This window comes from Centroberyx affinis, unplaced genomic scaffold, assembly GCF_046629955.1.
Source record: "Centroberyx affinis isolate AG114_WGS23_722 - 3 ecotype Tasmania unplaced genomic scaffold, CSIRO-AGI_Caff_v1 ptg004420l_1, whole genome shotgun sequence".
NCBI classification, from domain to species: Eukaryota; Metazoa; Chordata; class Actinopteri; order Beryciformes; family Berycidae; genus Centroberyx; species Centroberyx affinis.
Genome location: NW_027282098.1, coordinates 1 through 127,927, shown reverse-complemented (window position 1 = coordinate 127,927; position 127,927 = coordinate 1). Strand labels below are relative to the sequence as shown.

General features: G+C 42.9%; 3 protein-coding genes across 4 annotated transcripts; 1 reads left to right on the top strand and 2 right to left on the bottom strand.

The window, feature by feature from the left end:
• Nucleotides 1-3,112: 3,112 nt before the first annotated feature.
• fndc1 (fibronectin type III domain containing 1) lies at nt 3,113-37,800 on the bottom strand. The gene is given in 25 exon segments (XM_071543949.1): nt 3,113-3,888; nt 4,530-4,652; nt 4,882-5,043; nt 5,745-5,774; nt 6,100-6,179; nt 9,979-10,087; nt 12,120-12,356; nt 15,835-15,972; nt 17,023-17,097; nt 18,269-18,496; nt 18,499-18,597; nt 18,870-18,981; nt 19,383-19,498; nt 19,665-19,753; nt 19,799-21,134; nt 21,201-22,493; nt 22,605-22,793; nt 23,296-23,403; nt 24,074-24,261; nt 24,474-24,591; nt 24,856-24,954; nt 25,318-25,563; nt 29,525-29,593; nt 31,257-31,451; nt 37,728-37,800. Coding segments are annotated over 25 exon segments (5,628 nt in total). The 3' UTR covers nt 3,113-3,772.
• Nucleotides 37,801-43,848: 6,048 nt separating this feature from the next.
• On the top strand, nt 43,849-114,638 carry otofa (otoferlin a). Of its 2 annotated transcripts, none has more exons than XM_071543950.1 (46): nt 43,849-43,956; nt 49,628-49,686; nt 61,602-61,690; nt 70,481-70,580; nt 73,886-74,088; nt 86,782-86,855; nt 87,684-87,810; nt 88,128-88,182; nt 89,160-89,291; nt 90,918-90,980; nt 91,187-91,271; nt 91,695-91,854; nt 92,345-92,531; nt 93,209-93,395; nt 93,920-94,143; nt 95,971-96,079; nt 96,242-96,428; nt 96,894-97,014; nt 97,500-97,600; nt 98,227-98,317; nt 98,663-98,779; nt 99,122-99,274; nt 99,900-100,092; nt 100,719-100,843; nt 101,064-101,198; nt 102,022-102,183; nt 103,258-103,377; nt 103,457-103,618; nt 103,835-103,997; nt 104,920-104,990; nt 105,179-105,208; nt 105,342-105,473; nt 105,639-105,714; nt 106,951-107,096; nt 107,227-107,361; nt 107,781-107,918; nt 108,027-108,154; nt 108,301-108,471; nt 108,712-108,872; nt 108,993-109,135; nt 109,220-109,308; nt 109,538-109,636; nt 111,648-111,889; nt 112,409-112,587; nt 112,873-112,973; nt 114,458-114,638. In XM_071543950.1, the coding sequence occupies exons 1-46, from the start codon at nt 43,875-43,877 to the stop codon at nt 114,636-114,638; spliced, it is 5,988 nt and encodes a 1,995-aa protein (XP_071400051.1). In that variant the 5' UTR covers nt 43,849-43,874. The 2 variants fall into 2 exon arrangements, with proteins under 2 accessions (XP_071400051.1, XP_071400052.1); XM_071543951.1 differs by lacking the exon at nt 114,458-114,638 and adding an exon at nt 113,499-113,679 and having other exon boundaries at nt 105,336-105,473.
• Nucleotides 114,639-116,905: 2,267 nt separating this feature from the next.
• On the bottom strand, nt 116,906-124,072 carry drc1 (dynein regulatory complex subunit 1 homolog (Chlamydomonas)). Its single transcript, XM_071543948.1, has 17 exons — nt 123,951-124,072; nt 123,312-123,396; nt 122,740-122,852; nt 122,397-122,580; nt 121,853-121,990; nt 121,435-121,521; nt 121,158-121,280; nt 120,287-120,426; nt 120,028-120,162; nt 119,602-119,869; nt 119,431-119,487; nt 118,774-118,863; nt 118,456-118,542; nt 118,134-118,246; nt 117,490-117,636; nt 117,308-117,410; nt 116,906-117,007 (listed from the first exon to the last, which is right to left on the bottom strand). The coding sequence occupies exons 1-17, from the start codon at nt 124,070-124,072 to the stop codon at nt 116,927-116,929; spliced, it is 2,073 nt and encodes a 690-aa protein (XP_071400049.1). The 3' UTR covers nt 116,906-116,926.
• Between the last annotated feature and the right edge of the window lie 3,855 nt (nt 124,073-127,927).

Here is a 127,927-nt window from a genome sequence, read left to right as displayed (position 1 = left end):
GTTATTACTAACCTACTAAAACAACCGTATCTATCCTGACAGCATGTCCTTGACTTACGAAAAACAACTGTAGTGAGGTTTACATTTTAAAACGATAGTAAACGATAAAAAACAAATATCATATAGGAAAACTACAAACTGATATGAATTTTATAGGGATATTATAGTAATTCCATAGGAGATTAAAAAAAATCCTATAAAGTACGATATGGTCACTATAAAATCACTATTGATTACCACAGGCACACATAAGTCCCTATAGGAATATTTCAGGAATATTATGCGAATATTATAGCAATACCATGGGAGATAAACAAAAAATACTTAAAAATATAATAAAAGGTTAGTATAAACTCACTGTTGGTTACCACAGACACACTATAACCCCCTGTAGGAATATTATAGTGATACCACAGGAGATAAAAAAAAAATATATATATATATAAAAATTAAAAATAACCTGAAGCGGGATAAGGTCACTATAAACTCGTTACTGATCACCAAAGACGCACTATAAGTCCATATAGGAATATTATGGTGATATTATAGTGATATTTCATTGGGCTGCAGGCTCTCTTTGTAAATGGATTAAGGTCGTTTTCAATTCAGTGTATCCAAAGGCGTCAGCAAGGAAACGATTTGCCACCATCTTCTAAATGGGTCTCTGCAGGCCTCTTTTACTGCGTGACTGAGAAACTGAGGATACTCCAAAAAGAGGAGCTGAGCATCCAGGAGGTTTCAATCAGGCTCAAGACAGAGAAGGAGATGGAGGTTCTCATCAAACAAATGGAGGAGCAGGCCATGAAGCTCAAGGTCTGCATGGAGAAAGATGAGCAAGAGCCTGGAGGAAAACCGTCCAGGAAGCCTTCCAAAATGAGGAGATTCATAACGCTTCTGACCCCAAAAGGGAGGCAGAAGAAAAGGGAGAAGAAACAGGAGAAGACGGAGTCCCCCACAACGACTCCAACATTTGACTTTTCCTGAATTACCTCAAGAAATTGAGCACATTAACACCTGTGCTCTCTCTCCCACACACACACACACCAACCCCTGTTTACAACCCACCATCCCCCCACACACCCCAACACCCATTTTAAACCCACCCTCCCCACACATACATAAAATAATAAAGTAAAATATCAATTAAAATAATGCTCTTCCTGTGTTGTTTTATTCCTGTAGAGAAGTGAAAGTGGCACTGCAGTCAACATTGTATGCAGAGGATTTAAGACAGCTGGACAGAGACAATGTTGTAGAGAAAATATTGGCTAGCTGTATTGGATCTATAGTTGTTTTAATGTTTTTGACATATGAATTGTTTGTCTGGTTCTGCAATTTAAATGCTGCTGTCAAACTCAAACATGGAAGTGGAGCTGCTACATTACTCTACATTTCTCTCGTCCTCCTAGAGAGGCAGAGCTGTGTAAAAGACACTCACAGCTCAATAAGATCACCTTAAGAAGAATCACATACTTGATTACCCTTTTACTTGATTACTTTTAGTGATTTTCTATTCTCTCTATATTTAGTTGGCTAAGTTATGTTTGTTCATCTCATTTTATTGACAGTCTATACTGTGATTTTGCTACACAGCATTGATATGACTACTAGTGTTCCACCTGAGTGTATAGATCTACTGTTCCAGTGAAATCGTACAGGAAAGCAAGGCCTCCAGAGGTTATCAATGAATTCAATATGGAACGCAATGATGAACAGACATAGAAAGTATAATATTGTTGCTGAATGACACTGAAGAAACTGAATTAGACTTATTACCCAGGTTTGAGCTCTATACATGCACATTTTTAGTGTTATGGGGCCACAAATTTCTTGTTTAGGGACAGCAAAACCCTGGGACCGACCCTGGTACCTAAATAATAAAAGTGAAAGTACTCGTTTTGAAGAACGCTCCCTTTCAAAGTGTATTTTAAGTTTAAGTATTTTAATATAGGTCTAACTGCTCCATATACGGTTGGGGAGTCTAATAATGCAACAGATTTTATGAGCTTATTGTATGTTTTGCATGTAAAACCTTTTTCTGCAAAATAACAAGTAACTCCAGCCGTCAGATAAATGTAGTGGAGGAAAAAGTACAATATTTCCCTCTGAAATGTAGTGGATGAAAAGTATAAAGTCTCACAAAATGGAAATACTCAAGTAAAGTGACAGTACCTCAGATTTGTACTTGAGGTACTGTCACTTGAGTAAATGCACTTTCTGAAAGAGAAATATACTTTAATTTATTTCAATGCAAATTTATAAATCATAAATCAATCAATTATAAATAAAACATTAATTGTAGGGTAAGAGTTGGTATCCAAGTTTTGATTTGATTAATCATCCCAGTTATTTTAACCTATTCACTGGTGTTTATGTGACATGTTAGGATTAACCTGGAGAGGAGGGAGGGTTTGGTTTGTTCATCAAATGGAGTGCAGAGAAACTGCAACAACACTAACAGCCCTAACAACACTAAGAAAAAATGAAAAAGTGACTTCTCAGAAAGTGTCCATGCCACTGAAAGACACACTCTTAAGGTGTAAGGTGTGTGTGTGTGAGAGAGAGAGTGTGTGTGAGTGAGAGAGAGAGAGAGAGAGAGAGAGAGAGAGAGAGAGAGAGAGAGAGAGAGAGAGAGAGAGAGAGAGAGAGAGAGAGAGAGAGAGTGTGTGTGTGAGTGTGTGTGTGTGTGTGTCTGTGTGTGTGTTTATGTGTGACCTAATTCAGCCTAAATTGATATTCACTCCAACCCAGTTGTTGAGTTGGGCTATATCAGCATGCACTTATGCCCCCCAAACCCAGGTGTCAGAAGAGGTTCCCCTTTTTCATTTTTTGCATCTGTGCACGCCACTGCTATTGCTGATAAATGAACAAACTGGTATTTTCTCTCTTTCTCTCTCTCCCTCACCTGTTTTTCTCCATAATATGTTATTTTTGACACTTTGTCTGATTTTAACAGTTGCTATTCCAACTGGCTCCTCCACAGCTTGTCTTTTACTCAAATCTTCCATTAGGTTGATTAAGTAGATCTGGATCACATGTGGAAGGTTCTGGTAGAAAAGAATGTGGCAATGGGAGAATATGATATGATTCATGTTTTAGGATTGCTGTGGTTTCCATAGCACCTTTATTCAATCTCCCACAGTTCCTGAGCAAATACTTTGTCTTTTATTCTTTGTCCGTAGACATACAAAACTTACACAATAACTTTTCATGGAATCTGGTAAAGGGTACAAAAAGACAGTATGAATGTTCAAAAACACAAATAAACAAAAAGTAGCTGTCAAAAGCCATTACATTACATTATGAATAAAAAAAATCTCCCGATCGAAAATGAACAGACCTATACACACTTTAAGTGTCCATTCGTACAGTTTGCTTTTCAGTTTGTGCTTTGGTCCAATGTTGCCCGTTTGTGTGTGCGTGCATTTTGAAGAGATAAATAATGCTGTGTGGGGACTTGTCTCTGGAGTAGCTTGGAATAATACAAGGACACTTTCTGACAAGAGTTAAACTAAGCAAGAGCACACATGCTTCTTTTTCCCTCATATACAGACTGCTTTATATAAAAAAAAGTGCATTGTAATGAAATACATTGTTAGTAATGTTTAAAAGTACTATATTCTCTTTCTCTGAAGCTGTAGTAAGTTTGTAGTGGTGTCTTTTGTTGCGGTTGGCAAAAGTCCGTTTCTAAGGGTGGGACCAGTGAGGGGGCGAGCCTGCAGCAGGATGCAGATGGGTTGCCCTCGGTAACGACTTCTCCTCATCGCCTGTGTTACCACTTGCCGGGGATTGGCACCCCGCACTCGTACCAGCCCACGAAGGGATGGGGCGTACGCCGGCCGATAGGTCCAAATGTCACAGGCTCCTGTCTGTACGAGCGATGAAATCCTGCAACACAAAAATATCAAAACACTGTTCAAATCCATTCACAGAGATGGATCATGCCACTTTGCTTTCAAGACAAGTCAATGTTATTTTCCTGCTTGACTTTATGACAATGCTGATGGTGAGTAATCCTTGATGGGAATAAGTTTGGTTTTGTTTTTTTCATTAAGTCACTGCAGCACAGTCGTCCTCAAGAGCTAAATTCAGCACACACAACACAACTGGAAGTACGACACATCTCTCCTCTATACCTGAGATATAACAAACAAAATAAAACTTGGTCATGGTGTTGCAAAAATCATTTTGTACAAATCAAGTCTGCTCTTTTCTGAGCAGTATGTCCTTAATGAAAAGAAGTAAAAGTTGTATTATTGTGAAAATGTATCTTAAACTATAAATCTTTACATTTTAGCTGCAATTTCAACCTCCCATAATTATATTCATATAGAAATAAGTTTTGATCACATCACATGACACAAGAACATACTTCTAGATTTGTCATCCATTAGATTACATGAACTGCTGCCATACAGTGATGTACGGTGATGTACTGGTAGATATTTTCATGATGGTGATGATGAATACTTATAGAAGAGAATACAATAAAGCAAATAGTACTTCTATGTATGTATCTATTTATTCACCTTGTGCTGTAGGCAGGTTATTTGAGAGGTACGCTGGGCCTGTCCTTCCATCCAGGTAGGAGTCAACAAACTGGCAGTGGTCCTCTCCCTGGCCAAATGTATCTGCTACACTGTAGAAGGGCTCTGTGGAGAGAGAGCGCGAGAGAGAGAGAGAGAGAGAGAGAGAGAGAGAGAGAGAGAGAGAGAGAGAGAGAGAGAGAGAGAGCAAATGAGATATAACCTTTATCAAAACTCCCATTATTTAAGGCTCGGCTCCACAAACGTTGTAGAGAAATGAATATACTGTATGTAGGTGGATGGAGAGAGAAACACATGACATTGGAATTAACATGGATTAAACTTCATATGTTACCCCTAAGACCGTCTCCCATGAAGATCTTGTATCGTAGCGAGTTACACAGAACCACTCCCACAAACTTCCGGTACCAGGTCCGCTTGACGAACTGGCTGCCCCTGCAGGCGCTGTGGGCTTGGTTATACTTGAAGGTGAAAGGGATCCAGATTGGCTCTCCACCTGAAGAGGGGGGCGTAAAACAGAGAAGGGGATATGTGATGGTGTGGCAGAATATGCATGGGCTACATCGGGTACTATCAGACTTTGAGAAAATCATTTTCTAAAATCATGTATGTTCTTCAATGAACAGTATATAATTAAGAAAAAGTATCTCTAGAGAAAAATGAAAAATGTAAACCAAAATAATGCAAAACAATACAAAAAAATGAATTTCTGTAATCATGTCTCCTCTGTGGTAAAATCTACAAGCACATATCAACTCACATCGCATTACAAATCCCACTCTCTCACTCCACTGTTGGTGCTCATAATGATAGGCCTTCTTAATAGCACTCAATGATGCATGCAGCCTAAGCCATCCTGAGAGCCTCCTCTCTCCGCTAAACACTGTACGCATACACCGCAGCACCCAAAGGAGCGCTAACGATGGTGCGACAAATGGGTGAGGAGGAAAATTCAACACCTAACACTCTGAAAGCTGTAAATACCTCAATTCTACTGTGGCATAGGTGGGAGAGGGAAGGTATTTTCACCATGGAAATCTTCCAAGTGTTCTACTGTATGTAAAGTGGCGGTGCAGAGTCAGATGCTGGCATGCTGCTGCACAGATGGTTAACTCCTCACAGCCTCAGTGCGGCTTTGATAGGCCGAGGTTTGTTGACCTTACGTTAGAGATGTGCTCTGCTGGTGTATGCACTTACCAGGTGGTCTTTCAATGAGAAGAGGATCATCTGAAAGAAGCAGAGGGAGGCCGGTTCACAAGGGAGGAAAAGCACACAGACAGCAGTACAAGTATGATGTATTCGCCTGGTTACAAATGCACATAATGCACTGTACATCTGGAAGCCTGTTTCCACTCCAAGGCTGGTTTTGTCTGCGGATATCTTGCATCGCGACAGGATTAACATCGCCTCAATGTTTTCTGTTACTGCCTGCAAAACTATGTTTGACTGAGGTTTGAACTGGAGTCAATGGGGCATCTAATGTTTATCTTTGCATTGGAACATTACTGTATATTTGAACTGCATTTGTGTGAGATGGCTATAGTATACACACCTGATTCAGTGACATAGGTGAGCGTATCGCTGACTGGTCCCAAGCCAAACACATTCTTGGCCTGGACTTTGAAGTAGTACCTGAGTAAAACAAACCACAACAGGCGGATTTAATGAGAGATTTAGTTGTTAAAGTGTCATTCTGCCAGTTTTGTTGTGACGGCGTGAAGGTGAGGAAAAAGTTAATGAGCACAGCAGATGACTGGGCATGCTTTAGAGTCAGGCTGATTTAAGAGTAGTCTGGTTTATATTCGTATGAATCCAAAGTGAGCACAGCACAATAAAATGGCTATTTGGCACACGTTGAAGGGAGAGGGAGGGAAGGAGAGTGGAGGAAGGGGGGGGGGTGAAGGAAAAAGAGACATCTAGACAAGGGGAGATTAACAGATAGGAAGAGAGGATAAGAGGATAGGAGCGAAAGAGAGAGAAGAAAGGAGGCGTGTGGAAAAAGTAAACTGGGGGGGGGATAGATAGACGTATGGTGAAAGAGAGGGACGGATAGATGGGAGGAGGGTGAGAAGAGAGGGAGAAAATTTCACACCGAGGGCTTTGCTGTATGACACAGAGCAGAGCGGAGTTCAGGCGGTGAGCTCACTTTGTCTCCGGGTGTTTTAAACACTGCGGAGGAATCGTAAAAATCCCATCAGATTAAAAACAACACGGCCAGTGACGACTCGAAGAGCGCGCAAACTTTTCCACCGCGGGCCGGCCGATAACGTGTGTGCGCATCTGTGAAGTGTGTGTGAGAGTGTGTGCGCTCCCCTCCCCTCCGCTCTGCAGGGTCACATACAGTAAGTTCACGGTCTGTTAATTTCCAGCCAAACCCCTCTAACCAACGTAAAGCCACGAGGCCTGGATCCAATCACCGCAGCCACGTGACGACTTCGACCAAAATATATATCATCAGAGAGGGGCAGAAAGCGAGACAGCGGGGGGAGAGATGATGTAATGAGCAAAGAAGAAATCGGAGAAGGTGGAAAGAGAGGAAAGGCGAGCCAGCTTAAAGAAAGTGATAGTAGACCGCAAAGATACTCTAAAGCCACACCAAGCCACGCCGGCCACATCAAACTTTCAATATGCAATCAAATCCTTGGGCATCACTCTCAGTATCTCCTCTCCAGATGAGAAACTGTATGGCGGCTGCATATGCTGTAGGTCAACTGCAGCGTATTACATGCCCTTCAGCAAGCATTTTTCACCATGAAGTCATTCGAGAAGACAGATGTCTCAGAGGTGCAGGGCTGCCCCAGTGTAGAGGGACTGAAACCTATACATGGCTTCAACTAGACGCAGGCAGCCGGACAAAAAAACAGCTTAGCCACAAAAACTACAGTGAACCTTTCAGGGTCGATTATAGACTGTCAACTATTCTGGGACGATAGATCGAAAATCAATATATCGCAATACAAAAATGCAAGCCAATGCCACTGCTAGAAAGATTTGTGGCTCAGAAATAAACATAATTCTGCACAGTCAGACTTTGTTGTCATTGAACTTTTATTTACTACATCATATCGTGGTTGTATCGAATCATGAATCCCATATCACGTGTCTAATCATATTGTTAGATAAGCATATCGTCCCATCCTAACTACATTTAATGACACTGATGTATGAACATGTAAAATTGGAGAGGCAAGCATTGATGTTTCACAACTCACATAGGCAAACAATACTCCTTCTTCAATGTTCCACAGTTATGAACAATTTTTATGTGTATGATTGATATGTATGAGTGGATCTCATGAGCAGGAAGCCTTGTGGATCCAAGGGGATCTGTCCACGTGTGTGTACACGTGTGTGTAAGTGTGTAAGTGTGTGTGTGTGTGTGTGTGTAGTAGTTCTGGCAGCCAGAAGGAGCCTCCAGCATCTGAGGGAAATGTCTGCACTGTCCCATAAACCATCCCAAGATCAACCGTAACCAAGAGAGACACACTACCTTGGATACAAACCGGATGCCAGAGAGGGAAACCTTGGAAAAACTTATCTTCACCAACTTCAGTTCCAAGACACACACAAACACACACAGCAGATCTCTACGATCTTTGTTTTTGGGTTCCCACAGTAGTGGATGAGACACCTATCATAACACCTCAAACTGACTCATGTTTCCACCGGTTACCATGTTTCTAGTCCTGATGGATTCACCCATCTGCAATAAGTTAACCGTTTTTCCATAGATAAAACACCAGTATTTGCGAATAATACTTAGTGATTTTATTTCTATTTGGAGCACCAGATGGGTGGGATTTACTGCATCAGGACTATTCAGACAGTATCAGGTCATTGTAACTCACAGAGAGGTATACTAAAGTGAATCTGTCCTGTGATTGTCTTACCTTTCTGACACTCTTTGTACACTCCTATGTGGCAAATTATACCCATTTGGTACCTAACTAGGCTAAACCACACCATAAAAAGTATTTGCAGTGAGAATGAATCCCGTGTGTGAAGTTACCTCTTTATACAGAGTTATGGGGTGTCAGAGGAACTGACTGAGGTTGTGTATATTGTTGATTCCAGATGAGACTGAGTGTGTGAATGACAGAATAAAAGAGTAAAAGTGAGTTGAAGTTTGTTTGGACAGCAGTACATGGTTCTAACTGTGTGGGCCATTCACTTCACGCAGACTGTACAAAAACCATATGGTTAAAGGAAGACATTGATGTTTTGGCAAATAAAGGCTTTGCGTGACTTGCTGTTATGTGACAAACAGCTTGGTAGCAATTTCACCTCTGTGTCCATTATTCAGTTCTCTCTCGGTGCAAGTTAACACTTCAGCTCAGTGTCTAGCAGATGGTGCAAGCTGAATTGCATCACCTCATTTGCATCACAGTGACTAAATGATGAATGAACAGATGTGCAGTGACTATCAATCTTCTGGTCCCACAACAGTAAGTTGATCAAATAGCTTATTTGGTAAGAAGTCGGTATACTTCTTTAAGTTTTCTATTAGGCCTGTTGGCACCACTTCTTCTACTCTGTAAATAATGTGTATGTTTTTACCCACAGCCTTCAAACAAAAGGCCTTTAATGCACAGCGGGAAATGAAACAAGCAGTTGGTTTCAGGTAAAAACTCATAACATCGGCCCTCATCTCTTGGGTCGACGTGTTAAGAGCTGTTTCCATGCGCGTGTTTTGAAAGCCGTGACCCATAACTCGTAAGACATGCTTTCAGAAACACACCCTAATAACTAAAACAGTACCTTGTGTTTGCATCTGTGTGTGTGTGTGTGTGCGTACTTGAATATCTGTGCGTGTGTGTGTGTCAGATAGCGTCTGCTGTATTTACCTTCCTCTGTGTTTTCCAGGATCTCAACGGAGTTTCCCAACGAGTCACGTTTTGGGGCTGATTTAAGTCTGTTTCTTAACCTGCCTGCATCCCAGCCAAGGCTGATTTACTTCACTGAGGGTTTTCCGTTCTCTCCTACAAGCATTACTCTATCAGCCTGCAACTCCGCTCTGATCAAAATCAGCCCGCTCTGATATCACAATTGGAAACATACACCCACGTAAATGCGGAACAAATCACCCAAGCATGTATAGATGCACGCATGAACTCAAACCACAAAGACAAGAAGCACACTGTGCCTTATATGATGAAGACATAATGGTATAAACATTCCCCAGCAGAAATAAACACTCCCAAAGCCACACAGCCAAGCACCTGCACCTGAGACACACACACACACTCATACACATTACACATGGGTCAGGGGAAGGGATTTTGCAACCAAGCAAATCCTTTGTTTGTAAGGTGAAGTCCGTGTTTACTGTGACTCCCATGTGTGAGACGATACTGATGAATTATAGGTCCCAAAGCGATCTGCATGTGAATGCCTCAACCTGCCAAACAGTACACACACATGCGGTTGTTACCTAGAGTTGGGTTTGAGATTCTCCACAGCCAGGTGTGTCCCGCTGGAGACTCTGGAGGACCACCGGTTGTTGAGGACATCATCATATGACGCACTGTGGACCATGTAGCCTGCAGGGACAAAGCAAAGGGCAAAGGGCAAGGCTCATTAGATGTCAGAAAAAATGGGAATCTGCCTCATTGTAGCAGGAGCAAAGTTATAAATGAAGAGATCTACTATGTATATATCTATTTTGATCTATTTAAAAGTTTTCTCGTTTTGTCAACCTAGGTCTTAAGTTACCTATGATCTTTAAAAAGTATTATTATTTGTTTGAATTTTATCCTAGCAATCATTTTTTTGTAAGAGTATTTTCAAGCGGTAGATAGCTCATTTTGAAACAGAAAAAAGGAAGAATGGGATAAAATAAAATGGCAATGAGCAATCTGTCTTGAGATTTGGAGGAACGAGGGTCAACGCTCCCATATACTTTAAACCGTGAAGAAAATTTGCAACCCTTGCTTTTTCTGTTTCTCGTGCTGAATGTTTCCCAACCTGCCTGTCTGTCTGTCTTTAACCTGCTGTTTTCTCTCTCTCAGTCACGCAGGCTAATCCTTAGAATCCGGAGAGTATCCCGAGGTCACGGAGCCCTCCGATCGTTTCACTTTAAACCAATGGAAACCAGCGCCGCCGCACACCAAAACTACCAATTGTTCCTATTGGATGTTTGAGGGGCTTCTATTTTTGCTGGAGCCGCACCAACACAGCTGCCTGCCGACAGGAGAGAGGGGGAAATACTAACACAGACACGTTTTTGTTTTCTTTCTCTCTGTTTTCCATTCCTTCTCCATGCTACATTGTTAAATTGAGATCTTGATGGGAGAATTCACTGTAGCCTCTTGCCTTTCCCATCTGCCTCTGTATTCTCTCTCTCTCTCTCTCTCTCTCTCTCTCTCTCTCTCTATCTATCTATCTTAATCCTCTTTCTTATCATAAATAATTGTGCAGAAACAGGAGTGTTAAAACACTTTACAATATACAGCAATGCTGCAAAACCAGTACAAGAAATAAACAGACAAGAATAAAGATAGACGTGGTTCAAATATTTGTGTTAAATAATTGTTAGCGTCTGTTTTAACCTGCTTCATCTACTAGATATTTGGGGTTTTCTGTATTGCAACACTTCATAACAATTCATTTCTGGCACTTGACATGGTAAACCCACAAATCTGCCGTCCTAGGATCCTAAGTAGGATAAAGCAAACCCACAAAAACATATTTGTAAATACTATTTGACCTTGGTGTGGAAAAGCAGGCAGAGAAACTGACGGGGAGTTGGCAAATTGTCCAGACAAAATGCGATTAAGTAAGAAATACGTTGAAAACGATACAGAAAGTGTCTAGATTGTGTGCGAGATCGGGAGAAGCGCCGGGGAGAACAGATGGAAAGAAAGAGGGGAAGAAAAGGCCGATGACAGTATAGACCATCTATCTGTTTTACACATCAAGAGGAAAGAGCGGCCCACAGCACGACCAGGAGCTTGTGTCAGCCTGCCAAAGACAACACAGCGCTTCTGTAGCTGACCAGACCGCTGCCTCTGATAGTCCACCACGTCCCATACAGCGGGCCCTTATCCTCCGTCCCGCTTTTTCCTTCTGTCTCTTTCTAGGTCATAGGAATTTTGTTTTTCCCTGGGAGACGAGGAGGGAGACGAGGAGCCCAGCTCCATTTGTCCGATGCGGTTTGTTTTTTTCATGATTTATTTACAGTAAACTGGAGTAAGGTCCTGAAATCTGACTATGGGGAGATTCCCGTGACATGTTCAAGGTTTTAACTTCTATGAGCTGTTGAACCACAAAATAGATGGGAAGCTTATGAAAAGTTAATAAAACGGAAGCAAATCATATTTTAGGTAGTTAAAGCAGCTATAGGCAAGACTTTCAGGTAAAAATACACCTGTTTTATCAGACTGAATCCAAAGTGGGGCTACAGCAGAGATGAACGTCCCGTCCCAACTAAATGAGATCCCAGAGATTCATCCTGTTTGCCCAAATTAAATTCTAGTGTCGGGTATGGACACTTCTCCACCCACAAGAAGTGACAAATCAAACCTTAAGAACGGGCAAAATAATAAATGAAAAATAAACCAAGGCATCTCTTACCTGACACCATATCGTCCTTCAGTGGGTGGGCCCAGTCCAGGATGACGAATGAATGGCAGCCCTCCATGGCAACCACGGTGAGGTTATGGGGCTTGTTCTTGGGAGGCAGGTTCTGATTGGCGGCCAGGCGGTCCTTGCTCATCAGATCCTCCAGGATGTCGACCTGAAGATACTCCAGAGCCTCCGTCAAGGAGCAGGGGGCGCCTGGGTCCTTCTGGATGTAGTTCACATAGGGAGCTGACGGCAGGAAAAAGTGATGAGAGGAGCAGAGTTATTTATGATAATTATACGCATATGAGGCAGACATTTCCTCATACATTTCACAATATATTCAGTGTGTACATTCCAGTCTCTATTATTCATAGACATCCTTGATCTCAATAGGAAAAAACCTAGATAAATAAAAGTTTTTTTTTAAACTTTTTATTATTATTAATTATTATTTCAACTCATACTTTTTCCTATTTGCTCAATCCTGAGGCCAAGAAATACAAGCATCTCCAGCATTCATTCATTTTGAAATGATTGCTGGTCTGCTGTGAGTCATTTTTCAGAAAGCTGAGAAGGAGTCGGAGAAGTTAGCGCAACGGCTCGTGCGATTGTCTCCTCCTATCCCTCTTCCCTCTCCCTCCTCTCCTCCCCTGCCTGTCTTCTTGTCGTTTGTTTTCCGCGTCTCTGGGAGTGCCAGCTGGACCTACAGCTGCGAATACTTCAGATATCCCACAATTCCAGTGGTCTGACTGGGATTTGGAGGGAAGCGCCGGAGCCTGGAGCTGCTCCCACCTCCCCAGATGACTGGCCCTCCGCGCAGGCCAAGAGTCTAACACGTGTCAGTATCTACACATCAACACACACAGTCCAGACTCCTACTGTATGTGTATACGCACAGTCATATGGCTTATGCATTTATGCATTAATATGTCAACATATAATCTGTCCGCATGATGAGGAGATTTATGCGTGTGTCTGTCCATAAACGGGATTGTATGGCTGCATTTCTGTGTGCGTTCCCATGTCCATATGCTTGACTAGGATCTGTGCAACTTCTTGCAGTTGGAGGAACCACATTTGTTGCTTTCTTCATGAACCCACCACCATCTTCATCTTCTTTTTTAAATGCTGAACACACTTCCCTACATAAACACAGTCTTTTTTTGCTTGATTAAATACCTTGTGTGTATCCAAATTATAAAAAATAGACCTGCATGAGCCAGACTTGGGTTAAAAAAACACTGATAAATACTTCTTACTGCACACAAATCTTGGTGTGTTAGTTGGGGGAGGTTTTCTGTATCAGGACAGTTTGGATAGTCGCAGTTGTCACTCTGGAAAAGCACACTAAATTAACTTTCAAATAGTTTCTGGTGCTTCAATTGTTCAATGTGGTAAACTCCACCCATCTGGAACTGCGGGCAGATTTACACAACTGCTAAGAATTATTAGTAAATTCTTTTTGACCCATGTCTGCCGCAGGGTTAGATTCATTCAATCCAAACCATCGCTGGGCAGACAAAAGAGACAAAGGCAAGTCTCCGCCAGATAGTTAATGCAGAGCATGTCAGTGGACTGGCGGGCTGCTGAGCAGGATCTGAAATATTAAACTCATAAATGGGAAAGAGGATGTCTCCCCATCGAGCCAACACGGAATCTTCCCTCTTGCGCTGAGGTCAGCACCCTTAACTTTCACTTTATTGCCACTGCTTTTCTGCGCTTGCTCGTTTCATCCCAGGACTTGGGGATGTAATAGGTTTCAGATGGCTCCATGTGTGGTTTCTGATCGCCGAGATAGTCACTGTTTACCAAGATAGATGGTGTCCAGAATAAGCCATGTAATTTGCTCCACTGTTGCTTCTGGTCTGACACTAGCACTGATAAAGAAACAGCTATAAATATTCCTCTTTAACAGGCTTCTAACAAAATGAAATATAAATGACAGTGACAAGTTGTACTTTTTCAATCAAATAAACGGTACTGGACTCATTATTCAAGGTTTTATCCACGCTCTTACTGGCAACACTCTCAAATGGGAGGTAACACGACATGACAAATCCGGAAAACATCATCAGATAAAGGCAGGGAAGAACTCACTGACATTATCAGTAGTAGTTTTTAGGAGGTTGGAGTCGAATAGATGCTGGTTTTATTACTGTCCAGAGAGTCTGTTTATGCAGCCAGATGAGGTGATAGGCTTGCAGAGGCCAAAGTGAACACATAAGAACAGTAAAAGAGGGAGCAGGAGGCCTCAAGTTTTTAAGAGTGCCTCAACACTGCGTCCTCAGTGAACCTTGCTTCTATGATACCATGTAAGGGATAAAGCGCTTTGGATAAAAGCACTATATAAATGCAGTCCATTTACCATGTAAGGCGCGATGGAAGGCGTTCGAAACATCCATTAAGATTACGCTGACAGGTTTAGTGCTTTGCTCATGGGCCCTTCAGCAGTGTGAATGGGCACCCTAGTTGTAATGGCACTCACACTATGATTTGGGCTACAAAAAAGCCTGATATATATACTATAGGAAAGCTGGACAGGAGTTCACTTCTGTGCTAGAAGAGCTAGATCCACATTATAAAATGTATGCTGCTTGAAGATATAGATGTTGTATAAATGCAGAGTGATATGTATAGTCGGCTGTCTATCATAAGTCTTGCACTACTGTCTTTGTGCCATGTGCGTACTGTGCTACTTTTCAACTTGTTGATATCTTCCATTTATTGTAAAATATTAGATATTTAGACATTTATCGTACTTGGGAAATAAAGTGATTCTTATCCTGAAACAGCACTGGTGGTCAGTTCAGGTTATCATCCATCAGCCGTGCTACAATGATAACACAACTAATCTTTTTGATTGCCATGCCAGACCAACACACAGATAGTATTCTCTGACTGAGCAGTGGTTTTTCTTGGCCTAGCTTTGTTAATGTAAAATATATGAGGCAGTCAAATACTGTGAATATATTTACAAAGTGCAACCGAGTGAGCCAAGATAGAGGCCCAAATTTATTTCTCCTCCATGAAAGAAAACAGAACACACATTTCGCCCTATCATTATTTACAGCGCTGAGGGACACGTCAAAACACATACACACACACACACACACACACACACACACACACACACACACACACACACAAACAAAGACACTCATATATACACATGATACTCGGCATCCAAGTGTGCATGGTCAATCAAGTTTTTAAGTTTTGTAGCTGGAGCCATATGCTATTATTTATGCTGTCAGGTAAAAATAACATCTCTTATTCCCTTTCTCTTTCTCTCTCTCTCTCTCTCTCTCTATCTGTCTGTTTTTGGCATTTAGACTAACCTCACAGGAGCCTCCAAAAAAAGTGCAACCTCTAGCTACTTGAGAAGCATAGAGGGAGAAGGATGGTTTTTCGTACATTTAGTGAAAGTATGACTTACTGTCCATCCGAGGAGGTGAAGTTCCCCTTAAAAAGAGATCCATCACGCATAATGGGGATGTGATATTGAACCTGAAGTCTGGGGGTTAGAGCTACACCGTAAAGTCAAGGCTGAAGTCTAGGAAAGTGATCCTGAATCAACTTGTGTGGCGGGCAGAAGAGGAGGAGACGGTGGTGTGTTGAGTGACGGCTGCTGAACGCAGCACGTTTGTGCAAGCACCAACGAACGTACATGAGCATACACACGCATAGACAGACAGACAGACACACAAACTAATTTGACATGTACCTGTGAAGCGTTTCTTCCCGGTGAGGTCGAACTCGGATGAGGGGCTGTTGTTGAAGGGTCTGGTGTCTGGCTCCGGAGACGAGCCCTCTGTGGTGGTGGTGGTGGGGGGCGGCAGGGTGGTCTGGACAAAAAACTCATCTAGCAACAACAGATGTGTCGGTCAGTTTTCTTTATTTAAATCCTAAAACTGCAATAACACGCTGCCGTATTTCATTAATCCTTTGTAATTGTCACCACAGTCATGTAATGCGAGTGTCAAAGAGATTTAATTGGTTGCGGGCAACTGTGTGATCTCATTGGAAATGACCCTATTTTCCTCGAACACCCAAAGCCAACTTATTGTGTAATGTTTTGCTACCCATATTTTCCATGTGGGGGGGGAGGGGTGGGGGGGGGAGTGGGGGGGGGGGGGGTGATGGCCGTTTCGCAACGGATTGCTGCAAGGATAATCTCCAAGCCTGACAAATGTGTAGGGATTCAGTGAGTGAATTCAATTAGTTCCTTCCACTTCCATCACTGTGTTTTTTCCCTGCGCAGCACCAATGGACCTTGGCATTACATCATGGTCCACACACACATACGGTGCACATGCTGCACACAGCTTTGAGCCATGGCAGGGGGAAATGCTAAGAAAATAGTGTACCGCTCCATGTGACTTTTCAAGCAAAAACAAAAAAGAAAGGAAAAATCAAATGCTGCTCACAGGCATCAGATTCATTGAGACATCCAAACACCTGCAGTGAAATTACAAAGGTCGTAGGCTAACATCAACCAAACATCACAGTGCAGTTTTCCATTCGGCATTCTGAAGTCAGAGTCCAGCCATTACATTACAAAACAACACTAAGACCAGCAAATACATCACATTAAATCATAAGCCAGGGCATTCTCTCTGGGTTAGTAATGCAGTTCACAGGCAGTGCGGGTCCAGTTTTTGGGATAAAAGAGATTAAAAACAGTCCGCTATGGGAAACAGTCCAAAACCCCAAGACTGAACCAAACCGAGCCAAACAAACGCACAAGAAGAGAAACAGAGTGAAGACCACAGGCAAGGCAAAGCATTATAGAGAGGAAGAGCTAGCAAACAGATGAACAGATAGATAAACATTCAACAAACAATGAACATGCAGTGCAGTCCATCCCAGCCCAGTGGCGGTAGGTCGGTCTGTAGCCATCCTTAGCCAATACCTTCCTCAACAGCTAAAGCATCAGGCACCACGGCCCCTGTAACCATGTAGTCCATTTCCATTCCTGAGGATTCCTCTGTCAGAGAAGTAAGACAAGCTGTAGCATCAGTTCCACATAACTATGTACACATTTTCAAGCTGGCACACACACAAGTGTAGACACAAACACACGCTCCCACATGTATACACAAACATACACAAACACATGGGCACAAGCCCTCACACACAGTTTTAACACCAAAGTAACATTGGGTTGTATCTCACAAAGTGTAATCAAGCTAACCCTAAGTCAAAAGCAGAGTCAAAAAGTGTTGTAAACGCTCTACTGGCTCTGATTTTCCCTATTTAGACTTTACAAGGAAGGAAACATCTTACCGACTGTCTGAGTTTGCCTGTGTGTGGGTGGGTTTGAGGTTGTAAGTGCCCCTGTTGGACTAATAACATGTATGGAGAATATATAGGGCTGTAGTATGTTAACTCTTACACAATCTAAAGTCATAGTGTCTGTGTGAGGTAGTTGCAGAATAGAAAAATTACATTATTTTTACGTTAATTTTATTTTTATTATATTTTTTTTTATTTCAGATTCAGTCAATTTTTGGTCAGTTTTCTATAGAATAAGCTATTTTCATTGCATTTTCTTCTGTTTGGCTGCAATGTTTTTTTTTGTTTTTTTTTAAATAATAGAATCTGTTAAATGTCATGTTTCTGGTGTTACTTTCAGGCTACTAAAATAGCATACTATATGTGTGCATGCACATGTGGAAGTGTGCTTCCATGCCTAGTGTATAGTGTAGTAACACTGATGGCAGAGTGCAACTGACAGTCCAAGGAGTGTGTTTAAACCAGCATTATTCTGACCACAGCCCGGCCCCAGATGTGGAGTCTTACATGTGGTTCCTGCGGTCTCACATTGACACACACATCTACACACACTCTAACCAGATCACACAAGAGTTATAGGACTCTGTGGGTACAGACAGGAAACACTTATGGCCTTGGCCGGGATGGATATGACAAACAATACAATTGAGAGATTTAGTGAAGTCATGTTTATTTCTGTTCACTATTCTGGCTCTTAACTTTTTGACTTAGAACTGGAACTGAAAAGCCATATAGGCAGTATCTGGCAGGTAGGGGACTGCAGTACTTTGTACGATTCCTGTAGTGCAAATCACTATTTAAAACCATCTCTTAAAAGAAGTATGTCATGCACTGTAAGTGGGTCTCTCTTTCTCAAAGCTCACCTTCTGGATAACAGTCCAAAATCCCATCTGGATCCAGCACTGGATACCCGTATTCATCTGTTTTGGAGAAGGTTCCAGGTGGACAGGTTGGATATGGTGGAAGAGTGGTAGACTCCTCTATCCATTCGATGGTGGTGGGTTCAGGTGTGGTGGTAGGAGCCGTGGTGGTGGTGGTAGTGGTGGTCCTGAGGTGAGGCAGGTCCAAGCCAACCACGGGTTTCCCCCCACGGTGAGGACCTTGTCTTTGGGGTTGATCACCGGCCGGCTATCTCGGCCGTGGCCGAACAGAGCCAGGCCTTCCTGGTTAACCAGTGGACTACCCATGTGGTCTGGTGGTGAGTGGGGTGGAGTGAGAAGGGGAAATAGAAAATTTCTTATTTTGTCTGGGGATATAAGCCAGCAAATATACTATATTGGTAATTTAAATCAAGCTTAACACATGGGCACATGGATGGTCCATGTTCTCATCAGGTTTGGTGTAGCAATAGCAAAGTGGAATCATGGATTAGGTCAAAGCACGTTTTTCCAAATAAAGCCCCTTATTCTAGTTCAAGCTGTGTTGCTATTGAAATGTAATACAAGAGTGAGTGAAGCATATCACCAAATATGGTGCGTCCATCCTCGCCAAGCACGACTCTCCTGGGTTGGCCCTGGGAGTCCTGGAGAACTTTTCCGTCCTCGTTCATCAGAACCCCCTTTTCCAGGTCCACGACCTGTGGAGATAGAAATCCTTGCCAAATCTTTGTATCAACCTTTAGAGCTAAAACTTACACCGTGGTCTCATTATGACTGTGAGATTTAGTTAAGTCATACTCTTTCTATTCACTATCCTGGCTTGTAAATACAGCACCTCAGTTAATAGATACCAGACCTATTGATTTGTAGCATTAAAAAGACATATTGGAAGGATAAAGCAAAAACTGGATGCATTAACTAATAAATTATTCTACTACAGTAATTCATGTTATTCCTCTAACAACACAGAATAATATTCAAATCCTTATCTGTCTAAAAGTGCATGGACATGTTTTTGCACCTGGTATTGCTCAAAGAGAATCATGTTCTGCAAAGTGCAAGATCACAAATATATTCAATCTTTTAAAGAGATGCTTACCCATTTGGTTCCATCAGGCCCAGTGATGAACCTTTGACCATTAGATTTGCTGTTGCCATTAGAGGAAGCGGAGTCTTTATCGTGTGTTGCTGTCAGGTTGGGACGGCCATTTTTACCTAAATTATTGCATGACTTAGATCATTATTATTATCATTATTCATTATTTATATCTACACTGAGAACAATAGCACATTATTTATCATTTCATGTTTTCCTCATGCAAACTCCTGCACATTTGGAGAAACACCTGGCATTGTTAATGATTTGACAATTGCACTTTACCATTTCCATAGCCTGGTTTGAGTCCTCCACCATTGGTGGGTTTCCCTCTGAGGCTGGGGTGGCGAGTCCTAGTCCCCTGGCCCCTAAAACTGTCTCTAGATGAAGATGATGATGACGTTGATGTTGATGATAACGATGGTGAAGACGATGATGACGACGATGTAGACTGAGAGGTCCCTCCAATCAATCCCCCTGTCCTAGTCACACTAGTGCCGCTGCCAACCCCACGATCTGAGGTCAACACCGGCTGGGGCAAGTTTGAGGAAGAAGAGGAGGAGGTAGATGATGATGAAGAGGACCCAGAAGTTGGAGAGCCCAACCTAGTGTTCTGTGCTGGCTGTGCTCTAACGGGGAACCTAACACCTTGCCTGCCTGTCAGCAGAGGAGAGCGTACCCTTCCATTAGTCCCTACAACGGGACGCCGTTGAGATGGAGAGACGGCAGAAGATGAGCCAGTCCTGGTCCGAGATGACGTTTCTCTTGTATCTGCGCTCTCGTTGTCCTCCGTTGTTCTATGAGGGTTGACTGATGTTAAAGTAGGGCGTTTGGGGGCCGCGGTGGGGTCAGGAAATTTTTCATTTCTGTCATCAGTTTCTTTACTCCCCTCATCCAGATAATCCTCATCGTGATCGTTATTATTGTCATTAGTGGTTCCTCTAGGGCTGGGCTCACTTGAGTCTCTATTTCCACTTGTGGAATGATGGGAATTGGAGTTTGAAGAAGTAGAAGATGAAGAGGAAGATGAAGAAGAAGAGGAGGAGGTAGTTGGGTGTCTTGATCCGCTAATTTCTGTATTCCTATTGGTCAAAGAGGGCTTAAGAGAACTTGCCGCCACCCCATTCTTCAGTGGGTTACGAGAGGAAGGCGTTTTCAGATCTTCACTGGTCTCCTGTATCGAGGATACTCCTGCAGCACCCGTGGCCCCCGACACCCTAGTGGGTGTCCCTCTCAAAATGGGCCGACCTGCCCCCATGGAGGATGACGTTCTGCTCGAGGGGACCCGAGCCGACCCGTCCTGTCTGGAAGATGAGACCCTTGTCCCTGAACCTGAACCAAACCTGCCTGGGTAACGAGTAGCAAGCCAAGGGAATCTTTCAGCAAACGAAGGGTTAATTCTGGTAGGAGAAAGAACAGGTTTTTTGTAGCTGCTCTCTGGCCTTCCTCCCTCCTCCCTCCTCTCCTCCTCTGTGGGTTGTGCATTAGATGCGGTGGAGTGGGAGCTAGAGGTTGCCTCCTCAACTTTGGCAACCTCTGCTTCTGTATCTGCTTCAGTATTTCTGTAGTTACTGTTATCGTTTCCCTCCCTGTATGTTGTGTCTTGCTCAGTTGGCGTGTGTGAACTATGTGAATTGTGTGTGTTACGTGAAGTTGCAGGGTTGTGAGATCCTCTGTGTGAAGTTGCAGGGTTGTGAGATCCTCTGTGTGAAGTTGCAGGGTTGTGAGATCCTCTGTGTGAAGTTGACTGAGAGTCTGATGTGTCTGATGTGGAGGGGTTCTGTGATCCACTCTGTGAAGTGAATGGATGGTTGGCTGAACTGTGTGTATTTAAGGTTGTGGGATTGTGTGATCTGGACTGTGAAGTGGACTGTGATGTGTCTGAATTATGTGTATTTGATGTTGCTTGGCTGTGGGACCCGCTTCCTGAGCTGGACCTGGATATTGCTGAATTGTAAGTGTTTGATGTTTCATGGTTCTGAGACCTAGACGGTGAAGTGGACTGTGATGTTCCTGAACTGTGTGTGTTTGTTGCTTGGTTCTGAGTTCTGCTTGGTAAATTGGACTGGGAGGAGGTCGCTGAAGCTGATTCTTGTTTGTGACCATTCAACAATCGGGTGGGATTCCCTCTTGACAGAATTCCAGGATTTCTTCGGCCATAACCAAACCTGGATCCAAACGCAGACCCACTGGTGCGCCCTGCTGCAGCAGAGCCTCTACCTATAGGCGGCGCCTCTGTCTGAGGCTGTGAACTGGTCTGCTTTGGGGCAGGAGTGGAGGGTTTGGTATGTGTTATGCTGGGCTGACTGTAGGTGGTTTTGCTATCTGGGTATGTGGAAGCTGTATGGTCCTTTCTGTTTGCTGCTGACTCTTGAGTACGTGAGGGAGAAGAGGATGAGCTAGTAGAAGATGAAGAGGATGAAGAGGAAGTGGAGGGCAATGAAGATGAGGAGGAAGTGGAAGAAGGGGAGGAGGAAGAGGAGGAGGAGGAGGTGGAGGATGAGGAAGAAGAAGATGAAGAGGAAGAAGAGGAGGATGAGGATGAGGATGAGGAAGAAGCCTTGGATCCTGGTCTTTGATGGACCCTGATCTTAACTGGCCTTCTAGGGGGTGGTTTGGGAGGGTTAGAGGCAGGTTTAGTTGGGGATGGAGTCACAACTTTGAGGCTAGGGGTCTCAGTAGTCAGGGGCTCGTTCTCATCCTCAGATTCAGGGGAAACCACATCGTTGTATGGTTCTTTTGTCTCCTCTACAGCCTCAGTGGTAGTCGTCTGTTCTTCTGGAGGTGGCGTGGTAGGTATTTTCTCCTCTTCCTCCTCTTGCTCCGCCTCTCTATCTGGCATCCTCCCTCTGGATGAGCTGCCTCTGGTGCCTGTATTCCTGGCCGAGCTCCTCACCGAGGAGAAGATGCTGTGATAGGAGCGTGTCTGGGAGAGTGGGCGTACCCGCCTGTTGGTGGGTGGAGCCTGGGTTATCCGAGGCGGTGTGGTTGGTTCTTCTGTCACCTCTGTTGATTGGAGGTCGGGTTCGTCATGGTAACTATCCTGCTTGGAGGGAGTGTGGCTTGTTCTGCGACTGTTCTGGTTTTTCGAGGACGATGAGGCAGCACTGCTGGCTGGCAAGAGACAAAAATTGTTAGCTTAGCAGAAGTAACTTTAGAGTTACACAGTTATACAGACAAAGCACACGTGCACACACACACACATACACAGTCAAACGTACTTACTTCCTGGCAGGGCGACACTGAAGACCTTGCTCTGTGGTCCCTGTCCCCTCCGGTTGGTGGCTCTGATCTTGAAGATGTAGCGGTCTCCAGGTATGAGGCCGTCTACGGTGGCTGAGGTGGTGCTGCCACGGTACGTCACACTTTTCATTCCAAATGGCTTCATAGCAGGAGCGTACGACAGGATGTACTCTATAAGATTAGATAGATTTTTATATAAGATAGATTTTTATACTGTAATACTGATTTTATAACGTTGCCCTTACTCTAACTTTCTGTGTTCAGAAACGTTTTTCCTGTTATTAATTTCTTACTTTTAATTTTCTTACCTTCACTTATTTACTTCTATCTTATCCATCTCTGTTTTTATTTCTCTCTTTTAATCATGTAAAGCACTTTGAGTTGCCCTGTGTACGAATTGTGCTATATAAATAAACTTGACCTTGATAAGGTGGTAGAGTATAAATCACTGAAGTGAAGATAGGTGGCGTGATGATTCAGGTGAAAACCTAACAAAATGCATCAATTCAATCTAAAAATAATTATCAAAGTCAACATACTGGGGATACAAGGTTTTCACCTGACAGTAATTCAATAATGCCAGATTTATTTAAAAAAGGAGGACACAATTCATATTCACAATTAAAACACACAGGAGTGCATTGGTTCAACAGCTCAGTCTTCCAGGTCTGACCTCTTATCCGCCCATTGGGTTCCTCAGGTGGATCCCAGGTCGCTGTGACAGCAGTTCCCTTCCCTCTCATCGGCTTGACCTCAAAGTTCTCCGGTGGACCGGACGGTGCTAGCAAGTGGAGGAGAGCACAAATGAATGGAAAGACAGCAGGGAAAAGAGTAGCAGCAAGAGAGAGACCAGAGGCCGCAAAAAAAGAGGGAACGGGTGAGGAAAGTGCTACTTAAGCATGTAAAAACAGCGAGGAAGTTCCTGCCAGTACACTTCAACCAAGGAAAATACTGCTGCCATACGTTTCCAGGAACCTCCCCTTGAGATCATCTATGGAACTGCAGATGGAGATCTGAGCTCCGAGCCAGACAGTAAATGCTGACATCCAAGTGAACCCCAGCTCAGGAGCGGCCATGACATGGTATGAAAGCTACTCATGACAGAGCAGCAGCCAAGACTAGTATCAAATATCAAACAGGAGCAGTAGACATTGAATGTGAAAGTGCAGTATGAGAAAACAGCAAAGAGACAGTGCAACTATCTGAGTTTAATGATCCATTTTAATGGGGAAAACTGTACAATTGCAAATACAGATAGTGTCCATACCACTAATGGTTCAAAACACTAAAGGAAGCAGCAATTATGGAACATAGACTGTGTTAAGAGATGAAAACATAATCTATTAAATCAATCCCTGTATGTCATCCAACAGACATTTTAAGCAGGAATAGAGGGTAAAGTCACCTAAACCCAATTTAGCCACTTTTTAACAGGCAATGGCAGAGCATACCTGCTTCGGGGGTCCTCTGGAAGACGGAGACGCTCCACTTGCCGTGTTTTTCTCCCTGGGTGATTCTGACAGAGAACTCATACATGCCATCGGCAGACAGGGTGTCGATCATCACTCTCCTCTGGGTGCTCTCCTTGTACTCCCAGCGCGCCGACTCACCCTTCTCCCTGTACTTCACTGTATAGTATCTGGGTCAAGGCAGAATGGAGATGTTTTAAGTCCAATGTGTGCTTATGGAGGGTTCAAGCAATGAGACACATCATTGAATCCGCCCTCTCCAAAGACTAAGCAGAGAACGCATGCTCTCTTTCTCTCTCTCTCTCTCTCACTCTTTCTCTTTTCTTTTATTCTCTCTCTCTTTAACAAACACACACAGACACACACAGTAACAGAACTGTACCTGGCTCCTCCTGGGGTGACCTTCTCCATCTCGACAGCAGGGTCCACCCAGGAGATGAGGACAGACTGAGGGGACATGACCCTCACACTGATGTCCTTGGCTTCGTACTCCTCTGGCTCTGGTCAACACACGCGTGCACGCACACACACATACACACACACACACACACACACACACACACACACACACACATAGACAAAAATGTCTAGCTCATATTCTCATATATATTAAGTATACCCAAGTAACTCAAAGATTAAAATACCTCATTGGCCAAGATCATTTGAATTTAGTTATTGGTCTCTCTACCCAAAACTTAAGTCAGTCCAGTCAAGTAACACAGATATTAGTAAGCTACAGTGATACATTATAAACATGCCAGTACCTGGTGCAGTTATTTTGGTGGTGACCGCTCTGTTGGCGGGTGCGCTCCGACCCAGTGCTCTCTGTGCCTGCAGTGACACCACATGAACGGACTCAGATGCTATGAACAGAAAGGGATACCAGGCACGGCCAGGGTTTACACTATGGACACCCAAAATTAACCCAAAATGTATACATTTATTTATTTATTTATGTATTTACACATTTAGCTCAATTAAAGAAACATAAAACCACAAAATAACATCTGGATTCAAAGAGTAGAGTGCACAAAGTATTTGGAACACATGAAACCTACTTCAATCTGTACCTTACCTCTCATCTACATCTCTCCCTCATGATTGAAGTAGAGTACTGATGTTTCATGGAAGGAGGAGGTGTTCCTAAGATTGTCTACCTTCATTTCATACATAATGTTATCAGTGTAACTAATGTAGTTAAGATTGCAAGATGTGGGTCCTCTTACTTAGCTTTTGTGTGTTACGGTTCCTCTGGTCAGACTGAGGCTTGCGGTGGTGGTGGCGTCTCCTGTCCAGCAGGGGGGTTCCTGCCAAAGCCCTTTCTGGCTGCTTGGGTCCAGAGGAGGACTGAGGAGGCCTCCTGTGGGTCCTGGTAGCGGACACACCCGATGGGTGAGCTGTTCTGCCCACCCTGGTGGCAGCCTGTACAGGAGGCTCCTTTCTGGTTGCTGTGTCCGGAGACGGGGTCGGACCTGTCGGTGGATGAAGATGGAGAGGAAGAGTCAGAGTGCACCGGAGTTCAGCCTGCCTTTATAACCCCATAGCTCATTTGTGATCTGTGCTCTGTGCTCATGTTGCCGGTGGAGCCTTGTTGAAAGTCTAACTGGAACATGGAAAATCATTGGATGTAATTGCCCCACTCTAAAAGACACATCCGTACACTGATAAACACATAATTACACGTCACATTCATCCAACAGTGACTGTAAACATGGCTAGTTGTCACAACAGGGACACGCTGCGGGAGCGCGCCATGCCCCTGTCATCTACTCCAACTTCTCCTGCTTCCTGCTGTAATCCCACCCTGGTGGTGACTCCATCTTGGACACGGACTCAGACACCCAGACGACCCCCCCCCCCCCCCCAATCCGTCTTCACCCCCCCCCCGCCATCCGTCTTTACCCTCTGGCTGCCGCACCGAGCGATAGCACTGACGACATAATGAAAAACACCTCCGTCCCTCCCACTCTTTCCGCTTCTTTCTCTCTTCTCCTCCCTCTTTCCCTCCCTCATCCCTTTCTCATAATCATTGGCAGATGAAAAGGATCTGCCCGGTTTCCCAGCAGGCTAACTGTATGCACAGCTGGGTGAGTACTGACAAATCAGCTGAGATTTGAAAAGAAAGTGGATTTGGCTAAACTCAAGGGATTGGTGGGGTCGACACAATACTGTGATGCAATGTTTCCCCTACCACCGAACAGGTGGGGTGGGCCAACCTGGACACCCTTCCTAGAGCGGCTGCCACCCTAAAAAGAATTTCAGTAGTTTTGGTTTCAGTGGAGAGTTTTAGTGTCACTAAATAAATGCTGATGGCCTTTCCACCCCACCAAAAATATGTGTGGTGGAAAACACTGCTGAGATGGATTGGTCAGAATGGATATTTGAGTGACAGGACCTGGAAGGGAGTGAGGTTAAAGTATAATGAAGCGAGGAGTAGAGGAGGTGACGGGGAATACAGACGCACAGGAGAAAAGTTCCCATCAAGACAGAGATGGTTTGTGTGAGCGAGACTTGGAGCTCTCCCTCTCCGTCATTCAGTCTCTCTCTCTCTCTCTCACTCTCTCTCTCTCTCTCTCTGTCTCTGTCTCGCCTCCACTCTCTTCTGCCAGCACAGCTGAGCGGAGTTTTTCCCACTGGATCTAGAGACTGATAAGTTACAGATTAGCTATTTGCATTGATGACTGTCTGGTGATGCACCAACTCTCTTTCTGACTCCCTTTCTCCAGATCTCCTGTCCTTTCCTCTCAGCTTATCCTGTTTTCACATCTTTTTCTCTACGGTTCCCCGTCTGCCTGTCTTTCATCAAGCCTGCCTGTCTGGTGCACGAACAGATCAAAAACCATCAAATGGAGGGGAAAAGAAGCTTGCACACCAGCCAGTAGGGCACCAAGCATCAAAAGTAGGGCATTCAGAAGCTGAGACAGCAAAAAAAAAAGTTTACTTTAATGTGAAATGGTGCAAGAAATGAAAAGTGAATGCAAAAAATGTAAGCAAATGTCTCAGCCCATCAGACTATCATCAGTGGCTACAAACTGGTTTCAAACGGTACAGGGCTTCGTCAAATAGACTAGGCATTTTTTTGGTACTCTCTCAGCTTCTTAATGCCCCTTTGGGCAGCTTGATGCCCAAACTGCCATTATGATTTTGAGCCAACGCTTTAATCGTTTAATCACTACTGCCTTAGTCAATACAGGTGCTGTAATAAATGTTTTTATTCACATTTTCTGTGCATTAATAACAATTTTTCAGATATTTTTGATAACTACTGATGTAACCATGGTATTTACTTGGTAATGTGTGAGGTGACTCTTGACCAATATTTTACCACTTCTGTCCTTGTTTGACTGTCTGTCCTGCTACTAGCTGCTGACTGAACACAGAAATAACCCCATTTGGTTTTAATCAGCCAGCTTCTCCCTTTCCTTATTTTCTTCTTCCTTTCCTTCTCTCTCTGGAAAACTGTCACAGTGCATAGTTTGGCCCAGGTCATTACGCCGCGGACCACTAAACCATTGACTCCACAATCCTCTCACTGCCAGATCATCGCTGTCTTTCCTGGAAGCCCGATGGTCCGAGGTGCTGCGAGGCCGGCTTCCAGACAGACATACCGCTGCTGCAGAGACCCACCTCAACGCATTCAGGCTCAAACACCAACAACCTTCTGTCTGTCAGAGCTTCCTCCTTAACACTAGCTGAAGGAGAACAGGGATGTAGTGGAGGGTGAACCCAATTAAACTCCCACCTTTACCCACCTTCTTCTCTATGAAATAATTTACCTACCGTTTAAAGCAAGTCCAAACTTTGCTAACATAAATGCATAGTAAACATTGAAGTAAATTGAATCAGACTGATGCACATTTTTTCCATGAAAATAAAATATAAATTAATGCCATTATGAAAATAAAATAGATTTTTGTTTATATTGGTGGTTTTGGCCTCATGGTGACCAACTTGAATACAACCATTTCCTGGAGGCAGAAATAGCCTAATCTTATTAAATTATGTTAAACCTCAATGGGCTCAGCCACAGTTAGCCAAGGTAAAACTGCAGTTTAAGCAGAGACAACATTGCAGGCTTCTGAAGAGCTGTAAACTCTGTAAACTGTAGCGTAGGGGGAAGTTAGCTAACTGACAAGGATGGCGAAGACTAGTCACAATATTAATAAAAAATACAGATGACAGTGACTTATTTTTTCATTCATTCAAGACCATGGCATTCATGAAAGGTCATCAGGCTAGCTAACTAGCTTACCTAGATTCAGCTATAGTATAAGGTGAGCTAGTCTAGCTAACCTAGATAACTTAGTGCTGTATTGCATTTTTTCGGTTAGTAGCCTAGCAAGAGCACTAGACTTCATAACATTAGCTACCTCCTATCTTACCCCTTCCCCTTTTCACTGGGCTTCAGGATGTTACTCAGCCAGAAGAATTGTCGTTCTTTGGCTCCACTGATGTTTAACTCAACCAATATGATTAGCTGTGTCTCCAGGGCAGCTCTGCCTCAGACAAATGTTTGTTCAACTAAAACTCGGGGCGGCACGGTGGTTCAGTGGCACTGTTGCCTCAAAGCAAGAAGGTCCTGAGTTCAATTGCTGGTTCTGCTTTCTTCCCGTGCATGTTCTTCCCGTGTTCACGTGGATTTGTTCCCACAGTCCAAAGAAGTCAGGTGAGGTGAGTGTGAGTGTTAGCTCTGTGATGGACTGGCAACCTGTCCAGGGTGTTTCCCTGCCTTTCGCCCAAATGCATGCTGGGATAAGCTCCAACCCCCCTTGACCCTGAACAGGAATAAGTGGTTTAAAAAAAAATGAATGAATTAACTAAAACTCCAGTCTGAAGTTTACCCATGTTCATATGCATTACTTTGCCAGTGGAGTAGAAGACTTATTAGAAAACAGGCAAGGGGGACAAGGTAGGAAAGGATGAATATAACTATAGAATGGCTTTTTTATTCTCACTCTGTAGATACACATGAATCATCTGAGGATCTGAAGGGATTCTACCAGCCTCTATCTGGTAGTTACAAATTCTTACCATTTTACAGTCTGTTGAAAGCAGTGACAGGCCAATATGTGAAAGTCAACATGGCTGACCACATGAAAGACAACAAATGTTTGTTTGATTTGGTTCATCGATGGGTTTGGGGACAAGTGTGTACCCTGCTAGTGTGTATTTCCCTACTTACAGTATATATACTACTCCCATACTACTCCCATAGGGACAGGAGGCGCAATGAAGGAGGAAAAGGAATCAAAGAAAGAGTCTGCCGCTCCAAGCCACAGCATGGCAAATAATAATCACATTAGAGGGAGTTCCTTTTATAGCTGCGATGACAGCAGATAATTTCCACCAGATAGTTTTACATGTACGGCTATAAGTTGAGACGTACCACTCCTGTGTGTTGTGTAGCGATATATTAGCAAAGATGGGGTTTACCTGCTGACGAGTTGTTGACAGGTGCACCGCCCAACACAGCAAAGCCATCCAGGTTAACCCATTCAGGATCTGAGAGAGACACAGGTTTCCTGGTTAAATGACATGGCCAATGTCAGCTAATATGCAATGAGACCGGCAGCAAATGACATACACATTCAAAAGTAAACACAGTTTCACAAACACACAGTTTCACAAAAAATCTATTATACACACACACAACAATTTCGACCTGATGAGGACCTGTTCAGGTTGAAACGTTGTATATCTGTATTTCACATTTTATCATTTATTCCATATTTTATCATGTATTTCATTTTTTTTATGCCGCAGGAATGGTGTGTGCAGGTCTACTTTTGAATGCCTATGATTTACTTTTGCCCAGTATTAGTTAGAAAGGTGGATGTCCCCTGTCTCTCTCTCTCTCTGTCTCTGTCTCTCTCTCTCTCTCTCTCTCTTTCTGTCTCCATCTCTCTCCCCCTTGCCCACTATAAGTCATCTCTCCGTCTTTGTTGCTCTAACGGAGGCCGGCCAGACACATTAATGATGTGGAGGGGAGCAGCTTGGTGTTATTTATGACGACCGATGCTGCTCGCATGCTGCTGAGGGAACAACACAGATCGATCTGCAAGGAATGTTTGGAGAAGCAACACTGAGACACAGCTTGGTTGCCATAGATTTATGGCACGCTGCACCGGAGCCGGATAGACCACAAGACCGCCACAACACACTGGGCGGCGCGCGCGGAGCACACGTACACACACACACAAAGGCATCTGCGGAGGCAAACTTGAACGCGCCGACACACACACACACACACACACGCACACAATAGAAGACAATGCATGACTGCAAAACTTAGCAAACCCCCTCACCCTCACCGCCACACACACACACACACACACACACTCAAAGCAAGTGACCACAACACAGGGGATCGGGTTATAGGAGCTGGGCTGGGTTTGGATGTGGAAAACAAGGGTTGGCTGCAGGCTTTGTGCCGCTGATGAAGTATGGCTCCACCATGCCAAGCGCAGAGGAAAATGGAATAATGACAAAAGCAGGCTCCACTGCGTCAACTCTGCAAACTGTATGTGTATAGAAACGTAAGGCCCTGACTCGGGTTTTATAAGGTGGGATTAGGAATTACCAGAGAAGCTGTTAAGACCTAAAAATAATGTCCCCATGGTAAAAGTCTAAAATAACTACTGTCTGCTGTGCCTTGCTGCGCGGCCGGGACGATGACGGCCGGTCACACACACTCTGCAGCCTTGAGAGCGCCTTGTTTCTGGCAAACGTCAACGACAGCGCATCCAATGATGAACTAATACTCTGATAAAAATGAATCACACACACACACACACACACACGCGCGCGCTCACACCTCACCTCCTGGCGCCTCTGCTTTGTACACAGCTTTGCTCATCCCCTCCTCGTTCTTGGCACTTGTCTTGAGAAAGTGCAGAACTCCAGGATCTGAAAACACACTCGGGCAGTTCAAGCCAAACCTCTCTTTCTTGCTTTCCCTCCTGTTTATTTTCCTCGGAGTGACTTTTTTTTTATTTTGTCTGGCGGTGCTACCAGCACTCCCCTGGGTCGCTCGCAAACACATACTCTTTTGTTCCCATGTTTTCCTCCACGTCTCTCATGGACATCCTCAATGCCCACACCTGATGCAAACATCTCCTATATCTCCCTCTCTCACCCTCTCTGTCTCCCTCCCTCTCTCTCTTACCTACATCCTCCAGTAGATGAGAGCGGCTGTCCTTGCCCGCTTTAGTGAAGCGGTGAGACCTCATGGGTTTGCTGGAGCCGATGCTGTAGCGCTCCACAGGACTCCCATCCAGCTGGACGGGAGGCTCCCAGCCCACCCTCAGGCCCTTGTCCGCAGATGTCTGCGTCCCGCTGTGTGGCCGCTGGGGCTTCTCTGCTGCAACACAAAGCAGTCTGTGTGAACGCTGGATGTTTATTTGTATAGTCTGCCGTCCATAATATATCTTGCATTGTCCCCTTGCACTGCATGCGACAGCCTTTTGTCTTTGAACGTGTGTGTCAGCATGCAGGCCTACTGTTCAAGCTCTGTAAGCTGTTAATACGCCTCTACATCACTGTCACCAAGGCAATTTCCTGTGCATTTATTGTACTTGGCGTGTAAAGTAACTCTGATTCTGTTGAAGCATAAACTTACGTGTAAGACAGCCCCGAAAAACACAAACTAATTTGATGATTATATAAATAAATGAGGATCTGGTTGGATGCTCAAGGCTCAGGACAATGCGGATTCTTCTTTCTCCCTCTTGGCTAGATTCACCCGTAACAAAACAAAGACAATAGTAACCACCACTCTGTTTCGGATAACAACAGATACTCTGCTCTCGCTCTGGTTTGCATGTTAAGGCATCATGTTTTGCAGGGATGACAGCATCACTCTCTAGCAGGCCAACATTACACCCAGATAATGCAATAAAGCGTTTAGTGGCATATTAATACATTGGTATAAAACTCTGAATTTAGCTTGTCTGAAAGGACAGCTGCTGAGAGGCACCAGAGAAGGATGAAGACATGGCCTCCGGTTGAGATGCTCGAAATGAGCTTACTCAGTTCATCATGCGCACAAACAATGGCTTTATGCCGGAGCGTTTGCACGGATGCTGAAACCTCAGCTGAATCATCATGATAATTGCCAAGGAACATGCGTGAGAAGTCTGAAGCCTGGTGGGGAAAAAGTGTTCAATACTTCGGCAGAGGATACAATCCTGTTTACAATGTTTGATATAATAATACGATACATAAAAGGCTCGATCAAATATATCCTAAATTCTGAGTGATTGGCTCTATGGAAAAGATATACCTGCAGATATCTTAACTAAAGAACTTAACATAGTTCGTTCAACATGGTCATTCATACATATAACTGCCAGCATTGCGGGCCTGTCGGTCCATCTCATAAACAGTGAGCCCTTATGACTTTCTGTGCTCCCCAAAGGTTTACAGCAGTAGTTTTGGGTTAGCATGGCCACAAAAAGGCTTTATCACTCTGAATTCTTGTTGTCTGCAGGTGTGAGCCCAGCTGGATCTGCACTTTCACTTTACACATTCACAAACCATTTGCCACTCAAGCCTCTCGCGCTACAGTTTATAGACAGTCACAGCTCTTCAGGGGCCCACAATGTTGTCTCTGCTTAACTTGGAGTTTTAGTATGTGCTGAAAGCTCTGCTCATCGCTGTTTCTGCTCACTGCAGATAGCACCACTCTGGCACCCGGCCCGGAGATACAGGCCCGCATCACATGGAGACGAGCATACGAGAGTGTGACTGCGCATATGAAAGTGTGTGAGCGTTTTCCAATCAAAGCACAAACAAAACACTATCTCTCCTCATTATTTCCTCATTAATGGCGGCTTACAGCGGAGTCAGTTTCATCAGCTGTTCGAGACAGACTGCACTGACACAAGTCTGGACCCGCTTCAATCGCTTCCACCCTGTTTCCAATAAGGCCGTGTATTACGTAGGAAGGGATCTGTTCCTCTATCCAGACATCAATCTATGATTTGGCCTCTTTGGAAATTCATGATCCAAGGGCAAAGCAGAGATTTCTGATTAAATCAAGACTCTTTCAAGCAAAGCACATGCATGGTCGCCATCCAAGAATAAACAGTTTGGGAAGCAGTTAAGCAACTGAGTGGCTGTAACATCATAATCTTATGGAGATTGGCTTGGCTTCAGGGCGTTACTATGGGAAACTGGGGCAATAATGTTATATTTTCTATGCTGTGTTGTTGAATGTGGATGACATTTATTTGCACTGTGTGGGTTTATGTCTCCCCAGATTGCCCTTAGATATCGAGTCTTTGACATTCCAGGAAAGTGTGTTTACGTGTGTATGTGTGCTCGTGGGTAAGGTATGAGTACATAATGAAAGAGGGATAAATAGATAGATTGATAGATAGACAGACAGACAGAGAGACAGACAGACAGACAGAGTGAGATTGAGTTAGACAGTGGAAAGGATTGACTATGTGAAGAATGAGGGCAGGGCCTGAGGGGTCATTATGTCAGTGTCTTTATTGGAGGAATATGTGTGTGTGTGTGTGTGTGTGTGTGTGTGTGTGTGTGTATGTGTGTGTGTGTTTATGTGTGTAAGGGAGGCAGGATATGCAGCACACATGCATACTCACGGACACACAGACAGATAGACAGACGGACACACGTGTATGTGCATGTGTGGTTCGGCACAAGAAGCATATGCAGGTAAGCCCCGATGTCAAAGGCCTCTTGTAAAACTGTTCTAGAAAATACCTGTGGTCATGCACCTGCACTATGCCCCACTTTTACAAGAGCACCTTCTCACCTTGCCACAAAAACCACAGACACTGACCTCCCATTCACCCCTAATGAGTTTGCCATTAACCCCCAATAACTGTCTCTTCACCAGACTCGCATCAATAACCGAGGGTGCCGCAAGTGTGTATGTGTGGGTGGGTGGGGTGTGTGTGTGTGTGTGTGTGTGTTGAGGGGGGGGGGGCCAAGCTTGAGGAGGCCCTTCAGAGGTCTGGTGATACAGCGCTGAGTTAGGACTGACTGTCCACATGGTGACCAGATTGTATTTTTGCACATCTGTATGCGTTTAGACAGTATAATCCTTTGCTGTTGTTTCGACATTGACTGTCATAGTAATGAAGTGAGCACACGCTGACTAAAGGCGCGTTTCTATCCAATAACTCTGGGTGCTAGCAACAAGCTAGTGACAAGGAAGTGTCCCTGTTGCTCATTCTGATGTTTATGAAGGCATTTTCTCATTGCAAGGCAGCAGGTATTCAATGCATGAGGAATGAAATCTTCATTTCTGCAGGTATTTTCCTTCCTGGCTCTGCTCTTATTGTCGCAACGTGTGATGTCAAATACGTATTGCATGGAGAGTCACAAAAAAAATCACTTCAAATCTAAGTGGTCAGACTGAGCTGTATTTTCAGAGATTTCAAACCACCTATGAATGTGGTTTCAATTTGATCAGAGAAGATCAGATTTTATGTGTTTTTCTGCTGTTGAGACTATAGAAAACTTGACTAAACGTGACTGTTGAAAGAAAAAAATTAGATTTGAGCTGCTTGTCTGAACATAGATGCGTCTGGCTGGGGGGCCCGGTGTCATATCTGCAGGGGCCACAGAATTCCTAGCAGCACCTCTGCCACTAGCCCGGCCAGAAATCCCTAACTCTTTTCACCTCCGACATTCAATAAACTCTCTCCAGTAGCTATTCAACTGGGCTATAAAGCCAACGCACCAGACTGAGGCCATGACCACGGCTGGTTGTAGCCCTATGACTGTCACACAGGCACATCAATCACCAGCCAGTCAGACCAGTCTATGTTATTTTATTAGTAGTAATTAAGCCTTATTTAACTAGGCAAGTTGACTAAGAACACACTCTTATTTAAAGCAAAACTAGGCAAGTTGACTAAGAACACACTCTTATTTAAAGCAACAACCTGGGGTGAGTACTGGCAGAGGTAGTCAGGGTTACATGCATGCATATATGAGATACTGTATATGGCATATGGCATGTAGAAATGGAAGCTGGTCAGTACAGTTACAGTCTATACTCACAGGCCCTTGAGCAGATGCCTTGCTCAAGGGCATGTCAAAGGTAGTTTCTGTAGGAGAGGAGAGAATGTGTTGGTCTCTTCCATTGCCTATATTTTCCCAGCTGCTCTATGGGGATTTCAGCCAGTGGACCTCCCAGTCACAAGCTCACTTCTCTACCCATTAATCTTTCCCCTATTGATCATAATATTCAGTCACTGACGGAAATTGGCGTCTGCAGCGTCGGTAAAGGTGATGCTGTTTCTTCCTGCAACGCGCTCCTGACATCTATACTGTGCTGTGACAGGTGTGCTCACGGCCCAGGTGCTACTTGTTTAAACAAATGGAAGGGCGCCTACAGATGACATCATGACACGAGACGTGCCAGTGCTGGCAGGTTTGACAGACAGCCGAGTTGCAGGTGGGGGTGGAGGGTGAAGGCTGGGGGGGAAGCCGGCTGGGTCGGCTGATGTCAGGTGATCAAACAATCCTAGCGGTATTGTGGAAAATATTAGTCGTGTGCTGCTCCCTCTCTCTCTCTATCTCTCTCCCTCTACCTTCTCTCTCTCATATTTTCCCAATACGAAGCGTTCACGTTATGAAATTCCTGATTCCTAAAGCTCGCTGTGAGATCTGTCACGGGGAGCTCCTGCAGAATTCCAGCATGTTAAGTGGAGCAGAGAAATTAAATTCCACTGGCCTGCAAGGACATGATTCCCTCTTTCCCCTCACTCTCTGTCCCAATTACTCTCTCTCTCCACTCTCCCTTTCCAGCAGTTGATGGACTGTGGACGCATGGAAGAAGTTGACATTATTCCTTATCCAAATAGAGTATGTTTCTGCTCTCTCTATTTGTCCTGCCCCCCACCTGTAAGGTGTCCAGATCCTACCATGACTCTAAAACCATCGGTGGTTTTGAAGGGTTTTTTAGACTGACAAGCTGATGACATATGAGTGGAGAAAGTAAATGAGCTCAGTGGCCAGCAGTAGTAGACCGTGGGTTTACTGGGCAGCTCCCAGGTGTGAATGCACATAACTGAGTGACAGTGAACCAGGGTGTTGCAGAAAAGTTGCTCAGCAAAAACGTCCTAACAGATGGAAGGTGGAAAGGAAAACAAGGAGCAGGAGAGGAGACAGAGGGCCACAACAAACAGCAGCAGTCAGAAAATACAATGACCTCATACTTTAAGTACTTCCAGTTGAGAAGAAGCAATATAGAAACATAAAGATCAACTGACAAAATAAGAGGACTAAGACTAAGAGAGGAGGGGAGGAGGAAGAGGGGCCCATGGTAACGTGGCCTTTAAACTCGGCCAGAAAGGTTAGCGTACTCCCTCTCCAAATCCCCCAAAACTTTACGGCACTTTGGATATTTTTACTGTCTGGGGCTTCTTTCCACAAAAATTGATTTCACAAACAGGGCCCGAGGAACTTCTAAAACATGTGCGCTGCGGTTTGCACCGTCTCTGCGCCTGTTAAAAATGCTATGTCCATTTGATATATCGCCGCGCTGACAGGGGATGGAGTGACTCCTGATAACATCCTGTCTCAAAGTCTGCAGGCTGTCAGTCCTTAAAGGCTCACTATAAACAGATGAGGTGATGTGGTTCTGGTGTCATTTCTTATGAATGTTATAATTCATTTTGCCATTATATCAGGCAAATCACACCCATTTACTGACAGTTGGTTGATGGTTGAGATGCCATAACAAACAGCAAAACAACACAGTCCAGAGGAAGTGTGAGACACATGGACCAAAGCCTCACTAAGCCCCCTGCGCTCCCCCCTCTCCCATGGCACTGAGTCTTCAACCTCGGCCAGATTAGGTCACCATTCTGGCACCGGACCATTCAGAAGAAAACAAAGCACTTTTTTTTTTTTTTTTTTTTTTTAAATCACATGCCTCATGATGTAGCCTAATATTTGTCATCTTCTTCTAATTGTTGAACAAAGTGACTTCAGGATGTGCCTACTGTATGAGGTAAGGGCATATTCCATGACCGCTGCTAAGAGACCCGCATCATATTTTCCCTCCATAAAGTAACAAGGATGAAAAGATATAATGTCACAGTCCAAATTTGCTTTAATTGCTCACTTAAACTGGCTCTTTCAACATCTGTAAATGATCAGACTGCGCTTTCTAGATTAAAATATTCGAATACACTCTCAATAGCTACAATTCACCTATTTCGTTTTCCTGCGAAGCAATATGTTCAGCAACTGGTGATTTGGAAAGTTTTAATAGAGGCACGCACATACGCGCGCGCGCACACACTCACACAATGGAATCACGCATTAAGAAATGACAGATACAAGAATCAGAGTATGCATTCAGGTGCATTCAGGTAGTGCATGAGCTTTTCTATGTAAACATTACATATTAATTAAACAGTATTGTGAAACGTAATCGAAATCACACATTGCTGCAATTATTTCATGAAACAACTTTTTTTTAAACAAAAGTTGAGCGATTAGAAGAAGCAGAGGAGGAGAAGGCAGCTGTTCAAAAGTGTGAATGTGAACTCCTTGCTCCACCAAACTGGGCAAACTGATGCCCCAGATGAACAACACATTAGTGCCAGTCGTGCACCTGCTCACAAATGAATCAGATAGTGAATCTTACCTGTCCACCCACGCCCTGATGCGCAAAACGTGACGAATAGCGCCAAGAGCGTCCTGGTTGCGGCTAATGCCATAGTGAGTGTGGTGCTCTACTGCTGCGGAGCGGCGCATGCAGCAGACGGATGGAGAGGGCTGGGACACGCCACCCCTCCCCTCCCACATGTCTGCCTCTTCCGATGGGACTCCTGCCTTTCAATACGCTGACATCCACTCTGGGTTTCTTTATGGAGGATAAGAATTCACGAAAACCAAGTATTTTCTGTGGAAATGTTATGGTATTGGCTCAATATTGCATCCAGAAATCTGTTTTTTTAAGACTCTTCAAACTTTGCTGCTTTCTACAATGAGATCACACTGTTTTTCAAATCTTCAATAAGTCAAGAAGTAAAAGTCCTTAAACTGTGAAACATAATGAATGTAGCCTATTTGAAGAGATTTAACTCCATGTTTTTTGAAGTTTAGTTTATTTAATTTTATTTTTCTCTTAATTTGACACTGCTCGGATGTTTTCCATATAGCATAGTGACACCTTGTTGATTATGGATCAATAAAACAAAAATTTGAAAGAAAAAAATGTCTCCCTCTTCAGGGTAAGAGCGGCACTGATCTCATCCCAAAGTGGCAGCCTCATAACAGGTGGAAAGCCCTACAGCTGGCCACGATAAACAGAATTTTACTTTTGTGTGATAGGATGTATAGATCCTGTGCAAATGGATGAGAAAGACCTCTCTTCGGAGTTTTGCCTTTAGGTGGGTCTCCTGTAATAACAACTGAATAAATAGAATGAAGAAATAGATCTACCTGAGCTGGGCTGGAATAAAAGTGTCCTTAATTGGATCAGGTGTGCAAGAGTGGGAAAGAGAGAACAGAAACTTGCAGGACTGGGTTGGAAAACACTGGTCTAATCTAGCGAGTGTGGTTTCTCTAAATGACAGCAGCTGTGTTTGTATCAGTGTTTGGACTGAACGATCATAGACCACACCAGAGCAAGGAAGGAAGGAAGGAAGAACAAATCCTGCGCCTTAAGCCTGATGTCACCCTCAGTTTTGACCATCCTCTGACATTTTCACATTTAGAAAGATGGATGAAACATGAGTTAAGTCAACACACTTAGAGATCATTTCCTTTTATTGACAATATTTAATCTGACATGGATCTCAGTGATTCATCTGATGTGGCAAGCTAAACCAGCACAGCACCTTACCTCAATATGCATATCAAATCAGTCAAACTAAGTAACTCCCACATGTGACATAATTTGTGGAGAAAGTACACAATTACATCAATTTTCCAAACAGATAATTTAACCACTAGATGGAGCAACAAGCTATGGTTTTCTATATGAAAATATAACAAGTGCGCAGTAAAGTCAGGATTTTGAACAGGACTGTTGTTTTTCACTATAGCATGACCAATACATTCATTTAAATTTTCATCTATAAAGATTAGTGTGTAGTTAGTGTAGTAAAACATAGTTGCATTCACCTGTTTTAATGATTTTGATAAGTATTATATTATATATTACAGTATATTCATTGTACACTGATGTCTGTGTTCTGGATGATGCCAAAGAAAATTTTCCACTTTGTGCACATAATAAAGTTTTATTCTACTCTCCCAATGATGGATTTTGAACGATGGCTTGATTATATTGATGAAAAGTCAGTGAGATTTCAGACTGAAGTACAAGTTTGAATTGCATAGCTAACAATGTATACGATGCACCAAAGTCAAAAGGTGCATCATTTTGATATTCTGAGCAAAACCCATTTTCTTAATGGTAATGTCAGGTGTTTGATCTAGGATATTGTCTATGAAACATAGTGGAGTAAAAGTGTGAGGTTCCCCAACATGGAAATTCACCTGTAAAGTACAAGTAGCTCAATGCTGCAGTACAGTAACTGTTACTTTCCATGTTATGCTATGAAAAGGCCTTCACCGGTAAGATTTACATGGCATGTCATGCAAGGCACTGATCTACCTTTGGTCATTACGAAGGTAGAAAATCAACAGACCATGTCAGAAAAATGGAGGAGTGAATTCTTTGTAATCACAGATTAGGAGGTATATCAAGGTTATTATAACACTGAAGTCAGATTCCCAGTAAATCTTTCCACTGGGAAATTAAGGATGAGGATTTTCCACCTCACTAGATGCCTTTGCAGCACTTTGTTCACGTGTGAGGTTTTCAGGTTCCCCAGTGATCCTCTGGAGTTTACCATAAAACTTCTTGACCTTTTTCTCTGTGATAAAACAGCAAAACCTCCCACAAGGCCCACAGCCAACTGACAGTCTAACGATTACGGAATCCCTTTTTCTTTCCCTGAGCGTTTCCGCAGCTCCGAGGAGACTAACAGAGTTTAATCTCTCTGCGATGCTCTCTGTGAACGTGGCAGAGCTGGAAAGCGGGCTCAGATCTGTCAATGTCAACGCCACAGCATCTAACACATGTCAAGCTCTTACACCCATTAGTAATCACAACACACACTCATCCAAGCCTATATGAGCCAAGGAGGAGTGCCAAGTGATAACAGACTGGTTTGTACACTAAATCTTAATCTGTAACAGGTCTTTCTCTCCTTAAATCCAGGCCAACACATCTCCCTCTGTTGGTGAAGGCCTTTATCTGCGCTGGAGGAAGAAGACGTCCCTCATCACCTGGTCATGAAGGGAGGATCTGCTGCTGGAGGGCAGGAGTGAGGCGGGAATTAGGGGAAACATGATGAACCTTATTCTCACCATTTAGCTACAGTAAATATGCAAAATATTAGGCATAGGAAGAGGTGTAGAGGGAGTGGAGGAGACAGGCTGAAGAGAGATTTGGATTGTTGTGACATAGATTGTGCAAAAGCAAATGCAACCCGGTATGAGGAAGGTGGTGGTCCTACTATTTTGTACATTGAGTGTTTACTGATTCATAATCATATAGGAACTAGAAGAGACAGTTGTGTGCCATACATACAGTATGTCTCTCTTCAGGGACAGGGACAGTTTGAAGGCTTCACCCAAATAAGCTCTGAAAGTGCATTGGCTATAGTCTTTAGGGCTATTTTTTCGCTAGTGGTTACAAAATAAATATCTTCCTTTGGCAGCAAAATAGAATCGCCACAAAATCAATACATGTGTCAGACATCATCTGCCGGCCCCCAGGGGCCAATAGTGTAATGAAAGTTGATTTTTTTTTTTATGGTCTCTGCTGTTAGACCCTTGAAAAACTCATTACTACTGCTGCAGTCTCTTGTCTCCTGTCACTCACTCACTCACTCTCTCTCTCTCTCTCTCTCTCTCTCTCTCTCTCTCTCACAGACACACACACACACACACACACACATACACACACACACACACACACAGCAACTTCTGATAGTGCATGAGTCAGCACGAAACCTATTACATTTTAAAGTATAAATATGTCACCGAGGCAGATAGTTGTCGCTTTCACTCTCACACACGCACACGCACACACACACACACACACACACACACACACACACACACACACACACACACACACACACACACAGGGAGAGAGAGAGACAGGAATGGATTGCTCCTCAGGTAAAACTTGAGCTAGTTCTGTACATTTAGCACAAGGTGTCCTGTCTTGTTATACACACGCCTGAGGTTATTTATGTCAAGGCCTGCTTTAATTCTCTAGGGCAGCGTGTGAAGAGACAGGGGGCTCATCATGTAATAAGCCGTCTCTTCTGTTTTATCACGTTGGACTGGATGAGCAGTGGTGTGTGTTTGAGCGAAGGTAGTGAAACAATTACGAAAGAACAGTGTTCATGCACTACAATTTTATTGGCAGTATTGAATTTATTTGTGTTCGCAATTCATTTACAGAGTGCAAAATGGTCAAATTGGTAATTCATATTACACTAAACTCAATTTCAACACTATTACTCACTCATCCTACACCAATGAATTCCACATTTCAAGTCTTTTTATTAATGCAGTTCAAAAAGCTCTGTTTTTTATGCTAGGCTTTAAAGACAGCACATCCAAAGCCTGCATCCCTGTACATGTCGCATTATAGGACTGCCACAAAAAAATAGGTCTAAATCCAGCCAAGCAAAGACACTACTTATATATTCTTTCTGAAACGTAGTTGTTGATGCTGCTCCTGCGGGTATCTGCAGTTCTCTTTCACCGGCATGATGAAGTGAGTGACCAGCTTGTTACTTCCACCCTTGTGTGTGTGTATCTTTCTGGGAGGGCTGGGGAAAAAACACATTTAATTAGCTCAGCTGACTGAGATAGCGACTGAATATAGGGGGACTCGATTCAGTAAACAGAGACAAAAGCCTGGAGGGAACACTGCAACTGGATAACCCCTCACAGGTGAATTTCTTTTATAGTATTACAGTATGGTAACTGATACCCGTGCTGAATATATATATCTAAAAAGGGACTAAAAAGGCTACTACATTATCATATTGTATGCCTAATTTTTTAAATGCACATGTCAAGTGGAGGTGTTTGCACTCTTAACAAACAGGCTCACAAAGTGGGACCAGGAGGCCTGCTGGTGGCCGGGGTCAGCCTGGGGCAGGAACGTTGAAGTGCTGTCGGAAGGATTCATGCTGCAGTACTCCTGGAAATCTCTGACAGTGATATTTCTGAAGGATTCTCCATACAAGACGTTTGTGGATGGGGCCGCTGTACCTAGACTTATGAAAATTGACAACACAATTTAGTTTATTCCTTGTTATATGCCATGAGGTGGAATTGGATCTGGAAATGCAAAACTGTGTGAATATGAGATTCAAACTATTTAATGTCAAGGACCCCCAAATAGATATACATAAGACCATGGATTCCCATTTGATACAATTTTGGCCCAAGGAACCCCATCTGAAACAAAGTTTGCTGATAGATATGGTTTAGTGAAGAACTGCATTATTTGAGGGGTATGCAGGCAGAGGGAAACCTATAAACTATACGTATATCACCTTTTCACATTCTCTCATTGTGCCAACATCTAGTGAGTGAAATAACAGTGAAATCAAACTATTCCTCATTTTCCTGGAGAAGCCCTAAAGGACCCCTGCAGGTACCTGGACCCCACTCTGGGAGCCACTGGCACAGCTATCTACCTGCTGGTCTTTTGTTGTAACAGATACCTGCATCAGCCAGGCAGCAGAGCAGGTGGGATGTGGCTCCTGTTGTGTGTGATCAGGCCATCTCCTCTGAGAGCCATGCCAGGTCCGATCTGCTGGTCCAGTACCGCCTGCTGCCCAGCACCGGACAGGGACAAACCCCAAAGCTCATCTGACCTCTGACCTCTGCCTCCACACCCCAGGAGACACAAAGGGCAACAAGGAGTTGCCTGGCAACTGTCCTTTACACACAGCATCTGTCCTGAAGAAAAAAAACTATAATCCTAGAATACAGAGAAGGATAGCTACTATACAAATATCACAGCAAAACTGTAAGTCCCTATTATAGGAGTGATACCATAGGAGATAAAAAAAAAATACCATAAAGTACTAAAATGTCACTATAAACTCTCCATTGACTACCACAGTCATATTATAAGTCCCTAGAGAATATTGTAGGCATGTTACAGTTATTCTGCCTCAGGATGGAAATGACACAGTTTGGGCTTTTTGGCTGTATTAACTTCACATCAACATAAATCTATTTTATTATGTTGTATTGTTTAATTGGCCGAGACTAGGCTGTCTGCTGTGAAGATGGAAATAGCCTACAGCTGTGAAGGCTTATAGGAAACAAATATATGGAAATTTTAACAGACATTACATTGTGTTGATATTTTACAGTCAAAGCATCCCCCCTTCCCCGTGCTGGAGCGGTAGTCCGCTGCCCCCCGCCCTTCCTCCATGACGATAAGAGTAAAACCAAGTGCCAGCCCGGAGATGCGCGACAGAGCCAGCAGCCACGGAGCACGGAGCAGCAGAACATGTTAACTGGAGCCCATGAATAATGCACACATTTTTTTCTGTCACACAAAAACAAAGTAGATGCTGCCTGTAGAATGGAAAACGTTTTTGTTTGTTTTTTTTTGCTCCAGCGAATCAAGACGCAATGAGAGGCTCACCTAAAGATCATTAAACACAGATTACGACCTATTCAAGTTTTTATTTGTGCGGAGTAAAATTGCTCCTCTTGTCAGCGTGGACTAATGATGGCTCTAGTGGTTCACCTGAAGACAGTCGACTACCTCCGTGGGAAAGGAGACAGGATCGCCAAAGTTACATTCCGAGGTAGGATGTCTTTTCTCGCAACGTGTTTGTATGACGGCCCTTTTGGCATTGAATCACGCCGTATAGTGTGTGATCTGCCGTGATTTGATGGAGAGAACTAGATGGGGTTAATCGGCTGCGTAAAAAGTTGGGGAAACCCTCCTGGATCGGCGGCTCCCTGCAGGGACGCGCTGCTCTCTGATGTTTCAGTGCGCTTTTCATCCACTGTTCACTGACCACTATTCTCCCAATAAATCACTGTGAGCCTTTCTATTGTCTCTAACGTTTCCCTAACGAAAAAGAACTATAGCAATCCCAAAATACATACTTGTATTATAGGATTTAGAATACTGTACAAATATTATCTGTAGTAATACAAAAACTATCCCCTATCGGAATATTCTAAAGTCCCTACAGGAATATGATATTATAGCTACCATATAGCCTATTATTAATACCATAGGAGAAAAAAGAGCATTAGGTACGATGAAGTCACTATAAACTCGCTACTGAATACCATAGACACACCTAGGAATATTATAGTGATATTACATTCTCTATTATATTCTTGTTATGGTTTCCACTAGATTTTTTTGTTTGACGAGCTGTTTTTGCTTTTTACTCATGAAGCCACTGACTAAGTGGGCAGTAAAATAGCCAAGAGGTTACAATTGACTGAGAAGCATATGGCAAGATATTTATCGATCATTGAAGGAGGGATTGGGGGTTCTCCCTCTCCTTCATTCAGGGCAATTGCCAATCCACAGCTGTTATTTCGCGTTTTACAACTCCTCTGTAGGGCCATCACAGTCCCTGACCCGGGCTGCCTCCTCAGAGCAAACACTTATTACTGTAGAGTGTATTCTCTATACGGGCAGAAAGGCTCGTGTAGAGGGCGGCTGGTGGAGGAGGAACAATAAACTCAATAGAGTCATCTGATGCATCGATATCGTGCGTGTGTGTGTGTGTGTGTGTGAGAGAGCGAGAGAGAGAGAGAGAGGAGGGCGTTTCAGCACCCTGGAGAGCGATCAGCGCACTTTCTGACAGCTGACAGGTGTCGCATCTCTGCTGCTGTCAGCGCCAATAGGAAGCTACAGATCTCTCTCTCTCTCTCTCTCTCTCTCTCTGTGTGTGTGTGAATGGATCACACACATGGTTCCAGTATTGTGCTCTTGTGCTGCAGCAAATGCACCAGGGTCTTGATATTACGCGAACCGTGTCATCCAAGCCAAGGATTAGATCGTTTTCTCGTCCCCCTAAGGTCCAATTGTGAATACTGTCGCTGCTTATGCTTTCATGGCCTTGGGGTGGGGGGGGGTGGGGGGGGACAGCGAATGAAAAAATCAATCAGTATTAACTCTAAAATAAACTGTTATAGGCTCATCATGCAGCAAGATCTCATGATATGACATAATAGATGATCTTATAATAACATTGTATTGAATAACATCAAATAGAAAATTTTCTTCTGACATCACTTCATGACGCATTGATTCACAACGACTCCCACCAGACAGCACACAAAGGCTTAATTTCAAAATGATGTAGATAAAATGAAAAATAAATGTTGCCTGCTGTGTTCATTGCTCAGTATTTAACAACATAGATAATTACATCCTGTAAAATGGTATTATTTTCCAATTAAAGACTTCATGACGGCTGATGTCTCCAATCACATTTCATACGTTTTACTCTCCTGCCAGCAGTCACTTTGTCACAACAGGTGTATCCGATTCAAATGGCGGATATCTTATTTTGCAAAGAACTGACTCGCGTCTTGCAAAGGACCCATCTTCTCATTTCCTTCATCATCTCCTTCTCAGTCCCTTCGCCTCTCCCTCTTCTCCTCTTCTGTCTAGTTATAGAAGCTATTTTAAGACCTTTTAATCAAAAAATAGACCAGTTATAGCCTACTACATACTGTATGTAGCATTTTGGTTGGCAACTCCATCCATTCTTGCGTCAGTCTTGCCTCCCCCATCCTCCTCATTTCTGAGTATTTGAGATGCTGTTGATAGTCTTCTTGCCTTTTCCCTGCAGGCTGTCAGTAGGGTTTCCTGAGTGCTTTTCAGCTCAGAGAACTTCCTGTCTGGAGAGGAAGGGCTCTGTCAGGAAGCCCCCCCCACCCCCCACCCCCCACCCCCTCCACCCCCTCCACCCCCCAGCCTGTATATGACCCCCGGAGAGGCTGGTGGGGAGATGTTACATAAAGGCTCCACTCCTCATGTTGTGTCTGACAGGCCCTCTGCCGCCGGAAAACATAAAGAAAAAACCTAATATGGTATCCAACAAGGCAGCAATAATTCACAACCATACATCTCAAATATCCTCAGAAAATAAAAGCCATAAATCAGTGCACTGATTTCATTCAACCCCCAATATAAGAAGCTATAAAGAAGACCAGAGAATTCCCTAGTCGGGCTACAGGCTCTGCGGTTGGTTATTTGATACCAGGCGACAGCGACTAAAGCCAGTCTTCTTCAAAGGCCACATATCAGAAGGGGAAAAACTCGTGTCTGCAGTTTGCAAAAATGTTGAAAACTTAATTGATTTCTGGCATCCCCCACAGAAAGTCTTCAACGGGCGCCCACATTTATTGTCTATCTTTTAGATAGCGTTCAAAGCCTTCCTGCTGTTACGGCTATCAGAGGCTCTCGGCCTTATCGGAGAACAGACACTCCGACTCTTGATGCTAATGCAGAGCCTCCGCGCATCAGTAGCCTGCAGGAGAAGGAACACAGCATATTGTGTCACAGTGTATGTCAGAGCGAAATGAGAAATTAAGACATTATTTCCGCTTTGGTGAAACTAAGTCAGAGTCACTCTTTTTTTTTTTAATATTCAATTATAGCTTGCCTGATTTAGAGAACAAGTTGTAACCTCCCTTCCCTCCCTCTCTCTCTCTCTCTGTCTCTCTGTCTCTCTCACTCACCCTTCATCTACCACTCACCAGCCCTCTCCCCAACTTTCAGATGTTTGACATTCGCGCTGCTCCTCGGGCAATTTGTGTCTATCTTCCAATCTCGCCCCGGTTGCAGGACTGGCACGAGTGTTCAGCATTGTACACACGTCTTGTACAACAGACATTTACTGTGGGTTTAGTTTTTAAATTGAGGGATCTACTTGGGAAGTGCAGCGTCTCCCGTACGCCTCCTAAATGGGTCAGGAGAGACGGGGAAATGGTAAACGACAAAAGATGAGATGCTCAGCGCCAGGGGAACCTCTGATTATGGCAAACAACACACACACACACACAGCCCATAATGCCAGACCAATAAAATGCATTCTGCTTTTCCGTTCCGCACTCTAACTCTGTATTTTACCCTGACCCCTTCCTAAATCCATGTAAAGCTGAAAGGAAATTAGTTAGCGCCTATGTATCCCCTTGACCCCCATGTCTATTTAGCAGTGCGAGTCTCTCATGGTGTTTTCCAATCTTTTCCTCTCAGTCTGCCTGCGTGAAACAATCCTGTCCCTCTATTTTCTTTTCTTTCTTTTCCCTCTTTCAGTGCCTCTGCCCACTGCTCTCTAACTGGCTATATTTTCTTTTCACCAAGGCCAAAAGGCAACCTGATTAGCAGCATGTTGTTTTGGCTCGGAGTGGAGCACCTTACATAAGCTTCATATGATCTACTTTCCTAAACCCACATCTCTTCTGGTGTGACAGCGATGCCTCTGTTGTGAAGTACGTAGGAGGAATATATTGTCTGCCACTCTGAAATTCGAGTGGTATTCATTTTGTAGATTATTTTTAAGGGATATGTGTTTTTTTAGAGAATGGAGAGGGATGGGATTGATGGGAAAGTCAAATGATACAGCATTTGGCAGAGACTCAAGTCAACAAGTTGCACAACATATAGCAGTACAGTGCATAGTCAACTGCACAAACTATTTTGTACTATTTGAAAATCCATTTGAAAATCATGCCTCCACAACAACAGTGTTGTATGTGTCTCTAAATACAACAATCAACATGTTCATGGTTTTCAACGCAGAAAAAAAAACTAAGTTGTGGAGTCCTGAAGCAGCCAGGCGGAATCTATTCATTTCTGTTCAAACAATTAATTCAATTACAGTCGACCTTTGTATGTCGATGTGTGTGCGTGTGTGTGTGTGTGTGTGTGTGTGTGTGTGTGCGTCTTTATGTGAGCGTCAGTAAATATCAGCTGTCCACATGCACCCAGACAGGCATGAACGCCCACACAAAGCCTTAGACACACAAAGCCAACTTCCAAGGGCAGTTCAGCACTATTCATGAGCATCACAAAGCAGCCAGACTGACTGCAGTCTGCATGGTGTTAGGTTACAGTGTGACTTTATGATCTGCTCTAAAACTGATTGACATGTTGCTGATTATTTTGCTAAAACTATACATTGCATAAATGAAAGGTAAAGGTAAAGGTAAAGATACAAAATGCAGATGATTATCCTATGTACTTAAGTTGTGTATGGATAGCTGTTTTCATGAATCCATCTACATGACGAATATTATGTTATGTCCACTATTTGGAGATCATTTTTTCAATTTGAATCTTTAATTTTAACAGTGGACAACGCCCTGCTTCACATTTACATAATTACATATATTGACATTATTTGTTCGTACATAGCCTACAGTCATCTACTGTTGGCCTCATTCCCAGCCAGTTCGGGGATTGAAACCAGCAATTTTCCATTCACAAGCCAGCTTCTCTAACCTCTACTTCTCCCATCCCCATAGTTAATGTACGTGTATTGTAAATCGACTCTCTAGGTAAACCTCAGTATGCGTATACTGTATGTTGCAACATTGGCACTAACAGGTGACTCCTTTAGCAATCATTCAAATCAACTCTCTGGAAAAAAACTGTATATCCCCACTCTGGCCTCGGTGTAACTTTGAATACACACTGCATCGACAGAATATTATTTTTCACAATCATTCAACCAGACTGTCAGGAGATATTGTATATTCTACTGTCTGCAGCCCTGACAAAATGCTGATTCCCTTCACATTATTCCTCATGAATTTTATTGTGAATCTGAAGCGATTCTGCTGAGTTTCTCTCTCTCTCTGTCTCTCTCTGTCTCCATCTCTTCTGTCACATTCAGGGTTGTTATGAGTCATATTGTAGCCATTTATTTGTCTGCAATTCTTTTCCGTCTCCTGTGGCTCCACACAGCCTGTCTCAGTTGTGTGTTTTTTAGGTGCTTAAATCATCATTAATTTGTCTTCTCAGACTTTAATCTGACAGATGCAAATAGATTTTAGACGTCAGTGTGAATATTTGCTAATACAGATTAATCTCTTTTACAGAATCAAGATAGTCACATGTCAAACCGGTATCAAATAATACCTTCAAATAATGATTTGTTTTTAGTTAAACCTGATTGGAGTACCACATGGGTGGGTTTTGCCACCAGAAAATCTTGAAAATCACAGCTAAGAATTTGTATTCCTCTATGATTGGCAACATACCTGAAATGATCTGAATTGTCCTGATGCTGCAACCCATATCATACTCCAAGCAGGTTAAAACATATGCTAAGAATTATTTACAACTACTATTTTACCCACATTTGTCTTGTATAAATGGTTCATGCTCTTCTGTATTTCCACCCAGGCAAATTAAAATGACAATCATTTCCATGCCATTAATGTTAATGGACTATTAAACCAATTGTAACCTCTAACGCCTTCCTCACCTTTCAGGTCTGTCCTCCTTCAGCCGCATAGCAGAGAACTGTGAGGAGGCGGCCCACTTTAATGAGGTCAGTAACGTGTTTATTTTCTCTGTCATACAATAGCCCACCTTGATAATGAGTAATGAGCAGTCATCTCTAAACTTTATAGAAGCCGCCACCTTGCAGTCCCCATTGCAGAGGACTGCAGACTGAACTCACCCATTAGGTTTTGTGTTAATGACCAGAGGCAGAAGGTCACGAGTTACAATTTTAATCTAAATCTAGGCTCAGATTAAAGTGATCAAATTAATAAAAGTTACACTTGATTAAATGCATTTTAGACATAAGACTAGTACCTGCAGTGGTATTTCACATTTACAGTAAAACAATCATTCTGTACTTTATCTCTTACTGTGACTGACAGAACTTTGTTGTTATGAGCTAAAAAGGAAGCGTCTCAAATCCTTGTGTTGTTAATGACTCATCAAAACATTTGAATGGGCTGCGCCAAGATGAGACATCCATCAATTTACAATTACCACTATTGGGTTATATCCACTGGTGATAGAGAGTCACAAAACAAACATGTATTTGTTTTACAGTGTTGCAGATTATTACTTTCATTCTACATTCTATGCAGACTTGAATTATTCTCGTAATTATCCAATATTGTTATTATTCTGCTGTTATTCACAAAAACCATCTCCATTTAAAGAAGCCTTCTTCCTCGCCCCATCTCCATGTTCCAGATCATGTTTTATTGCCTCATTACTACACTAAACCGAAATCTTAGTGGTTCTCAACTGTAAATGGGCCATGTCCTGCCTAATGCCATCTAATGGTCCTCTCCTATTCACTGATGGCCTGTCAGGACTTGAGAGAGGAGGCAGAGGTGGAGGCCTTCACCCATGCGTGTCACTGAACACTTGCTCTGGTGTGATTAAAGCCGACACTCCGCACCCCACTGCTGCGGTGAGGAACAGCTATAGCACCCTCGGTGGCAGAGGAGAGGGAAAGAGTGAAAGAGAAAGTATAGTGAAAATTAATAATATGACATTTTCGACTACTTTGAGGTCGAACAAATTTCTTATTCTGAGAGACAATACGAAAATGGCTATGCCTTTCAGAAGACTTTTAGTGCCCTTCTAATGCTGGTTGGTCAGTCGCTTTTCACTGCGCTGCTGTGGGATTCTGGTAAAATTCCCAGTGGGATTCCTGGAGGCTCTCGTCAGATCGGGAAACCGGCTTGACAATGGATTTAGATGCAAAGAGCCATATAGGGAATAGAGAGAGAGGAGGTGATGAGGGATCGAGAGAAAAAGGGATGGAGGAAATCGACAGAGAGTGAAAGCCAAAGAGACGGAACGGGGGGGAAGGGGATAAAGCCGGGGGAAATAAATAAGGAGAGCACTATACAAAATGCATACCGTCCCAGGGGAGGTTTGAAAAACAGAGGGGACTCGGACTCGTCGTGCCGCTTGCTTTTTAGCTTTTAGAGAGAACACATTTTTTTTCCTTTGATGGGCTCACAGGGCAGACTGCTGCTTCCTTTGCTGATAACCGGGGCTTTTGTTTTTCGTCTAATCAGGAAAAGGGCTAAATGACTCTACACATGCGCCAACTTGCATAGTCACACACACACACACACACACACACACACACTCACACACACACACACAGTCCCTACAGAAACGACGGTGCCTCTCCAGCTTCACATGTGAAACGAACGAGAGAGAGGAAAACAAAAGGGAGCAATGCGTCAGGAGTGTTTGAAATGGTCCATGACTCCAGAGCCTCTCTCTTACAGTAGCTGGTAGTGAACTGTGTGGCCGGTGATGATATGATGTATCTCATGCGACAGCCTTATACCCGATGCTCTCGCTTTGCTCCTGCATATCTTAATGCTGGGGAGGTCGTTAGCATCACTCAACATCAATGAAACGTCCGGCCTTCCCTTGGGAACGGCTAGAGTGGGTGAGAATCTGTATTTGTGTGTGTGTGTGTGTGTGTGTGTGTGTGTGTGCACTCTGCTGGTGCCTAAGCATACATGTACTGTTGTCATATCTGTCCCGCAAACACTGGGGCAATTCCTCATCACATCCTCCTCATCTGACATCTTCATGGCCCGGCACTAGGAGCGTTTGCATGGCTCAGTAAGCGCAGTCCGGCCCCTGGAGTCGAGGGCCATTAGCATAGAGATGTGTGTCTTGTTGCTTTATGCATGGACTAGCAAAGAACGCCTTTGAACTAGTGTGCGCATAGACTGGATGGGGGAATCTGTATTCATTATTCATTCCAGGTTGGGGGGGGTTTGGCTTTTAGCTGCAGTACACCAGGGCTTCCCCCTCACTTGTCAGACACAACTGGAGCAAAGGACGGAAAGCCCTGCAACGGCGTAACCACAGGGCTAACGGGGGTGGCTTCTAGCTACCTGTCTCTGTGTGTGTGTGTGTGTGTGTGTGTGTGTGTGAGAGAGAGAGAAAGAGATAGAGAGAGAGCAAGAATATGATCATGAATATGTTTGGATTTAAAGTAAACAGGCATGATGTGGAGAGATTTGAACTATGCAGACAAGGCAAGAGGAATATTATGCAAATCTAATGAATACATTAATATTCTCTCTCCACTGTGTTCCAGCTCCTACAATCCTACAGCGAGAGCGCAGTCTGAGTTTTTAATGAGAGGCCCGCGATTACGTAACGCATAATGCCGAATCGCATGACTTTTTCATGGCTTTTGCAGAGTCTTGCATGCTGCAACGCCCTGAATGGTTTCAGAGTCGCTGTGTTGCCGTGGGCATTCGGTTCTTAGCGCTCTTCCCCCTCCAGCGCTGAAAGCCTGATTCCTGATCAGCGGCAAAACCTGAAAGCTGTGGCTGACCATAAAGAGCAGCAGGAGACCGCGGTCACTTCCTAGAAATGTCCACAACTTCCCTGATTGCATTCGGGTTACAGGAAACATTGTTGCTTATGTGGGTCAATGCCTGTTTTATGAAGGGGTTTAATTTCCTTTACATCCTTATTAGCTTGGAGAACATATCAGTGTCAGACTGAGATGTTTTGGCTCCCAGGTGATAGCTGGGCTGTATGCAGGTGTGAGAACAGGGAAGTTGTGGAGGGTGAAGCCACCTAAACTCAACCTCAACTGACCCATCTTTTTATAGTGTGAAATAGATTTTCACCACTTTTAAACTGATATAGATACAAGTAAATAGAATCAGACAGATGTAAGTTACCTGAAAATAGTCTTTTCAAAAAACTAAAACATGAATTCATGCTACTTCGGAAACATATACAGCATTTTTGTTTGTTTATTGGTTGTTTGTTGCCTTATGGTGATCCCCACCCGGAGTTCATATTTCAGCCATTGCTTTATTGACCACTACACCACCGAGTGAGAGGAGGAGTGGTAGACTACTCTTTGGACTAGATCAGAGCTGGAATATTTCCAGCACTAAAAATAGTTTATGAACACCACCGGTTTTTAAGATTCAGGGCTGCTCCAGGGAGGTGCTTTCCCAACTCTGAGTGTACTGAATAAATCATAATCTGAGTGGAATATATTCTACACCTTCACACTGCTGCAGGGAAGCTATAGAAAGAAACTTCTTCCAAAAGGAGCATAACGGTATCTACACTTGGCCTCTATTGTACAAAGTTTATGGCTTATGCATTTGTGTTGTGCTGTTTAGAATGACAAAACTTGCAGAATGAGTATGCACAAGCACACACACACACACACACACACACCATAATTTCTGTAGGGGATGTGTCACTTCTTCAATGTGTGCTCTTGGAAGAAGTAAAAATATAACATTCCCTCCAGAAATGTGTGTGTGTGTGTTTGTGTGTGTGTGTGTGTGTGTGTGTGTGTGTGCCTGTGTGCCTGTGTGTGCCTGTGTATCCATGTGCATCAGCATGTAACTCCTCTGTTTCAAGGGGTCCCTCTCATGAGTGACAATCCTCTCAGTATAAAAACAAAATGACAAAAAAAAGAATTCTAGAAAAGTCACTTAACCACAAAATTATTCTCAAGTGTAGCAAAAACAAAAGATGATCATAAATGAACACAGAACCACAGACAAATTCCAATATACAGTTTTTGCTATTGAATATTCGATTTCATGTTAAGTTTGTATTCTCTACCTTTTCTATTAATCCTCCCAACTAGTTCTGTATAGATTTCTGTCTTGAGGTTTGCAGCTGTCCTGCTTGGCAATGAATCAGACAGAGAAAAAGGGCTGGGATGAAGCAAGATGGATTTTCTTGCCTGTATCGAAGAAAAAGAAATGGTCCCAACAATTGTAGCAGGGTTTGGTGGGAATTGAGGCGGAAAGAGAGGATCCTGGAGAGCAGAGTAGGTGAGCGATCGATAGCTGTAAACCTTTAGGAGGTACAGTATCTTTGTGATGAAGAGGTATCAGCTGCTGTAAACAGTCTGGAGGCATGTTTGTGAGGAGCTTTGTTTTGGGACAGCTCAGCTCCAATAATAACCATTTGCAACCTAGTTTACAGCCTCTTGGCATCTAGAAATACATGCTTTCTAATTAAAAAACAATGTATGCGCTCACAGTTTGGGCTCTTGCTTTGCCTTTTTGGGACACAACGTCATATTTGGAGAAGATCTGGCAGCCAAACATCAATAAACACGGTATAGGGTATTTATTTTTCTAGGATACAGTACCAGATGAACAGTAGAGCCTCTGCTGTTAAATAAAAAACAAACATCCAACTCAGCATAAAAGTTTTGAAGTGTGGAGCGAGAGACATTTCACAGCGCAACGCTGCCTATTTCCCTGACTTTAAGGAGTTGTGGAGCAGCTTCCCTGACAAGTGCATTGTTCATTATCTCTGCACCATCTGGTACGCCACAGCAGAAACCGGCGAGCTGATTGCAGTTTTATTAAGACCGAGTCCGGCTAGAAACAAAATGAGACTTCACTGAATTATCTGAAGAAAGTCTCCCGTACCTGCCGACTCGTCGTATTGCACTGCCATTCAGCTTTGAGAAAGGAAGAAAATTAGATATACACCATTTGGTAAAAGTCGCTTTTTGTATGTGCTTGAAAGTAAAACCTGCATGAAGCCGTTGGTGGAAGCGTTTTTCTTGCATAATATTAATACAGTAATCAGATATTGTGCATGGTGATTAATGAGGTGGAAAGCAGCAGCAATGAAAACTGTCTAACCATGGCTAATGGCTGCCACAATCACTAATGATTATATGCTCCAGGTGTATGAAAGATTCTGACTGGCTCAATGCCAATAAGGTTTTGGTATTTAATTTGACACACAAATGAGCCTGACATACATAGAGAGTGGCGTTCTATCACAATAGAGCAGAGTGTGTTTCCAGAGGAAGCGAAGAAAGGGAGATGCACAGGGTTCACTGTGGAAACACTGGAGCATGCCGAGAAAAGTGACATGCGAGAAACAGAGCAGGGATGGAAGTGAATGGATGGACAGTCCAATCGAAAAAAGTAAATTGAGAGAGAGTGTGTGTGTGGGGGGGGGGGGGGGGGGGGGGGGGGGGAGAGACCGACCAGCAGACCCAGCAGACCCAGCTTATCAGAGATGCCGTTTCATCTAGAGTGTCTGAGATGTCCGTGAACACACTCGCACACACTCTCGCACACTCACACACTGAACACACTCACACACACACGGGAGAGAGAGAGAAAGTGAGTCAAAGGAAGGCAGCACATGGAGCAGAGGGACAGTTCCTTGAGGTAATCTGCTTTCCATCAGTCAGCGTGTTTTCCTCTTGCACCTCTCCTATCACTGCGGTCGGATCAGATCAGAATCACAATGAAAAGGACTCAGTTTATTGCCAAGTTGGAAACATATACAGGGAATTTGTCTTGGTAACATGGCGCTGCGAGAAACAAGTTACACAACAGACCCACATGGTACATGAGCAGAGAAAAGACAAATATTTAGACAGAAGATTATACATACAGTATGCTATTAGTGCACATAAAAATAGAGTGAGACAGATTAAAAGCATCAACCTTATATCTCCAAAAAGGCATCTTTGCTGTGCTTTCAGAATGGCACCTGCTTTTGAAACGACACTTCTGGTTTTGAATGAGTGTCACTGCCCCTGGAGTCATGGAACCTGCTCAACCCGCAAAGCACAGACCTTCAGTTCAAGTAAAAACATGAATATCACCAACATGAGAGGTTCAAGGTTTTCACACGACGGCAGCGTTATGTAAAAACCAGCCGACCTCACATGGGCTAAGGGAAAAGAAGAGAAAATATTGAGGGAAGCTGAATAATGTAAGAAAATGTGTAGGTGAGTGGAGCTCCGGCATTTAATAATTTACTGTTGCAGAGGTGGACTCTCTTGTCTTGTACCGTACACAATGTGGGGAACACAAATAAACTCCTTACTCATCCAGAAAATCCTAGATATTATGTAGCGTCTGGAGCTGGCCGGTAAAGCCTGCTGTAATGAGAAAGGGCATACTGGCTCGTGTTCACCCTCAAACCTCACTGAACTGTATTCTGCCTCTTTCAGCAGTCTACCTTCATCTCTTTTATCCTTTAAGAATACATCTAAGCCTGGAGAAACCAAGTGCGGAGGACTTGCAGTTGTTGGCATCATCAAAAGATAACAACGCACGACTTTAAACTTTGCACAAAAGATACTGTATACAGAAGCTTCCTAATTATAGCCGTACCGTATCTCACCAGACAGAGGGAGCATATTGTTCATAATTCATCACGGAGGTGTTTTCATCCTCCGTGTCCATGGCAACAGGCATGAAGCGTCACGGGACGGGGGAGCGGGGGGACGGTGTGATGACCCGGTCACCCATCTGCTTACCTCTGTGCTGCAGTGTGGGATCACAGGAGCACAGTTCGGCGTTTAGTCCCTCTGATAGGCCGCCGTGGCCTCCGGGCTTCCGGTTAGCTTCATCATACCCGTCACTTTTAATGAGCGGGCCTCGTTCCTCCAATTAGGCCGCGTATCACGGTACAGTATCTGTGAAGGAGGGAGGTTAGTGGGGGGATGAGTGAGTTGGATGTGTGATCTCTAGAGTAGGCTCAGAGAATAGAGAGGAGGCTGCAGCATAAGACTGGGTAGTGTGTTTTTTTTTTATAGTGCAGTGAAGATTGCTTTTCAGAAGTAATATCACACATTTCTTTATCCACAAGATCTGTGATACATTTTAATGAGCCAAGTTGGATTGGATTTTAGAATACTGCAGCTGTTTTACTTGCTTGGCAGCTTCAAGTCCGAACTGCATAGTGCTGCAAAACTGTACAGAACTTGATTGCAGTGTAACTTTATAGTAATTTCCGTTGCTGTATCTTTCGCTAACTTCATTTATGATGCTGGTGAGGATCAAACGTGGATACAAATTTGCACTGGCCTCAGTGGCCTGTCCAGTGTATTAAGTTATGGAAAAGTATCTGGATTACACAAGAACAAATTGTAAGCATTTAATGAAAATATCCCTATAACACAAAATATATTTACAAAGTAAGAACAAGGCATCAATACAGCATAAGTGTACAATGTAATTGTATGTGCTTACATTGTGCTGTTACAACATTATGAGTACAGTATTAGGAAGATTTTCATTAGGCACTTCAACAGTGTTATTGTGTACTTACATAATGATCTTAAGAGTGTTGTTTCTTGTCCTCATAGATTGCTTTGACCCAAGTTTACTATTAGCAATGAACGAAACACTATTTATTTTAACAGCATGTCATTTACAAAAGACCCAAGTAATTGAAATGATAAAGAGAATGCAAAGTCAGTTTACAAACATGCTATTCTTCATATACGCTATATTGAATTTTTCAGGTATATCATTTTATGTAACATGCTCCATCAACTACCGCTTTCATCTATCGTCTAAAGGTCACATCACACAGTGGAAAACGGGCCTCTGTCTCTGGGGTCTTTCTCAGGTCACACATCGGCAATCTAATATATCTTAACTTCGCCACCGACTCTGCAGCTTTTGCCGTCCAAAACAATAGTTCTTATCATTTGTCAACAGCAGCCTTTAGCCTCTTTAGAAACTCATTTGTTGATTCATGATGGTCACCTGACTGGCTACAGTCATCCCATAAAGGGTTTTATTGGGGTAGCCATGGCGATGCTGAATTATACATAATGAGCAAGTGTCCATAAATTAAACCTGGAATAATTTGCATCCAGCGTTAATTGTTGATGTGTTTCATACAGGTGCTCGCCTGTATGAAATGACAGCGCCAACACAATGACAGCGCCTGACAATGTGCTTCTAAATGTATTTAAATTTGGAGGTGAGTGTGGAGGTGAACTGCCTGAGGAAGAGTGAAAGCCTTGAAATATGCATGGCCAATTAGAGCTGAGCAATAATGATAAATATACCTCTTATTTTCCTGAATAATGAGTTTGCAGAATAGGTTTCAGTACATGCAAACTCAGCTTTTTCTGCATATTTTTTTTCCAGTTTTAAAAAAAATGTAAGAAAAGAACAAAAAGGTGTATGTGGTGGAGAAAATGGTTTAGCTTGAACAATGTGAAATATGTTACAGCTTAATGTTGCGTAGCAGAAGAACACTTTGTCTTTTCCCTCCAAATGTTTGTGTTGCTGCACTGTTAAAACCTGCACAGCTGAAGCAGATTAAACCTTTTCACTTTCTTACCTGAATGGATTCTATTCTCTCATTTTATTTATTTATTTATTTTGTATTGGGTGAACATTTAAACCGCAGTAAGGTGCTCTCTCCATCAGAGTGGCTATAAAGGCACCATGCAGCATAATTACCTTACCTCATTGTATGTAGGATTCCTGTATGTGCATGTGTTCCTTCAGAGATAAATACTGTTGGACTCTGCATGCCAGAGAATGAAGACACAACGAATTGGGAGACACACAGATAAGACTTAATGGATTTACAATGGCTGCAGTGGGAACCCTAGAGTCAGTACATCTGTGTGTGGGTGTGTGTATGTGTGTGTGTGTGTGTGTGTGTGTGTGTGTGTAGGAGAGAGCTAGAGAGAGAGAGAGAGAGAGAGAGATGTGTACCTGCACTTTACCAGTGCACCCATGTGATTGGTTTCTCTGCGCCTGGCTGAATAAAATCAGTAGATATCTTTACTATGGGGAAATTAATGTGACTGTGCCTGTTAAATAAACCAAAACATTTACAGTGGTGTGTATGTATCGAGTAAGCAGAGGACAGTGTGTGTGACCATGCGGCGGTGTGTGTATACAGTACAGAACAGTCCTTGCCTCCACCTTGTTCCATTAACTCAGTACTGGACAGCTATCCCAGGTTCGTGGGTGTGTGTGTGTGCCGTCATCCGTGGAGCATTAACACCACGCTGCGGCCCCTCTCTCCCCAGGCTATTCAAACAGACTGCAACAGATTTAGCCGTAAATGAGATGCAGTGCTGCTGTATTAGATGCAATCTGAGCCAATGACCGTCACCGCGGGGGTCTGTGCATAGAGGCCCGACGTCACCGCGCCCGAGGAACGACACGCATGAGGAAGAGGGAGCGGCGGGGCAAGCAAGCACTGAGCGATGGTGTAATGGCACACACACACACACACCGCACGCACACACACACACGTACAGAGATCCTGGAGGGCAGTCTAGCAGTATGGATTACAGTAGCAGGTGGGAACCCCAGGATTCAGTAATGGGACAGACCTGATGGATCGTTCGCCCGCCTACCTGACAGCACACTGTGTTTTCCTGAATGAGAGGCCAATATCAGCAGGGGTCCAATGAGCTTTAAATCACCGGCCCGACCTTCATCCCTCTGCCATGACATAGGCTCATTTCACCGGTGCTGGAGTACAGCAGAGAGAGTTGAGAGATGATTTGCTGAATGTGAAACAAAATATACAAATTTCGTTAGCTTAGAATTATAAGGTTCTATCTGCCTTCAGGAAGTTCTGAGATATTGAGCTTCAAAGTTTTCAGCATCCACTGAGTTAAATGGAGATGGGTCCTTTTGTTTTTTACAGACTCAAAAATCATTATTTAAAAAAAAATAACACCACATATATGTCAACAGGCACTCATAGAAAGTTCATGCGACTAACTCAGTTTTGACAAAAAAGTCAGATAGAACCTTATATACCACTAATACCAAGGTCACGATTTTTCGTCATCTTGCTAATCTTTGTATTACATGCTTTTTCTTTTTTTACTTATGAAATAGAAAATGTTTTCTGCTTCTGGGCTTCTCCTCATAATTAATCAAGTTAAGTACCTTGGAGAGGAGAATAACATCATTTGGAGTTTACTAATATGTGTGTTAATGTCGTTGATGGGGCTTGTGAGTATAGGCATCACTTGGGGTTTTTCTGGGTGTAATGTATGTGAAGTACTTGTACATTTGTCACTACGTACTTGCCTTGCAGATAAGCTGGGTGTTTTCTGCATCTAAATGAAGCCAAATCCAAAGTAGTCCTTTTCAGCCCACCCAACTCCATTAAATTGATTTACCATTAATTAGGTATTCTGCCAATGTAAAGCCAGTAGCAAGAAATGTAGGTGTAATTTCCAATGCTGATTTGAGCTTTGGCAAACAGGTTAGGAGAGTTGTGCAAGCTTGTTTCTTTCAACTGTAGAATATTTTTTTTTAATCCTTTATCCCTGTGATCTGGACTACTGCAACTCTCTGTATTCCTGCCTCAGGATACAGCAGCTAGGATTCTTACTGGAAGAAAAAGACAATATGACATCAATTTTATCACCTTTACCTCGATTTTATGATTTTACTATCACTTCGAAGGCACAGATAAGTCTAGCACCAAGCTTTATCACAGACTTTTTAATGGCTTATGAGCCAGATCGTAGTCTGAGGTCCTCAGGCAGTTTCCTATTGGCTGTTCCACAATGTAGATTAAAAAGCAATCAGTTCTTTGCCATCAGGGCTCCAAGACTTTGGATCGACTTGTCTGAGGAGCCCAAGCCGGCTAGATGTGTATCATTTTTAAATCACTTTTTAAAACAGATTTTTCTAGACTTTCTTCTATGTAATGATGTTTTGTTATTGTTTTTTATGATTCTTGCCTTGCTTTTTTATCTTACTTTTTTTTTATTGCTTTTGCAGTTGATTTTTGGTTTTTATCTGTGTAAATTGCTTTATAACTGTGATTTGAAAAAATGCCATATAAATTATAATAATGATATTGATAATGATTATAGTATTGTTGTTGTTGTTGTCAGTATGTCACTACAATAACGTCACCCAGACAAATTCTCAAACGTTTATCTTACTTGATGATTTAAGTGATTCTGATTGATTTTGATTCATCCTGTGGTTCTGCTGAGAAACTACAACACTGCTAATGATCAGCCTCAGGGCTCAGCTTCATATCATTCATAGGAGACAGGCCATTAAAAGAGACTTGTGTTAAGACCGGTCTGAATAAAGGGAAATTGCTCTACTGAGTGGCTAATCAATCTGAGACAGCCAATTAGCAGAGACATCGCTGAGTAGATTTGTGGTGAACATGATTTAAGACAAAGATGCAATGATTTTTTGTTTTTTTTCCCGTCTCCTGTCAAAGCTGAATAAAAGTGGCCACCTGAAATCCAATTTGCACTCTATTTCAGAGCTAATTAAAGTAAAAAAGGAGAAAAGGGTAAACCTTGAAAGCTGTTTTCACAGTTAGTGCAACCGGGGCTTATCTCAAGGATATCTAAATAATGTGCTCAGGCATTTTCAAGTACTCATTAATAAGTGCCGTTTTTAGCAAAAATGCTCATCAGTATTTTGGTCCAGTGCTGTAAAGTCTGTGGATGTTTATAATAATAATAATAATGATAATTGCCTCGCTCAAGGACACTTCAGCAGGGCCTTGAATCTCGGTCCTAGGCTAGGATTCAATTAAACTCAGTCAGTTGCTTTCACATCAAATTCTGGTTGTCCTGGTTTGAATGGACATTGATAGAAATCATGATTTGATTGCTGGATAACTCTGCTGAGACAAAATCTATTTTTTAAAGCCTTCATGTTCTTTCTCTTCCAGACATTTCGATGGCCCATCGCCAGCAAGCTGGATGGAAACGAGATGCTGGAGATCCAAGTGTACAATTACAGCAAAGTCTTTTCCAACAGGTAATGTAGAAAAACTGCTCCCAGGTTGTCCTAAAATCACATTCGCAACACCACACTGTGTTTCAGAGTAAACTGAACTGCAGTTTCAGTTTAAAGTCCCCTTTCCATCAGAGTGTGTGCCCAATCCAGACTGACATGTGGTGTGTGTTACTCAGCTAATGGCATGTTAGACTATAAGCCCTCTGCCCCTGAGAGCTTGTTCTAAATTGACTCAATTGAATGGGCTGCAAACCACAGGGCAAGCTATGAATGACTTTTCCATAGAGGGTGAGTAGTGGTAATGAAACAGCATTAGATCCCCAGTAATGGACACATCTGTCACTCCCAGCTCCCCAAACAATCACATCATGAAAAACACAGCTAGCTAGTTTCAAGCAGGGAGCTAGAGTGGAAAATGTGATCAGGATCATGTTGAAGCTGACTTATTCTTCAATCATTTGGGCTTCCTGCAGTGTGTGTGTGTGTGTGTGTGTGTGTGTGCATGATATAATCATGGCTTCCTCCTCTTCTTCTTCTTCCTCCTTCTCTTCTTCTTCCTCCTCTTCTTCTTCGTCCTCTTCTTCTTATTATTATTCCTGCTCTTCTTCCTGCTCTTCTTCTTCCTCTTATTATTATTATTCCTCTTCGTCCTCTTCTTCCTCTTCTTATTCCTCTTCTTATTCCTCCTCTTCCTCTTCTTCCTCCTCTTCTTCTTCTTCTTCTTCCTCCTCTTTTTCCTCCTCTTCCTCTCTTTCCTCTTCTTCTTCTTCCTCTTCTTCACCCTTGAAGTATATTTGACTCCAGCTCTGAGAAGATGTACAGAGGGTCACTGTGTGTCCTCAGGAAGTCTATCCATCTGTTGTAACTGTAGTAAATCTAATCAGACAGTTAGCAGCTGCTGGGTTTAACTGGCCGACTGACTGGTGTGTCCTGACTCCGGACACATACTCTACCCACGCACTCATCAACATCACCGCCAGGGACCTTTGTATGCGTGTGTGCGTGTGTGTGTAGGTGTTGATACATTATTTCTCGGCCACTTTTAGACAGATGAGTCAGAGCTAAAACCCTGTGAAAGGTCTGTCTGTGGACAGATGTTGTGTCACTTCTACATGAAGACAGCTCTCATCTGTCATTGTGTCTTTTCTGGTGCCACTGTGTAATTAATGAGGAAACAGGAAGAGCATTTCAGTCACACAGGACAATTCATAGTGCTGGACAGTTTCGACAATCATAGGAAAATGTCTGAAAGTCAGTTTTGTATTGTCTTCTTTACTGACAATTCACAATTGATTTCAGTTGTCCTGATGTGGTAAACCCCACTCATCTGGCACTGCAGTCAGGCTAAAACAAACTTAAAAAATTATACACAAACAGTATTTGACCCAGATTCAAATGTCAGCCTTTGGGAAAAAGGGGGGAAAAAAAGATGCTGTTGTGTTGCCATTTTTGAACTACATGTAACTAAAAAACTTTTTGATGTTGTTTTTGGTGTCGATGCCCTTCAGCACACTGCATACTGCAGGCCCTATCACAACTTCAATACAAAGAAATGCTTGGTGTATGAAAGATGCAATGTTGATAGTACATGAAATAGGGGCACACATACATACACACACACACACACACACACATACACACTTGACATTTGATACACTGCGTTCCACACACGCAAGCACAAATGCACATGCATGCACACATACAAAATAAACACAGACAGATGCGCACACACACAAACACTCAAGTGTGCAAGCACACACACACACACACACACACACGCACACCTAAACACACGCCCTATACCCCAGCCAGAGTGGAGTAGGTAAATAATTCACGGTGAGTCGTAGCTGTGTTGTTCTCACACCTGCTCCATATGTCCACATGCTGCATCGCTGCCAGTGTAACTGATAGGCTTCATCACTGTAGTCATCAATAGGCTCTAAGGCCAGTGTGTCACACCCTGCTAAGGCCAGAAGTAGGATGAGCAGCTTCACATTACCACAACACAAAGGCAAGGCAATGATGCGTGCTGATCTCTGTGCTGTGTTAAGTGACATATAGCCCGTGTTTCATTATATGTTTTCTCCTGTGGCTGGGAGATACGCTTCTATATTCTGCAAGCTGTGGAATATCTGTGAATTATGATGCGCTGGAGCAGAGGGGAGTTTGCATGATTGTGTATATAAATATTCTCTTCAACCAACAATGACTCATTATTATCGTAACATCACAGAACAATTCACAAAATCAGAGGGTGGATGAGAGCGGCATGCAAATGTAAAGCTATTTGCTTCAGCAGCATGAAACTGATAAAGGGCTGATATTTCCGCTTGTGCCTTCACAAGAGCAGTGCAAGACGGATTCTGATACTTTAATCAAGTTGGGCAATCATAGCGCCTTACCAGCCTTTTTAGTCAGTTTAGAATTAGTTTTAATTCATGCTGTTTTGTATAATTCTCATCAGTCCAGCTCCAAAGAAACAGCTCATTGTAGCTGCAGACGTGAATTATTTGACTAATTGTTATATGCCTAACAAGATGGCAATCACAAAATGTTTATACTACATTCAAACTAGATGTAATTGGAACAGGATGAAATAGATGGAAATCAGTTGTTTCTGGTGTATGCTCAACATCAACCATCAATACTAAAAAACATTGCATCTGTATTGCCTCTAATCCATTGACTAATCCACTGACTGATCCATTGATCAATCAGAAATAAGTGCCTCAAACGTCTTAGGCTGGTGTTCAAGCTCTACACTCTCCTTTGAAACAACACAGAAAGCACATCAATATCGCATGAAACCACGCAAAACTTTTGAAGTACCTTCCCCGTCTTGAATACCTAAGACTTTGCGAGGCACTTACAGTTCTTTTTTGTCTTTTGAAATGGGCTTTGGGTTATACTGCGCCAGGTTCCCTCCAAAGTGAGATAAGCCTGTTTATAATTCATGTGGATGCTCTTCCCCTCTGTCTTCGCCCCCGCTCCGTCTCCCCCCTTCGCTTCCTCTGACTGCGGCACAAAATCAAATGCGTGTTGTTCCCTTTTTTACTTCCCTCTTGCTTGGGTTTCTGTTTATCTTTATAGTAACACACTGGGTTTCATTTAGCCACAGGACTTTGGCACGGCAGCCCAGCAGGGGGGCTATTTGGCTGCAACTTTATACCATCTCCATTTGTACCCATTCAAAGACCATTTCGCATTACCAACCATGCAAGCTGACAAACATTGAGCCATTCTTCTCTTTAGTTTTTATCCTTATCTCCTCGCTTCTGAGGCATTGGAATGAATGCAGTGGATTTGTACCTTGTCCTTATATCTTCCCCAGAAGCATAAGCACTGGTCTTTACTTACAGCATGTTTCTGTATTTCACTGATGTATTATGTTCTATGTGAGCGATGGCCTCATTGCTCTCTGTGTTATGTCACTCGGGGGTGATTTGGAGATGAAGGGATTTCCCGTTGCACGATCGATAAAGTAATATTACAGGACCCCCGCTTTCTCATCTGCTCCTGTCAACTTTTTGATGCTTCCCATTAACCCTATCATCGCATCTACCCATGCCCCATAGCTGATTTATTGTTCTATTTCCTTTTTCTCCTCTCCTCTTCCTCCTTCTCTCCTCTCCTCTCCTCTGTTTGTGTTTGTGAGCCATATCTCTCTTTGTATCGAGCCTGCAGTGTACACTATGCTGATGGACATCAACACTGAAAACAAGATCAAAAAGTTTTTCAGTTGTGTGCGGTTCCAAAACAACACCAACATTTTCTCTCTTTCTCTCTCTCTTTTTCTCTTGCTTCTCAAAGGCTGACATTTGGATGAATCAAATAACTGAAATAGTATATAATTCATATCCTTTTATCCTGTGACAGATCTGTTGTGATGCCAGTGTGTGTGTGTGTGTGTGTGTGTGTGTGTGTGTGTGTGTGTGTGTATGGTTGAGTTAAGGCCAACTCAGAGACACTATAAATGATTCAGTGATGGAGATTCACCCCAACACATTCTCCCTCGTGTGCTGGCATTTTCTTACGTAATTCAGTTTAAGTCGCTTCAGTAATTTGTTCCTCCATCTTTTAGCCCATCTCTTGAAAAGTGTATTTTTACACAAAAAGTTAGGGAGGTAATATTTAGAAGTAAATATTACATTACGTTTTTTTAATGTTAAGTGTCTTGCTCCAGGGCAACTCCACAGTGTTTGCTGAGGGAGGGAAGAGCGATACTCATTCACTTTTGCCACCCACAACTAATGATAAACAGAGTTTTGAGTGTGTGTGTGTGTGTGTGTGTGTGTGTGTGTCTGTGTGTGTGTCTGTGTGTGTGTGTGTTGTTGCTGTCATTGTTATTACAGTAGAGGTTGAACCATTCCAGCTATTTTTAGTCCTTGAGCTATGTGAAAGTTCTGTAATAACTGAACCTTATGTAACTGGAATAACTCAAAAAGTGTGTGTGTGTGTGTGTGTGTGTGTGTTTGTGTGTGTGTGTGTGTGCATGGGAGGGGGGTGTTGGGGTGTGTGTGTCATACTTCACCAATGGGGTGCTATGCATGGCAGAAGCTTTTCCTACGCCAATCAAAAGCCAAATCACACACTTGTCAGGTGTAAAATTCCCATTCCCCTTCTTCTCCAGTTGAATTACTGTCAGCTTTCGTGGATTAGCGCGGTCCTGGGAACAGCCGGTCCCATTTCACCAGAAAAATATTTTGCATTTCAAAGTTTTGCTCTCATCCTCGCAGCCTCACCTGAGCCTCTGATTTCTCTCTCCGTCGTCATCAAATAAACTCAAAGCTCACCGGGAAAAATAATACCGATTGAAAGGGAAGGGAGCTCTGAATTATGGAGCAGATGAAAGTAAATTGTTTGCAGACGTACAATCAATAATGAATGCCACCTTTTGAAGTGCTAAAAAGTGAGGCAGAACATGATAGGCCCCCGCTCGGCTCAATTATTCAGCGCCCGTGCGCGCCGGCACAATGGCTGAAAGGAACCGACAAAACCATTTGCTTTTCTAGGCAGCGCCGGACATATTGATCACCATTGTGTGGCAAAAGAAAGAGTGGAGCATATTGTCTGGGGGTAATATTGTCGGGGATATTGCCCAGAACTGAAGTTTCTATTAAACTCCAAAGACAAGTTTTCGCACAAAACAGTGAATATTCCTCTATAGGCGTTTTTTTCTTGTGAGTCACATCAAACCGGTAGATTTGAGCAACCGGTGTGGCGTCGTTCCGCGGGGAGCAGTGAGACGTGCACCTCCACAGAAACAGCATCTGTCAGCGCCGGAGGGGAAGCAGGTTCCTTCATAACGGGGATTCAAAGTGCAGCAAAGTTCAGGCCGTGTAAATTTTTACCTCATTATTGAAGTTCTCGGTTATCTCCGCTCTGACTAATGCAGCCTCACTTCCCACTGGAGATTGCATTCATCATCGGCTGGTTCAAGAGGAGCAAGAGATATAGGAGAGGACAGAGAGAGATAGAGAGAGAGATAGAGAGAGAGAGAGAAAGAGAGAGAGAGAGAGGGGGGGGGAGGGAACACACAGGGAGGGAAAGAGTAATAGAGGGCTGGTGTGATGAACAGTCTACTCTCTCTTTATTGGCTCACTGATAACGAGCTGCTGTCATTGCTATTAATCTTGGTTATAAATTTAAGAGAACTATTTTTGGTTATTGGTGCTGTAGTTAATGCGGGTTGTGCTTGCATGTGTGTGTGTGTGTGTGTGTGTGTGTGTGTGTGTGTGTGCGCGTCCATGTGTGTGTGTGGTGCTGATGATCCCAGCATCCACATGGTGGAAACTCATTGTCTCCTCTGCTTGTCACTTCCCATAAAACCTTAGTCCTGTTGGGCAGCTCACATCGTTAGCAGTGATCCCCGAGGATTTGTACTGTGTGTGTGTGTGTGTGTGTGCATGCCATGTGGTGATTGTGTACCCTTTCAGTCATCAGCTAGTTTTATGATAGTTTCTCTCCCTGTGGTCTCGTATCCAGCCTGGTGATTGTGTGTCTTGTGATTCTCTTGTTGCTCTATTTAAATATGTAATATCATATATGCCATGTATTTATGCTATGGGTATACATTGTATTCCATAGACAGCCTTATTTGCAATCTGAATTATCATTTTGCATGTGTGTGTGTGTGGCAGTGATCATTATCCTGGGACTGACATGCGGTGTGTTCAGTGTGGGCTGTGCTGCACGTTCTTTGTGTGTGACTGATTGCTCTGCTAGCAATACTCTGTTTGGGGGGAAACTCGCTAAATTATTCACCAGCTCTAATTGGCTGGTTGAATGGGGACTGTACCGGGTTTCTTCCCACTACTGTACTGTATGAAGGATCCTTGGGTGGCACAGAAATGAAGATCTTATATACGAGACAACAACATCCGAAGGGTCCCATTCCAACAAACCAATGCTCTTTGGAAAACAACTGCTACCTGATATTCATTCTTCAATATTTCATCCTCCAAATTGAGACTTTTATGGAAGCAGTGGTTTGAAGATTGAAGGTACCTACTGGCTTGAATCCAAATTAGGCAAAATGTAACTTTAATACAAGGAATCATTTTGTAAAAGTACACTTTTCCACATAGTGAGGTTGGGTTGCACCAACAAGGATTGACTTTTAAACTTGATTAAATTATGGTTTATTAATAAATTCTGTTGCTTCTACATTCCCTGTTACTTTTTACCTTAAACCAAGATTAACTTTGATTAACTTCAATTTTTGATCGGGGGTTCAAGTGACTGTTAAGGTGGTTTAACTTTCAAAATGGCAGTATTTTTGAGGTGGATGGAGGAAAATGGGAGACTTCCTTGAAAAAAGATACAGGTCAGACTCAACCCACCTGAGTTTTATGAGCATGGTTTCATTTTCATATTCTTCCAGCATACTTTAGCCTCGTCTCTCCTCTCCTTCCCTCCTGCTCATCTGTTCAGCTTCAGCCTCTGTCAGCTGAAGCCACCATATAGTCCTTTTGATTGATGGTGGTGTCGTTTTTTTTCTTGTCCTCCAGAACTGAACCGAAACGCTCCATTAACTCGACCACAACATTTTTCTCAACTTTTCTGCAGAGTCATGACAACTTTTGGTGAAGCTGATGTTACTTTGCTAGCCTAGCTATTAAGCTAAGCGGGGCAATAATGTAACGTTTGTCTATAAGACCAAACAGTAACAATTAAAAAAATGTTTTATTCAAATTGAACAGCACACAAAAATCCTGGGACTATTTTTGTGTTTTTATTCTCGCCAAAACGCCCATCTTTGATTGTTTTGAAACCACATACCATAATCTTGGTTTACGTAAATTATTAAAATTTATGTGTAAATTGTTAATCTTGGATTTACTTAACTAGAGTTGAATTTAAATTGTGCAGTACAGCTCCAGTTCATTTTAAATCTAGGTTTACTTATTGTAAACCTAGTTTTACTAAACCTTAATTATCCTTAATTTCAGATTAAATTGAACACAATTGGTGCAAACCAGCCTAAATAGCTTGTTTTTGAAAGCAAAGTCATCATTTATATTGAATAAGGTAAATAATGCCTCAGACTTATGAAACAACTATCAAAAAGCACATAAAAATATTGTTCAGAGAAGCTAATTCAGTCTAGCGAATTCTGTTTGCTATTATGAACAAAACATTGTCCACCGAGCCTCTGCAGCCTTTGGCTTTACTTTCAAATTAAAACAACTGAGAACATTTTTTTTTTTCAGCAAAATACAAACAACAGCCCATTTCAGGAAGCAAAGAAAAAAAAACCTTTTAATTCAGTGTGCCGGATGAATAAATGGTGTGAGGGTTGTTATCCGTTTAGCTGCCTTTCCTCCGGGGCAGTGATAAAAGCTGAAGAGAGCTGGTTGGAAATTGCTGCCTGGTGCTGAAATGTGCTGAAAGGGTTGGAGAATGAGCTATATCTGAAATATTCGCAGATCTGGATCATATAGTGGGCTATTTTCAAGTAATTATTTGCATTTGTTTTGACTTGAGTGCCAGATAGGAGCCATTTCCCCATCAGGACAATTTAGAGACAATTAGAATTTGTTCTCATGTTGTCTGCCACGGCAAAGTACGCTAAATCGACGTTCAAATGCTTTCTTACAGGCAGTCATGATTGCAGTGTCTTATGAGGCAAATCCCACTGGATTGGTATAAAACAAATTATAAAAAGTAGTTGCAAATATTGGGGCGAGGACTTTAGTGTGTGAGTGCACAGTAAGGGCTTTCGTCTGCTGAACAATGGGGCCATGTCATGTCATATTGGGCCTTGTCAATAGAAACAGAATGGAAGATTGATCTAGCAAAATTTGGAGCAATTGGAAGAGTACACATCCCACCATTGTGCACAAGGTAAAGACAAAGGGGAGAAACTGAAAAGCAAGTGACAAGGAAGATTTAGGGTGTGTGTGTGTGCCGCTTTACAAGTCCATCTACTCCCTTTAAATTGCTTTGAGGTGTGACATACTGTAGGGAGCCACTGACAATGGCACCCTCTCACTGTCTGTCACAACACATCTCCATCAGCACCCAGAGCGCACACACACCAGTCGATTCATGACTCTGTCACCGAGACACAGGGGGTGGTGGAGAAGAGACACAATAGGTGAATAAAAAAAATGTTCCGTATGAGTATTACAAGATGTTTTTTGTGACCAGGGAAATGTAGAGGTCTAGCAAGGTGACAAGGCTTTACATTTACTCAGAGAGGAAGGGGGAGGCAGAAGTGGGAAAAAAAGGACAAAAAACCCCCCACAATGTATTGATTCCATTGATTTCTGTTGAAGAGTGTTGTTCCCTGCTGTTGTTGTTCTCCAGACTGGTGGGGACTTTCCGCATGGTGCTTCAGAAGGTGGCTGAGGAGGGACAGCTGGAGCTGACCGATACGCTCATCGATGACAACAACACCTCCATAAAGGTAAGGCTGAACGCTGCTCTCAGGCTGGGGCGCCGGCAGTCTGCAGGGGTACAGATGTCAGCTTGTGACCAGAAGGTTCAGATTTATGGAGGAAATTGAATGAGTAACGCTCTCCCTGCCCTCAACAACTACTGTCGTTGTGACCCAACTGCTTGTAGGGAAGGGAAGTTACCAGGTTTGAATTTGTGTAATTGTATGAATCTCAGTCACATGCCATCTCTGGGTAAATTAAAAGCGGAACAACATTTAAAAGAACAACAAAATAAAAACTAGCTTAGCGCTAGTTACATGCTTTCCAGCTGTGCACGTCTTGGCAAATAATGCAATAAAATCAAATCAGCATTAGCTCACTGCTACAGCTTAATGTTACTGCTAGCATGCACTTCGCATGCAAGGCCTGCTATGTTAACGTTACATCCTCACTGGAGGGTTAAGACCATTTAGAACAAAGAAGTCCAACAAAGAACTTGCAAAACACTCAACAACAAACACTGCGAACAGTCTAATATTGTAAAATGACACAACTTACCATATAAGGGAACAAGGGAACTTGAAATGAAACTTCTGCTAGCTAGCTAAACGCCTTCACAAGCAATTTGAATTGTAACAGTACATCAGTTACGTTACCTACCTACCAGTACAACAGTTATTTCAGACATGTGCAGATCAACAAGGAGCTAATTAAAATCCGACATCAGCACATGTACATGCTTGCTGTTCTTGCAAACATAATCAAATGTATTCTCTACTGATGAAAATTGTGTACAGATATGCTCACTGGAGTACAGTTAAATTGTGGATGAGAGTCTGTATGGTTGATATTGTACTGGTATTTTGTCATCTGGGTAATATAAGAGTTAATATGGTGGTCTGGGTGCATGCAGCATGTGGAAATGAGAGCAGCACAATAGAATGTGTGAAAGAGCAGTCATTTGTATGAGGTTTAAAGCACCCTGGGGTGCAGAATGGTGTTAGTGGAGCTGGGAGTGCTGATGTGATGTTACTGAGATGATAACACACAGCATGGAGGGGGCCCTAGGGCTCTCACACACACACACACACACGTATTCACCCACACACGTACACAAACACACAGATGTCCTGTCCCCTTAGACCCATTGTCCTGCTGCCTTCCCTCCAATATTGAAACATGCACATACACACACACACACACACGCGCGCACACACACACACTAATACAAGGATTTGAAGTACTATACATTCTTCCTACCCCCCCCCCCCCCCCCCCCCCAAGTAAGGCAATGGAGAAACTCAATCCTATTTCACCTTTGAGCAACACTTTTAGTTACAACTCGGCACCGGTGTGGTTGCTATAGTAACTTACCTAACTCCATAGGGTCCACGGTGATTGCCTTGTGAGGAAGGAAGAGAGAGAGAGATAGATAGAGAGAGACAGAGGGAGGGAGATAGAGCCCTGTGTATATTTTCTCCTCATCCGTCTTTGTCAGTAGAATAAATTGGCCACTGCGTAATAAAGATCAGGTCATCGTCGGGGGGATTATATTTGTCCAACCACTGTTCCCCAGAAGACACCAAAGACAAAGTGTGGTGTCACCCATGTTTCTGGCTTGGATTAAACTAAGCAGTTACTGTCAAAATGAATTCCCCTCCCAACCACCAGTGACAAAAAATGATTAATAATACTCTATGCAGCCTATATTGAAACCTTTTTTTCTCAACATAATCAAAAGAGTTGCTATAAATGCAGCATGAATTTAAACCTGAGGTGTTGGTTGTTCTGTGATTTCATTGGACCATTGCACTACAGGTTTGGCTTGGCTTATAAATATCCTGTCATAGTGCCACAGGAAGTGCGGTGTTATGTGTGTTGAAGTCAGGAGAGAGCGCTTCAAAGCATTACAGGCCGAAGAGCTGAACCCTGAAAACAGCCCCCTCATTCAGCTGATGGCGAACCTTACCAACCAAGTACCCATCAGCACTGCTTCAAATCAAAAGACCAGAAAAAAGCAAATTATCAGTCTGTCAAAAGATCTGTATTTGGAGCACAAAGCAAAACAAAATTGCTATTCGGCTCCAAAATAAAATATGAATTGGCTGAGTGTCTCTATTCCGTCAGAGATACAAGGCAGAGACAAATCCTGACCAAATACAGGCCACCAATTTGCTATAGAAAAAGGGGCGATATAAAAAGGCTACCCAGAGAGGAGCGTGTCTGTGGTCACTGCAAGGCGGGGGAAGGAGAAACAGAAATTAACTTCCTCCTCCACTGTGAAAAATATTCCTCCCTGTGGGAAACTTTCCAAGATGAAACTTCATTATCTTCATGGTGAAGGATAAACCGCCCCAATTGCCGCATAATATGTCAAGTCCGGTCACAAAGCTAGAGGCTCTGCGTAGCTGGACCTGATCTTGAAATATTTGATCAATTCTCATTCTATATATTTGACACGTTGTCATCCTGTATAGTCCATATATATAAACTATTGTTAGTCTATATAGGTGACCAGTTGTAACTTAGCATTATTTCTGATTCTGATTCTTAACTTCCATGCCAATAAAGCTCATTGAATTGAATTGAATTGAATTGAATTGAATTGAATTGAATTGAATTGAATTGAATTGAACTGAATTGAGAGAGACTATGTTTTATTTCTGTTTCTGTTGTTTTTTTTTTCATTTATGTATTCATTTATATTATGTATACATATTCATTTCCCCAAGGGGCAATGTGTTTGCAGCAACTAGGGTAAAACAAGAAAACAAAACAAGAAAAATCACCCAAACATAAATGCATAAGCCTAAATACATACCTGAACCCACAGAAAAAGTGTTATTTTCTAAATTGCCTAAGTGTCTGTATTAAAATAAGGTAAAATAACCTTGACAGACTGTTCAGTAAATTAATAGCTTATCAGTTGAGTTATGATAGTACACTCTTGTTCTAACAAATAAACACACAAATAGGAGTAGCTTCAATTATCTGCCTTGTTCTTTGCATTTTGACATTTTGGGACTTTTCAGGTTGGATTTACCATTCCATGTCCTTGGATTTTTTTTGGTGGAAGGTTAAATGAACCATCAAGCTGCTGAGAGGAGAAATAATGAGATCTGCTGATAGGCTACAGCTCACAGAGGTGGTAAAATGTAGCACTTTTTAAACATGAAGAGAAAATCCTACATGTACTGCTTATGATCTTTCCTCCAAATGCTCTAAGGCTAATCGCACCCTGACCACCATGGAAGTCCAGTGTGAAAGAGCAGTGTTTCTTAACTGATTATCGATACTATAAGCTCATTGTCATCGATCTGCCATCCTGTTGCAGACCAGCGTTTCCATAGAGATCAGATACCAGACCATGGATGGCACGGTGGGGGTGTGGAGCGACGGGGAGTTCTGCTGTGATGCCCCTGACGACCGCGACGGGACGTTTGCCTTCGAGACAGACAGCTTACTGTCAGGACAAAGCCACGGGTCGGGGACGTCCCCCGGACGATCCTTACATGGGTCCATACCGACCTTCAGGAAGTGAGTGAAACTTGGACATCATTCCATATCCTCATGACATCATCTAGATTACATTAGATTAGATCAAATTTTTATGATATTGGAAAGTGGTTCATCGCAGCAGCAGAGAAAAGGATATAGATAAAAATAAAATAAATAGCGAGTGCTGAAGATAATAAAAACAAATACAGCAAAATGATTACAACAACCAAAGACAATAACGTAGCAAATAGAAATAAAGATACAGCATCTTCACTGACAGATATGCAGGTGAAAGCACATGTGCAAGTGTGCATTGCTAGCTGTTCACATTATCAGTGAACAGATGGGAGATCAAATATACACATATAAGTTTGTCAATGAGGGAGAAAAGTTCAGGAGGGAAGTCATTTTAGGCAGGCATGTTGTAGGACAGCTAGGGGCAGGTGAGATTGGTAAATGGCAGCGGATTTAGGGAAACAACTTGTAATGCCCAAGGAAATAGTCAGCTCAAATTTAACAAATTTTAGTGCTATGGGAAGATGCAATAGATGAGGCTTATAAGAGGAAGATGTTGAAGTATTCTGACCTGGCAGCTGAAGTGGAGCAGCGAGACTGGAAAATATGATTGAACCCTGTTGAGGTGGGTGCAGAGGTTTGTAGGCAGATCAACGTTAGCACTGCTTGGTGAATTAGGCATCCATTTAAAGTAGGCAGTTAAGACTATGTCAAAAGCAGCCATGGGAGCTAGTGAGTGGTTGTGGATGAGGAGGAAACAAGCTAACTGGGGCACAAAGGTAGGTAGGTAGCGTAACTGGGTTAGCTTTGTGTTAGCATTAGCTTGGTAGCATGCTTGGGTTAGCCTTGTTTTAGCATTAGCTTGGTAGCATGCATGTGTTAGCCTTGTGCTAGCATTAGCTTGGTAGCATGCTTGGGTTAACCTTGTGCTAGCATTAGCTTGGCGGCATGCTTGGGTTAGCCTTGTTTTAACATTAGCTTGGTAGCATGCTTGGGTTAGCCTTGTGTAGGCATTAGCTTGGTAGCATGCTTGGGCTAGCATTAGCTTGGTAACATGTTTGGGTCAACCTTGTGTTAGCATTAGCTTGGTAGCATGTTTGGGTCAGCCTTGTATTAGCATTAGCTTGGTAGCATGTTTGGGTCAGCCTTGTGTTAGCATTAGCTTGGTAGAATGATTGAACATTAATGAGTGAGAATTTGTTTGCACACTTGTTTGGTATGACTTAGAGCCTGCATGAGCGGGGCCTATGTGTCTAGAAATATTGAGGTAGCGTTGTGCTAGCTTTAGCCTGGTAGCTTTTTTGTACATTAGCGTAGGCTTTTGTAAGAATTTGTTTGCAAATTAATTTGGTAGTAGCCTTACTTAAAGCCCGCACAAATGGGGCCTCTGTGTAATCGTGTGACTTAGATAAACAGTGAGAGTGGCTGGACAGCTGAGTGGCCCTGGCATCCAGATGAAGCTGCCAGTCAAACTTAGCTTAGCCTAATTAGATACAATGTAGATATACAGACTGCTGAGTTGGTCAGGTATCTGCTCTCTGCTTGGGAAAGTGTAACTTTTATAGTGTGTGACTTTCTAGGGTGCAGATATAGTGTAACTTAATGTTCTGAATAGAAAGGAAGATTGATGGTAGTGTGTATTGTAAAGTACTGTTGTTGTAACAAAGGTGCAGGTGACAGAGCAGTGTAGTGGACTTGGGTCTGCTGAGTCTGGGCAAAGAGGGGTGTTTCTGGGACGCTGGGATACACTGTTGAGCCTTCTTGAGGTGTCGTGGGCCTAATTCAATTTGTAAGCTATTCACATTCAACCCCATTCAGACCTTGATTTAAGCATCGCATAGTGATGCTTAATGTGAAGTAGTGTCCACCTTCACATTACCATATGCAGATTTTGACTCTCACTTAAGTCCATTTGTACACTTCTTAACTTATGTGCTCAAAATCCTTCAATAATGGGCCCATCGGTGCGCTGATGTAAAACATACACACAATAATAAAAGCCAAAGACGTTAAATAGGATAGGAATTGTTGAGTCACAAAAATTTGAATTAGACTGTGCAATGCTGTTGCTTGGAATGGTATTTGAAGCAATTTGATGACTCTCCACAACAAAATGTGTCAAGCCATTTATCTGCTCAAGTTTTTAAGGGATCATGACAGGAAATGGCACTACCAGGGCATGCAGAGGGTGGCCATACATCATTTAAATGTGATGAGTTTAACAGACGGATGCCAAACTGTCTAGCTGATACAGCATCTGTCACTAGTATGGAGAGGACACATGTAACATGGAGTAGCATGTAATGTATGGAGCAACATGGGTGTAATACAGATGGACAGCGTGTTATGGGATGTTGTGGGGATCCTACTGCCTGCAACAGAGCTTAATAGAAATGAACAGACCACTGAAGAACATGTACAGTACATTGGCCAGACACTGACACACAAAGACGCATGATCAAAAACAATTTGTCAAACAAACATCACATGTGTACGCCATGTGTAAGTCCCATAAACATTCCAGTATACCATGCAGACATTGCTGTAACAACTGTTGCAAAGTTTCAATGCAATGAACAAGGCAGAGAGTGGCTTGTTGGTGAGTCGAGTAGAAAGCAGTTGTCATTATCTTTTGATGTAATAGCCTAAATCATTTCAGATTTAGCATCTTAATTATCTTTTATTGTCTTTTTATCCAATTAATGTCCCAAAGAGATGTTTCCAATTCAGCCTGGGTATGCTGTCATCCAAAGCAAAAATGAAATCGGTATTTAAAGGCAACTAGTGCAGTGCCCGTTCGCCCCGCAGCTGCACAGAGCGCTGTTCGTATGTTTATTCAAAGTTTATTAATATTGAAGGTGTCGCGTGTCCAAATTGCACCAAATCTGACACTGCACTTCCTTGGGTCCCCAGCAATACACCCGCCAAGTGTGAAGTCAATCAGACGAACGGTTCTTGAGATATGCAACGGACACACAGACACACAGACACACAGACAGACAGACAGCGATTCCTTGCTGCGTATATCAATATCTGCGTAGGACACATCCGAATCAGATGAAATCCTTGTCTTTCCAAAGAGTTAGCTTTTCAGGGATTGAGAGAAACTTGTCAATTTTCCCACCAGCACCAGCACATTTTTAAGTGGGTTTTAGGGCCTTAGGGGTCTGAAACTTGTTCATCACAACAACCATATAACCTTTCAAATTCAAATGAATAAATGAAAAACCTCATAGCTGGAGTTACATGGTCAGTTTACACTGTTTAGAATCCAAAACTGAAATCATCACCCACAATGAAAGCAAATGACTGCATATTTCCATGGTTCACAATAATAATAGGCTATAAGAGGTTAATAGAGATTTAGTATGAAATAAGCACTGTGTGAAATGACCCCCTGCCCACCAGGCTTTCCTTTGTCCTGATACTGGGTTTCCCTCTGTGGTTGCCTTCTTGCGTATTTGCTGAGTAATTTGTGGAATATTCTGTGGGTGGTATTGATTTCCACTGAGACTGTCTACTCATCCAGAGCCCTAAATCCATCATTATAATGCATGTTAAATGTGTGTGTGAATATGTGTGTGTGTGTGTGTGTGTGTGTGTGTGTGTGTGTGCGCACGCAGGCCTGGTTTTGTTTTTGTTTGTTGAAATTTAATGCTGAAAATGCATTTTCTTGTAGCCTCTGGAATTAAACTGAGAGAAAGTGAGATTTGAAGAAACTCAAGAAAAACAAGAAAAGTTGGTTAATGGAAGTTATAGCGTGTCCCACGGGAGTTACATAACATCTATTAGGACTTGGTACACAAACAAAAATTGTCAGTAAAAAAGACAGCACTACTCTATAGAGAGACTGAATGTACAGTGAAAGAGAAGTGAAGGTTGATATCAAACCTTGATCAAACATGAGAAACTCACAATTGTATTCAGTATATGCTAAATATATTCAGTGTATGCTAAGTATATTCAGTATAGGCTATCCTACAACTCCCCCCGTCCCATCCTAACCCCCATCACCCACTCACCACACACACACACACACACACACACACACACACACAAATCAGTATATTGGGCATTACGCCACGTTCATCTGCATTTCCTCACCTTCTCACACATACACACAAGCCCTCCGTCCTTGGCACTCGACGAGGGCGCCTGTCATCTAGTCGCCGTGGTAACAAAGAGCTGCCAGTCAGGGCTCAGAAGGGACGCCGCGGGGCTTTTGTGTTGGAAGAAAACCAGAAGAGTTGCTGAGAAAATACTGATGGAAAACCGGCAGAGAACAACCTGCAGGCTGGCCAACAGATCCACCTCCATTCATCAGCACACTGGCGGTGGGCAGATTGATGGCCTTGTGGAAAGTTTTTTAATAGCCCTGCCACTTCTCATCCCAAACTTTAATATCCTGAAATACCAGCGGCTCGGCTCATCTCCGCTTCGGAGGTTTTCAGAATTAAACTTTTTACCGGTCTTTTGTTGGTGTCCTGAACTCTGTTGCACCCAATAGCAGACAGTGTTAATTGTAATTCGCTGCTCTGGAGATGGGGCGTGAATATGTCGGTGGTAATAACCTCTCTGGGATGACCGTCTCATCCCTCCAGGGTAGAGAAGGAGGAGGAGAAAGAGGAGGAGGAGGATGTCAGGAACAGTTTAGCCTCCAGGTATATCTCCTCTGGCTTGCTGTTTGATTCCCATCTTTCTGATTCCATCTTTTTGTGTGCGGTTGTGTGCGTTCCAGCTTTGCATGAATAACACACACACTCCTCTTTATTTCACAGCGGTTGCACCTCGTCAGTAAGAATTTCAAACACCCATGTGAGCAATTCGCTGTCTGTCCCTCCGAGGCACTGTTACTGACATCGTTTATGATAATTTCACATTATTCATGATGACATTTCACAGCAATAAAACAGCAAATTATCCCGCGCAACACCATACTGTATGTCTTCATCAGCAGCAGAGCGGGGCACATATTCTATTCAATTTGTGATTTGCATCCTGTTTTTCTAATCGTAAACTAATCTTGTTCGATGAGTTGTGCATTAATGTAATGTAGCAGGGGGCATTTTCCAAGGTGGAGAAATGCACCTAGAGACTGTGTGTGTGTGTGTGTGTGTGTGTGTGTGTGTACTACATAGTTTGAAGAATTTGCAGAGGATTGCCACCCAGCTGCCCAAAGGTCTTTATGATCCTTGAGGCTTGATTGAGACTTAATGAGAACAGAAGATGTATTGGCTTCCTCAAACACTTGAGAGGCGCAGCTGAAAGCAGCTCCCTTCCTCCTCTACCATGACCCAAACCACAGATGCAGCTCTTACACGCTGATATGAATGTGAGGTTGAAGTTTAAACAGAAGAACTGCCTCCTCTCTGTGCATGGGGCTCCAGCCAATGCTGTCTATTGCTGTTACATCACCTATAGCATAAAGGTCATGTATGCTGGTTATAGCACAGTTTGCACTCGCTTCAGTTTTCACTGGGCATTGAATCTGACAGGGATTTGTTTGTGCGTGTGTGTGCATAGATATCTGAACTAAGAGTGCAGTAGAATGTCGGTGGTAGGTTCCTCTCTGTCCATTTGATTGAATGAAAATCACCAATCCCACCCATAATTGACTCACCCAGCCCTTTCCCCTTCTCCCTTCTCCCCCTCTCCCCGGCTCTGCATCCTCTCTGGGCCTCCACGATGATTTACGGCGGCACCCTGAAAGCATTTTGTGTAATCTGCACCCCTGCAAAATCAGCTCCCTGTTGTGTTGCGGGGGTTTTGTTATTCCTAATGAATAAATCACCCCCTGTATGTTTTTACTGCCAGTGAAGCAGAGCCACTGAATAGTGCATGCAAAGGAGCGCACATGCCAGACCTGAAGAGAATGGATTTAAGGCTCCAGTTGCCACTTGATCTGTGGGCATCAAATGCAGGAGATGAAGGAGCAGCAGTGTTTCATCTAATAGCTTGACACAACTTCATGAAATGAAGACATATGAGAATCATGCTTTAACACCGGTCCAAAGGACTAATCGGAGAGGATTTGTCCCTGTGGAAACAATCCATGAATGAGTACCTCTCTGATGCATATTTATGTAAATAGTGATTGTGTTTATTCTAACCACTTAAATATGCACGGTGCATTTGCATAACATCGTATTCGCACTCAAACTAGCCTGAGCAAAGGTTCTGTGGGAAGGCTAATTTACTCAAGTGTGTTGATTTATTTATTTTTTTGCTGGTTTTATGTGTGATTCGTTTTGTCTTCAAAGACCGTCTTTGATGTCACACGTTGACAATGCATCATGCAGCACTGTGTCGCAGGTGTTGTGCTGTGTTTTATCTCTCTGGTCTTTATCTCTATGGTTTTTTTATACAGTAACAGTAGCAACAGCTGTAGTGTTTGTCGTCCTGGGCGTTGGGAGCTCACTGCAGCACTGTTTCCCTCTGGAGACACTCATACCTGTGGCTAAAATGTCTCTCAGCAACTATAAAAACATGAGAGTCATACATTGGTATATGAATCTCATGTATAGATTTTGTACTTATACATGTATTCAAGTTTGTTGAGGGATTTGATTTCATAACTCAGTGTAAGTGCAGGTGTACAGGTGTCACTTCAGTTTTCAAATATTATTGATGCAAATTAAGAACCATATGCAGCCTCGTAATACACATGCAACTCATGTTTAGCTGTCACATACTGTCAGTCTTTTTAAAACTGTACAGTAAGTCCTTGTCAGTTAATGGAAAATGTCTTCAGACCAGTGAATCAAAACATTAGTGTTTCAACAGAGGGTGACATCCTGCAATTACAGATTAGGCTTCAACAAGTGCAATTATGTTTGGAGCTCACCTATGCGTGCCATAACTGAAGAGAAAAATGTTATATCCATTGTAAAAAAAAAAATCATCCTCCAAGTTTCGTCTTTAAAAATCTCTAAAATATCGAAAATGCAGCTTGTAAATGTGTTGTCATTTTGTCAACCTACGAGTTAAATTGTACTATCCTATTGTTTTCATTTTGTGTTATCGCTCATTTTGTATCAGTTTTTTTTAAATTGATGGATGTCCCATTTTGGAACAACACTCTTCATCTGTTTTCCTGACTGCTGAGACAGCCGGTGGGTTGAAGCAGCTCTCCTCTGTAGCCTTGACATTGCTCTGTTTCTCTTCAAGGAGCTGTATTCTCCGGAGGGTTTGCTCTGTTTCTGTCAGCTCCGACGTCGTGCTTTGCTGTGGTTTGCTGTGGTGCATTTTCTCTGCTTTTGTGTGATACAGTATGTAATTCTGAACGCTTTGAGCGAACGTGTAAGTTTCCCCTCTGTTGTTGTTCCCCCTGTTCCAAGCCCCGATGTGGGAGCAGACGATGACGACATGAAGATCTGCCTCTTGGGGTAAAACTCCTGCGTCGCCTCTGTGTGTTCGTCCCAGACTCGGTTCAAATAGGAGTTAGACATATTTCTTGGCATATTTGTAGCTTGGGTGAAGTATCAGCTGGCTGGGGTTTACAATTCAGATAGTGTCAGCAAGTTGCCAGGACAGTAAAGTGTACTGAATTTACTTTGGGATACTTTCTGGGGTTGCCTGGAGTCAAACTGTCTAGCACTCTAAACAGGGAAAAAAAAGAAGAATTTCCAACTGCTGTTTGACCCACATCTGGTTTCTCCTTATTCTGTCAGAACCTTTCACTCTACCTACATCCTAATTTTATTATTTAGAGGAGCTGGTCTTCTCATTAGAGTGGAGTTTTAGTAGGATTATATAAAGCAATACATCCGGAATCCCTTGGACTTAGACGTCATCGGGGATGTCGTGAACAAAAAGAAACATGTTTCCTTTGAAACCGTTTTCCTCCAGTCTGAGTGAAGGCTTATCGTCCAGAGAGTCTGTGCCGCCCAAAGCTTGATGCAATAACAGAGTAAAAAATGCAAGAAGAGAAGATTAAAATTTAAAAAGTGATGGGGATTCATAGAAGACCTGGTTGTTGTGTTCTCATACTCTTGCTTTCTGTATTTTCTGTCTCCCACTCCTCCTTTTCTTCAGTGTCTTTCTTTCCTCCTTGCTTTCTTTTCATTTATTCTGTTTCTTTCTTTCTCTCTCTCTCTCTCTCTCTCTGTCTCTTACACATGCATACACACACACACGCATGCACATTGTTACATACTGTATTGTGTAAGTCTGTCTCTCTCCCTCCACCCCACCACACACACACACACACACACACACACACACACACAAATGCTAAAGCACACACATAAACGCACAATATGGGAGTCAAAGACTTCTTTTATGTTTTGTTTGCCTTATGTAGGCCACGAATGCTCACAGGACGTTTCTGTGTGAGCGCATTAAATATGCATAAGCTTTTAATGACGTGACACTAATGAGAGTGAAGTTATAAGCAAACCCTCCCAAGATCACAGGCAAAGAAAACCAATTACCGAATCGATTAACTTCCACGTAAAACCTCGGGCGAACGGAGCGGCTGCACAAAGCGCTGGAGATCACAGGTGTCAATTAAATATCAAATATCATTGATGTTCCGTTTTGTACATTTCTGTCGTAGAAGTACAGGGCTTGTATAGTTGCTGCAGTCAGAATGGAAAGTTGGAAAAACACTTCTTGAGTCCCTGAGCATCACAGAAAAAAAAAACCCTCAGGTATTGGAGCGAAGACTGCAGAACACTCGATATACGTTTTCAGGACAGGACAGAAGGTTCTTGTTTAGCGAGAGCCGATGAGCTGGAAAGTTTTCATCCCCGACTGTGTTGTCTGGTGGAGCCGATCTTTGTCTGGCTGGAGTCCATGGGACCTGCTCACAGAAATGTATACATTTGTGTGTGTGTGTGTGTGTGTGTGTGTGAGAACAGGTGGGTGTGGGGTATCTCATTCTCTCCATTCAGCTCCATTCAGTGAAGCCCCCAGAGCAGAACCTACAGTATATGTCAATGAATTATTGATCAGAGGCTGCTTGATTTTTTTTTCTCCTCCTTTTTATTTATTTATATTCATTCAACTGTTTTTCTGTTACACTGAGCAAATAATGTAATGTAACTGCTCACACGTAAAAGTGCCATGAATCCACACACACTCATCGACTTGCACGTTCAAAGTCAGTCTCTGGAGTTAACTGCAATTAATGCACTTGTCCACACTTCTCTCCTCATTCCCTGCTATGCATATTAAAGATAGATACATAACTATGTGAACAAAAATCTTAATGCAGCGGTTTGAAAGCCCGGTTTTAGAGAGGAGATGTAAATCAGGCTGCAAATAACCTTGGGAATAAATTTTGCTTTACTTAAATCATTCATCTTCACTATAATTTACACGTGTAGCCCTGCGATTTATTCATTCTTGTATGTATTATTGATTCATACACACAATCATCCCCAGACATTATACAGTAGAATTCATGTTCAAATTTAAGCACATGTGTTTATCATTCTCCTGCAGAGAGAGTCTGGGTCCCAGGTACAGTACACACACACACACACACACACACACACACACACACACACACACTGTTTTTGTATGCAAGGCACGTGTCTATGCCTTGTGAACAATAGCTTGCTATCTGTATACCCAAGAAAGCTTGAATGAGCTCCAGTTCTGATTCAAGCTGTGTGTGTGTGTGTGTGTGTGTGTGTGTGTGTGTGTGTGTGTGTGTGTGTGTGTGTGTGTGTGTGTGTGTGTGTGTGTGTGTGTGTGTGTGTGTGTGTGTGTGTGCGCGCGTTTGGTTGATTTGCAGTGCTTTGATGTTACCGTGTAAGTCGCTAACAGCAGTCACCAATGCAATTTTGCTCTGTATTTCAGATCAAAGGAAAAGAAGGAGAGAAACAATAGGTATTCTCTGTTTTTCAACTCTCTGCCCCACATGGGTACTGAACTGAAACTTCATCACAAAATCTTTTGTAGAACTTTCTCAACAAATCGCCCTTTCTTTCCGGTTTCTTTAAAAGTTTGACATTTCATTAGTTCTACCTCCAAACTTCCAAAGCACAGCGTGAATTTGCATATTCCATATTTTCACACTCATAATGACTCCACATTAACTTTTTTTGCCTACTCGCTGACCTTTGTAAAGGCTACATCTCATCATTAATTCAGCATCGTGGAGATAACTTATTAAAAAACAAAAAGTAGAAAAACTGTCAAGGCTCATTTCATTTAAACTCAGCGTGTGTCTGATGTTTGTCCTTGTGTTTGCCCTTTACTTGGCACAGCAAAGGAAAGGAAAAGAGCGGCAAGGGAGGGAAAGACAAGTAAGTAGAAGATTTGACTTTGCTGGTTTGGTTTATTCTTGGTTTATTCTCTGGATGATTCTCTTCTGTCTGGTTGAGAAACACGGTTACAGTGCCTGGGTTTCGCCCTTTACCCTTGATAATGTTAATTTCCATAGACAAAGGGCAAGGGAAGCCACTATTTACTCAACTCATACAATCGCAACCCCCCTATACTCCCTGCTCTACATCTATTTAGTTGATGTAATACACTGTTTATCGCCATTAAGATGAAAAATGTGCTTCTCTGGATGAGAGACAGCTGACTTCCCGCTGATTCTACTTTGCCTCTGAGATCATTCAGCTGCCTGACAAGTTAAGCCCCTCGCTGTAATCCTCGGGGTTGACTCGACTGTGGAGCCGCAAGCAACAGAGTGAGAGCACTCATTCTTTTGACAAGGCACTGTGAGGGGAAACGGCATCACGCTGTGTGTGTGTACGTGTGTGTGCCTGCACCGGGGTAAGAACTTAATGGTCTTTCAGAAGGCATGTTGCCCTGTTCATTGGTTTTTATGGCCATTTTGGTCCTTTTCAGGGGAAATTCTATTAAACTGTGAAATAATACACTTGCATTGCAATATGCAGATAATACTCCATTTGTACCACTATGATTTTATTTATTTTAAAACACAATATACGACGTCCCACACTTCTTTTTCTCGTCCAGAGCACAATGGAAACAGTCCCCCAGTCATAGGCTCAAAAATCACCTATGGTGGCCCACAAGGGACAGTAGTTGCATTCATACATGAACTTAATGAAAAAATGTGAATAGGTTGACATGCAAAACTGGGTGCTCCTTACTTTCTGCCGTTCAATTTTAAGTTCACAGCTATTTTACTTTCAATGATTTTTTGTCTTGCGCCCCCTGGTCTGCACTGTAAAAGAATTCAAGTGAAACTTTTTGTTGTTTATTGAGAAAGTTTGGCCGATTTTTTTTTTTACAGTAATCAATTTATAGCTTGCTTCCTTTCTCTGTATGTATGAACTCTGGAAGCTGTCTGGCCATGGTTGTGCACAGTCTCATCTTCTTCTTTGGTGGTGGGTTAGGATTTAGTCAGAATGGACTAAACACCCCCCCCCCCCCCCCTCTCTGCACCATGTACCTCCACCCCTCTGTCCCTCCCCTCCTCTCCGCCCAACACATCACACATCATCCACTCACCTGTGTAGCTCTTAAGCTTTCTGCCTGCTTGGTCTGGACTACCTGCTACCTGATAGATGAAGAATATGGCAATCTAGATTTAAAAAAAAGGCTAGGAGGAAGCTGTTTTGTGGAGAGGGTTCATGGTGATCGAACCCCTCTTTGTGAGTCGGGTCGGACCAGCAGTGTCTTTCATGTGGTACGTATGAAACACATTTCTCTTTCAGTTTGTTGAATAGGTTGAATGAGGCAGATGGTATTAACTGAACCTCTGAATTTGCACTAAACAAATCTAAGGTCTTTCTCTAAGGATTTTTAATGCATGCACTGGACAATTTAGTGAACTTGTCAGTCATATGGAAACATGAACTGGTCAAACTGCTTAATGGACATGGTGGAAGCTGATATTCCAAGGAGAACACTTAGCCTTAAGTGTGCTCGGCCTTGATTTGAATTGACTGGAAGAGCGTTTGACCTTTACTGTGATGAGGAATTCCATAGCCTTTCTCGACCTGTGTTCCCATTCCCGAGGCTTTAACTTGTCAAATGGCTCGGGGCATTCAGCGGTGTACATCAAATGAGATGTAGACCTCCATTACATTTCTTTAAAAAGACCGCATATCTCTCCTAATTATCCACTTTCCATGAAAAGAGGTTGACGCTGGAATAATGGAGGAAAGATCAAAGCAGAAACTGAACTCCGATACAGTCCTTCACTCGAAACGCTTGAGGAAACAAATAGAAAACCTCCTATTCATTAATTTCCTGACATGTATCCATATCCGCAGCAAATTGGACGGTCACACTCATTTTTAATTATTAAGGCTGCTCATTTGTCGGCCCGCTGGTGACATCACGGGCCCTTTGTAGTCGCGGTGATATGCGATCCAGATAATATCAATGTGGAGACACTGGATACTCTTTGTTTTGTGATTGAGGGTCCGGAGGGGTGGTGGTGGGGGGGAAGCAAATCAACTGGTTTGAGATGGACTGAAATGTCTAGCTGGGTTACAAAGATGTACATGATGTATGGAGTGATGGTGTCGGGTTGCGCTTTCATTATGTCCCGCGTTCTGCTGAAGTCACTAATTCCATTTATGTTCATCAGTCTCCTCTGAGGATATTACTCATGTATAATGCTTTTTATGAGACAAACATGAACTTTGTGTTGGAACTGGTTGATCTGAGTGTGGATCAGCAGTGAATCAGACTCAGGTTCATGAAAGGAGCACCCAGTTCAGGTTCATGATACCAATCCCCCCGTCTTCCCAAATCCTCCGTCTCTGTCTCCTCCACCAGAGCAGGGAAGGGAGTTTTCTCAGCCATGAAGCTCGGCAAGATCAAGAGCTCCAGAGACGACCACAAGAAAGGAGGTAAACAAAAACATTTGTGTGACGTTGATCTTGGGTTATTGATCAGAGACATTGACAAGACACAACAGCTAATATGGCATGAGACCCCAAACATGAATGAATGAGTTGAACTTTTCTGTCCCGTCATCATTGTATATGGTATGTGGGACATAATGTTGTCATGGTGGCATCTGTGTGTGTGTGTGTGTGTGTGTGTAGACACATTCTTGTGAACACAATAACTCAATTCCTACTGACACCACAGGTTCTTGTGCAGAGAAGATGATCTGATTAGACTTTGGAGCATTTTGCTGCATACATTTGCATATTAATGAGGAAAAACTGATTTTCTTGAAACTACTGCATCTTCTTAACGCTTTAAGATACAGAGTTCATATTAATGCCACCGCATGAATTATGTGAAGACATTTGCTAGTTAATGATGTCATTAGCATAAGTGATTATGTTTGATATATCATTGGTCATTATGGTGGGACATTTGGCAGCTCAAGTGCCTCTGGTTTTGCTGCTGGTATGTGTCTTACCTTAAAAAAAAAAGAAAATGGTTATTACGAACCTAACCATCACCATAAATGTAAGACCTGATGTCCAACCCTAACATTAAATACTGCTGGAATGAAAAAATAAAAATGTTTAGCAAGTTTGGAAGATCTAGCAATTTTTTACTCCACAATTTGGCCAGAGAGTAAAATCCATGTCGCAGCTCAGGTCTCAAGTTATTGTTGACCATACACATATAGACAAGAAGCAACAACAGATTTGGCCTGTGCTACCAAAATCTATTCTGTTGCTGTTTTGATGACATCACGCTCTGATCTTGCTGTCCAGATGAGCCGGCAGTCCTGGACATGGAGGACCTGGACCGGAAGGCCATGCGACTGGCTGGAGCCCTGGACCCAGATACCATCTCTCTGGCCTCTGTCACCGCCGTCACCACCAACGTCTCCAACAAGAGGTCTCCCTACTGTACACACACACACAGACCCACGTGCACACACATACCCACACGCACGCTTACAACAGGTACAGGAATGCACTTTAACAGGCATATCCATGCAGGTTAAGGCACACACAGTTAATTATTTATTTTTTAATGGCCTCAGTCAGTAGCTACATCTCAAACTGCTGATGCCTCAGAGTAAACTGAAGCCATTTCTAAAGTACTACCAGTTTAATGTGCTCCTAAAAATAGGTTTACACTGTAGGAGCACATGAGCACATATTCTGCCATTCCACTGTGAAAAATCACTAGACTGTGTTGCTTCCCTCCAGGTCAAAGCCAGATATCAAGATGGAACCGAGCTCCGGAAGACCAGTGGATTATCAGGTGTGTGTGTGTGTGTGTGGTGTTTGTGCAGCTGTGTGTGTGTCTCCTTCTGTCCACCTATATCTGTCAACCTGTCTGAGCCTGAGAGCAAGCTGGTGAAAACATCAGCCAGCTCAGCATCACTGCAGAACAGCTATGGAAAGTTGAAGAGGAAGAGGAAGAAGCAGAGCTGTAGTTGAGGGTAAACCCACCGGAGTTCAGCTCACCTGCCTTTTTAAACTAATGCAAACATTTATGATATACGATATAAATTCTAGTACAAATTATCCTCAGTAGTGCCTGATGAGTCATTTTACTACTTTGCAAATAGGTAGTTGCTTGCCTGCAGTGACTAGAGTTCAACTTCTTATTTCCCACACCATCATTGATAAAGGAGGAGTGCATATGAGGAATAGTGGACATATTGGTGTAACAGTACAACTCACAGTAGACACTGTGGTTTCATCCCATCCTCCCATGCCAGCCAGTGGCCTATATAATTTAAAAACAGAGCCGGTCGGATATCTACAAAGCTTAAAGAAGACATTCAGACTCTAGAGCTTACTGTAAATGTAGGTTGCAGGCATGCCTTCTCTCTCTTTGTCTATCTCAGTGTCTCTTTCTCCATGCCTCCTCTTCAGCAGTGGAATAATTAAGCTAGTGGGAAAGAGCGTGGCTCCAGAAACCCTTAGCCTGAATCTAGTTTGTCTATCAGAGGCTCCAGTCACTTTAGCCTGGGGAGTTCTCAGGGAAAAATCACAGGCTAAGGAACTATAATCTAGCAGAGACCCTTAGTGCCTGGTATCAGGATCAGTAGTTTGCTCACAGTGAAAAGATCGATTTGGATTGTTTGCCTTTGATTTGCCATCAGGGTATTCACTGCATAGTTGCATGATTTATGATGGCGGCATTTGCTGCTGGTTAACTCACTGTGGGAGTCGAGTCAGCTTGTTTTAGCACTCACAGTCAGCTGTGATGGTCCAAATGTCTCCCATCAGATTAGCATCACAGTGATCGAGGCCAGGCAGCTGGTGGGCCTCAACATGGACCCCGTGGTGTGTGTGGAGATTGGGGATGACAAGAAGTACACATCTATGAAGGAGTCGACCAACTGCCCGTATTACAATGAGGTGGGTCTGTTAAGATCTAAAAACAAATCTCAAACCACAACTGGAAGAAAGCAACAGCCACATTTTAATGTAATGTAACTTGTTACCTCTGGAATGCCAGCTTCACTTTGTCGTTCCTGTTCATTTTGTTCCTCCCACAGAGACACAATTGTATTTCCAAGGCTGATCCCATGTTCCCAACCGCTGCAGTATTCTAGTCATGCTATTAAATTGACACAAACTGCCTTAAACTAAGTTCTGGCTGACATTGAAGGTCCCCTGAGATTTGTTGCTGAGGCGAGCTGAGATTTAATTCAAAATAATGGCTTCAGTTAGGTTAGGCTGTACTGTAGGAGTAAAGGAGGAAAACACTATACCATAGCACATACAACAGAATTAATTCTATATATACTGTAAAAAATGGCTACCTGATGTCAACGCTCAGTATTTGGAAGATGATGCGTAGATTATTACATCCTGTAAAATATTAGAATTTTATAAATTAAGGCTACAGAAGGAAAATTCAATTGTCACAGCAGCAACAAACCTGAGACACAATAAACAACATTACAAGATCCATAATAAGGACGCCTTGGTAGCTCAGTGAGGTACGGTGCGGACCATACTGTATAAACGTGACTCTATCTTGGTGGGAAGTGTTAGTCAGCAGCTGATTAGTGGGGAGGATCATGCAGAATCAGCCTGTGGGTTTGTGTCCTGCCGGGAGTGGAAATGACAGTTTGTCTGCTATCGATTCCTTTTGTCTGTCCGTCTGTGAGGCCCCCGCAGACAGACCGACTGGAACCAAGGCTAATGAACATAATAGGCCTTTTAGTTTCTTCTCTTTGTATCTATCTATCTTCTTCCTTCCAACTTCTGTGTTATTTCTATGCAGCAAACTGTTTCACTTTGGTAGAACTTCTACTTTTAGCTCGCATTCCTGGAAATGACTCTTCTGATATTAGCTGTGCTGGGAATCCATAGTCATCACTGACATCCAGAGATTCATTAATGAGAACAAGAAAAAATGCATCTTGAGAAATCTGATAAACAATGGAACAAAAATAACATTATCTAGATCACGTTTCATTTGTTTTTATGTTAGAAATATCACTTTGACAATCTATACGTACCACAGGCAGCTAAGATCTGCAGATTAAAGTTCATTAAATTATATTGCATACAAGCTTTCCTTTTATATATTTTCTCTACAAGCCTCTCTCCTCTTCTTCTAAAGATCTGAAAGAGTGCAGCATCAGACTAGAGGCTACAGCCTGGCTATGTTCACATCAAAAAGTGTGTTTGTAAGGAGTCACTACTTTTTTCTGGGAGCCCAGTGTAGACCTCTTCTCCATATCTGAGTGAAACTCAGCACAAACCGCCTACAGAGATAGCCGGTCTCCTGCAAGGCCGACATGATAATAAAAAGATCCTGATCACAAAAAGCGCTGCTCATTCCTTCATGAGATTCGGCTGAACTCTGTCTTGATTTCATCTTGACTTCAAAGCATTCATCTAAAAGGAAAACCTTCTCGGGGTATTTTGCTCGCAAGTCTAAACGAAGAATGTGTGATTCAGTGTTCTGAGTTCAAGGCAGGCGTAACTGAATGCATGCTTTAATTGGGAGACTTTCTCTTCTCTCTGCAGTATTTTGTCTTTGACTTCCACGTCCCTCCTGATGTCATGTTTGACAAGATCATCAAGCTCTCAGTGAGTAATGCATGTCCCAAAAGTACACACTGCAATGCTGCTGAACAAACAGCACAATAACACACAGTTATTAGTCTGTCTGTCTGTGAAACCAATAACCTTCCTCTCTTCTGTTTTATGTTAATTCAGTTTCCAAGACAACCATTGTTTCAGAGTATGCACATTATTTTTATATCTTCATCACATCCTTCACTCTTTCTGATCAGGTGATTCACTCTAAGAACCTTCTTCGGAGCGGGACCTTGGTTGGGACCTTTAAACTGGATGTTGGGACCGTTTACTCACAGGCTGGTAAACTATCAGCTTCAGCTCCAATATGAATCTATTAACTGCTATCTATTTAGGATCTTTGATTTTTTTTTTTGAATATGCAGTTTATCTTCAGTATATGTGTACATCCTTGAGGAAGGACTCGCAAATGGAAGGAAAAGCTTTTTGCGTCTTTGTCTCCTTTGTCTCACCGTCACAACTCAGTACAGATGTAGTGTGCAGTAAACATGTTACAGCTTCAATATGAAAATACACTTTCATAGTTTCATTGGCAAATATTGTCAGTTTGTTTCTAGAGCTCTGTCAGCTTATTTGAAAATGAAAATATGTCTTCAGTCCCATGTTTTGGCTTTTGGTGGCAGGGCTGATTGCATCTCTGATTAATATACTGATTGATTGGTTGGTTGGTTTATTGATTGACTGATTGATTGACACCTATCCTAGAGCACCAGTTCTACCACAAGTGGGCCATGCTGTCTGATCCTGATGACATCACGGCGGGCTGCAAAGGATATATCAAGTGTGACATCGCTGTGGTTGGGAAGGGTGACAACATCAAGACCCCGCACAAGGCCAACGAGACTGACGAAGACGACATAGAGGGGTAATGAGACAAATGAATATGAATGAATGAAGGTTTATCGCACTACAAATCAGCAGAAAAACTGTATAATATGAAATTTAGATCCAGTGACCACTGAACATATTCTTTGAATGTTTTTTAAAGTCTCCTTTGGATTAGCACTAAGTAGCTTTGGGAAGCTTATTCCATAAAGAAACTATATGAGAAGGTTTGCTTAAGACATACATGTTTGAATCTTAACATAATTTGAACTCATAACAGCCTGTTACTGATAAACCATGATCTACTTTTCTGTTGTGTACTACCATTTTAATTTCATATGGACACCTTAAAATAATCGTTATTGCTTTATTTTGTGTTATCTGCACCCTGTTTATTTCTCCAACTGTAGCATTACCCCAAACATTGGCACAATAATTTATTTGACTCTCTACCTCTAATGATAACTGAGTAATTATATACAGTAACCAGCTTTGGAAGCAGATTACTGTAATTTTCTTACATTTTCCAGGAACCTTCTGCTCCCTGAGGGCGTCCCGTCAGAGAGACAGTGGGCCAGGTTCTATGTGAAGATCTACCGCGCAGAAGGCCTTCCTAAGATGAACACCAGCATCATGGCCAACGTGAAGAAGGCCTTCATAGGCGAGAACAGAGACCTGGTGGATCCCTATGTTCAAGTGCAGTTTGCTGGGCAGAAAGTACGTCCCTCCACACCCTGCTCTCTTCTATTCTTCAGTAGTGTCTACGGGGTTATAATTCTTTATTTATTGCCCTCCCTTGTGTTATAACAAGTTGCAATATATACTGTATGTTGGTTATTGCATAAATGTGGTGAAATCAGCTTTGTGGTTTTACAGAGGTGGAAAGGTACTGAAATATTTTACCTAATTAGAAGTATTGCTATTTTAGTTACATTTTTCTCAAGTGAGAGTAAGAATGTCTCACTCAAGTAAAAGTAGAGGAGCAACTCATATAGTTACTTTTGAGAGAATGTGATTAAGATTTTATGCATGTTTTAAATTTTCCCTGTTGGTTTGTGAACAATTCCTTCTAAACTCATATTAATAAAGCTATAGTATCAGCTATTTGAGATAAAGTCGAGAATGACTGTTTTGAATGTTTTACTGTAAATGCCAGTAAAACTAGCCACTATTATATCTAAAAATAAAACTCATTCATGTAAGAGGAAGAGTAAATACCTAGAGATAATTAGAGAAATAAAGATTTATTCAAGCAGAAGAAGTAATCTCAGAAAAAGCTCTCCAAAAAGTGGTGTTACTGCACCACAAATCTGCTGAAGAACATTAACTTAGAGTTATTGTACCAGAGAGAGCAGTTTCTTTCAGGGGATTTCAGTCCTATTATGTCTCTCCAGGGGAAGACTTCGGTCCAGAAGAGCAGCTATGAACCAATCTGGAACGAGCAGATCGTCTTCACCGAAATGTTCCCTCCGCTCTGCAAACGCATGAAGGTCCAGATAAGAGACTCGGATAAGGTCAATGACGTTGCCATAGGAACGCACTTTATTGACCTACGCAAGATATCCAACGATGGTGACAAAGGTGGGTGAAGACTCACGAGGCACAGTGGTAGCAGTGTGGCGGATTAGCATTGATTAGCTGTCAGTCACATTAATTAGCCAGTATAAACTTGTCTATTTTATTATGTACTAATTAGCTGTGCTAGATAGTGAATTGTTTTCTCCAGGTCCTTGGAGACACATGACCCATCTGACCCTTCAATAATGGTCATATGGTGTAGGAATTTAGTGGATGGTATCATTCAAATGGACTTGCAATCAATACATACATTAGCATGTATTAAACCAAAGTAGATGATCCATGAAGAATCCCATAATGAGTCACATAATGAAAATCTGTGACATTTTCAACAAATTGCATTGCTACTTTCTGTCATCAGCTGATATAACACAATAGTGACTGAACCTATACCCAGTTTATGAAAGACCAACAACAAAGATTTTGCAGATTACCACTTTAACTCTTCTATCTCTACACCTCTCTTTTCCCTCTCCTGCATCACCCCCTCCTCTCTTCTCCCCCGGTCCCTACCCACACCCCCTCAGGCTTCCTGCCCACCCTGGGCCCGGCCTGGGTCAACATGTACGGCTCCACCCGCCAGTACACCCTGATGGACGAGCACCAGGACCTGAACGAGGGTCTTGGAGAGGGCGTGTCCTTCAGAGCCCGCCTCCTGGTCTCTGTTGCCGTGGAGATCCTGGACACCACCTCCACTGAGATCATGAGCTCCACCGAGGTGCAGGTGGAGCCCGTCTCCAACATCTCAGAGGTGAGAGGCTCACTGGCCTGGCTGGTTGTTGGGTATATGGGTATATACTGTATCTTATCAGGCTTGATTTTATGTGCTGGAACTCAACACTAGTCTATGGTCAAGTCAATTTCTTGATTCCTTCCTTCATTCCTTGGTATAATTCAATTCAATTCAATTCAATTCAATTCAATTCAATTCAATTCAATTCAATTCAATTCAATTCAATTCAATTCAATTCGATTCAATTCAATTCAATTTAATTCAATTCAATTCAATTCAGGTCAGTTCAGGTCAGTTCAGTTCAATTCAATTCAGTACAATTCAGTTCTGTTCAATTTGCTTTATTGGCATGAATGTTATAAAGAAACAATATTGCCAAAGCATTCAGGAATGCAACATTACAAATAAACAATAATAAAATCTATTAAAAAAAGATAACTTCTTATAAAAAAAAACATTTTAAAAAAGTTCTAAAAAAAGTATGAAATAGCTATGAAATTATTATTATGTAAAGTGGCTAATGGGAGTTCATATACAGTAATACACACATAAATACACATATATTATTGGGGTGATGATGAGAGAAACATAAAACCTCCCTATTCCTTCTACGCCACTGAAAATGAAACGATCAGACGAAACAGTCGAAGGAAAGCCATTATCTTGCCTTGTGATACATGAGCGCCCCAAGCTGTCGTGCCCTTTGACCCCTGTCTCTGAACTTATGACCCTACCATAACCAGTGTGATGCTACCAATCCTCTGTAATATTGACATACGTGTAGTTAACTGCTCATCAGGGAAATCAGAAACATTACACGCGTCGCCTGAAGCGAAGCTTGCCAGTTACCTCTTGGCTGTTATCCTGTAAACGCCTCCCTGAGGGCCTCATTCATCCAGTCAGTCATGCCAGCCTGACACTGTGCAATCCTCAAGTATTGTGCCTCGAAGGAGAAAGAAAGAGCGAGAGACAGAGAGAGAGAGAGATAAAGAGTCACACTGCATTCACTAACCCTTTTGAGAGATTTACAGTCAAAATCACTTTTTAATTTAACAGCCTAAGACGTACCATGTCTTTATGCGGTAACAAGTTACTATCAATACTACTATCAATATTCAATTTCAGTGATAATATTACATTGAAACTGCAAATTAATTTTCCTCATAATTAGTCATTACAAGTCACAAGTACAAACAAGAAGTATGATGGATTACTGTTCCAAGAGAGTAACAAGTAATGAATAATACAGAACGTTTTTGAATAACGAGCCCAAGATGGGAATGTTCAAGTAGCGCACTTAAAAACTTGATGTATAAACTCAGTGGTTCAATAATTCAGCGAAGAGACAGCAGGTTTTTTATGTGTGTAGTGAATTATAAAACTGAGCCTTAACTGTCTGACAGACTGTACATTAACATGAATGCACTTATTCTGTGAAATGTGAAATTTTCAGATAAAAAGTTTAACTTCTGCTGTCTTCTCTTTTGTGTTTTTATTACGCTCTCTTCTCTTTTGTGTTTTTATTACGCTCTCTTCTCTTTTGTGTTTTTATTACGCTCTCTTCTCTTTTGTGTTTTTATTACTTATTGTTTACCTTTTGCATTTGGTTCCTTGTGGATTTTATGTATGTAAATTGTAATGTCATTGCATTTGTTATAAATTGATTTATTTTATTTTATTTTATTCTAATTATTTATTATTTTTTCAAGTATGTACCTCTGTTAAACTCAAACAAGTTGTGCTTTTGGCTGTAAATTGTGTGTTTTCATTCCAACAAACATTTGGTCGCAAAAAAAAAAAAAAAAAATTAACTTCCTCTGTACTGCCCTCTCCTCTCTCCCTCAGAGTGCCACAGGGAAAATAGAGGAATTCTTCCTGTTCGGTTCCTTCCTGGAGGCCACCATGATTGACAGGAAGATTGGTGACAAGGCGATCAGCTTTGAAGTCACAATCGGTGTGTCATCTGCTTTTTCATCCCCTTAAATTTTCAACTGGTTTGATAATGCAGTTGGGAGCAGCTGATATAGCACTGTAATGTGAAAAGATCAAAAATCAGTAGCTACTCTCTCACCATGCACGATCCTTAACAAACCTGGAATGCTGTGTCGTCTCCCAGGTAACTATGGCAACCAGATCGACGGCGTGAGCAAGCCTTCGTCGGCGAAGAAGAAGAAAAAAGACGGGGAAAATGAAGAGGAGGAGTCTGAGCTCATCCAGAACTCCAGTGAGGACGAGGCAGACGAGGAAGGGGACCTGGTCTCCGTCTCCTCCACTCCGCTCATGAAGCCCGTCATCACCGACAGGTCAGGGGTCAAGGGTCACTGTCAGGGTCAAGGCTCATTAGAGAGCAAGTTCTAATGTATTGCTCTTTTAGTTTCAGTATAATATAGACCTAGACTGTTACAAAGTGCTTTGCAAATATCAAATAATAGTAGAACGCAAACCCAAAGAGGTGCAGACTATTGGTAACAAACTATAATAAAAGATTATTACATTTGCTTACATTTGCTGTGACATTTATTTTACGCACTGACATTTCAGCTGCAGTCAAAGTCACAGTTCTCTACAAACAGTAAAACAATAAAATACAAAAGCTACTATGAATTAAAAACTGGGTTAAAATGAAGTGAATACATGAAATAAAGCAGTGTATTAAGAAATGCATTAAGAAAAATATAGATTCAAGAAAAAAACAATACATTAGGATACATACATGTTTCAGACTGTGCTCTGGGCTCGTTTGGCTCACCTTTGTTTGCACTTGACAGGAACTACTTCCATCTTCCCTACTTTGAAAAGAAGCCGTGTATCTACATCAAGAGCTGGTGGCAGGACCAGAGGAGACGACTCTACAACTCCAACATGATGGACAAGATCGCTGACAAGCTTGTCAGTATACACCTTTCTTCCCAGTGTACACAGTTCAGGTGGTTGGATGAGTTTAGGCTGAGATGTGCTCAACTAGAGAATAAAAAGATGGGCAAACTATAAACTGTCAGTGATCACCACAAGATGAATAATCACTCATATAAACAAAACATAACACAAACAAAACAAAACTAATTCATGATTCTCTTACTTACATCAGCCTTTCTATCATAACGATATATAACACCCCAAAAATGTACATCCCTGTTTTTTCAATACTTCTTCTTCTTCTTCTATGTGTGTATGGTTTCTCTATAGATACATGTGGCTCATTCAAGTACTTAAGGGGTACAGGGAGAATCTATGAGTCAGTATAGCTAAAATGATGCCTAAATACAAAATAGATGTTAAAATAAGTGGTTTGGATGTAAATCAACAAGCAGGCACAAGTGTGTAACCTGCAGCTTTTTGTGTGCTAAGCTGCAGTATTTGTTGTGTCCCGACAGGAAGAGGGTCTGAATGACGTTCAAGAGATCATTAAGACAGAGAAGGCCTTTCCAGAGCGCAGACTCAGGGGAGTGCTGGAGGAACTCAGCACCGGCTGCAGGCAAGCTACTCTATTATGTCCTTTTAATGGCCTTCATTGAGATTTTGTCGCACAAAATTGACGGCTGTGGTCCTTTCTGTGTGGAGTTTGTCTGTTCTCCTTCATGCTCTGGTTTCCAGTCCAAAGACATGTAAGTCAGGTGGATATGGGGACTCTAAATTGACCCTAAATAGTAATAAGTACTAAACTAGCTGTAAAATCGCTGTTAGTGCTAAAATAGAGTAAAATACTTAACAGGCAGTTTTGCATTTAATGTTGTGTTTAAAACGTCACATAGTGTTACTGCACACTCCAGACTTTACTGACTGCCTTCTGCCACGCTCGGTCTTTATCTACCACCCACAAGCTACTGAAGAAAGCAGCTCTCTGTTGCACTGAAACATCTGAAAAACGCAGTCATTAGGGTCGTCATGGTAATAGAAACTGCTGGTGGTGTCTTTACTGTTTGTTTTCTCTTTGTGTTTTACTATACTGTACAGTGAAACTGTTATACTATCCCACTCCTACTGGCTATACTGACAATTTCAATCGGTGTCAGGCAAGGCCTGTAATGAGAAATATGTTTGTTATTTTTTTATATCAAGACGCTTTCTTTTTTACGCTCTATCTTTTCTTGTGACTTCCAGTCGCTTTGTGACTCTGGCTAACAAGGATGTGAACCAGGCAGGCAGAACCAAACTGGATCGAGAGAGGCTCAAGTCCTGCATGAGAGAGATGGTATGGTGTATGGAGAGAGAGAGAGAGAGAGAGAGAGAGATATGTTTGTGTGTTAGTGTTGGAGTCAAATCACCAACATAAATGTTGCTGCTACTAATGACAGCGCCTTAGTAAGTGAATAGAAATGAGTAATTAGTAAAACTTAGTAATTAGCGTCAGTAATTTTTTCTTTATAGCTTGGATATGAGAGCCTATTTATAGCAAAACAATTTGAATTGAATGTGAATAGATGAGAGTGTGTGTGTGTGTGTGTGTGTGTGTGTGTGTGTGTGTGTGTGTGTGTGTATATACAGTTCAGTGCCTCCCTTTTTGAAACCTTCACCCTCATACACTGTCCTCCTGCAGGACAGCATGGGCCAACAGGCCAAGCAGTTGCGGACCCAGGTGAAGAAGAACACGGTCAGAGACAAGCTCAAGCTGGTGCACAACTTCCTGCAGAGGCTCCGTTTCCTTGCCGACGAGGTACAGATTTAGTTCTGCGTAACTGTTTTCATAACTCTGCTTCTGTGGAGGAAGTGTAGTTAGTTATAATTAGACATGGGGAAAGAACCTGCAGCATTGAGAGTGTTGATTATCTATCAAGTATATAAATAAGTTTTACCTACAAGATGGTTTGAGGCTGTAAAAAGTTTGTTGACCTTTGCAGTGTTGCTGAACACTAGTGTATATTCTTTTCTATTCTACAGTTATTTAAGGAGATGCATTTCATAATTTGTGTTGGCAAGGAGGAGGCTGAGGTCTCCCTGTATGTAACATAATAACAGTTGAGATAATTTGTACTCATGCTTATGCATTTTGATCCAGCCGCAGCACAGCATCCCGGACGTCTTCATCTGGATGATGAGCAACAACAAGCGCATCGCCTACGCCCGCATTCCCTCCAAAGACATCCTCTACTCCATCGTGGACGAGGAGACGGGCAAAGACTGTGGCAAAGTCAAAGCTGCCTTCCTCAGGGTACGACCATCTCCTCCTCTTACTCAACCTCGGTTACATCCTCACATTAATGTTTATGGCTTGGGCCAAGTGGCGACATTGTGAGTGAGTGGCAGTAATCATCCCAAAGAGAAGGTCTGCGTATCAAGCTTTGTCCTGTGTGATGAGTTTCATTTCATATTGTGTATCCCTTTAGGTGGAAGAAATTCATGGCTCAATCCTTAAAACAGAAGAAAAGAAAATGTCCAGCAATATTAGGTAGTAGAATATACCTTCAGGGTTCCCTGATGAAGGTTGCTATAGCTGAAACACATTGGTTTAAATAAAGGACTCCATATACTACCACAAAGTGCTGCAGGACATTTTCTTTCCTTTGGGTTTATGCTTTTGTTTAAGCACCTTTGCTGGAGAGTGAAGCAGCTGCAGAACTGTTCTCTCTGTATTAAGGCAGCCAAACCACTCCTCAAATTGCAAATAAATTGCACCATTTTACAAACAAATTGTATCCAGATAGCCAATTTCATTTCATAGTAGTAATCATCCTCTAAGTGTAGGTGTCAGTTTTTATCAAATGTTGGATTTCTCATTTTAGAATGAAATTGTTGATATGGAGTTCAATTCGTTGTTGTAACCTTTGTGTCCCCAGCTGCCGGGTAAGAAGGGGTTTGGTCCTGCCGGCTGGACGGTGCAGGCGAAGCTGGAGATGTATCTGTGGCTCGGCCTCAACAAGCAAAGGAAGGACTTCCTCAGCGGTCTGCCGAATGGCTTTGAAGAGACCAAAGCTGCTAGAACGGGCCCTGGTCTGCAGTCGGTCCCCCCCATCAGCCTCGTCTACAACAGTAAGTACACAGCAAAACGTCAGTTTTAATTTAACTCAGAGAGAGCAAATCAACACAATGCCTGTGTTTATGTAAGTCTACACCTTTCAGAGTTAATTTAACACTTTAGACACTTTTGAATATCCGCCCCAGAGCCATATCAGCTCTATAAGTCAAACTCTCAAATCAGCACTTGTCAACTCCAAATAAAAATCAACACTTACTAACGCTGGAAAATGTGCTGTGTAGGAAGCATTTCATATTCCTGTACTCAAAACTACTTTACAAAGTGCTCTTGGATATTTGGATTTATTTAAGAAACTGAATGCCAAACTTTGCTTGAATTAGTTTTTCTTTTGATTCACCATCAGGTTTCATATTAGTTTGTATTAGTTTTGGTTTACCATTAAGTTCTACCTCTAACATCAATTAGAGGCGAAATACACACACACAAACACACAGAGACAGGCAGTAATTTGGCTTCCATTGATTCCTTACTTTGAGGTTTACTTTGCTAACTTTAAGTTTACTTAGAAAGGTAATTGATCAGTATTGTCAGCTAATGTGATTTTGTGTGTGTGTGTGTGTGTGTGTGTGTGTGTGTGTGTGTGTGTGTGTGTGTGTGTGTGTGTGTGTGTGTCCAACAGTGAAGCAGGTATTCCAGCTGAGAGCACACATGTACCAGGCCCGAAGTCTCTTTGCTGCTGACAGCAGTGGGCTCTCTGATCCATTCGCTAGGGTTTTCTTCTCCACACACAGCCAGGTTACTGAGGTGAGTGCATGAATGTGTGTGTGCATATGTGTGTGTGTGTGTGTGTGTGTGTGTGTGGGTGTGTGTGTGGGTGGGTGAGAGAGAGAGAGAGCAAATTGCATATTCATAAGCGTTTATATGTGAATGTGTGAATGCATCCAACTGGTACAATGAGCTGATATGCGTGTGTGTGTGTGTGTGTGTGTGTGTGTGTGTGTGTGTGTGTGTGTGTGCGCTGCAGGTCCTGAGTGAGACTCTGTGTCCTACATGGGACCAGCTGCTGGTGTTTGACGATGTGGAGCTGTATGGAGAGGCCAGCGAGCTGAGAGACGACCCGCCAATCATCGTAGTGGAAATCTATGACCAGGACACTGTGGTAGGATCCTACTCTACATGGAAGGACGGATGCATGGATAGATTCCTAAATGGACTGCTTTATAGATGGATGGATGATGACTCTTGCTGTAAAAGATTTAGTTTGCGATCGTGAAACTAAAAGTGTTTGTGCTTGTCCATCCTCCGTGTTCTGACTGTATGTCTGCCCCTGTCTCACCCCCTCCACCCTGTTCCTGATCAAATGAACCCCGGCCCTGCTCATGCTGTGCTGGCTAAGTAGAGTGTGAAAGCATTCGTGCTATTAGAGGTTGTGTTGAATTAGTAGTAGCAGTAGTTGAGGTAGTACGAATTTGTTCGGTTTGGAAAAAATTACATCATCTTTGCATGTACTCACTGCCTTTCTTTTCTTAGTTTGTAGTAGTAGTAGTAGTAGTAGTAGTAGTAGTAGTAGTAGTAGTAGTACTAGTAGTAGTAGTAGTTTGATTGGAGTTGGAAATACATACGGTTGGTTTCAATATAGTAAATCTGCCTCCCAATAATCACCCATGAAAAAATAGAGTAGAAAAAACTTCCTGACAAGTTCACTCAAGTTCAACTACACCTTTATTTTATGCAAATAGTCTAACTTCCACCAGGTGGATTTTTCTTTTAAAAAAAAATATTATTGGCAAGACGAGGTTTCTGCTATTTTCCAAACTTTTCCTACTTAAAACCCAAACTTTTTTTTTGCACTCGGACTTGTACTGACATCAAGTGGCCGCCGTGGAAACTGCATGTCCCAGACCCGTGTCTAACTCCCTTCCCTTGTTCCCTGACTGTCCTGACTGTCCTGACTGTCCGGTGTGTCACGATGTGGTGTTCAGGGCAAGGCGGAGTTCATAGGTCGGACGTTTGCGAAGCCCATCACCAAGATGTGCGACGAACACTACGGCCCCCCGAGGTTCCCGCCGCAGCTGGAGTACTACCAGATCTACCGAGGGAACTGCACCGCCGGGGACCTGCTGGCTGCCTTCGAGCTGCTACAGGTAAGACCAGTGTATGAAAAAACACATACAAACACATACTTTCACATATGCGTACACACACTTACACAGACACACATGCACCAAGAAAATCCCCAGGGAATGCTTGGTGACGGATGGGACCGCATGTCATTAGTGTTCATTTACTGTACACAAGTCCAGTAAGTCAACAGTAATAAGCTATTAGGGATATGGAGGATGTTCAACGCCTTTATCAATGAAGTGTAGCATGCAAAAAACGTAGAAAATAGGGTCTTTCTGTCTCTCTGCCTTGCCTTCTGTGTATATTTCTCATCCATTTAAAACTCATCTTGTGTTCTGTGGTTCTGTGCCTCTGTTTTTATCACAATCTGCCTCCCCGTCTCTTTCTCTTCTCATGCCCTCCTCACCATCACATACTCCTCTTAACTGGGATTTATACCGTGACCGCCACCCATTTCCCAACTGCCCTTGCCTCCTTGAAATACTCCTCAACTCCCTCCCTTCCCTATTTCCTCTGTCTCCTCCCTCCTTCTCCTCCTTGTACTCCTTTTCACCCCCTTCTGCTCCCTTGACATATCCATTTCCCCTGTCTTCTTCTCCTTCCTGCCCCTCCTCCTCCTCCTCCTCCTCCTCCCTACAGATGCCTTTTGATGAGGAGGAGATGAGGCGGGCTCTGATTGCTGTCCATAACTTTGCTGTTCCTCAAATAAAGGTGCTCTTTTCTCTCTCTCTCTCTCTCTCTCTCCCTCTCCATCCCGCTCTGCTCTGCGGTCAGTCTTACTCTACGGTCACTCTGTGGTCGGTGTTTTGTATTGCAGTAACTGTCTGTTTTTTTTCGCTGTCAACATGACTGTGCTTTTCTATGATGTCTTGAGTCATTAACCTCTGCTTTCTCTGCACTTCTCACTGTAGCTATTCTTTAAAGTTGTCACGCTAACCAGCCAAACAAAGAAAGAATAGAATATTAGGGCTATAGGAAACAAATCTGGTATGGTGCTTTTATCACGATACGCAAATCTATTTTGATTATGACCGAACAGAAATAGCTGTGTCATTGCCGGCAAGATTTACTTCCCCTCTCTCCTCCCTGATTAGATTGGTCAAGCAGGGAGGGCTGACCTTCCTCCCATCGAAGGGCCGACAGACTCAGAGCGAGGACCCATTCTCCCTGTGCCCCTGGGCATCCGGCCCGTCCTGAGTCGCTACCGCATAGAGGTGAGATTCGTACCTAATAGATGTGTGCTTTGAACTCCAGAACGACCCCTTGCCTTCATTCTGTTTTTCTCCGGTTCAGGTCCTGTTTTGGGGCCTGAGGGACCTGAAGAGGATTAACTTGGCCCAGGTGGATCGGCCCCGTGTGGACATCGAGTGCGCAGGCAGAGGGGTGCAGTCTGCCCTCATCCAGAACTACAAGAAGAACCCCAACTTCAGCACTCTGGTCAAGTGGTTTGAGGTGGTAAGTACAGCCAGCCATTTCACATTTAGGTTACTGCTGTCCTGTCCTTGCCTTCCAGACTCAAAACTGGTCCGGTTGGCTTTGTTTTATTACAAGGGTCATTATTGAAACCTTTTGGAAAACTTTTGTTAGCTTAGGATGCGAGTGCTGTGATAAAAACACTGACTTCACCTCCCTATTGATTTTGCCCACATCATGTCTGCCCTCCGGCCTCAGGACCTGCCAGAGAATGAGCTTCTCCACCCGCCTCTCAACATCCGAGTCGTGGACTGCAGGGCGTTTGGCCGCTACATCCTGGTGGGTTCCCATGCAGTCACCAGCCTGAGGCGTTTCATCTACAGCGCTCCAGACAAGACCTCCAACAACTGGGCCAGTGCAGGTGCTCACACTCAACTCAAGGAATTTCTTCAATAGTTAATGTGGGGCCTTTCAAACATTGCACTTTTTGACTGTGTTTGGAAAAGCACATATAGAAGTTTTGTACTGATATTATTGTGTTACCATTGAGAAAGCCTTATATTTGATTGCCATATTTCATCATACTCTTTATACTCTATTTCATACTGTTATACTCTATTCTCTACACTATAATGTACAAATATTTGTATGTACAGCATCATATGAACATCATCTCATGATCATCATATGAATCCTTCAGAGGGCAATCTTTTGTTCATTCTTTAGACAGTTCTTGGTTTCCTCTTGTTCTAAATCAGACCTGACATGGCTCAAATAATATTTGCAAATAATTCTTAGTGTTTGTTTTAACCTGCTTGGAGTGCCAGAATGGTGGGGTTTGCCACATAGGGAAATACAATGACTTCTAGAAGGTTTAGACAATCACAGGAAAGTAGTACTGTAACTCAAGGAAGGTTAAAACAAATGCTAAGAAGTATATACAAATACTGTTGAACCCATTGTCTGGTCCCTACAGTATGCATCTCCATTCCTGACTGACTTTGCTGATTTCTCTGCTTCTCTTGCTTTGTGCCCTTACCATCATTTCTGCCTACCCCCTACCTCCATCTGTTATCCTTATCCCTTATCAATAAATCCTCTCTACCTTTTCCTTTTCCCCTCTTCCTCTCATCCTCTTTCTCTCTCACTTTTTGCACGTCCTTGGATACCCTGTCCTCTCCTCCCACTTGGCCCCTCCTGCCGCCTGCTGTCTTTGCCCTTCGGCCTCACTCCAGCTAAGCTAATGAATGGCTACATGGTCCTCACCAATGGGGGCTCCCAGTCTCGCTCCTCACCCAGCCTTTACTCCCGCACCCCGCCCCGCACCCTCTCTCGCCCCGCAGGTGACATCATCGTCAACATGGACACTGACCCTTTGGTCCGAAAGATGGACACGGTGGTCAAGTTGGACGCTGTAAGCCTTTCTTAAGAGTTTGCGTGCAGTGTGTTCATGCACAGTACAGCATTGCCTGCTAATTTCTATAGTATCATATAGAAGAGGGCTGCTTTACATCCAATCCTTTTAACCTGTGTTTCGTCAGCTGTAGCATCCATTGTGTGTATTAATCCTTGTGTTGTTTCATGTAACCCCCCCTGCCATAGACATCTGACGCAGTTGTAAAAGTTGACATGGTAAGTGATTCCCCCTATAGAAATTTGGCAATGAAACCACATGTGCTGTAATTACCGGTTCCTCATAATGACTAAAACCTAAGGAAAGCCACTGAGAATCACTTTGGCGTGTGTGCTGTTTCAACAGAACGAGGAAGAGAACGACAAAGAGAAAAAGAAGAAGAAGAAGAAAAAGAAGGGGGAAGTGGAGGAAGAGGATGAGACGGACGAGAGCATGCTGGACTGGTGGTCCAAATATTTTGCTTCAATAGAGACACTGATGGAGGTGTGACCTTCTACTGTATACTACTCTATTCACGTTTATCTGCACCCTAGAAATAATCTCCTTGAGATTTCTTTGCCTGCACCTTTCTTTTGTAAGGGAGCACATTCCTCCTATTCTGCGATCTGCAGTTGAGGCTGACAACAGTTTTCTCGTCGTGTTGTCCAGATCCTGAAGGCCCAGGAGGCGGCGCAGGCAGAGGCGGAGGAGAGAGAGGACCTGGAGATAGCAGCGGAGGGAGCAGGTACTGAACACCAACACACCAGCAGTGTGCCTGGATGTGTGCCTGTTGCTGTGATTGCTCTCTTGAGGGGAAATTGCAGCGAAATTGGATTTTAAGTTGTCATTCTGCAAGAGTTTCCTGATTGTTTTCAGTTGTTCATGAGTTCTCAGCTCGCCAGATTAACAAGAATGCAGTTCTATTATATCAGCTGCAGTGCCCGAGGTGGCTGAAAGAAAATGTTATGCGTTTATGGAATTGCAGAGGTTTATTATAGATATGGGAACATGACTGTCCCTGTGAATGTCTAGGTGGTTACACAGGAGAAATGAACGCTGCTTGGGAATGAAATTGCAGTCTCTGTCTAAGTGAGATGTTGCACAGAGTGTGAGTTCTAGCACAGAGCATGAAAAGGCTTTGTACGTGCTTCCTGCTCTTCCTCTCCTTCATAACCCCAGTCCACATTCCCATAATCCTATCATTTTAGAATAGAGTAGAAAGTCATATCATATCACATCCATGACCATTTCCTAGCCTTCTTCATCAGCATGACCTCCCAGCTCTGCACTACACATGAAAGTTGGCTGATACAGTATCACTGAATGAGTCTGCACCTAATGCCTGCACTTATATGCTTACATTCCCTTTTAATCCCTTAAGCAATAAATGATTCAGTGTCAGACTGTAAACCACTGCTTTTAAGTTGCACTGCCTAATGAGTAGAATGTGTAGCATTCATAAACATCAATATGTCATTGTCTAATCAATTGCGATACTTTGGTATAAATTGTAAACAAATTAGACTAAGGCTGAGACAATTGGCAACCTCTATCTCACACCAGAGGCCGGCAGAGGCTGCTAATTTTCACGTTGACGGTCTTGTTTGTTTGCGGTAATTACACTAACGTCTCAAAATTAATGTGGTAATGATTTATTGATGTTAAAATGCTACATGTAGCACCTTTAAAATGACATGTTTCTACTAATAACCTTCCAATATTTTGCCATCTTTCACCTTTAAACGACAGAGAGAGAACTGCTTTTTGTTATCTTTTCCGTTGCTGAGTGCCTGTCTAGGTATGAGTAAAGAGAATTTGGCTACATTTGCTACATGATTTCAGGGTAACCCATTTCCTTAGTAACCAGACCTGTCAACTTTCATGTTGATTGACATGTGGAGTGCTGTGTCCACCCCTGCCCCCCCCCCCCCTCCCCCCCTCTCCATGACATGGCTCCATCTCCACTCACCCCTCCAATCAGATATCAAACCTGATGACCTTCCTATGAAAGGCTCCAAGACCAAGGAAAAGAGCAAAGACAAGAAGAGCTCCAAGGACAAGAAGAAGGGTCACGCCGGAGACGGGTCCGAGAAACGACCGGTTAAACCAAAAGTGGATGAGCTGCTGGTTAGTACATCATTGACACACTCATACACACACACACACACACACACACACATAAATTCACAAATATGTAAATTCACATGTACACACAATCATGTACATGTACTCTTTCTGTGTCTTTACCCCTATACAGGTGTACAACAAGGAGCTGGAGAGTGAGTATGGTAACTTTGAAGACTGGCTCCACACCTTCAACCTGTACAGAGGAAAGGCGGTGGACGATGACGAACACGCCCTGGATGATGACAGAATTGTTGGCCGATTCAAGGTGGGACAGCATCATGTACTGTTGATATCTCATTTGTACAAAGTAGAAAATTTTGCAGAGTAAAAACACACAGGCTATACACTGAAAAAGCTGCTCCCAATGAGTATGAATATATTAACAGCATCACATGTTTGATGTTTCAAGCTCTTTGCTCTTCATCAGACAAATGCAGAGATCATTACACACACATGTATTGGCGTACACATGTATTGACCCTTTTCTGCGATTCAATCTTGTGTGTTTGTCCTTTATTAGACTCAATCCAGTCTCATGAATCATTTTGTTCACCATGTGGCTGTTTGAAATATCAGAAATGTGTCTGGTTCATGGGGATGGCTCCAGGCAAGTTCGTCATAAGATAAGATTAACTTTGTGCCATCTCTGTAACTTGTTTTTTTATTTTTTCATCTATGACCCAGGGATCCTTGTGTATGTACAAGCTTCCCCTGTCTGAGGAGATCACCAGGGAGGCGGGCTTTGATCCTAATATGGGCATGTTCCAGAGCATTCCACATAACGACCCAATCAACGTCCTCGTCCGTGTCTACGTGGTCAGGGTGAGTGACCAGCTTACCGTTCAACTCTATACCATAAACCAAAAAAAAGCACCCTAAACCCTAAAGCACATCATAATAAATAAAAACAAATCTCTATTCCATTCCCAGGCTACAGATCTTCACCCTGCTGACATCAATGGGAAGGCCGATCCTTACATTGTCATCAAACTGGGCAAGTCAGAGGTCAGAGACAAAGAGAACTACATCTCCAAACAGCTCAATCCTGTCTTTGGCAAGTAAGTTGAAAGACGTCCAGATATTTCTCTTCATTTTGCTTCACTTTGTTTTAGCGGTGTGCCAGTGCAGGGGAAAAGTCTGGCTGAAGTCAAGTGAGAATAAAGGCAGGACTTAATCTCTTTATCTTGCACCTCTCCGTGCTCAGGTCGTTTGACATCGAGGCTAAGTTCCCCATGGAGTCCATGCTGACGGTGTCGGTGTACGACTGGGACCTGGTTGGCACTGACGACCTGATAGGAGAGACGAAGATTGACCTGGAGAACCGCTACTACAGCAAGTACAGAGCCACCTGCGGCATCGCCTCCAACTACTCTGTGTGAGCATCCATGTCTTATTTAATGTCTTGTTTATGTTTTAGTTTATTACACAGCAGATACGTAGCAGATAAAGGTAAAACATGTCTCAAGATTTTTTATACATTTACATTAGATAGGTCTTAATATATATTTTTATTGCTGTGTTGTACTTGTCTTTATTTTGTATTTGATATGTTACTTTGTAATGTTGATTTTAAACAAACTTTTTTGTTATGATATTTATCATGTATTGATGTTAGCCATGGATACAACGTGTGGCGTGACCCTATGAAGCCCAGCCAGATCCTGGCTAAGCTGTGTAAGGAGGGCAAGCTGGACGGACCTCATTATGGGCCTGGAGGCAGAGTCAATGTGGCAAACCGCATCTTCCAAGGGCCTACTGAGATCGAAGATGAAAACGGTATGGCTGCATCTTTCTGAAATGAAAAATATGTGTGAACATGTGTTCTAACTTAACTGTTTTATGCTTTGTTTACTTCTCTATTCTCTTTCTCTCCCTTCTTTTCCGTCCATCTCCCAGGTCTGAAGAAGCAGACAGAGGAGCATCTGGCTCTGACGGTGCTGAGGCACTGGGAGGAAATCCCCAGAGTGGGCTGCAAGCTCATCCCTGAGCACGTGGAGACCAGACCGCTGCTGAACCCCGACAAGCCTGGCATCGAACAGGTAGGAAAGACCCATAGACCCATGGAGTCATGAAACAGACGGAAGTGATGGTTACGCTGTATCATTTTCTCTGTGCGGCCGCAGGGCCGTATTGAGATGTGGGTGGATATGTTTCCTATGGACATGCCTGCTCCCGGACCCGCCATTGACATATCGCCACGGAAACCAAAGAGGTAGGGCCCCGCCTGCAGCTGTAAGGACAGACGATAAAACTTTCCTAGTCATGAGAAAAGTGTAATAGCACCTCAGATTTAATGTGACGTATGAAGTGTGTAAAGTTCTTCTAGTTTTGTCCCCAGCTTAAATAATGGTGAGTCTATTTCTCTAGTTAGCTCTCTATTTAATATCAAATATAAGTCCAACTATGTATGTGTGTGTGTTCCTTCCTCCCCCCCTTACCAGATATGAGCTCAGGGTGATTATTTGGAATACAGACGAAGTTATACTGGAGGACGATGATTACTTCACTGGGGAAAAGTCCAGTGACATATTTGTCAGGGGGTAGGTACAGAGGGATGCGGCGGCCAAGCCTCGTCCCGTGGGTGTGAGAAGTTGCGTGCTGCGTGTTTCTTTTGGCGTTAATCATTATTTTTTTTGTTTTGTTTCCATTTTTTCTGTGTGCGTGTTTGTGTGTTGTTTGTTTGTGGCGTGTCTCCTGTCTGTCGTCCTCTCTCTCTCCTCTGGTCAATGCTCTGCTGTTGTCTAGCTTTGAGCTTCGTGTTATTATTTGGAACACTGATGACGTAATTCTAGAGGACGATGCTTTCATGACAGGAGAGAAGATGTCTGACATCTATGTCAGGGGGTAAACACACGATTCCATCGCATGGCTCGTACAACTCCTCCCCTTCCCTCCTCCTGAATCGCCCTATACCGTTTCCTTGTCCCTTGTCCCACTTCCTACCTCAACTATCCAACCAGCACGCAAGCTCCCTTGTCTCCAACCCTCCTTCCAGCACGCAGTAAACTAAATGCCAACTGAAAGATGCGGACAGTCAGGACCATACCACATAAACAACTTCCTGAGTATGATTACAGCTACTCTTAGATAGCCCAAAACAACCAATTGGCATCGAAACAGCTACCATATCATGAATTTGGGATGGGGGACATTTTTTGCCGTACAGTTGTTTGAGAGTTGTGGTTTGGTCCTGTATTGTCATTGCTACTGGACTTTACTTTAAATAAAGTCTTTCAAAATATTTGAAATAAAGAACAGCCTCTTGCATGGAAGTATACAAGCAAAGAATGTGCATGCCGGTCCCACAGAGCTCCAATGTTTTTGGCAACATTGTCATTTTGCAGCCTTGAGTAATAATACTAATGCTTTGGATATTCGATTCCCATTTAGACAAAGTTATTGATGTTAGTGTTTTGCTGAGGCTCCTCACTCCCGCTTTTTCTTAACCACACCCACCTTACCCTCAGCTATTACCGCCGACTTGGTGTCACCTCAGGGCTTTGCTGTAGCAACCAGGGTGCCATCCTCAAACAACCCCTTATACCCTAGATACGTGGAGGATGGAGAAGTATACTAGAAACTGTATCGCATACACTGTGCCATAGATAGCACAGTCTCTCAAATTCGTAGTAAATGAGATGGGGGGTTGTTTCAGATGGATCCGGAGTTGCGATACAGTAGTGATGATGTCAGCTGTTAGGTCACATGAGCTCAGGCATGATGTTATAGCAACATCATATCATCTGTAGCCAAGATAGAGCTTTCCAATGCTTTCTCACTGCAGCCTTAATCCCAGCCCTAGTACCCTGATGTAAACCAATGCATCTCAGTTAGCAAATCATAGCACATTGCAGTTTGCATAGCATATACTTATCATTGTTTACTAAGATATTTTATGCTGATCACCACTCATTGTTAGCTTTACCTACTCGTGTTTTCAGTGTTACGTTTTGAGAACTGAGAATGCAGCTTCCCTCCCACTCCTCCTGACTGAAGAAAGACAGTCTCGCTCTACTGTTAATGAAAGAGCTCCGGCCAGCACAGACTAACCTCATAGGCTTTGATCTTCTGCTTGCCAGTACCACCCTATCTGCATTCTGCCATTAAGCAATTATTCATTGAGTTAAGAACTGTATGAAGGTTTTTCAAGAGACATTTCAAAACATTTCAAAAGAAATACATTTTAAAAATTAAAAAATGTACATGACATCTCTGTAAGCTTTGTGTGTGCATGGCATTTGACAATAATGTGAGCCTCCAATGCCAAATCAGATGTAGCTTTATGTTGCGACACAAATTTGGCACTCAAGATGTATGACAGTACCACACACACAGGGGTATTCATCTGATTTGATATTGGAGTGTCACATTATTTGTTTTTGATTTTGAAATATTAGCACATCATCTTTCTTGTTACACAGACTGGTACCTTTAACATGTCCTGTGCTAACATTCAAATCAGCCATAACCAAACTAATAACACATTAACTGACACACACTGACAACCCTACTTTGACCCGTGATCCTTAACCCTCTGTGACCTTCCCCCAGGTGGCTGAAAGGGCAGCAGGAGGACAAGCAAGACACAGACGTCCACTACCACTCGCTGACTGGTGAGGGCAACTTCAACTGGCGCTTTGTCTTCCCCTTCGATTACCTCATGGCTGAGGAGAAGATCGTCATCTCCAAGAAAGAGTCCATGTTCTCCTGGGACGAGACCGAGTACAAGATTCCAGCTCGCCTCACGATGCAGGTCTGGGACGCCGACCATTTCTCTGCTGACGACTTCCTGGGTAAGCACTGATGGGAATGGTTGCTTCATGTTTTCTCTCACTTGTCGGGGCAGTGATACACATCGCAGATTTTTGGGGCAACTCTTGATGTCCGAGTAGTTGCTCAATATTGTTGCCTAAAGCCAAAGTCAATGCAAATGCCATGCAACAGCCTTTGGAACGATCAGTATCTAGCTCTTGGATGAGATGATAAAACTCTCTGTGGTCTGTTCTCCCTCGAAGGATGTCATGTACCCACATCCTCTGTTATGGAATGGGCTCCTCATCCTCTTCTTCTGCTCTTTATAATATTATAGGTTCCCGGTGGCACCTCACAGTAGAATCATAATGGCTATCTTGCCATTGAAAAAACAAAACTTGCCACAAGAAAGCATATTGATCACAGTCTTAATGACTTAGGAACACCTGGTTGAAATTTTCTAAAAATTTGTCAAGAGTATCACCACCTTTAGTGTCTAGCGATGAGGGTACTGACCACAAATACTATCCTACGTTGACTGCTTTCCTCTCCACTCCCAGGTGCAATTGAGCTTGACCTAAACCGGTTCCCTCGTGGCGCCAAGACGGCCAAGCAGTGTTCCATCGACATGATCCGGAATGAGCAGGAGCTGCCCACCATTTCCATCTTCAAACAGAAGAGGGTCAAGGGCTGGTGGCCATTTGTAGCCCGTGATGAGAACGATGAGATGGAGCTCACGGTAAGACATACACAAACACATGGGAAATACTAAGCATAATCTAAGTATGTATGCACAAGAAGTTTGCGGCCCAATTCATAACTGCAGTATGGTGCCCGCTGTTGAACATCATCTTGATTTGTAAGTCATTTCAAAACAGAGTTAGAAAGCATTTTACAATGGAGTAAATATAAAAGCGAGAAACATAAAAGTAAAGCAAGAACATAAAAGCGACACATAACAGGAAGGTCAAGAACAATTGAGGAGAGTTCATTACATCAAAGCAAATGCATGTTGTCATTGCAGGGTAAAGTGGAAGCTGAGCTTCATCTGATGACAGCAGAGGAGGCAGAGAAAAGTCCTGTAGGACTGGGACGAAACGAGCCTGATCCACTGGAGAAACCAAAGTAAGATATTTACATGAATTCACTGAGAATATACACACAACCCAAACTGTCCCAAACTCTCACACAGACACACACTCCCTACTTTCACAACTAAATACTGAGGATGGCTGTGTGGAGCATAAAGAATGGCACAGACATGGTCAACTTTCCCTTACTCCTCCTCCTCAAGGGGATCATTCTCACAATGCAAAAAGCAGTGAAAGCATCCAAAATAAACAACTTTAAACATTGACAATCAAGTTCGGATATCATTGTATATGGATGTGGTCTTGTTTGGTCTTGTTTGGTCTTGTTTGACCGTAGCGCTGCTTTTTGCGCCGTCAAAAGGCCACCCTTACACTTTCACACTCACTCGTTTCTCCTCCTACCATCTCTTCAACTGTCTCCCTCTGTTTCTTCCCTTCCCCTCATCCCTTCCCTTCTTCCTCTATGCGTGTGACTCCTCTTCCCTTCCCCCCTTCTCCCTGTTTTTTTGCCTCGATCTCCATTCCTTCTTTCCCTCCCTTTCTCACTCCGCCCGCGAAGTCGCCCGGACACCAGTCTCATGTGGTTTCTGAGCCCCCTGAAGTCCATTCGTTACTTCATCTGGCACAACTACCGCTGGCTGATCCTCAAGGCCCTGGGGCTGCTACTGCTGCTGCTCATGCTGGGCCTCTTCCTCTACTCAATCCCTGGCTACCTGGTCAAGAAGATGCTGGGGGCCTGAGCCACTGGTAGCCGCCCACCCTCTCCGCCGCTCTCTCTCTCCCTCTCTACTTATACCGTTTCTTAGGTTCTCCTTTCCGACCCTTAGTGCCTCCTCTACTGTAGGTCCCTTCTGTCCTGCCAAACTCTCTTTCTTCTCTTCTCTCTCCTGTTTCTTTCTGTCTTTCTATCCTTCTCTCTTTCTCCTTTCCTGTCTTACCAGTGGAATATCCCAATCTCTGACATGTCCCTATATCCTTTACTGTTGTCTCAACCCTTTGTGCAAGCCAGTGTCTGTTGCCATTCCACCTACGTGCCATTATGCATCATCAAAGTCACATGAGTGGCATGGAAAAATGTCAGTGTATTGAGTGATTGGGCCAATCATCATTCCATTTTTATCAGTGTGTTCATTGTGCAAAGGTTTATTGCTGTGCTTTTACTCTTTGTGCTGTGGTCTTTTGGTCCTCTGAAACATTACTGTATATTGATGGGAAAGTGGATTGTGAGTGTAACATACTGAAAAATAGATTTTGTAAAGATACTCACAAATGCTAAAGCAAGCATCATGGCTTACTAACCACTAATGCCGGCTTTCCCTCTCTCTCTTTTACTCCTCCCATATCTCCTGCCATTTCAATCCATCCGCCATCACTCACCCCTCTTTACCCTCCTTCACTAAATCCCCTACTATTACTCTCTTCTACTCTCCCATTCCTCCTCGTCATCTACCTACTGCACCCGTCCCTCCCAACCGCTCACCTCATCCTGCCCCATACCCACCGCTCTCTCCCATCTAGTCGTCCAGACACCACCTTCCTGTGGTTCCTGAGCCCGCTGAAAGCCATCCGCTACCTGGTGTGCAACCGTTACAAGTGGCTGATCATCAAGATCGTGTTGGCCCTGCTGCTGCTCATCATGCTGGGCCTCTTCCTCTACAGCATGCCTGGCTACCTTGTCAAGAAGCTGCTGGGGGCCTAGGAGGCTGCTGGGAGGAGGGAGGGAGGGAGAGGGGGAGAGAGGGGGGGGGGGTGGCAAGCGCCAGCCAGCTGGATGGAAGGATGGATGGGGGGGAGACACAGAGGAGGGGTGGGGATGGGTGCTGGCTTACGGGCCCTACCTATCCCCACCCAGGAGGAGAATACACTGAGACCCAATCTCTCCCTCGGTCTCGCCCCAAGGAAGGGAGGCCGAGGGAGGGGAAGGAGCATCAGAGGCCCGATTGCACTATCTTGTCCTCTCTTATCCATTCTGACCTTCATATACAGCTCGCCACCATCCACCCTGGCTCTGAGGAGAGAGGCAGGAACCGCTCCATTTACTGACTTCTCACTACAAACACTAACTGCCTGATCCTCCATCCAGTCTACAGCAAGCCTAACCAATCAAATCATCAATATCTGGACTCCAACCTATCGGGCATGTCATCCTCAAACTGACTATTAACCAATCATATGCCACGAAGTAACCCCTGATCTGACCCTAAACATCTTTTCCCAAAGTAATGTTACATGAGAATGAATGTTTCTTTATCTGTTTATACTGATTTTACTTTATTTATTAACATATATTTATTTTGGAGGACAGAGTTAGTGGTCAGGCGATTGCATGGACATCCATGTCAAGTGATGCTATAATATCCTTCATTACTGCTACAATGTCTGTTATTGATTAGGTATTAGATGAATAGGGAACAACTGAACAATATTTTTCACAATTATAGCAATGTTCCCTCTTAGCTCTTGCAGGCTTTGCACACTTCAAGAATAATGATGAAGAAATGAAAATACAGATGTCTATTTTCCTAAGTTAATGATAATCATTGAGTCATAGAACAAGCTAACTTCAAAATTAATTGATTGATAATTAGAGATATGCTTTCTACTGTTGTAGTAAATCTGTGCTGTTAAATGTTTGATCTAACGGATAAAAGTAACCAAACCTGACACGGGTGAAACAGTATTTGCAAATAGTTCTCAGCATTTGTTTTATCCCCTATTGAATACTGAATGGGTGGACTTTATAAACACAATTCACATAGTGCTACTTGGGTTCTCTCAGAAAGTTATGCTTAATTAACGTTCCAATATTTTTCTGTGATTGTGTAAATGCTCTTGAACTCACTGCCCTATGTCACAAACCCCACTCATGTAGCACTCAAAGCAGATTAAAACAAACGCTAAGAACTATTTTGCAAAGATTATTTGACCCCGGTCTGATTGCAGACTCCTCAAAAATAATGAATGCTTCAAGGTTATTACTGTTTTCCACCAACATGTAGGCTTAGAGATCAATACGCATGCATCAGTGTGATAACCTACAATTGACCAGAGAGGTCATGTGTGTTGGCATGACTGTCGTTCCAGCTCTACACAAACCAAATCACCAACCCTGTTGTCTCTGACATTTGAGATGTTAAGATGATTTCTTGGTGTGAATATGATTAAAGTGCACTTGAGTGGTGTGGTAAAGGGGGCTGGGTTGATTCTCAGGACCATGACCCCGTCACCATATCAGATGGCGTTGTTTGCGGTGTCCATTAACCCCTTTCCATTTTGCCCGTGCTTGACCTGTAGTTCATTTGTGTTGCAGTCATTTCTTGTGATTCTGTTTCACCAATTTACAAAAAAAAGAGTTCTTGTTTGCACTAAACTTGCCTGTTTGTATGATAAATGCGTGTATTTATATCTCTTTGTTGAAATGTGTGTACTATTTATTTTTTGTCCGTTTTAACGATTTGAAATAAACTGAATTCATTGACGTTAAACGCTTGAGATTGTTTTGCAGCTATAGCGCTCTGAGTGGGTGTGAGAATGGGAGAGAGATCGCTGTTTGCATTCCCGTTTTATCTCTGAATCTCTCTGTGCAGTCGTCCTGACACCAGCATGTCGTGGCTGCTGAGCCCGGTGAGGACGGCGTGTATCCTGGTCTGGAGGCACTACAGGCTGCACTGTGCCCTGCTGCTGGCTGCGGTGCTGGGCCTGCTCTTCCTGGCTCTGCTGTTCTTCTCTCTGCCCTCGGCGCTCAGCCACAAGATCTTCAACACTGCTGGCTAGAACCGCCATACTGCAGTCGTGACAGACACGCCCGCTGCACTATTTTTTGTCCAGTTTTGTATCTCACAGGAACTTTTGTATGTCTTTGATCATTGGTTGTTGATGTTACCTACCCATCTACCTATCTACCTTTAGAGCTGTAAAAAAATAAATGCTGCAACCACAACATGACATGACAGAGGTTTTATTTTTGCACTACATACAAAAGCTCTTTTACAGTCCTTCTGAATATTCCAGTCGCTTAGGAGCGAGCTGCATCACTTGGGTGGGCGGGATCTCCAGCTCTGCACTGACCTATCAGAGAAGAGAGTCATCGGATGGATGTTGTTAGAGGAGAGTTGACATGACTGCGGTAGAACAAAACGTTTTGTTTTGTAGCAGCAGTGGATGAGAGTAATTTTGGTTTTGGTTCCATCCATTCCGTCCATTTTGCCCCATGGATTATTTGGAAACTCTATTATGATAAAAGCACTCATTTTAAACATTGGCTCTGTACTACTGCCATGGTGACCAAACACTGGTGACTGTCTGAATATATGGAACACACTGGGACATGCAAGAAATACAGAAAAACTAACACACACACACACATACCCTTGAGTTGAGAGACTGTTGAAGCAGAAACCGTAGCTCTGCGTTCTGTTGCTGCAGACCCTCCGTCTCAGTGATGAGCTCAGATCTCTCTGTCAGGACATCACTGGGAATACAGAGGAAAAAAAATCAATCCTTTTGGTACAGGCAGATGTTTATTTTGTGTGTGTGTGTGTGTTACTCACTCGTATTTCTCTAGTCCATTCTGCAGTGCGTCCCAGAGCTTGAGTTTTGCGTCGGGGATAACATTGGCCATACTCTCCCAGTAGGCCGCGTCCTCAGAGTCATCCCGGCCCTCTAGATCCAGAAAACTGGGCAGATGGGGGGCTGAGCTCTCCCTTATAGAGCACCATGAGCACATTAGCATCAACTGATCATGGAGAAGGACCATCTCAATCATTGTGTCTACAGGAAGTTTGATTGATATGAAATTTGGTGCACATATCCAGCTACCCATGCTCTACAAAATGTCTCCACGACCATCAATGTATGATTTTTCACCATCTTGAATTTCTTGTTTACCATGTTTAACCAGAGGATTTTTTTACATTTTTGATCTGAACACCTAACTTGGTATATAGCCGAATAACACTGATACTACATATACTGCATACTCTATACTAAATACATATGCACATACGGGATAGGGAGGGCTTTTGCCGACTGCTTCATTTGTGGAGGACAATATGTTTACTGCTGCCTTGTTGGCATGTAGATAATGCATATTTCTTTCCAAATGGTGATTACAGATTATATATACTTCACAGAGAAAAATACAATGTTTGTGATGAAAATATTGGGGTGGTTATTTCAGGATATCTGGTCTAACCTGGATCTCCTGCACTGGGTGGTGAAGGCTTTCAGAGCAGCCAGGACATCATTAGGATGGATGAGGTCAGAGGTGAGGCTGGCAGCAGTGCTGGACTCTCCTTCCTCTGCCTTCTCACTGGATTCATCCAACTCGGCAAAAACATCCTGATCGTAGAGGAAACACTGATAGTAGTTGTGGAAACAGTAGTCCCTCTAATTACAAGCATCTTTTTTCTCATAGGCTCAAGGAAATATTTTGTACAAGTTGATCTCTAGGTGGAAATGGCTTTGATGATCCATCCATCCATCAATCCTCTTGACTCCTCATCTTCCCTCCTCACCTCAGCCTGCTCTCTCTGCTGGTGTGTGTACTTTAAGATGAAATCAGCCAACTTGTAGACATCATCTTCACTCTCAATGCCCAAAGCCTGAAGAATACACCAAACCAGAAGTCACTACCAACCAGACCTGGGTTAAATAGCATTTGCAAATACTTCAGTGCATTTGTTTTAACTTGCTTGGAGCACAAGATGTTTGGGATTTGCCACATAGGACAGAGCCCTGATGCATTGACCTCCACCTATTTAGTGCTCCGAGCAAGCCAGCTGCTAACTACTGTAGTGGAAAACAGAAGAAAAATTAGCCCAACATGAACTCACAGAAAAGATAGAATCCAGCTTCATGAGAGACTGTTCATCCTCCTCCAGGGGAGACAGCAGCTTCAGGAGTTTACTCTCTATCAGGAAGCCCTGGGAGAGAGGGGTGGGGGGCAGGAGACGGTGTAGACAAATACATTAGCATATGACGACCTGAGATTCAAACCCATGACTTCCTCTGTACATGGCATGTCCTACTAACATGGTTAAACAATCAGGATGCCCACACCATTAGTATTTTGACTGAGGAATGTTTCATTGCATGGATTAGAATTTATTCAATCTCCCTCACTCGATCTCTGTACACACACACATGCAACCCTTCCACACACACACACACACACACACACATACACACACACACACACAACACTGGCCTGTAAAAAGGCCCATTCAATAAACTACAACTCATCCACAACCTTCATGCCTTAGCATCACAAAGCTATGTTAAGTTAGACAAAGTCAGCTACATAGCTAACATCACGGCAGACTAAAGCACACAGAGACACGCCTTTTCACATTATTCATGTATCTGTGCTTGTAACACTATTTCATTGCTGTATGTTTTCATTCTTTTCAACAATTCCAGGCCTTTTTCTGATGCATTCCTGTTGAATGACCTTTTAAAGTGTAAGCATGATTGTTAAACTTGACACTCACCGCCTCATCACACAGCAGCTGCAGCACTTTCAACGTCTTCGTCGACACCTTCCCTTTCTCCTCTGCTGCACTCTCCTCCCTCTCCATCTCGCTCTGCACCGCCGTCCCCTCCCTGTACATCTCCAAGGCTGCGCTCTCGGTACCGATCTCGGTGTCCGACTCAGGCCCGACGGAGGCATCGCTCATCCCCAGGGTGGCCTGCCCGGTTCGGATCAGCTGGGAGGCGGCCTGGAGGGCGGTCCTCCGGGCCTGTTTCTGAGGCTGGATGGGACCGGAGAGCTCCATGAAGGCCATACGCGGCCGCTCCCAGGCTACACCCAGCTGCTGCTCGTGGATCAGCCGGTCGATGTCCAGGACTCTCTCCGCCAGCCATTTCACCTCCGCCTCATTCATCAGCCACACCTCCTCGAACTTCTTAGCATCAACGGCCGCAAAGTGCCTGCGGGGAGGGAGGGAAGGAAAGAAGAGAGGGCATAAAGGGAAGAGAGAAAGGGGCAAAGGAATACAACATAAAAGGTCACTGTGTTTTTACAAATGTGAGAGAGTGAGAGAGAGAGAGAGAGAGAGAGAGAGAGAGCGAGAGAAATTATCGCTCACCTCATCTTCTGCTGTATGTGCTTATATTGCGGCATGGCGCGTTGGTAGTCCTCAGACAGATTCTGGCCCTCCTCTCTAGACTGTTTCTCCTGGTTGGCACACCTGATCTTCAGGTTGTTCAGCAAATCCTGCAGTCTGGAACATACAGCTATCACTGGAAAGACTGTGTGACTTGAATATGGAGGAGTCTGTGTGTGTGTGTGTGTGTGTGTGTGTGTGTGTGTGTGTGTGTGTGTGTGCGTCTGTGTGTGTGTGTTACCTGGTGATCTTCTTCTTCTGCTGGGACTTAATGATGATGCTCTCTTCTTCTCTTTTCATCAGCAGTTGGCGGTTGTAGTCCAGTTTCTCCTCATTCAGCAGGTAGGTGGCCTTAATCTGCTGTAGATACCGCTGCAGGATCTACAGAGAGAAGAATGGGACTAAGGGAATCTGTCCACTAGGCTTCTTCCGATCGCTGGTACATTTTTTTTCTAGTCGTGGCTACAGCAAGAAAAGATAACGGCAGGCAACCACCGCTAGAAAAAGCACAGCAACCACAATCTTTGTTCAGAATACTTTCTTTGTGAGGCCGTTTGCCCCACAATTCAAGTTGAAAATAACTTCTCATCACTGACACTTTCTTGTCAACCAAACAATCACAGCTTAGATAAGCTCTCTGGAACCGCTGGGTCAGTATTGGAGCATCCAGTATAGGGTGTATAAGGGCAAGTATCCGTTGACTGATTCAACTCATGTTGAAAATGAATAAATAATGTAGTAAACACTCTGGGGAACTTAATTTTCTACAGGATAGCTGGTGGTGTGTTGACTATGCACACTGACACCGATGAAGCCCTGATAGGCGAAGCGTCTGTCTAATTAATCGGACTGTTTTGAATGCAAAATGAGTGCAGGCCTCCTCTACCTCTAAATAATGTTTATAACAATCCAAGTATTTTCCATAATGACCATACACTCATTTTTCCCCACACTGTAAAACCAACAAAAGTACTTTTGCAAAAAGACTAGACAGAACTTACTAAGGTTTTGTTAGACCTCTGGACTATTTCTCTTTGACATCCTCTCCTATTGATCTGTTTGTTTGCGAAACGTGCTAGCGGGGTGTGTCTGTGTCGGATATTTGTACAAACCTGAAACTCCATGTCCAGTTTGCACTTGGTGATGTTGTACTCCTCAGCACTATCCACCCACAGCTTATGGAGAATCACCTCGTACTCCTCCACCTTCTTCATCCTCTGTGTCAGGTTCTCCATCTGGGGACAGAGGAGACAGTAACATTAGATTCAAGGAGTAGATTGCTACACATGAAAAGAAGGGTTAAGTCTATGTGGTGTATGTGTTTGTGTGTCTGCATGTGTGTGTGTGTGGGTGGTTGGGGGCTGAGCAAATCTTTCTTGTTTCAGTTACCTCTTTATCCTGACGTTCCTGCATGTACTGCTCCCATTTTGTCCTGTTTCCTGTCAGTAAGACCTTACGTTCATGCTCATAAGCATTCTACAAACAACACAGACAGGCAACATGCAGCCATTAGTAGGAATGGCGACAGAAGGCTAAAAGAGCAACATATCACACAACATGACTACAGCAAAGAGAAATCTGGACTTTCAAGCTAATTAAAAAACACAACCGAGTACCAGAATGTTAAGACAATCACATTATGAAATTATTTAAAAGTCAATTAAGAAAAATTTTCTGTTGTTGACTTAAGCGACACAATCTGAACTATCCTGATGCAGTAAACCCCACCCATCTGATTCTCCCTGCAGGTTGAAACAAACGCTGCAAATGTTTTTAAAGCTGCTTCTTGACTCAGGTCCGGTCCTACCTCAATCTGGCCCAGCTCCTCCCTGTAGGCCTTCATCAGGGTTTTGATCTGACTCTCCATCCTCTCAATCATCAGGTCCACCTCCTCCGCCTGCTTCTTCAAGTCCTTAACGTAGCGGTCGTCTCTAGTTTTCAGCTCCTGTTCAGACAAACAGGGAAAGAGTCCAAATTAACATACAAATACTGGCCTGCAGACGACAATGAAAAACAACACTAGACCTTGTGTTTGAATTAGTTTTTTCTTCTGAGGCTTACAGCTTTTAAATCACGTCTTTATACACATTGTTACAGATAGGTTTTTAGAAGATTTGTCTTTCCTCGTTTATTCTTTAGTGTATATTTATTTTAGTATATTTTAGGCTTTTTGTTACTGATTTATCATTTGAAAGGCTTTTTATTATTAGAAACAGTAGTGGTAGCTGTAGTCAGTATTGTTTGAAATCAGCCATGACTTGAGTATATCCCACTTTCTAAGGAGATTTTCTTAAAAGATAGGTATCTTTTATTGCAGGAGGGAGACTTGGAGGAGGATGGGTCAGCGTTACCTGCTGCAGGTCACTGATGAGTTTGTTCTTGTCCTCTAGGAGCAGAGCACACAGCTGCTGCTGGCTGTTCACGGTCTCTTGCAGCTCCTGAGCAATCACCTTCGGCTTAGCCACCGTCCATCCGCTGGTGATCGCCTCAAATTTCTCCAGGCTGGACTTGGCCTCGTTCTCTAGCCTCTCCACTCTGGGCCGAGGAGGATGAAGGTGGTGGGAAACAGGGAAGGAGGACAGAGAAAGGGGTACAGACGTTGTGGGGGATAGGGGTAAGTAAAATTACCGAATAGGTTTTTTAAATAGTACATACAGGTGTTTTAGAGAGGGAGCACTCTGAATAAGAAATTACCTGACTCTCTGAGCCTCCTCCAATTCTGTCCTTCGCATGGACTCTTTGGCATCGGCTGCAGTCTGGATATTGGTTATTAACTCCATCCCATCACTCTGCAGGTTGATCATTCTCTGAGAAAATTAAAGTGTATTCAGGTCAGAGGACAAGTACTTGTCAAAAGATTTACTCAAATAAAATAGCTGCTGACTCTAGTAGCTAAGTGTTCTGTTACCTTTGAGTGGCATGTACTTGACATTACTTGTTACCCATTTTTGGTGTGGTCATTGGAAATTATATCATCATATATTGTAAAGACCAGATTCACCACTCTTATGTATAAAAATAAAACGTACTCAAGTAAAAGCTGAAGTAAATACCTTAGAAACATTACTCAGCTTGAAGTACAAGTACAGATAAAAAGTAATGTCACAAAAAACCTATTCAGGTAAAATAACAGCAGAGAAAGTTACTGTCCACCTCTGGGACACATAATTCTCAGGTCCAGCAGTTAATATGCGGACTGCAAATGATTAGTGAATTGATTATTTAATTTTGGATGGTATGGACAGACAAGTGTGTGGTAAACAAACCCTTTCACTTTGCTCCAGCTGAAGCTGGCTTTCCCTCGCCTCCTCCTTGACCTCCTCCTCACAGGAGTCTTCTCCCCGCTCTTGTCTGGGGAGTCAGAGATGCAGACGGTTATTCAAAGCAAGACTAAAACTAAGCATGAAAAAAACATGTGAGTATTCTCAATTGAAATAAAAACTAAACTATAATTGCAGACTGTAGCCTAAACGTCACCTAAAATAAAATATGAATATTCAAAAGCCAAATTAAGAGTGGTGAATAGGGAAAAATAGAAATGAGCAAAAGCTACATTACATTCATTGCTACAGAACTCCTACAGGCGCCTTCCCTTTTTTGAAATACTGGATAGATGAATAGCACCTCAGGACATATTTATTACAGTCAAAATACTAAAAGTTATACTGAAATTAACTAAAACTAGAAAGCCCCGTCCAACTTAGCTAACTAAGAAGGAGCTCAATGATGTTACAGTTGTGGAAATGGATACAAACCAATGCAACAAGCTAGTAAACCGCGCTAGCTACAATATTGCTGTCCGTGCAACATATAACGTTACCACCAAGTCGGCAGGTCAAGTAATTTTTTACTGAACCAGCTGAGTGATAGTAAGACAGCTAGCCAGCCAAAGTTGAGTTATCTACCTTTTCTTGGCTTCATTTCGTGCAGCAATACGGAGGCGGCGAGCAGCAATTCTCTCCTCTGGATGTTCAGACTCCACAGAGGGTCCAGGTGCTTCTCCTGGATCCACACCGGCTTCACTCATAGTTAGTGTATGTGGTGTAAAAGTTGGTATTTGCAGAAGTCAGTAAAAATGTAGCTGCTCTGTAACGCAGCAGAGCTGTATTGGTAGCCTACTTGTGTTTTGGGAGCCGTTGCTACGGCTACAGATCCACCAGATAGTAATGAGTGCTGCCTTCAAGTGCCCCTCGTATGCTCGTAATTCCAAGGTCGTCCGTAAATAAGACTTGTCACGCATTCAAGAGCTCTTAGTCGGAAACAACAAGGGGCTATGAACTAAAAGTAGTTTTTGGTGGCTGTTGTTTTATTTTAGATGTCAGCAGGCACAGAATTACTTTGTGCTGCCGTGGCAGAATGAAGAGAAGAAAATGCACATCAGGCATGTAACAGGTTTTTGTGGAAAGAGATTAGTGCCAACAGATTGTATTTGAATTGCAGAAATTTGCCTCAATCCAAAGTGTATTTGTGGATAGCAATACTGAGATTGAGTCCACTACTCCCACTCCCCTCTTCATCAGGGTGTGTTCATCTGAGTCAGTCTTCTTCAAGCCCTTCACTGCTTGCACCAACCACTCCAGATTCACAATGGCTGACTTTTTTTTGTAGGCATTCCAAATACTTACTTGCTTGCTTACTTACTTGAATAAAAAATGAAAATGCAGCTATTTGTGATCATGACATGTAATTTATTATCAGTTGCGAAAAGGTACAGTTATATGTACGTTGGAAAAGGAAATAAAAACAAAAACCTAATTTTAGATTGGTGGGGTTTGAATGGGTTTCATGAGCCCTAGGGTTCATGAAACTTGCTGAGCACTTAAGGACAATGCAGAGTTAGCACTTCTCTATTAACATGAGCATTCTGGAGACATGGGAATATTATGTCACATTGATTGTCAAGGAGCTGTGAACCTTGCACCATTTAATATTGGTTGTTTGTAAAATAGGCTATTTTTGTGTAGAAATTCATCATTCTCCTGGCAAACACATTGTTGCTCATTCTCAATTTCTAAAATGTAAAGGTAATGTAATGTAAATGATTTTCAAGTAAAAAACACTGAGCAAACACTGCCTTGTCCCCTTTATAATCCAAATACATCTCAGCTGGGGCAGATGAATGTTAAGACAGCATGAACATGCATCACCTTGACACAGGTGCAACCTTGTGTGGGTGGACTATTACAAGAATATATGTTTTCATACAGCAGGAAGAAGGTTTACAGTGAGGAGACAGTGAAAACATCAGTCTGGGATCATTGACACATTGTAGATGGTGTGGTGCTGCCATCTAATGGCTGTAGCAAGCTTCAAAACATGGCTGGTGATGGGTTATTATGGCAGAGTAAGCCCTAGTAGTATTTGGCTGTTTTGTACAACCTTTACAGCACTGGCATAACGTCAGTCCTGAATCTACAAAAAGTCATATTTTCTGGAATGGTCATGCAATGTTTGCACTTTATGCCTTTCAGTGGTTTGGCTTACTTATAGGGTAATGAGACACTTGTTTTACAAGAGAGGGTCTTTCTTAGCTGTCAGTTACAGCAAATAGAATGGCAAAAACACACAAGGTTCATGCAGGATAACTACACCTTCAAATACAATCTTTCCATCATTTTCCATCATTTTTCCATCATTTCTGGAGTTTCTAATAGAAAAAATAAATAAATAAATCATATCATTAAACGGTGTTAGTTTCCTCTGTGTAGACATGACTACAGTAAGGGCTCATTATATTCAATAAAATAACCAGCTGATGGTGACATGCTGCTCAATGGCACCTTTAATTTAATGTCATATTCAGCAGCTGGCTGTAGGTGGCGCTACTGTCTCATGATCAAAACCCTTCTCAAGTTCCACAACCTGACAGCCTTGTAACATTTCATTTTTAACAAGAGACATGTTTAAAAAATATGGAGATTCAGCAAACATGGCTCTCTTGTTGTTCCAAGATGGAAATCTATTGACTCACATGCACACAATCATTACTCCCATCTTTCTCTTTCTCATACACACACACACAAAGGACACAAAGAAATGTCTTTTCAAGCTGATGGCAAGATGGGCACTCTCTGGCTACCCACACACACAAACACACACATAGGTCAGATGTTCCTGCCCTGAAGAGCGCCCCCCACCATCCCGGCCCCTTGGCAGCCCGCACACTGGCCCTCGCCCCCCGGGGCACCTGGCCCGCTGCTTTGGCCTCAAGTGGCCTCCTACCTCCTCTCCTTGCCGCTGAGCCACAAGGGATATAAGTCAGCTGGCGAAGGTTTCTGACATACGATCCGGCATCGGTGATGTCACCAACAGCTGACTTGTCATAAGACCTTTGTGAGAGGGGGGAAGTAAGGGATGAATGAGGAGAAGGCCTTATTTTCAACAGACCCTTAGCTGGAACGCTGAGTGCTTTCGCATCAAGCTGCTGAGATTACAAACTGAATGACTGCCATTAGAGAGTGATTCTATAATCTATCATAATACCATAAGCTAGGGATTGACAGACTTTGACCCCTCTCGCAGGTGTATAATAAGCCCCATTCACTCTCCCACTGCATATGCTCTATGAGTGAGTGTGCATGTGTATATGTGCGTGTGCGTGTGCGTGTGTGTGTGTGTGTGTCTTTCTGCTTATTCTTACCCCCAGGGGCATATGTTTACTCCCTGTTCAACAAAGCATCATATTCATTGCCGAGGGGTTGAGAGGTAGATTATCTGAGCCTGACCTTTAGCCAGTTAACTAACTGACAGCTTAGGGATGGGGTTGCATAACAACTTAAGTCCTAACTAACAGTTTCTTAATATTGGCATAAAGAAGGAGACATTGGCTGCTTCATGACACGGGATGCCCTGCGCGAGAATGCCGAAGATTGCAGAGGACGGTAGGGAATTCAAAGGCATTAGCCTCTGAGTAGACCATGACCTTGTCAAAAGAACAGCAAAAACAGCCATTTAGCGAGAATTAGATTTAATAAAGGAAAAAGGAAGGCCAGATTCGGCATCGACATGAAGAGCACCCCTCTGCTATTCTATGAAGCATGAAATGTATTGCCCTTGCCTCAAGGTAACTTGTGCAAAGAGAAATACGTCTTTGCCATCGGTTGCAGCATCTGTTGCCAATGGGCACACACATTGTTGTTTTTTTTCCAGCATAGGCCTGTTACCCCTCCTAAGTCTTCAGTTGCACAATTTTAACCTTTAAATACTAAGAGAGAGCGAGAGACACTGACAGCCAGGCAGATAAGCGGACAGACAGAAAGAGGCTATAGGGGAAAAAATAAGATCCTACTGAGATATTGACTGGATATTTGATAAACAATGGTGCTGGAAAATATATTGATTCACACAGCGTATAGCAAGCTTCACCTCTCATCAGGCAGGGTCTGAGGAAAGGTTTCTGCCATCATTTAGCCACTTAAACATCAATAATCCTGACCTCAGCTGCAGCGTTCCTCTGTTGTTCCCTCCTCAGCTTTAAAGGTTCTAGGGGTCAGCTTACAACTTAACACATTACGAAAGCCGAGAGCTCAAGACGAGTGAATGCATGGTTGAGCCATTCTCTAAGGTGTGGATTTCATCAAAATGTCACAGTTTTTACTTTGCATGAATATATAAAGGGTTTCACTCCATGGATTCTTTTTGTTGCACCTTGGAAAAAATTGCTTCACACCCAGATAATTTTAGCAAAAACACAGCTGACGTCTTCAGATGACTCCTAACTTTTAACAGTAACCTGTAATTTACTTCACTTTCATTCCAGCCATCATTTCATAAAAGGAGGTGTCAGTTTCCTTCAAATTGTGGATATCTCATTTTGGAATAAACTTTTCAAGTGTTTCTAGGATTTATAAGTTTAGTAGATCTTACATAAACATATACAAAC

Excerpts from the sequence above, each read along its gene's own strand:
- drc1 (XM_071543948.1), bottom strand. The coding sequence starts at position 124,072 with ATGAGTGAAGCCGGTGTGGATCCAGGAGAAGCACCTGGACCCTCTGTG. Across the intron at positions 122,853-123,311 it reads AGCTGGAGCAAAGTGAAAGG|AGAATGATCAACCTGCAGAG; the intron begins GTTTGTTTACCA and ends TAATTTTCTCAG. Across the intron at positions 117,637-118,133 it reads ACCCAGTGCAGGAGATCCAG|CTCAGCCCCCCATCTGCCCA; the intron begins GTTAGACCAGAT and ends TATAAGGGAGAG.
- otofa (XM_071543951.1), top strand. The coding sequence starts at position 43,875 with ATGATGGCTCTAGTGGTTCACCTGAAGACAGTCGACTACCTCCGTGGG. Across the intron at positions 61,691-70,480 it reads AGCAAAGTCTTTTCCAACAG|ACTGGTGGGGACTTTCCGCA; the intron begins GTAATGTAGAAA and ends GTTGTTCTCCAG. Across the intron at positions 109,309-109,537 it reads TCGCCACGGAAACCAAAGAG|ATATGAGCTCAGGGTGATTA; the intron begins GTAGGGCCCCGC and ends CCCCCTTACCAG.